At 37.9% G+C, this 144179-nt stretch overlaps 1 protein-coding gene and 3 pseudogenes across 1 annotated transcript; 1 reads left to right on the forward strand and 3 right to left on the reverse strand.

Annotated features, from left to right (window-relative positions):
- Positions 1–14930: 14930 nt before the first annotated feature.
- LOC131401036 (calcium-binding mitochondrial carrier protein SCaMC-2-B-like) lies at positions 14931–54876 on the reverse strand (annotated as a pseudogene).
- On the forward strand, positions 33829–39439 carry LOC131405018 (iron-sulfur cluster assembly 1 homolog, mitochondrial-like; annotated as a pseudogene).
- Positions 45948–47333, reverse strand: LOC131405019 (transcriptional repressor CTCF-like; annotated as a pseudogene).
- Positions 54877–62565: 7689 nt separating the features above from the next.
- On the reverse strand, positions 62566–111120 carry LOC131401039 (mitochondrial adenyl nucleotide antiporter SLC25A24-like). Its single transcript, XM_058535984.1, has 11 exons — positions 110941–111120; positions 106570–106696; positions 105124–105211; positions 98798–98909; positions 94636–94793; positions 87734–87878; positions 85316–85423; positions 80931–81098; positions 73356–73501; positions 65855–65862; positions 62566–62732 (listed from the first exon to the last, which is right to left on the reverse strand). The coding sequence occupies exons 1-11, from the start codon at positions 111118–111120 to the stop codon at positions 62566–62568; spliced, it is 1407 nt and encodes a 468-aa protein (XP_058391967.1).
- Positions 111121–144179: the final 33059 nt, after the last annotated feature.

A 144179-nucleotide genomic window follows, 5' to 3' on the forward strand; every position in this document is an offset into this window, starting at 1 on the left:
ACGAAAAGGAGCAACTCAAGGGCCTTTTGCAGAAAAGATCAATGTTCATCCGGGCGGGCAGTGGTAACAAGAGGGAGTACCGTACTTTGCTCCACAGCTTAGTACGATCTGCGCCTGATAAATCACAGGGAGCACCCGCCAACAGCACTTAGAAAAACCTCAGGCCCCGCCCTCTCAAGATGGGTGCAGCTACAGAGCTTGGGGTTTATTGCCCAGGTAAGCCGGCACTTCTTACTGCATAACATGGGATAGGGGAAGGAACACAGGACTTAGAAAATACCAGAGTCCTAATCCTTCAGCTGGGTAAACTGGGAGATGTGGCACAGCCTCTCTGAGTAAAATGAGAGTATGAATATCTGCCTCATAACAACAAGGTTGTATATTGTATGCGAGAGGTCTTAATACTCTCAAGTGCCAATCAAATGAGATATTTAATGTAATAATCCTCTGTTCATCCACAGCTGTTTAATAGAAAGTATCATTGTATTCCTATTATCTGCAGGAGACACAACTCTGTGCTTGTAAGTAAGGCTCTCCTCACATCTTCTGAATCGCTAAACAATGACCAGTTCCAACAAAATCCAGGAACTCAGACCCTGAATTTACCTCCTCTCTCTCATACCATATATTTAAGACATATGTGAATCTAGAGTTTGTAAATTGAGGACTGCCTGTTTAGTATAATCATTTTGAACCAACTTATTTGCTTATATTACTTCCAATTTCCAGTCTTGTTAAGAATTACCCTCTTCCTTTGGAAAGACCCTCAAACTTCATCAAATTTTCTCTCTGTCTTCAAAAACCTTTTTTAACCCCTACTGTGGATACTCTGTACTTAAAGAGAAGCTGCTTGAGATAATCATCCCAGACTTGTGTTTTTATTTTCCTCTTTTTTTTTCTTCTATAGTAATTAGAGGAATTACCTGTCCAAATTTTTACTGAGTAAACTTATGTTCACACAAAAACTTGTACAAGAATGTTTATAGCAAGAATGTATATAGCATATAAACATGTTTATAGTTTATATACAAGAATATTATAGAATGTTTTATTTATAATTGCCAAAACCCAGAAACAAGCAAAATGTTCTTAAATGAGTGAATGGATTAGCAGCCTGTGTTGCATTCACACAATGGAATAATAGTCAGCAATAAAAAAGAATGAACTACTGATACATGCAACAATACATTATATAACCTTCTGGAAAAGGCAAAATTATAGGGACAGAAAACAGATCAGTGGTTGCCAGGGGCTGGGGGGTGGGGTGGGGGTGTTGGCTACATAAGAGCATAAGGGAACTTCTGAGGGTGATGGAACTGCTCTATCTTTTGATTGTGGTGGTGGTTACACAACTGTATGAGTATGTTAAAATGCACACCACTGTACACTAAAAAGGCTTTATTTTACTCTGTGGAAATTATACCTCAATAAATCTGACTTAATATCTGACTTGAACATGAATAAAATGGAATAAGAATGCTTAGCTCAAAAGATCACTGTGAAAATAAAAATAGTTTATGAAGTACATAAACTTTAAGACTTGTTACACAAAAGTGTGGCTGCAGACCAGCAGCATCAGGATCACCTGGGAGCTTGTTAGGAATGCAGAACCTCAGGCCCACCCCAGACCTGCTGAATAAGTGTCGCACTTAACACAAGAGCCCCAGGTGATCCTTTCATACATTAAAGTTTGAGAGGCCCTGCTAGTATAAAGTAATACCACTCAAAGTGTGGTTTGCACACTAGTGCAAGAGTGCAAGCTGTTACCTGTTCACAACAAGGTAAGTCAGAGATTAAGGGGAAGCATTTGAAACTTTATAGCAGTTTGATAGAGTAATTTTACATTGACTGAATCTAATACAAACTCAAGGCTTGTCTTTTTTATTTGTTTTCTAATAATTCATTTTTACTGTATTTTACAAGAGTATCTTCTGCAGTGGATTAAGAAAATAGCATTATAATACCAAATAAAGGTATAATTAACAATAGCAACTTCCCACATGAGAGAAGAAAACATTACATAGACATTTAAACATCTGCATGAGGGCATCCCTGCCCATTTCTATGTTGGTAATTTCCAAAGACCAGTGGTTCTGACAGAGGCCAACAGTAGACACCATGAGCTCACTCAAATTTCCTGAACCCAATTCATTTCTGTGGTCAGGACACAAGTTCAGCCCAATTTAGCTTGCCTCTATTTTCCCAACTTCTAGCCTTCTCAAGTACTACCATCTTACATTGGAACAACCTTCAAACTTTATCAATTTCACCTATTTTGGTCTTTGAAGACCTATGTCAGCACCTACATTAAATACCTTGCAGTTAGAGAGAATCTGCTTAAATAATATACAATTATTTATTATCTAGATTTTCATAGTTTTAGCTAGTAAACAAGTTCACCCTTTTTAACTGCTGGACCATTTAGTTATTGTGTGGTGCTAATAAGACCAAAGTCTCAGCCTCTCCACAAGGCCAAACTCTATTTTAAAATCCTGGTCACTGCCGTCTCAGATTTAAGGGACCACAAAGTGGACTATGTAAGAGAATTTGATTGGCTCAGTGTGAAGCCATCATCATTACTGGAAAGATAGTTTTATCATACAATGAATTTTGAACTTGAATATCCTAGTAGTCTTTAGGGAGACAATAATCATTTTAAGTTTTGACTCATTTATCAAATTAAGCTAAGTGGATATTCTCCCCAGATTTTCCAAGTCCTTTAGGAGACAGAATTCCATAGAAGAAGGTGAATTCTGTCTTTTGCTCCACCTGTTCACTACCTCCAAACCCCCCAAAAGTAAATATAGACAACTCTCAATCATAAAAACATGGCACTTAATTACAGAAGAATTGCCATCATTACTAAATCATGTAAATACTTCCCATTTCAAAAAGTTGTGTCAAATACAAACTCGCTTCAAAATTACATGCCTCATCATTTTGAAATGGCTTTGAAAAGACTGTGTTAAGACTGTCTTCAGTTTGTGAAAATTTATGTAAATTCTGTTCTGAAGATAGATTTAAAATGCAAAAAAAATTTGCACATCTATTGAAGAATCAATAATCATGGAAATTTGTTCAATATTTTATACTTATATTTTCGTATGTAAAGCCTCCATTTTCTTCCCTCCCTCCCTCCCTTCTTTCCTTCCTTCATCACCAGTTAAAAGCCATTAGGCAGGCTTCAGGAAAGCTGCTCAGCATAGGTCAAAGTTCAAAGAAAGAAGGTGGCTGAGCAGGGCAGCAGCCTAATGGGTTGGGAGATGGGTTACATACAAGGAGATTGAGCAAATAAGTAAATACATTGAGGATAATGAGAGCTAGGCTTCTTACTGTCAGAGAAATGAGTTACAAACATGCAAAGAGGAAAGCTAGAATGAACCCTGTAGTTGGATTTGAATTAGTGGTATTGCTGTGAATTCATGGTTTTAAATATTTTTGGGGCCAGCTCCGTGGCTTAGCAGTTAAGTGCGTGCACTTCACTACTGGCGGCCCGGGTTCGGATCCTGGGCGCGCACCGACGCACCGCTTCTCCGGCCAATGCTGAGGCCGCGTCCCACATACAGCAACTAGAAGGATGTGCAACTATGACAGACAACTATCTACTGGTGCTTTGGGGGAAAAAAAAATGGAGGAGGATTGACAATAGATGGTAGCTCAGAGCCGGTCTTCCTCAGAAAAAAAAAAAAAAACAGGAGGATTAGCACGGGTGTTAGGTCAGGGCTGATCTTCCTCACAAAAAAAAAAAAAAATTTGGATATAGAAATGTAAAGGGGTCTCTATCCCCATGGAGTATACAATTTAGCCAGAGGAGACAGAAAATAATCATACCTCCAAGGTTCTGTAGCTAGAAGACATTTGGGTTGTATAAATAACGGTAAAACTAAGAATCTACAAAACAATAAAAGATTACTCCTCCAACATTCATTTTAAAAGTTATGCTGTGGTGAGAGAAATTTCAAATGCATATTTCTCACTTTAAAGTGTTCATCACCCATTTTTAAAACAGGAATTTTTGCTGTTTTTTATATCTTTCATGTCTTTTTGCTACATATATTCAAAAACTGAATGTCTTTTACGTTGAAGTTTGCTTGTATCTTCATAATATCTTCAATCTCATGATCACTTGTTTCTTTGTAGTAATGGGACTGTACTTGTATCTTTGTAATAAGTTTCAAATAGTTTGAGAGCAATTCAGTCTGCAGAACGTTCATCTCTTTAGTACATTTTCCAAGTGTTGTTTTCCTTCTGAAGGAAAAGCAGCCACTATTGGAAAAAATGGCCACAATGTAATGTTGCTAACAACTCAGTAGAGGGTGCTGTAACTTAAAGATGAAGGGTGGCTTTGGGATAAATAGTAAAAGCTGAGAGGGGAATGCAGGCAGGAGGGGATCAAAGGAATGAAGCAAGATAAGTGACTCTTTATTTTTTTAGTCATCAATATAGTTAGGGATCCCTAAAATACACTAACAAAAGGTACAGTACTAAAATATTATTTAAAACCTGGCTATAACACAACACAATTTTTTTGTTTTAAAAAATATTCTCTGTCCGTATTCATTCACTGTGCACTCCAAGAAAACTCAAGTAAACCAATAGAAGAAATGTAATATATGTATCTTTAAAAATTATTTTATATATTGCAAAAATAATCTGTATCACATCAGCATCCTTCTATCAATAACAAAATCAAAAGTTCATCTGGAGTCAGGAACTTTATAATCCCTGTGAATGATTTCTCAGTGACTCAGTCATCTATTTAAGCCCTGAAGTATATAATGCAACTTTGTGCTGCAAAAAAGGGCATGAGATAAATTTCATTTTGTAACCCTTGAAACCTTCTGTTGTCAAAATGTACCACTCTTTAAAGTTATGGTATTGATTCTTCTTTGTTGTCGTTCTTGATTTTAATTAACCCTCCCTTTTAATGTCTATACAGCTTTAAATGTCTTCTAGATGTTGACTCTTTATAAGGGATTATACTACATGTGTGTGTACTGTACATATTACTGTATATAGTAAATTTATAGTCATATTAAATCCTTCTTTTTATATTTTCTATTTAAAAAAAAAATTAAGAAAGCTTAGTAGGCTATAAAGAGAGAGTGTTTGGAGTGTCCAAATGCCAGAAATCTAATTTGAGTTAACTGATGAAAAAAGAGAAGGAATACAGCTGGAACTCAGGTAAAACAAGAACCATGAACTGGAACAGCCTCAAGATTCTCTGTCTCGTGTCTCTGCTCTGATCTGTACTCCTGCTTCCATCTTCTCCCACAATGCGGATCAGTTTACTTCACATGGTAGATAAGATGGTTATAATAGCTCTCAGTTTTATATCTTACTACGTCAGGCACCACAGAGAGCCTTTCTTAATGCCCTTTCTGGTGTGTACTAAGTTCTCCAAATCCTCATGAGGGACTCCTTGACTCATCTTAGGTTAGGTGCTCACCACTGGAAAGATTAACAATGTCCATGGACCCAGGATTACGTCAATGCATTGCAGTTGCCAGGGAACCTAAATAAAAGGAAAGGGGGAGAACAGCATTTTCTGGGAGAGGATATAGAGGTACAGATAGATTTTCCTTATTAAATTTGACTTGGATTTCAATATGTCAAATTATATGTAATTCATCAAATGTTCAAAAGTCAGTTCCACTTGAAGATAAATCAGAAAAAAACAATAAAGCATCTCTAATTATTCTTTAAGTCAATGGCAAAATGGGATGCAATTAACAAAAACCAAATTTATAAGCAACTTCATAAGAACACAGATTTTATATAAAGTAATGTAGAATTAACAGGCCATTAAATAGAAGTTTAGATTAAGATACTAAGACAACATATACCCTATTCCAAACGCAAGACCATAATGCAGAATTTTCAAAAGAAGTAGTGGTGGAAAGTCAGTTTTGTGACCCCTGAAGCCCTCACTCACATTGAGGGTAAAAAGGGTTGGGTTAGAAAAGGATTTTTAGGGACAGCTGCTGCTGTATTGAGTTCCCTCCTTCTACCCATCCCACCTCTCACCCAGGGAAAGGGGTACCTGCCCCTCACCTCCAACCTAGGGCAAGGAGCTTCTGTGAGACTACCTGAAAAGTTTGATGTAAGTCTCACGGGTTTTAAGAACACAGTGGACTGGTGTCGAATTCATGCTTAAGAAATGCTTGCTAGGCATTCTCACAATAAAGTAAAAGAGAAGCTGCTGCCTCAGGCAAGTTATACTCCCAGAGTTTGTTGAAACAAAAAATATGTGAATATTTCTTCTGTACCAGATGCGGGCTGTGCAAGAGAGGGCCAGGGTGGGGTTATCTTAGATCCTGTCTAAAAGAGTTAAAGGGCTATCTGAAGAGATCAACTTCAACAGCACAAAAAAGGTGGAGGCACCATCAGATGTCTGGAGATTGAAGAAGGAGACATAAGTGACCAGCCAGGGAGAAGGCATGACACCCAACAAGAAACCACAGAAGAGGGTTTCCTAGGAACTGGCTGGGGTAGGGAGTCTTCAAAGAACTCAGAAAAGAGCCCTATAAGAGAAAGAGAGAGCTTCAAAAGATGTCAGGGCAGAGAACTCAGTGCTGCTCACAGTATTGGTCAAGTAGAAACTGGCCTACCAGCCCTTCCCTCTCCTTTCTATTCTCTTGTGACTCTGATGGGGTTAGCAAACCAGAGAAAGAAGAATCCAAAAATGGGGGGGGGGGGGAGAGAGAAGCCAAACTTACCCATCTCTCTCATTGCAGGCTTTTCATCTGCAGCTAGCCTGAACAGAGGGAGAGGAAGAAACTTGAGCTTTAAATCAAGACTGAAGTTTTGATGACTACACTGAGCCAAACATATTAATTACTTTTTTGAAGAATCTTTTATTAACTGAAAGTGATAAGGAAAGTCATGGGACTTGCCCAAAATTTCATCTAGAGCAAGGGAAGAACCAGCCCCACGAAAATAAATTCAAAGTGACTCTGGGAAACACAGTTAAAACTGCCTGGCAATTATAAACAAGTTATGCTTGTTTCCACACGTGAAATATTCAGCAACAACCGTCTCAGAGAATATAGATATTTAAGAGAAATGGAGACAGCTGTTAGAGAAACATCCTAAGTTCTAGATACTTTACATATATTATTCTCACTGAAGTCTCATAACAAAATCCTCCAAAGTAGGAATTAATACCACTTTTGTACATATGTGAAAACTGTCAACAAGACTGAGTGACTTTCCCAAATGACAGTCATGATTCATATTCATTATGTGGTTCCAACAACCATGTCCTTTCTAAACAACACCTTCATTCCCATTTCCTTTTCTTAAACATCTTTAACTTCCAGCAAATTTCCCTAAAATCTCTGAGCTCCAGTTTCTTTGTGGACAAGATTGGATTAATAGTGCCTGCTCTGCCTTCCTCCAAGGATATTGAAAGAATCATGACATAATACACTATAAAGCACTATGTTAAAATATTATTATTGGAGGAGGAGGGCAATACCTTATTGACCCTTCTTCTGCAGACAGAAGAATTATATTGGAGATAATCATATTTTTTGGGGATCATAAATCATAATCATAAATTGTTTGGGATATACTATAGCACTAAAAGCCATTATATCTTCTCCGAAGAAAATTCAAACTGGAAATGCTTGCTTAAAAAATAAGTTTATTCATTGGTCTAAAAACATAACACTGCTATCAATAAAAAGCAAAAGTAGAGAATGGAGACCATTCTTTTCCATTTGTATCATTGCATCAAAAAAAATGTATTTGGATTATACGAATCATCACCAACCTAATTATGATTTGGCTGCAGTAATCCAGATTGCACGTGAATGAATTGAAGTGAGGCTGGCCGCTATATGCACCTGTTTGAATTGTCTTGAGCCAAGCTTATTTGTTAAACCTCAGAAGGAACTTCCTACTGCCCACACAACATCCTGCACAGACTTCCTAGTAGCCTTTCGTGACTGGACAGGGTGAGTAAATAAGCAACATTATAAACACTTCAGCTTGCCTTGAGGCATTACCAATCTTTCCCTAGGAGAACAAAGGTTATTTATAAGAGAGGTGATAACTACCTCAGGCAGTTATCACCTCTCAAGAAAGAAAATCAACTACTATAAAATTACTAAATTTTAAAAAATGGATGGAAATATGCCTATTTTATTTTTACATTTTTATTGTTTAAATGCTGTTTAAGGCATTTAATCTTAAAAATAAGGAAACTTCATTAGCCACCTGTGTTATATTAGAATGTTTCAGCCACCTTAAAATTCTCTCCTTTATACCAATTTTTTTTGCTATTTTTAAATGACTTTTGTAATTTCATTTCTGAATACAAAACTGATACATATTTATTTTATGGAGAATATAGAATATCACAGAGGAAAAAACGCTCATGATCTCATAGTTCAGAGAGTTAATTTAGATGTGCAACCTCTCAGTCTTTCTTTCTCCTCTCCTTTTCTCTTTTGTATAACTGCTTTATTTCATATTTCTTTTTTGATTAAAATAATCTCAGATTATATACACTATATTTTCTTATTGAGGAAACATTGGTTTATAACATTATATAAATTTCAGGTGTATATCATTATATTTTGATTTCTGCGAAGACTACATCGTGTTCACCACCCAAAGTCTAATTGCCATCCATCACCCTACACATGTGCCCTTTTACCCCTTTCGTCCTTTCCCCTCCCCCCTGTTCCCTCTGGTAACCACTAATCTATTCTCTGTGTCTATGTGTTTGTTTGTTGTTGCTGTTTTATCTACCACTTATGAATGAAATCATGTGGTATTTGGCTTACTCCCTCTGACGTATTTCACTTAGCATAATGCCCTCAAAGTCCATCCATGTTGTCACAAATGGCAAGTATTTTGAATACTGCTTTTCCCAGTTCATATAGTATAAACAGTTTTCCATGTCATTAATATTCTCCTATAGCATCATTTCGAAGAACTGTTTAATATTGCACTGTTAGATTTAAACTAATATTTTGATAAACATATTTATTACAATTCTTTGCTATTACAAACAATGGAAAATATAAACACTGCAGTAGACAAATCTTTTTGAATATTCCTCATGATTTCCTTAGGATAAATTTCTAGAACTGAAATTGCTCAGTTATGGCTTTTTCTTCTTTTGCTAAGTATTGCCCTCCAATAAGTTTGGACTAATTTACACTTCAATAGACAGTATATAAGAGTGTTTTATTTAATTAAAAAATGCAAGTACTGGGTATTGGAATATTATAAACTTTCTCAATTAAAAAGGTGAAAATGGTGTCTCACTTTAATCTGGAATACTTTGAATACTATTGTTTTAGCTTTTACATTAAGGTCTGATCTATTTCAGCCAACTATTTGTGCATCATGTAAGGTAAGGAGACTGAGGTTCATATTATTCCATATGGATATCCAATTGTTCCAAAACCATTTGTTGAAAAGACCATCTGTTCCCCCATTTAATTACCTTGGGACTTTTATCAAAATTCAATTGACTATATATGTGTGGGTCTATTCCTGGGCTCTCTATAATTTGTTTCGTTAATCTGAATGTCTATCCTTATGCCAGTTCTACCCTGACTTGTTACTATAGCTTTCAAGTGGTCTTAAAATCAGGTAGTATGAGTCCTCAAACTTTCTTCTTCTTCAAAATTTTTAGGATAGTCTAAGATATTCACAATGTAGTGAAATTTCTAATTTCACTCCATTGAGATCAGAGAAGATACTTAGCATGATTTTAAAACTTTTAAATTTATTGAGACTATTTTATGACCTAGCATATGGTCTATCCTGGAGAATGTTCCATGTGCACTTAAGAAGAATGTGTATTCTGCTGTTGTTGGCTAGAGTATTTCATATATGTTAGGTCTATTTTGTGTAGTGTTATTCAAGTCTTCTATATCCTTGTTGATCTTCTGGCTACTTGTTATATCTGTTACTGAAAGTGGAGTATTAAAGTGTCCAAATATTATTGTTGAATTGTCTGTCTCCCTTCAATTCTGTCAGTTTTTGCTTCATATCTTTTGGGGCTCTGTTGTTAGGTGCATATATGTTTTTGATTGTTATATCTTTGTGATGGATTGACCTATTTATTATTATAAATGTCCCTCTTTATCTCTAGTAACATTTTTTTAAAGTCTATGTTGTCTGATATTAGTATAGCCACTTCAGCTTTCTTATGATTGCTATTTATGTCATATATCTTTTTCCATCCTTTTACTTTCAAGGTATTTGTTATCTTTAGATCTAAAGCATGTCTCCTTGTAGACAGTGGATAGTTGGATCTTGTTTTTTTATTCAGTCTGATAATCTCTGCCTTTGATTAGACTGTTTAATGAATTCACATTTAATGTTATTATTGATATAGGTAGATTTATGTCTACCATTTTATTTTTGTTTTCTAGATGTCTCATGTCCTTTCTGTTCCTCTAGTCATTTTTTTTTTTTTTTTGTGAGGAGATCAGCCCGGTGCTAACATCTGCCAATTCTCCTCTTTTTTTGCTGAGGAAGACTGGCCCTGGGCTAACATCTGTGCCCATCTTCCTCCACTTTATATGGGACACCGCCAAAGCATAGCTTGCCAAGCAGTGTGTCGGTGTGCGCCCGGCATCCAAACCGGCGAACCCCAGCCCGCTGCAGCTGAGCACATGCACTTAACCACTTGCGCCACTGGGCCGGCCCCCATCTATTCCTTTTTTACTGCTTTATTTTGCATTAAGTGAATATTTCCCACATAAAATGCCCACACCTTAATAGAGTATTAGTCTTATAAAGTATTTTTCTTTCATTCATTCACTAAATACTCAACAAGAGACTCATATTAGGATAGGTTATGTTGCTCTAACAAATTGACCCAAAAATGTAACTGCCCAAATTCAAAAGTAGTTATTTCTCACTAACATAATAGTACTATACATATCTTCCAGGTCACAGGTAGCTCTTCTCCATGCAGAGTTTCAGAAAATTTAATTTCAGGCCCAGAAATTGGACAGAACTTAGCCACATGTCCACCCTAACTGCCAGGGAAGCTGAGAAATGTTTAGCTGCATTCCCAGGAAGAAGGGGAGATTGAATATTTTGCAGACAGCTAGACATCTCTAACTCAGTACTATGCAGAAACTTGAGGACAATTTTTCCACTGGATAGTTCAATATTCTGGCATTAACTCTAAAATTTACAAGCAAAAATCCACAGGAAGTTTTATTAAAAGAAAAGGCATTAAGCAACATATATTTTTTCAAAAGCAAAATTATAGTAGGCTAAAGTACCACAACGGCCTAAAATTTTTTAGAATCTCACAAAAATTAGGGTAAGCTTTTCTTTCCAGGATCACCAACATGAGCTGTTTCCATACAGTCTTCTATATTACCTTCTGCTTCATAGTGTGTCTGTTGCACTACTACATCATGGTATGCTTACACTGTCCTTTCCTTGTGTGGCTACTGTACTATGAGAGTGTTACACTCATATGGTCTTTCCCCTGACATAATCTTCTACTTTCTTATTGGTATAGTGTTCTCTTGGTTTGACTTTTCCATGGATAAGGTGAAATTTTATATTTTCAGACAGTCTTGTGTCTTCTTCAACCAGAGTCTTCTTTTAATCATTCACAGAACCCATAGCTTTCATAGAAGAAAGGGACTTTTTATATCCTTCCCTTTCAGATATGTTCAGTGATTACAGTTATTTTAAAGGTGAGATAGCAAGAAAATGTCAGGTCAGAAATTCATTCCCTTCTCCTGCGGCCTTTCCTCTCTGATTATCAACCAACTGCCTTTGCTAAGAAAAAGCCTTGGCTGGGGCTGGCATCAGTGTGCATTCTAACAGAATAATACTAGCTTTCTCAAAGCTCAATTTCTACTCTGGACAGAAAAGCAAGTAAGCTACACTAATTGCTTGCAGGAAAATCACACCAATGACAGTTTTCTCTTGTCTTTCCAGGAAAAGGTTTGACAATCCCATCTCAAGTGTATTACTTTCAACAATTCAGAAGTTAAGAAGAAATCCAACTTGTTCCCCACCTCCCTCTGGAGTTTATTATTAATATTACCATAATCAATATTATTAATATAATTAATATCATCATCATTATTACAATTATGAACTGGGAAGCAAATCAAACTACCTAGTGAAAATATTTCACACAAACCCTGGCAAGTATGGCAACCTGGCAACAATGTCCTTAGCTATTCCTAAAAAAAAAAAAAAAATGTGTGCTTTCTACCTTACTTTCAATTTTTCTAAGTGATCAAGGGAAGGGAAGACATCGGAGCTTAAAGTATGGGACTAGGCACTTAATCCCAAGCATCTCCAGATCATCACTTCTGTTATTGCCCTTCTTTAATTCATCTTACTAAGTCTTTTCTGTAACCCACTCCTTAACCTATCCAATAATCTTAGTTATATTCTACAAAATGCTACTAACCTCCAAAGACATAAGGTAGAATTTCACTAATTTGTATCACAGTTCTGCAAGGTAACCTACAAGGGGGCTGATCTTTAAGTTCTAATAGTATGTGAAAAACTATGCCAAAGAGTGCCTCACTATTAAATTCAACTTCTGACATCACAGATCTTATAATATTGTCCAGTTATTTTCTTCTGTGGCATTCAGACAGGATCTCTGGTGTTTCTTCAAGATTCATTCCAACTCCCAAGTTTCAATGGTCAAGTTAGGTTGTGATAACCATTTTTACATAAAGGTTACCCCTCAGGCATCCTCAGTATCTAAGAGCCAGCTTACACTCAATCTAAGAGAATTGAGAGACTGTACCCTAAGGAAAGTGGACTAAATCATCACTTTAAGAGATTTTATAACATATCCAAGCCATAGCCAAGGTTCTGGCTGAGAGTACTCCTTCATGTAAAACAGATGCTCTGAAGATGAGGGATGAACACAATCAATCCTTAACAAGGGAAGAAGTGGTAGGAGATCTGTTCAAGGCACTTATCTCTATAAACTTAGTTTCCTGATCTGAAAATTGGGATAATAATGTCAACCTTCTAGTATGGTTGTTAGAATTAAGCAAAAGAAGCTTTAAAAGTGCCTTGAAATAATACCTGGCACATAGCAGGCACTTAATAAAATAAATTTTAACTTTTTTATTTTAAAAAAGACAGCATTGGACTTTGATTTCTGATGTGATAATTGGGTCTACCTACTCTAAAGAGAAGCCATTACTTAGAAACCAGCATCTTACAACTAGGGCTATGGTAATAACATCCTAATTGGTCTCACGGGCTCTACTATCTCCTCTTTCAATGGCTTTCTTCTGCTGTCACAGTTATCCCCTTACACCAGAGCATATCATTATCACATATAATTCAAAGCTTTCCATGACCTGTCACCAACCTACAGCAGTAGCCTCATACCTCACTCTACCTTCCTGTACACCATATGTTTCAAAATGACCAGGCTACTTGTGATTTCCCAATGCTCCATGCACCTCCTCATTTCCATGCTACTGCTCAAGATGTTTCGTCAATTTGGAATGCTTTTAAAAAGTCTATCTGCACAACCACCACCATTACTCAAGTTTCTTACACACCTACTCCCAGACTTCACGTAAGATTTGCCTTCCTCCCTTCTGGTGGTCTGTGGCTTAGTTTAGCTTGAATCCCACAATTCTCTCCTCGCTGCTACTTCAAGTCTCAGTTCCTCTCCTTAAATATAAGGTTCCCAGCTCTTCCCACCTTAATTGGGATGGGTCTGAGTAAAACATTCCCCAAAAATATCTTCCTCTCCTTGTTCTAATTCCACATCAATCTTCTCATTACTTATTTGGTTTCCCAGGTACTTTGATACCAGGAAACAGTGTGCCCTGGAGAAAGGATGAACGTATTCTGGTTAATGGAAAGTATTAAGCTCCGCTATAAATTAATAACTTTGCATTGTGAAATATATGTCAGTCTTGTAATTTTACTTAATCTATCACCAAGAAACTGATATCTTGAGGAAATTAATAAAGTCAAATTTTTGGATAAGCAAGGCTAAGGCTCAAAGCCTGGACTTTAGTCAGTTTAGCTAGGAATTTCTTCACTGGAGGCCTGTTGTGGCCAACCAGCCCATTACCACTCTCTCATCACACTCTTATTTAATTCCAACAGAGAATAGGATTCATTTTTTCATAAAAGCGAGAGATATTTAGGATTTCAAAGGCTTTACTGAATCAGCTCCTAAGTTGAAATAAGAATTGCTTCAACAAGGATGAAATAATGGGTTTAATTTTAAAAATTCTTCCTCTCAAATGTTTTTCAACCAGAAGATAAAAGAAAATTTGTTCAATGCTGATTTGTTATCAAGGCTGACTTACTCATAACAGCTGAAAATATCAAGACTAAAAATGAACCAACGGTGTTTATATTTACAAATAAAAGTACACAGAGAAGTAAGAAATATGTTACCATGTTGTCATTATTCCATCCACAATCTGATAGAAGGAATTATGAAGGAGTTATGAAAACAACTTTCCATTTCTCTTAAAGAAGAGAAATAGACTCTGATCATTTGCTATAACATTAATCTTAAATGCACTGATTCTTCTTTTAGTGTAGAAAACATTTTCAAGCTCAGCTCCTTAAAAAATTGTTTAAATACAAAAAGGTTAACGCAAACTGCTACAATTGACCAAATGTTTTACAATGTTACTATGGTATGTTCAAACCCAATAAAAACAAGTTTCAAGTTAAGATTCAAGGGAGAGTAGTGGGAAATGTAAATAGAATTCTGTGAATATTAAGGATTTTATATTATTAAAGAACTTTACCAAAATGATTAATTTATAGATTTTGTAATAGATAAAATAGAGAGAACATGTTTTAAAAAATATTTGATATTTCTTTCCTTTTAGGAAAAGATAAATTTCTCTTTACACCCCAGGTATTATCTTACAATTAAGTGATTATAGTAATGACAACAATTTGATGTTTCACTTCTAAATTAACCCCAAATGTCCTTTCACTTTTTCATAAGCCACATAGCTGATGCCTACTGCAGGAAGCACCTTCAGGATGTTTGTGGTGAGACCCCTGAAAAATCCTCTTTTTCCTTCTTTGTTATATACATCTTAAATGAGATGAATCATAGAAGTTGTTGTTCATTTTTCTTCCAGTGCTATAAATTGAAAATAATCAGTGTAATTCAATATTTAATCTTTATACATTAAGATATTCCAATATTTAATGAAAATTACAGAGTTTAAAATTACTTCAGGGGATACTTTTCTTCTTCCTTATAGAATAGACATGTGCTGTCCAATATGCTAGCCACTAGACACATGTGGCTATTTAAATTTAAATTAATTAAAATTAAATAAAACTAAAAATTCAGTTTCTCAGTTGCACTAGCAATATTTCAAGGGCCTGATAGCCATGCGTGACTAGTGGCGACTGTACTAAACAGCACAGATATAAAATATTTCCATTGTTGCAGAAAGTTCTATTAGCACTTGAAAGCCTTTCATAAGGGACTTCCAAGGAGAATTTGGAATTGGGTATGCCATAAATAGTTTGATAGGGGGATGGATGTGTGATGGGATCGATAGAGAGACTCCCCACCTGGACTGCAGTATAAATTAAATCCAAAAATCTTACTAAAAAGAGAAGGAGAGAACGAATGTAAAAGAATATCGTTTACCACATGACCCCTTAAATAGCTTACTCAGGAAGATCATAATAGGATTATGCAGGGTTTTTTTTTTCTTCTTGAAAAGTGACAAAAGTATTTTCTTAAAATCTAAATTCCTAACATTTCACTTGAGAGGAACAAAACAGATAATCCACCTTCTGCTTAATATCTCCTTGCTAAGTGGATTAGAATACAATTGCACTCACTTCCACAAATGTATTAAGTTTCTGAAGCAGAATATGACCATGACAGTAGAACTAGGGGAAAATTACATGTTCATATTGAGTAACTGTTGATCCAATTTAAAGAAAGCAAAATCTTGTCTATCGTTCTGCATGGTACTTCCTAATGGTAAACTCCTTAAAGAGATCATCAGTAACTGATGGAAATGTGGAGAGTTCCAAACAGAACTTTGGAGAAGAAATAAAACCTAAAATTCACAAAAGGCTCTACAATAAAATAATAAATTCAAGATTCATGCTTTAAAAATTAGAGAGTTAGCTTTTGATTTATTTATCAATTCTACAGTTTTTCTGTTTTTAAAATCATTAATTTCTACTCATTTAAAACAACTTAGTTATTTTTAACTGTTTTTTAACCTAGTTTTGTTTTTTTGTGTGTGTGTGAGGAAGATTAGCCCTGAGCTAACATCTGATGCCAATCCTCCACTTTCTGCTGAGGAAGACTGGCCCTGGGCTAACATTCTCGCCCATCTTCCTCCACTTTATACGGGACGCTGCCACAGCACGGCCTGACAAGCGGTGCGTGGGTGCGCAGCCCGATGCGAAGCCCGGCCACTACAGCAGAGCCCACACACTTAACCGCTATGCCACCGGGCTGGCCCCTTTGTAACTAGTTTTTATTATGACTTCATTAGAGGTAGTTTTAATAACTTTTTAACTTAGTTATTGTTACTTCATTAAAATAAAAACTCACCTTAAGACTGCATGCGAGTTTTAACAAGGTTCAGAAGGAAGCTGGCTATCTGACCACAAATGTGACACAACGTACTGCATCCCAGCAAAATCACTATCCCAGCATCTACAGAGTCTCCTGCATAATGTTCTAGCCAATAATTCTTCAAAAGCTGGCAGAGAAGAGAGTAGTAAATATCCCCTAACTGCTAAGCAAGTCTAAGTAGAATAAAGTTCGTCACTCAATTTCAATAAACATTATTGAGTGGCTTCTTGATTCAAGAATTATACTGAGCACTTTTGTAGATCTTACTCATTTAATTCTGACAGAAACTTGACAAGTCAACATTGTTGTCTCTATTTTATAAATGAAGAAACTAATTCACAGAGACTGTTACCAGGTCACCAAGCTGATAAATAGAAGTCAAACTTAGTCATTTGATTTTAATAACTGTTCTTTCCAAAACCTTTGCAAAAGATTGTTCCTACTCCTTGTATGGGGGGGCTATCCCTGCTGTCCTATCAGGAACAGGGCACACAGATGTTTTCAGATAAACATATTCATACAACGTTAGTTTGAATTCTCCTAGTTTGTGTCTCTGAAGGTGTTTTGTTTACTTTGTTTTTTGTTTGTTTTGTTTTGCTTGGTTGTTTTGGTTTGTAGTGATGCTCAAAGACTCAACCAAAATTCTGGAGACGATCAGAGGGATTAACATAATATTGTAGAGAAGACGGCATAATACACTCTAAATTAACAAAACTACATTTTCTCAACTTTTAAGAAAGATTACTCTCCCCAAATTTGCTTTTGTTTGAATAAAAGTGGTTAGAAGAAATTATTTGAAAATATTGGGTTTAAAACATCAGTAGGTGCTTTTATTTTTTTTTTATTTTTATTTTTTGTGAGGAAGATCGGCCCTGAGCTAACATCTGCCAATCATCCTCTTTTTTTCGTTGAGGAAGACTGGCCCTGGGCTAACATCTGTGCCCATATTCCTCTACTTTATATGGGACGCCACCACAGCATGGCTTGACAAGCGGTGTGTCGGTCTGCGCCTGGATCCCAACCGGCAACCTCCGGGCCACCGCAGCAGAGCGGGCGCACCTAACCACTTGCACCACCGGGCCAGCCCCACTAGGTGCTTTTAGAAGTGTTCATTTATTAAAGGATACAACTTTACCATCATATACTGGGGCAATTACTATGAAATGTATAATTTAATGCTTTTGAAAAAACAAATTTCAAGATGTCATTACTCAGTGTACATTTATTACAGTCATGCAACAATAAAGAGAAATGTGTCATGTCACTCTAGCGTGAAAGCAGAAGATATTCAACTGTAGAAATAAAAGAAGGAGGGAGCCCAACATAAACAAGAACAATGAATTTATTTTAATAAGATTACAGAAGCAAGAAAACAAAAAGGAAAAGAAATACATGCTATAATATTCAATACTTTAAACTTCTACAAAAAATAAAAGCATATTTATTTTAAGTGCTAAATGAAATGGGCTATCTTTCACATGATAGTGGTACCATTTGCCAAAAATACCGCTAGGCTTGTGCCTAGAGAACTATTATTCCTGTATGGAGAGCGAATTTAAGTGATTCTAGTCATATACTCTCACCTTGGTCTCATGACCAGACGGTATATGTCGTCAAGATGGTCTACCTGAAACGGATGTATGGTCATAAAAATGAAATGATTGGCTGAAAGGGGAGTAACCTGAAATCCTGCCTGACCAACACTACACTATTAGGATATCTGCCCTATCTCCATGCTGCCCCTCCCCCTGTATCCCCCAATTACTCCTCTCCTCAATTCTCATTTTCACAACTGTGCAAGAATATCTCAGTTTTCTCAATCTTAACTGTATATCAGATTCTTCTAGGAAGCTAAAAAATCTGAATCCTAGGCCTCTCCCCAGAATAATTAAATCAGAATATCTTGGGAGGTAGCCCAAGAATCTTATTTTTTAAAGATCCAGATGTAGGTGATTCTGATATGCATCCAGAGTTGAAAACCATTATTTTATCAGCATTTAGGTCTATAATTATTATTACCAAAAACTAATTCACAAAAAAACATCAAACAAAAAATTATTATAAGAATACCATACAACTAACATATAAAATGAAAGGCCAAATAAAACCATTCAATTCACTTCTTGGTCAGGAACTATTTCATGAAAAGTCATTTATAATCATATTTTTGGAATAAAAGCTATTATTATACCAAATTCTCAAATCTAACAGATAATGTCACATTATGAGAATAAACTAACCTCATAAACAGCAAGATCTATGCCTGCATAAGGTATGATGCCTAGCAAGTTAGGAATATAAAGGAAACCTTTGAAAAAGGTTCTAACACCTTCTTGTTTCAGAAGCTTCTTGCCACAATTAATAACTCCTGAATACTGTCCAGTTTTACCTACAGCCAGTCTGGTCTTTAGAACCTAAATGTGAAAGAATATAATAAAAGTATATTGCTCAGATTCACTCAACTCATGTAGCAATCCAGTAAGTTGTATTATAACCCAATGTTTACTAATTATCAGAGAAATAAAAAAAGAAAGGAATCTTAAACATAATTTTAACTTCTCACTAATTGACATTTTTTTTTTTTATAAGGAAGATCAGCCCTGAGCTAACATCCATGCCAATCCTCCTCTTTTTTTTCATTTTTTATTTTTGCTGATGAAGACTGGCCCTGGGCTAACATCTGTGCCCATCTTCCTCCACTTTATATGGGACACTGCCACAGCATGGCCTGACAAGTGGTGCATCAGCGCACACCCAGGATCTGAACTTGGGCCACCAGCAGTGCAGCACACACACTCAACCGCTACGCCACGAGGCCGGCCCCTAATTGACTCTTAATTATGAACAACTGATACAGTATAGAGTTTTTTTAAATTATGTAAATAGGAAAACATAATTAATCATTGTGGTTTTGATTTGATACATCCACTCAAACTCCTTTAATGCACTGCAAGGCAACATATTCTTAGAGAAATTCACTTGAGATAACATTATTGCTTCAAAATAAAGCAACTATAGCCAAAACCCAAGTTTAAACAAAATATATGATCATGTTAAAGTGAAGAACCAATATTAAAAAAACATTCTATATATGCTTAACATACAAACTATGGGAACTATTGTAACAGTGAGGCCTACAAACTGTAATTTAATATGACGGGCTCATTTTGTACTCTTAAAGTACAGTCATGCACCACATGACGTTTCAGTCAATGATGGACCACATATACAATGGTGGTCCCACAAGATTAGTACCATATGGCCTAGGTGTGTAGTAGGCTATACTATCTAGGTTTGTATAAGTACACTCTATGACGTTTGCACAATAACGAAATCACCTAATGACACATTTCTCAGACTATATCCCCATCATTATGCAACACGACTGTAGTAACATAACAGAGGCTATGAGGGCAATAGTAGGTTTCAGTAGGCTATCTGTGAGCAATACTCCTATGTTCAATGTAATTCTGCTGATAAACCTCACTCCTTGTCCTCTTAATTTCCATTAATTTAATTTAAGGGAGCTCTATATATACTAGGAGAAATGGCTCTCCAAAACAGCCAAGACAAAAAAAGTATAAACTTTGTCTTGAGTGGGCACACTGTGTATCTTGATGGAGCTGCCTCCAAGTAGTCAGCTGGAAGCCCCTTGTTTTATGAACTTCTCTGTAGGACCCCATACTTGGGATAACCCCATTCGTAAAACTCTCTGTCCTCTCCAGGGCAGTGCACTTTCTTCTCATGCAAGTAAATCTTTTCTGTCTGCTTCACCAGCATGTTCTTTTCCTCTTACTCCCTAAATTAAGATCTTCTCAAAAGTTTTCTTCTCAGCATTAAAAAAAAAATACTGCTTTTTTCTAAGCAATCTCATGACTTTAATTAACACTTCTTTGCAGATGACACATCAAGGCTTGAAATCTCTCAAGTCTCAGTATCAGATTTGCAACTGCCTCCTGAAAATCATAATTTCGTTGTCCACCAACAACTCAAAGATATGCAAACTTGAACTTACCAGTTCTCAGAATCTGGCTCACTTCCTCCATTCTCTACCTCTGTTAGAGGTGTAACTCAGACATAACTCTCCTAAACACTTAGGTGCAGAACCCAGATACAGCTTCACCTTCTTCCGTTCCCTTTCTCCTGCTTTCCACTTCTCAAGCAGTCAGTTCTCAAGACAGTTCTAACATGAGTCAGTTTCTCCTAGTCAATATCATATTTCAAGCCCTTATTGTCACTTCCCTGAATGATGGCAATATCTTCTATCTAGTCATCTCATTCCTCTAGTCTCTCCCATTCTAAAAAGCTTTACCAAGATAATATTGCAGGCTCCAAAGTCTTTAATGGCTTCTCATTGTTTAAGAAATTAAAATTAAATTTCTTAAGCTGCATTCAAGAGCCTTTCTCATCTGGCCCCAACCCATTACCTATATAGTACTGTCCAGTCCAAATCTAAATACTACCTGCTCTTTTACCTCCATACGTTTGCTCAAGTCATTATTTCCACCTAAAATGCCCTTCCCCATCAACAAAAAAAATCTACACTTTTTGGCCTTTTCAAAGGGTAACTGACACTTGATATGAGATTTAAATCCTGTAGCTATAAAGCCGTTCATTGTATAAAATGCTGGTCTGGGATTCATTTATTTTTTAAAAAGTTATAATTTGCAGTAAAAGCATTACTTTAGTTAAAATTTTATAATAATACTTAGCTCTACGGGGTAAATACCAGTCTAGGCAGTTACACCAGCCAATGAACCAGATATAAATCTCTCAATAATTCCTATCTTAGCACCATCAAAACTAAGCCATTTCTTATTTATTTATACAATAAATAAAATTATTAAAATGTATAATATTACTAAAATGGAATGTATGTTGTTTCTAAGTTTATAACACTAATTAGTAGTATAAAATTATTTGAAAGTGTATTCCAGACACCTGACATTAGCATCTAGTAGAATACTTGATTTTAATTTTTATGCAATTAATTGTCTAAGATGATAAGTAAGACTCCTCTATTTGGCCTCCTTTTTCCTCTTTTTTTCGTGTAGAATAAGTTAGCAACATTAAAGAATTAAGAATATTCACGAATGTAGTATTTCATAAAGGGCGTGCAAATGACACGAAGGGGGCAGGGATTGTATCTTTTATCTCTTTTAGCTTCATGCCTTACACATGGAAGGTACTTAATATTATTTGGTTACTGGACAATCAGAAACAGTAACTTAATGTGAGAGGCTCTTTTTGTTACAAGGAACAACAGTTTACTCTGGTTAGCTCAAGTAATAGGGAGGTTATTGCAATAACACATGTGGAAATAAGGAAAACAGAAATATCAGCCTAAAGGTCAGGCTTCACAGAAACTAAAGTCAAGTTTCATTGAGATTGAAACTGGAAACTCATTTAGGATCCAAGATGCCTTAGCAAACAGAATGTCTTGTTACCTCCTAGGCAAGATGTTTTTCTGTTTGTGTTTTCCAGTGGTCTATCATCAATGTGATTCAGCTACTCTCTATGAACTAACTCTCTGGTTCTCATATCAGTAACTCCCCATCAGAAAGTGTGATTGGTTCAGTTAATATGGCAGAGACTGCTATCTTTTCCCAGTACCCACTATCTTCTTCTTCCTTTTAGTAACAGAGCTGACTCAGCTACGAACTACATTTCCCTCTTCTCCCTTGTAGCTAGGCTGTGTGGCTAAGTGACTAATTTTGGCCAGTGAGATATGAGGGGAAGGTGGGTCTGCAAATTCTGACATCTCCTTAAAGATGCTTGTCCTGGGCTCCTCTTTCCTCCACCTGGTAAATTGCAAAGATGGGTGCAACCTTTGAAACCACGTAGTGAAGATGGCAGAGCTGTACTGTTAGCCCTGGACCACTTGTCTCTATCTGATTTAAGCTACTGTATTTTGGAATCTCTTTGTTACAATAGCTTAGAATGAACCCTAACAAGTACGGAAAGTGGTTACTAGATGTAGGGTACTGCCATAATAAAACCTGAAATATGTGGCACTGGATTTCTTGATAGGACACAGATATCACAATTTAAGAAGGTGATAATCTTTGTAATGCTTTGTGGAAATGCCTGATAAAACTGCCTCCCTGTGATAACCTAGAAGGTAGACCGTGTGCTTCTTGAGCCTGAAGTTCTGAGAAAACTGATTGTAAAATCTCAGAATGTTGGTCAGTGTTGCCCTCTCCTTGCTGCTTTTAGCAAGATCTATGATACACGAGCTAAAGCATCTCTCTGCTTTTCTGCCTCAAGGCCTTCTTCAAAGCCAGTTTGCAGGCAGAGATGGAAAGGAATAGAGCACTGCTAAGGAGGTTTTCTTTGCCTAGCTTGATAGTCAAGAAATGTGAGGCTTCTGAGTTGGAAGAGCCACTTGTTTCTGTACCCCAATAGAAGGAAATAAGATTGTCCTAAAGAGCTTGCCTCTCTGCAAAACTCAGATGAAGGGTGTTGTCATCTGATTTCAGCCTATTGTTTCAGTCGATATGAACATAGCCTGCTATAAAAATGAGAGAGAGGGGGAATGACTAACCACAGGAGCTGGAAAATAAAATACCAGAAGAGAGATTTTTAGATGTGGTTACTTCACACGGTACTGACTGGAAGCAAACAGACAAGAAATATAAGAAGTTTTTGAAAGAATTGTACTGCTAGAAAACCCATAAGCCTAGCCTACAAAATCCTGTGCTTCGTTGATCTCTAAAGCCACTCTCAGGCCCCCAAATCTAAGCACATCATGGCAGACACTTCCAGAGCCCTGCATCACATCTGGACAGTTACACGCAGACTCATACTGACAGAGCCCCACCTAAAGCAAAAGCCTCTCATCTCTCTACTTTTCTACCTCAGGGCCTTCTCTGAAGCTACAGGAGGCTTTCCACACCAGAAGTCTGGGGAAGTTAAAGTTCCAAGAACGATCCTCATATAATACGGGATAGGAACTGGTAGATAAAGGCCTCAACTCCCTTCCTTCAGACAGATGATTCTGGGAGCTATTCTGTACATTTCCTAGACATTCCAGCAGAATCAAGCCCCTACTGCCTACAGCTGAATCCTCATTTATGCACCCTTTATTGGCTTTTCTTCCTTCCGTGTCTCACTATCCCTGCTTCCTCACTTCTGCTTCTTCCCAAATAAACTACCTACACCCAGACTCTGCTTTGGGGGAATCTAAACTAAAACAGCTAGTACCACTTCAGAAGTGGTCTATGCACCAATTAAAAGACAGAGATTGTCAGAGTGGATCAAAAAACAAGATCAAGGGGCGGCCGGGTGGCGCAAGCAGTTAAGTGCGCGCGCTCTGCTGCGGTGGCCCGGGGTTCGCCAGTTCAGATCCCTGGCACGCACCGACGCACCACTTGGCAAGCCACGCTGTGGCGGTGTCCCATATAAAGTGGAGGAAGATGGGCACAGATGTTAGCCCAGGGCCAGTCTTCCTCAGCAAAAAAAGAGGAGGGTTGGCAGATGTTAGCTCAGGGCCGATCTTCCTCACAAAAAAAAAAGAAAAAAAAAACAAGATCCAACTACATGTTGTCTACAAGAAAACTACTTGTTTTTTTATTGAGTTATAAATGACATACAACATTATATTAGTTTCAGGTGTACAACATAATGATTCGATATTTGTATATATCATGAAATGATCACCGCAATAAGTCTGGTTAATACCCATTACCATACACACATTTGTAAAAAGTTACAAAATTTTTTTCTTGTGATGAGAACTTTTAAGATTTACTCTCTTAACTTTCAAATATGCAATACATAATAACTACAGTCACCATGCTGTAAATTACATCCCATGACTTATTATTTTATAACTGGAAATTTGTACCTTTTTACCACCTTCACTCATTTCACCTATCCCCCACCCCCACCTCTGGCAACCACCAATCTGTTCTCTGTATCCATGAACATCTATTAGTTTGGTTTTTTTTTTTTTCAGATTCCACATCTAAGTGAGATCATATGGTATTTGTCTTTCTCTGTCTCACTTACTTCACTTAGCATAATGCCCTCAAGGTCCAGCCATGTTGTTGCAAATGGCAAGATTTCATTTTTTTTAATGACTGAATAATATTCCATTGTATTTATATACCACATTTTCTTTATTTATTCATCCATTGGTAGACACTTAGGCTGTTTCCATGTCTTGGCTATTATAAATAATGCTGCAGTGAACATGGGGGTGCATATATCTTTTCGAATTAGTGTTTTCATTTTCTTTGGATAAATACCCAGAAGTGGAATTGCTGGATCATATGGTAGTTTTATTTTTAATTTTTTGAGGAACTTCCATACTGTTTTCCACGGTCGCTGCACCAATTTACATTCCCGCCAACAGTGCACAAGAGTTCCCTTTCCTCCACATCCTCGCCATAATTTGTTATTTCTTGTCTTTTTGATAACAGCCATTCTAATAGGTGTGAGGTGATATCTCATTGTGGTTTTGATTTGCATTTCTCTGATGATTAATGACGTTGAGTATCTTTTCATGTACCTATTGGCCAACTGCATGTCTTCTTTGGAAAAATGTCTATTCAGATCCTCTGCCCATTTTTACACTGGATTGTTTGGGGTTTTGCCATTGAGTTGTATGAGTTCTTTATACATTTTGGATATTAGCCCCTTATCAGATATATGATTTGCAAATATTTTTCCCCATTCAGTAGGTTGCCTTTTCATTTTGTTGATGATTTCTATTGCTGTGTAGAAGCTTTTTAATGTGATGTCATCCCACTTGTTTATTTTTACTTTTGTTGCCTTTGCTTTGGTGTCAAATCCAAATAATCATTACCAAGACTGATGTCAAGGAGATTACTACCTACGTTTCCTTTAAGAGTTTTAAGGTTCCAGGTCTTACACTCAAGTCTTTAATCCATTTTGAGTAAATTTTTGTGTATGGTGTAAGATAGTTGTCCAGTTTCATTCTTTTGCATGTGGCTGTCCAGTTTTCCCAACACCATTTATTGAAGGGACTGATCTTTCCCCATTGTATATTCTTGGCTCCTATGACATAAATTAATTGGCTATATACGCATGGGTTTATTTCTGGGCTCTCTATTCTTCTCCATTGATCTAAGTGTCTGTTTTTACGTCAACACCATACCGTTTTTTTGGGGGGGAGGAGCGGATTTCTGGACATCTTTTTTTTCTTTCATTGCAGTAACATTGGTTTATAACATATATAAATTTCAGGCGTACACCATTATACTTCTGTTTTTGCATAGATTACATCATGTTCACCACCCAAACACTAATAACAACCCATTACCACACACATGTGCCCAGTCACCCCTTTTGCCTCCTCCCTCCCCCTTTCCCCTCTGGTGACCACCAATCCAATCTCTGTCTCTATGTGTTTGTTTGTGGTTTTCATCTTCTACTTATGAGTGAGATCATACAGTATTTGACCTTCTCCCTCTGACTTATTTTGCTTAGCATAATACCCTCAATATCCATCCATGTTGTCACAAATGTCTAGATTTCATCGTTTCTTATGGCTCAGTAGTATTTCATTGTGTATATACCACATCTTTATCCATTCATCTCTTGATGGCCACTTAAGTTGCTTCCAAATCTTGGCTATTGTGAATAATGCTGCAATGAATACAGGGGTGCATGTATCTTTACACATTGGTGTTTTCATGTTCTTCGGATAAACACCCAGCAGTGGAATAGATGGATCGTATGGTAGTTCTGTTCTTAATTTTTTGAGGAATCTCCATACTGTTTTCCATAGTGGCTGCACCAGTTTGCACTCCCACTAGCACTCCTTTCTCTCCACTTCCTCTCCAACACTTGTTGTTTCCTGTCTTGTTAATTATAGGCATTCTGAAGGGCGTGAGGTGATATCTCATTGTAGTTTTGATTTGCATTTCCTTGACAGTTAATGATGTTGAAGATCTTTTCATGTGCCTGTTGGCCATCTGTGTATCGTCTTTGGAAAAATGCGTATTCAGGTGTTTTGCCCATTTTTTAATTGGGTTGTTTGTTTTCTTCTTGTTGAGATGTATGAGTTCTTTATATATTTTGGATATTAACTTCTTATCAGATATAGGGTTTGCAAATATCTTCTCTCAACTGTTAAGTTGTCTTTTCATTTTGTTGATGGTTTTCTTTGCTGTGCAGAAGTTTTTTAGTTTGATGCAGTCTCATTCATTTATTTTTTCTATTGTTTCCCTTGCCCGGTCAGACACAGTACTTGAAAATATGTTGCTAAGACCGATGTCAAAGATCATACTGCCTATATTTTCTTCTAGAAGTTTCATGGTTTCAGGTCTTACATTCAAGTCTTTAATCCATTTTGAGTTAATGTTTTGTATGGTGTAAGATAATGGTCTACCTTCATTTTTTGCAAGTGGCCGTCCAGTTTTCCCAACACCATTTATTGAAGAGACTTTCCTTCCTCCATTGTATGTTCTTAGATCCCTTGTTGAAAATTAGCCGTCCATAGACGTGTGGGTTTATTTCTGGGCTCTTGATTCTGTTCCATTGATCTGTGTCTCTTTTTGTGCCAGTACCATGCTGTTTTGATTACTATAGCTTTGTAGTAATTTTTGAAATCAGGGAGTGTGATGCCTCAAGCTTTGTTCTTTTTTCTCAGGATTCCTTTGGCTATTCAGGGTCTTGTGTTGTTCCATATAAATTTTAGGATTTTTTGTTCTATTTCTGTGAAAAATGCTGTTGGAACTTTGATAGGGATTGCATTGAATCTGTAGATTGCTCTAGGAAGGAGGGACATTTTAACTATGTTAATTCTTCCAATCCAAGAGCTACATTTACAGCAATTATTTTCTAACATAAAGATAAAAACTATTAAAAGTAAAGGTAAGGGCTGAACTTTATAGAATCCTTTTTGTCTGAGATTCAGAAATATTTCTACCCAGTGATTTTAAAGCAGCAATTACTTCTGAAGTTTCTATCACTCCTTTAAAAAGTGAAAAAATGTCAAGTTAAAGTATCTGAAAAGATAACAAGGCAAAATATACTTAAAATTCAAGTCTTTAAAAGCCCATATGTTTATATGGGTCTGTATAATCCCATATCTGGGTCTATAATCCCATATTTACAACCTAAGCTTAAAAAGCTGTAAAAACTAAAAGACATTTTGTAAATTTGGCACCAAAATTCATTTGGTGGCAAAACCTGCCTTAAACTGATATGAGGTTAATGTCAGTCATTTATTTATCTAATTTAGTGTGATTATTCATTTGTTGCATTGAAGAAATGTTCATGTATATAATTGCACAGTGGTACCCCAGACTCCACTTGGAGTATTACATAATATATCATATAAGCACTGTATTGCTTTTCTAAAATCCAAATTCTAAATTTTTAAACACATCTAGCCCCAAGGGTTTCCAAGGGTTTCCAATAAAAGACTGCAAATCTATAATAGATCTTGATTATTGTACCTACTTGGAAAGAATTAAAAAGCTAATTCTGAAGATCTGATTCAAGCACATGAAAATAAGGCCACTCAACATTTTGAAAGGTAAGCTTTAAAAGAAACAACATACTTAAAATAAAATACAACACCAAACTTCTTAACACAACCATGTCCTATTTAAATAACTCAAATGAACTAATATATTTAATACAAGCCTACTACACATTTCAATCACACATTGCTGGATGTTGTAAAGGAAAAATTAAGTATTCCATATTCTCCTCAAACTTTAAAACACATATCTAACCATGTCACTCCCCAAGTCCAAAAAATCTTTGATTCCTCTATCATGTAAAACAAATAGTTGAGGATACCCAATCTTTAAAATACGAGAACAACGTTCTTATGTTAAAAAAAATCAACTATAGTGTCACCTAGTTGAAAAATACGTAACGTCAAAAAGCTACTATAAATTCAGTCACATCTTCAATTTGTCTTTTACGAACCATAGCTGCATCTGCATACATTTATAAATAGTACACATATGTATGAGACATATTATTTGTTTAGGCCATAGACAAAGCCAGTATTCATATTTAGAATCTCAGATTCTTTGCAATGACTCCAAGGTCCCTAGTGTTCCAAGCTCCACAGGGTGGAATTCACTGGTTTATTCCTAAGCCTAGAAATGAAAGTTTTCTTCAATTGGGGAAGCTGAATCCTCTGCCTTATATCCCATTATAATCTATAAACACTATACTCATGAATTCAATAACTTAAAAAAAATTTTTGAAAGTCTACTATTCAAATCACTATGCTAAATATGAGAGAAGCCAAAGATTAATAAAACACCCTCCAAGTGGTTTACTAGTTTGTATGGATGCAGTACAGTAATTACTTTAAAAATATATCACACTGTGCTAAATGTATAGAAGAGTTATGAATAAAGTGCAATGGAAGGATAAACAAAAGAGTAAAAAACAAAAGTTACAAATGAAGTACTATAAAGGATAAACAAGAGACCACCACAGAAACAACAGCATTTCAACAAAAGGTACAGTATGAGCAAAGTACACTTATTTGTTTAACAAAAATTGAGAACTGACATATAATATTAGAAAGCAGGATAATAGCTACTTTGGAGAGTGGGAGTGATTTGGAGGGGATACAAAAGGGATGCTTCTGAGATGCTAGTAATATTCTGCTTCTTAATCTGGATGCTGTTTTCATGTTGTATGTTCACCTTGGGAAAATTCGCGGAGCTTTTACTTATAATTTATGCATGTTGCTATATATGCTATATATCAGTGGAATCTTCCACCAAAAATAGTAAGTTAGCACCAAACTTGAAATGCCATATTAACCAGCTCTGACCTTGTCTGGCAATTTCCCAATTCTGCCTTTGTTCAAGCTATTCTGTGCTCACAAAACCCTTTCTTTTCAATTCTGTTTATATATCCACCCAGCACAAATATAAATTGCCCCTGGGCACAATTAAGCTCCCCGTGTCACTTTTATAGCAATTATCATAGTCTACCTTCTATACGGCTATGTATGTTTATTCTTACTTCACCCAAAACTGTGTGTCTCTAAAGACCTTTGTTAACATAGTTCCTAGTGCACTAGCTCACATACAGTGCTCAAAAACTGTTTACTTCATTGAACTAAAATATATTAAGTAACCCTTACCCTACAAAAGTTAAAAATTAAAGCTAAGATGTAGGAAAAAATTAGGTAACGTCATCCAGAATATAATCAAGTCCTATGGATTGAAAGAGAGATTCAATGTTGTCTTTAATTATATGCAACAAGCTTTCATTGAGAAGATGGACTTGAAATGGATCTGATGGAATAACAGTAAATGGATGAAGAGAAGAACTGCAGCCCTTCCGGCGTTGTAATTCCAGGGAGAAATACAAAATATTCCATTCCTGTACCACTGATTTATTGGTAAGTAACAAATCATCCCAAAATTTAGTGGTTTATAAAGAACGTCTTTGATCATGAGTATGCAATCTGAGCTTGGTTCAACTCTTCGGTTCTTCTGTTGGTCTTGCCTGGGTCACTCACGTGAATTCAATCATCTGGAGGTTTTGACTGTAGCTGGAAATCTAAATGGCTTCACTCACATATCTGTTACCTCAGATGGGAATGTGGAACAGTTGAAGAGTAAATGGGCATCTCTCACCATGTGGTGTATCCAGCTGAGTAGCTAGATCTCTTTTCTGTTGGCTCAGGGTATTCAGGAGGGAGTATTCCAAGAGGACAAGCCCCAGTGTGCAAGTACTTATCAAGCCTTGCTAATGTCCTAAGGGCTGAAGCAGGTCAAATGGCCAAGCCCAGGTCAATGTGTTTCAGGGCTACACAAAGGCATAAGTCCTGGGAGATGTGGTTCACTGGGATAGCCAATATAAAGCAAAATTACTTAACCTTCTTCAGCCTTAGTGTTCTCATCTGTAAAATGTAGCTGCTGTGAGGATTGTGTAAGACAAAATAAGATATAGAAGATAAAGTAGCTAAAACAGACATGGCAGACAGTAGAGTCCAATAAAATGTTAGTTCTTGTCTCAGTTTCCTCAATCTCCAAAAAATTCCATCCAAAAAAGAATCTTAATGATGAAATTATGTTTAAAAATTACTTCATTCACATATTTATAACAGCATTCCATGAACATTTTGGCTTAACAGAAGCAGGGGCTCAGATACTTCTTAGTGAGAGAAGTTAAACAGATCAGTTCACACTGGGGCTTGAATGCTTCCAGCTAGTGAGTGTGATAGTAAACCAGCCCATATGTATCCTCTTGCCTCCACAGATCAGCATGAGGCCTGGAAAGCCTCCTGAGGGACAGAGAGGGGCTGGTAAAAATTGAATCCTGTCTATTATTAATGCTTAACACATATAAATGCATGACGAACTGGGAGAGTCCCAAGAGGAACAGTGATGTTGGAAGGACAAGAGGGGAAAAGGTCTGATGCAGTGGACCAGTTACAGTGATAGGATTTGGGGGGAAATGGCTCCAAGGTCAATGACACACACCTGATACCAGAAATTACTCTATCCTAGCCAATCTAGAAGCACTTGTACACTCTGGGAGAAAGTGGCTGCATGTTCATACGAATTGAAAAAGCTGTACTTTGAGGCCCAAAATATTCTGGTATCAAACACCTTCTGATTAAGCATAACAAAATGGAGGAGTATATTAGTTTCCTAGGGCTGCTGTAACAAAGTACCAGAATCTGGGTAGCCTAGAACAAGAGGAATTTATTGTCTCACAGTGCTGGAGGCTAGAAATCTGAAATGTAGGTGTTGGCAGGGCCATGCTCCCTCTGAAGATGCCAGGGAAGGATCTGTTCTACGCCTCTCGCCTACCTTCTGGCAGCCTTACCTACGCCTCTCTCCTACCTTCTGGCAGCCTTACATGTTCCTTGGCTTGTAGATGCATCACTCCAATCCGGACTCCATCATCAAATGGCCTCTTCACATCATCTTCTTCTGTGCATGTCTGTCTCTGTGTCCAAATTTCCCCTTAATACGACACTAGTCATATTAGATATTGGGCATACCCCAATGACCTCATTTTAACTTGATTACTTTTGTAAAGACCTATTTCCAAATAAGGTCACAGTCTGAGGAACTAGGGGCTAGGATTTCAACATATCTTTCTTAGGGGGACACAATTCAACCCATAACAGAGGAGGTATTTCCTTTCCCACCCACAAAAAGCATCCTGACCGAGGTAAATTGACTAAGCTCTACACAAAGGTGGTCACTGAGGCAGCAGCAATGACGACACAGGGAGCAGGCAGCTCAATCAGAGCAGTGCCTCTGCAGGGCTGCAGAGCCTGAGCTTTGCAGTCCACGTGGGCGGCAGCCCTGATGGCAACAGTAGAGCTTCATATCTATGGTCACAGCTCAGGTGCTCAAAACAAATGAAGCCAGTGGGAATTCGGACAGTAGGTCTACCAGAATAGTACCTCTGCAGGACGTTGGGGGCTGAGCTGTGATGTTCCAGTTTGACTAGTCAAGGCAGAAATTAAAGGGTCTATATTGCTAATCACTACATTACTTAGGGATTTCCCTCTTGCCTCAGAAAGAATATTCTCTATTATTACCTAGAGCTACAAGCGGTGATTTGCAGTTTTACCAGGGACAATAGTAGCATTATATTTTTACTAATGGCACTCTGATTTTACTGATTATCTGACAAAGTGGATTTTCAGCTGAAAAATGATGATCATGGTGGTAACCATCAATAACAGAGCGAAATTCCAGAACAGCACAAGAGGAGAATTATCAGTCCTAGATCAGCAGCAAATGATGACCAGGTCTAATTTACAGACATTAGTAAGTAATATTTCAAAGTTTCTGGGTACTATTTCAGTAGGAGGGCCCAGAAAGGCCTAAACTTCCTTTTGGAAAATAAATGGAAGCCAGGAACCCTGCGATAAGGGAAATGTAACCACTTTTGTGCTCAGGTCCCTAAGGCCTGTGACATTCAGGTTATACTTTGTTTTACCCAAGAATCCATCAGCAGAATCCTTTAAATAGCTGTTCTGGTACACTTATAATTTTTCAATTAACAAAAATTAGATTTCACAGAACTTAAAAATTAACATATATGTTTCTTAAATAGGGTATAATTAGGTTCTAATTACCCATGGTGGATTAGCCTCATATGGATATAGAAGTGGCATTCTATTTTCACATTCAGTCTCTTTGATTTAAGGGTTTGTAATAAAAATAGAGTATACTTGTCCTCTGCAAATCAGCATGGATATTGATCACAGCACTATGTATAAGAGTAAAAGATTGGAAACCTCCTAAATGTCTAACAATATGGGAATGACTAGATAAGTCTCCTCACAAATGGATTATGTCAGTCATTAAAAATTATGTCTGTGAATACTATTAAATGAAGTGAAAATGCTTACATTATAATATTAAAAGAAAAAAATAGGACACCAAACTATATATATCATGTGACTGCAATTTCATTTAAAGAAAGAGAGAGAAACCAAGAAAGAAACAGACAAAAAGTCTAGAAGGAAATATAAAAACATATTAAAATGCTAAACTTTATCTCTAGACAGCAGGGTTGCAAGTAACTTTTACTTTCTTTCAGGAGCTTTTCTGTGTTATCTAACTTTCCTGCAACTGAAATATTTTCAAAATCAGCAAAAAAACTGTCATTGTTTAAACTACCGTGGTACTTTCAGCTCATATATTGCAAAAGAGTAGACAGGGCTACTCCCTAAGCCAAGTAGTTTTAAATTCAGAGGACAAAAATTATTTTATTAAAAAGATGATACCCACACAGAAATTATAATACTAATAAATACAATGTATATATTTATTCTTAGAAATTAAAAAATTACTGCTAGATAGGTAATAGAAATAATTGAATCTTTGATAGTATGAGTAAGTTAAGGGCTGGTAAAAGCATCCTTTAGCACAGACAGTTATTATTCACATTAAGCTACTTGTGGATAAAACACACACACACACCATCATTATTTTTGTCCAGACTATTAAATGCCAGCCTCATTTTTTTCTTGTAGTCTTGAAGGTACTGCATAAATTCTTCAAAGTCCAATCGTGAATCACTGTTGGCATCTCCAGCTTTAAAAATGTCCTACAAGAAAGAAGAAACTCATAGCAGAGACTTGCAAGTTAAGTCACAATACCATGCTAACATTGGCACGTTTCACTCATACTCATTGAGATTTCCATCAGCATCCATTGTCCTAGTTTTTCAGTCACAGCTACAGGGTTAAGTACATTAAATGATTTTTAATTTGTGCAATACTAGCGTAAATAGCCACCATGTCATTCTAAATAACTATGAATCTTATAAGTAAGTATTTACCTGAGGTAACAATGAATGCCAAGTACCTTGAGAGACTAAAGATACTAAGAAACAGTCTTGGCCATCAGAGACCTCACACTCTATTAACAAATGAGATAAAATATGTGAAATTCTACTATGATCCACAGCTTAATGGTTTAAGCCCTAGCCACATGAAACAAGAGTATATGTTCAAATCTCACTGGGGTGTTATGCTTTTTTAAATAAAAAATTAATAATCATAATTTTTTTTTGCTGAGGAAGATTAGCCCTGAGCTAACATCCGTTGCCAATCTTCCTCAGTGTTTTTGGGTTTTTTTGCATGAGGAACATTAGCCCTGAGCTAACATCTGTGCCAATCCTCTTCTACTTTATAAATGGGTCACCAACACAGCATGGCTGACGAGTGTTGTATGTCCGCACCTGGGATCCAAACCCACGAACCCAGGCCGCCAAAGCAGAACATGCCGAACTTAACCACTACCCCACGGGGCCAGCCCCAATAATCATAATTTTTAAATGCACATCATATATATTTCCAGCAGACTCCTACCTCAAAGCCATAGGCCACGTCTTGTTCATCTTTGTACCATCAATGCCTAGCATAAAGTATGGCATACAAAGGCCCTTAATCAATATTTGTTGAATTGAAAAATACTGTGAGCTGGGCACTGGACTAGCTGCTAGGGATTAAAAGACAAGAAGATGCAGTCCCTGCCTGAAGGAAGTTACAGACTAGTGGAGACCACTCACATAACCAAAGCAAATGTGTCAGGTGACATAAAGGAAACATATTCAAGGCAGAGCGGAGTTTGCGGGGCTTCAGGAGAGCCTTCACAGAGGAAGAGCGCTTGAGTTGAGACACGCAGAGAAAAATAGGCATTAGCTGGGCAGAGAAATGGAAGACAACATGTCAAGACTGTGTGACAGTATTTGCAAGCAGGCAGAACATATGTTAATTAGAAAGAAACACAATAATAATGATAGCGATAATAATAACTAATATTTATTGAGCACTTACTTCTAAGCACCTTATATGTATAAACTCATTTAATCTTCATAACAACCCTAAAGAGTTCCAATTTGCTAAGGAAAAAATGCAAGGGAGAAAAGTATGAGATAAGGTAGGCAGGAGAGCTATCATGAGAGGACTTATATGCCACAAAAAGGACTTCAAATTAATTCTGTAGTAAGTGTTTCCCAATGAGTGGAATATATATGGTGTTTACATGGAAACAGTATTAAATAACACTAAATCAGAGTGTGAGAAAATTATTCCTGTTTCAATTACCTTTCAATCCTTCTGATTACATCTCAGTTTTTTGCTAATGTGCCTCAATATTTGCCAACTTTAAAAAAAAATCAGAGTATAAGCCTCAGGATCAACTGTGTCAGACAATATAGTATTTAGCCGGAAATTAATAACACTAATTTGTTTTTATTTTGTTTATTTTATGCTTACTTTTAATCTACTAGTTTTTGTATGGTTACAAGATTTTATTTTAAAATAAATTTCTCGTCATACAAATAATCCATTTACTTAAAATAATAGGTAAATAACAGTACAGTCAGTTCTTGTTTATAGCAAACCTCATCAAGTTGGGAACTATTGCTGTAAATGATGGTGCTCTATTGATGAATTTTGAGCAGAGGAGTGCCATGATCAGTGTTAGAAAGGTTACTCCAGTGTATACTTTGGTGGGAGAGAGAGAGAAAATAAAAAATAAAAAGATCAATAAGGGGGCTACTGCAAAAATCCAGGGGAGGAATGAACCTCTGAACTAGGGATAAGGTGGTAGGAACGGCAATGGGGAGCAAGACACAAAAGATTTTTAGAAGGTGGGAGGTAACTTGATCACTGACACAATATAGAGGGTAAGGGAAAGAGAGGAATTAGAACTCTAAAGATGCTATTTGGGTTGCCAGGTGCATAGTGAGATCCTTCTCTGAGAGTAGTCAGGTTAGCGAGAAAAAGAGTTTGGGGCATTCTGAGTTAAGGAAAAGACGAAGAGGCAGAGAGATATGCAGGACTAAGTTCTTGAGTTTAAGCTTCAGGGGCTATAAAATGGTGAGAACCCCAAAACAGAGAAGTCGGGAGAAACACTGGGGAGAGGTGGGAGGCAGGGAAACATGTTGACTTTGAAGTTCTGGTGAGGTATCTTCATGATGTCTAGCAGACAGTAGATAATATATGTGTAACTTTCAAATACAGGTCATAGAGGTGTGAACTTAGATAACATCAGTGGAGGGACAGATCAAAAGCTATGAGAGTAGATGAAATCACTGAGAGAGCTGTAGAGAAAGAGAAAAGGGCTGGCATCAACTCTGGGTAACACCTACCCTTGATGAAGTATTTGCTTTTAGATATTTATGTCATTCTCTTATCATCTTCACAATTTTTGCCATAACAAAGTGATAAAGAGTAACCTATAATTTACTTAATATATTTCACTTAATTGATCCACTTTTTACAACAAATTTATTTTTAAAGCAAACTTGATATTACTACTACAACTAGAAAACCAGTTTGAGTTGCCATAAATCAAAGGTAACTATAAACATACATTCACCCAACTAAAAAATGGACAAAAGATTTATACAGACAATTCACCAAAGAAGATAAAAGAAAGGTTATAAGCACATGAAAAGATGCTCAACAACAACAGTCATTAAGGAAATGCAAATTAAAAACAATGAGATATCACTACTTATCCACTAGAAGGGCTGTAATCAAAAAAGCCAACTGCTGGAGAGGATGTGGAGAACACAGAACCCTCATTGATGGTGGGAATATAAAATGGTGCGGCCACTTTGCAAAGCAGTTTGGTAGTTTCTTAAAAAGTTAAACACACACTTACCAAATGACCCAGCAATCCCACTCCTAGATATCTAACCAAGAGAAACAGAAGCATATGGCCATACAAAAACTTATATACAAATGTTCATGGCAGTATTCTTCACAACAGCCAAAAGCTGGAAACAATCCAAATGCTCATGAACTACTGAATGGATAAACAATTGTAGTATATCCATGCAATGGAATAAACAAAAAGGAAAAAAACTGCTGATATATGCTATAACATGGATAAGCCTCAAAAATACGCTGTTAAATTAGCCAGACACAAAGGACTACATTGTTTGTTTCCATTTATATGAAACTTCTAAAAAAGGAAAATCTATAGAGACAAAAAACAGATCAGTTGTTGCCTAGGGGTGGGAAAGGGAGTGGAAACTGCAAATGGAACTTTCTTTTTGAAGTTATAGAAATGTTCTAAAATCACATGATGGTAACAGTTACATAACTGTATCATTTTTACTAAAAATCACTGAACTGTACACTTAACAATAAGTGAATTTCACAGTATGTAAATCATACCTCAATAGAGATGTTCAAAAAAATTAACACATAGATCTTAAATGTTCTCACCACACACACAAAAACGGCAATTATGTGAGGTGATGGATGTGTTAACTAACCTTATTGTGATAATCATTTCACAACATACACATGGACAAATTATCATATCCTACACCTTAAACTTGCACAATGTTATATGTCAATATATCTCAATAAAGCTGGAAATAATACAATAAAAGCAAAACAAGGGATTAGATTCTAGTTAAATATCATTGCCTTATTGAAGGCTCTGAAATTGAGGCTTGCCCTTTTTCTTCTTTTAGAGGAGGATTATGAAGTATTAGAGATGTTAAAGCCACACTGCAACAAACTGAGACTTTCTGCTCAAGATCATCATGAAGACTGAAAAAATTATTTAAAAGAGAGTCACTTTCTTACCTTTGGATTCAATGTTAGCTTCTATAGCATCCGAGTATAATCTAAAGCCATCTCTTATACCATTAGTAGTTTGTGTCCCTTTTGGGGGGAAAATTCAGCTAAAACTATACTCTGGCTACCAACATTGTTCAGTCCAGAGCTCATCAACAAAATTAGACAACCAAGAATCACCAATAGCATGAAGGAAGCACCACCCTCAGTTAGTGGAAGAACTACTCCTGAGGAAACACTTAGCAAAAGAGATATGTATAAGACTTGAGCGAAGGTTACATCCATTAGAAAAAACAAAAAGAAATAGTTCTTATAAATAAAAATTTGATAGCAATAAACAATTCAACAATGGTTTTATTAACAAAATGCACAGGTGAACGGCCATTTAGTAAGCTGAAGACTAAGCCAAGAAGGCCTCCTAGAATGCAATGCAAAAGGAGAGAGCTGAAAAGGATGAAAGAAAAATAAAGAGACTTGGAAGAAAGATCCAAGACATCTAAAATTCATTTATTAGAAGTTCTAGGAAGAGCATGAAAGGAAAGACATGGTTAGAAGAAAGACAAAAGTCTTCAAATAGAAATAGTATTCATGATCTAGACATATCTTGGGAATATTTCAAAACTCTAAGAGTAAACAGAGGGGCCGGCCCCGTGGCTTAGTGGTTGAGTGCCCATGCTCCGCTGCTGGCGGCCTGGGTTCGGATCCCGGGCACGCACCGACGCACTGCTTCTCCGGCCATGCTGAGGCCACGTCCCACATACAGCAACTAGAAGGATGTGCAACTATGACATACAACTATCTACTGGGGCTTTGGTGAAAAAATAAAAAATTGTTAAAAAAAAAAAAAAAAAGAGTGAACAGAAAAATCGTAAAGCCTGAGAGAGAATGAGAGGAGAAAAGAAGGAATGATAATCAGATTAGCATCAAACTTAATTATCTGCAACTCTGGATATTAAAAAACAACTGAGCAATATCTTCAAAGTTGTCATGGAAAATTATTTAGAAACTAAATGCTGATACCCAGCCAAACTAACATTCAACTATGATCAAAGTAAATCCAGTTTGGAATATGCTAAGATTGTTACCCTCAAACTCTGGAGAGACTTCTTGAGGATGGACTTCCAATAAAATGAAAAATAAATCCAAGAAAGAGGAAAACATGGGATAAAAGGAACATTATGAGAAAAGAAAGAGTGCAATGTATAATTAAATGTAAGCAACTGTTTATAACATGGCTGAAAACTTAATGCTAATGTTAAGAATTCAATTCAGCAGTAAATCCTCATCAAGGCGCCCACTGTTTCCATGGAGAAAGGCACCAGAGCACCAGGACGGTGAGGATTTTGGCTTCATTAGTTCAGGCCACTGTCTGGGCTGTGAACAAGAGGAAGTTGCAGCCCATTTGGGCTGCCCTCACCCTGACACCTTCAGCCAGTAAACAAGATAAACAACCTCTTTAAGTTAAGCCTGTACACATAGGTGTGAAAGTTGATGTCCAAACCTGGGGCTCTAATAGCCTTTCTTATACTCTAGAATATACAAAGACAAAAGGAGATTCTGATGAAGAAGTTTTTCAAGACAGACTCAGAGTGTTCACGGTAAAGAAAGCACAGCTAACACTTTTAGGAACAGAAATGGACGATGTTGAAGACAAATTATCCAGTAAGTTTGTGTTCAATAACCCAAACGTCAAAGGAACGTGTGGCTGTGGAGAAAGCTTTAATACCAGACTCCTTGGGACTACTCCAGCTGTCATCTCCAGGAAAGCTCGTGGAAACCCTGGGTTTACTGAAGAAATCACACGACTATCACGTGCTTAAGGTTTATAATGTAGAGCTGCCTTTGAGGAAAATAAAGTGATGCATTTTGAAAATGAAGCCAGTGTGTTAGATTCCAGAAGAAGTGATAATTGTTTTCTTTCTAGGGGACAGAAAATGAGAAGCCATCTCTCTCTTTGGGTCATTTTTCTGTTCTGTAAAGAAAAAAATCCTACCCTGCACTTAACTCTCTTGCATCCTTTCTGTTAGAATCAGTTTCATTCAAGTCGCCTTCCTGGGAGGATTTCAGGAAACATATTCTTAATAGATGTGCACTCACTATATCTTGTTGAATAGCTTGAACGTGCATCTCCCGACCAGACTGATGGTTCTTAAAATTCAGAGGCAGGAAGTCCCAACTGCTGGTGTGACGTGGTGGCACATTATTTTTCTATCCAAACTTGGCATGGCCTTTCTACATATTTATCAAAAATTTCATTGTCAGATGCCTCATTTGCTTATCCTTTAGCAGTACCAGCCATTAGATGAAACTCTCTGGCAAAGATTTCTGAACTGTAGTACAGAATACCACACTGATAGGATCAAAAGGTAAGAAATACTTCACCCACCATTTTTAACTCATTTCTTTGCCACCCTAAATGTCTGCTCAAAGATGGGATCTCAAGCTGACTTAGGTCCTTTTAGTTGAAAGGTCTCTTAAAACCCATCTAGCCCAACCCCCTCAATTCTGAGGATGCAAAACCCCAAGGAAGCTGAAGGGCTTTTGTCCCCCTCACACTGCAGGCTAGATAGGAGCAGAGCTGGGACTCTACTCACATCTCCCCTTCCTTGTGGATGACATGCCAACTCTGCACTCTGAGGCAGTCAGTGAAGGTAACTGGGTCGTCTGACGTCTTTATCTGGTCAACATTTTGATAAGATTTCTTTGTAATTTGATGGAGATCATATTTAGTTTTATTTTAATTTGAGTGAGAAGAATATTATTTTAAAACCCATTTATGTGAATTACCATCTTGTTTCTTTAGAACTATGAAACAGTGGTTTATACTAGCAGGGAAGACATTGTAGCAACCCAGAATTATTCTCTTGGAATGTAGTAGTAATCACAAAGCAGAACTTGGGGGTCTTTTCTTAAAATTCCCAATTTGCATATACTTTCTGGATCCTAAGTCCAATGGCTAAATTTTTTAAACCTAATATTTTATCCTAACATTTTTATCACCAACTTTTCTTTAACAGTGTTCCTTTTGTCATTTAGTTATTGATTCTTCTGTGTTTGACATATTAAGTGTTCTATGAGATGACACACAGCTTTTTTTGAAAGCCGAGTCTCATGAATTGAAGTAGCTGAGTTCCTTTAGGTTTGTCATATTTGCTAAAGTACCTGGAACAAATGCACCAAAACCTAGAGCAGTAGCTTTATGTAAATGCTTATGAGTTTGTAATACAATTATCAATCCACTTATAATTTGTGCACTACCGTACGTATGTAGAGATTAAAGTGGCCATTTAAAAAAACTGGCCTCAAAAAAAAAAAAAGTAAATCCTATCAGCCACATCTATAAAATATATCCTGAATCTATTCTCCATCCTTGCTGCTACCACCTGTGTCCAAGTCATCATCTCATTTGTACTTTCACAATAGCTTCCTAACAGTTCTCCCTTTGCCCTCTTCCCCTGACCCCTTTCCCTCTTACAGTCTATCCTCTATTCAGCAGCCAGAATATTTCAAAGATGCCAATCAGAGTGTCTGTCTCCTTACTCCCAAGAGCTCTCATTTTAGAATAAAATCCAACCATTTTACAGGGCCCCAAAAGCTCAGCTGCTTCTCTGACCTCATTTCCTACCACTCTGCTCCTTACTACACCCTCCTAGCTCATTCCACCTCAGGAATTTGCACTGTTTCTTCTGCCTGGAAACTCTTTGCCTAAATCTTCACACTACTAGTTCCTTCTCATCCCTCAGGCTTCGGCTCAAAGGTTACCTTCTGGGTGAGACTTTTCATAATCATCCCATCTAAACAGCCTCCCTTCCAGTCTCTTTCAACTGTATTACACTATATTATTAGCTTGATTTCTTTCACTCACTTTAAAAATATTTATTCAGCATCTACTATGTGCAAGGGCCTGCTCTAGATGCTAGAGATGCAGTAAGGAATAAAATAAAGACAAAAAGTCCTTCCCTAATAAAGGTTACATCCTAATGCGGAAGCTAGTCAATAAGCAAGGTAAATAAATAAAATATATAGTATGTTAGACAACAAAGAGTGCTAAGCAGAAAAATAATGCAAGAAAGAAATAGAGAGAGAGAGGGGGAAGAGAACTAGCAATTTAAATGGTGGGTCATAGAAGGACTCCACAGGAAGGTGACATTCAAATAAACATCTGAAAGAAGAAAGGAGCTGTGCAGGTATCTGGAGAAAGGCAATTCCAGGCAGATGATACAGCAAGTGCAAAGGCCTCTAGGCAAGAGCCTGCCTAGTATGTGTTTGGAAACACCAAGAATGCCAACATTGATGGAGCAGTATAATACAGTGAGCAAAGGAGAGAGTGAGTGAGAGGAAGAATAACAGGAGATGAGGTCGGAGAGGTCTATGTAGTTAGAGACCATTATAAAATGATCTTGTTTATCTGCTTACTGCTTGCCTCTCCCACTAAAACATAAGTCCCAAGAAATAAGGACTTTGTCTGTCTAGTTCATTGCTCCATCCCAAACACAGAGAACAGCTTCTGACACACAACAGATACTCAATAAACACTTGTTGAATAAAGCTTAAAAATGTGGAGACATAATATAAAAAAAAATATATTTTCTGGATTTTTTAAATCATTCTATGGCTTAAGAATGGTTTGCCACTTAAGTTGTTCCCAAATTTTTACTATTACAAAACATGCTACAATGAATATTCTTGTGAAATTATAATCTTTGAATTTCAATTGTTTGTAACATAGATTCCTAGAAAGAGAATTGCTGAATCAAAGGATATGTACATTTGTAAATTTGATACTGCCGAATTACCATCCAAAAAGGGAATGCCAATTTATGTTCCCATCAAAAATATTAGAGTGTGCCTGCTTCCTCACATTATGACAAATACCGAAAATTATCAAACTTTTCAAATGTTTGCCAATCTTATCGACAAGGAAGGAAGAAAGGAAGGAAGGAGAGAGAAATTAAAGTATTTCCTTGTTTCAATTTGCATTATTAATGAAATTAAATATCTTTTTATGTTTGTTGGCTTAAATATTATTTCCCATACCTGAACCTAATAATCTATACAGGTAGAAATTGAATACAAAGTGCTAAAGGACAAAAAATACACAGGAAAGATAAAAACTACTGTTGACATTTAAAGTTAACTATTTAGAATCAAACTTGGACAGACGAAACCAAAAACAAAAACACTGATAAATTTCAGTATATATAAAAGAAAAGAAAAAAGAAGTACATTATAAGCAAAAAAAAAAAAAAAAAGAAAAAATTATAAGCAAAAAGTAATCTCTGCTGTTAAGACCAGAGGGCATGATAAAATAATTGTATCATTTGAAATTATGGCCATAAAGTATATTAACATGCTGGCTGTCATATCGAATTGGAAATAATTTTTAAAAATTACCCATTGTTGGTGAGGGCATAGGAAAACAAGCATTCTCATATATGTCAATAAATGGGTACAATCTAACTAGATAATAATTTTGCAGTATGTATTAAGACCCTTAAAAATAGTCATACCTTTTGACCTTAGAATTACTCATCTAGAAATTTATTCTAAGGAAAACAAAGATGTGGGGGAAAATATTATACACATCATTTATATGGTAGCAAAGTTTGTCAAAATAATGTTTTGTTCTCATACCATAAGAAGATAACTAAGTCATTACACCTTTAAGAGGTGAAGAAGGGGCCCGGCCTGGTGGCGCAATTCGCCGGTTCGGAACCCTGGGCGCGCATGACGCACCACTTGGCAAGCCATGCTGTGGCTGCGTCCCATACAAAGTGGAGGAAGATGGGCACGAATGTTAGCCCAGGGCCAGTCTTCCTCAGCAGAAAAAAAAAAAAGAGGATTGGCAGATGTTAGCACAGGGCCGATCTTCCTCACAAAAAAAAAAGAGAGGTGAAGGGGGAGGGGATTTATTTAGAATGTCTTTCAGTGATTCCTCATCCTGTATAATACTAAAATTAATTGTAAGGAGGTGAAGAACCTTCTTACTTATCAAGATATGGCATACCATCTACTCACTGCTAAGCGAAACAAAACATATTTCAACTAGATTTTTCCTTTGCTTTAAATATTGGCAAACTTCTTAGAAATCCAAAACATCTAGAAGCACATAAATATAAATTGGCAGAATTACCATTATTCATCATTATAAAGGTCTCACTTTTTTAATTTCACATTAAATCTTAGGATATCACAGTCAAAATTTAAAGTTTGTCCCCAAATTTTGCCATAATTTATAAAGGTATGCTTGATGTATTTACAATGCTTAAAAAAAGAAAATAGTATTATACAAGATTGAAAAATTTTTTCCATTTATTTGTTTATTTTCCTGAAATTTTTAGCCCTTCTCTACCAATTTCACCTATTCCTCTTCCATTCCTTTTGCTGGACAAGCTTCCAAAGCAATTTACAATTTTCTTTTGTAGTGTTTGTTTAACGAAGCTCTTAAGATGTACATTTTTTTTCCCTTTAGAAAGCTGGTCAATTTGCAGTATTCCTAAGATGCTATGTTGTGTGTACCATGGAATTTAAGTACACATAGATGTTGTTGGAGTAAGATAGATCAGAAAATATTTCCTTCTCCTTGGAACCTTTTAAATGCTTTTATATCAGAATTGTTAAGTAGCATCTTCTACCTACTGGCTTCAAACATCTAATTTTTCCTCCTTTGCCAATAAATGCATTTTTATTCTACTACAGTTAAATTTCTAGAAATTATTCTAATTACTGAGTAACTTTCTGCCATACTTCATTTGCATTCCATCATTAATCACATCTGCTCACTCAATACATTTTTATTGTAGAATAAAGTTGACAAAGTCATACATCAGTGCTAAGAATACACATATATGAACCACATGCTTTCCTACCCATTACATTTGCTAGCTTTCCTAGGCATTACATTTGCTAGCACGTCACAAAACTAGAGGCTAAAATGAAGAAAGCTTTTTGAAGTAGTACAATGAAATCTTATAGTGAAGGACAACAGTTTTATTTTTTCAAGGCATATAAAAATGCAGAAGTATCAGTTGTTTTTAAAAAATAAGAGTTTGCTAATTTCTCCAAGGGTGAATGAGGTTCATTTCTCCAGGTGATCTACATTATCCTAAGAATTCAAATTAGAATCAGAATTTTGATTAAAGGGAAACTTAGAACCCCCCCGTTTTTTACAAGAGGCACAGAAAACACAAATATAAAATGAAACAGAAAATGTAAAGTACATAAGGCAGTACCTAACACATGGTAAATGATCAATAAATACTAGTTCTGTCACTCTTCTGCTTGCTGTGTCAACGGTCATGTGACCAGCCAGTAGCTTATCTGTATGGTTTGTAACATTATTAGACAAGAGGCTGGCTGAATTCAAAATTTTATAGCATGTATGCCATTTCATGAAGTTGTGGGTGAACTTTTTAAACTCACTTCATTTTAATTAAAGTTCTGTATGTTGTGTGTATGTATGTGATTAAGTGCTTTCAGCCCCTGAAATTTCCTTAAAAGATAAAAAAGACAATAAAAAAGGACTATACAAAAGTTATAAAATCAAAAAAATACCTTTTTTTTAAATTCTGGAATTTAGCATCAAATAATTAATACTGTAAGTGAATCCACAGTTTTAAAATGAATCCACTATTTTACCATGGTACCCATAAGAATCATTGTGTGGTTACTTTGAGTCACGAAGAAACAGGGTAAACAATGAACATCAATAACAAAAAAAAAAAATTACAGCTTAGAATTTTAAGCATCTGTACACAAAAGTTAAAAAAAAAATAAAAGTTTAAGTATTCTCAAGTCTGTATTTTCCAATAGGAACTCTCCTGGGAAGAAGAAGTAAGTATTTGGGAACCTGTGTGGCAGCTATGGTGCAGTTTACCTGTATTGAACGGCTAGTTTAAATGGCTCCATATCCGTCTAGCAAAGCATTGTCCTTGGACCATCAATGTATTGCTTACTCTAAGCAACTCATAGTAAATGATTAAGGAAAAAGGTTATCCTAATAGGCTATCTACTAACATCAGAGAGTAAATTTTAGAAAATTCACATTTTTCTAACAGACCTCAGCATGTTTGGTAAAACAAACTAAAGAATACATTTCCCAAAGCTAAAGAAAGAAAAATAATTCATGTTTGAGCTCTTTAAAGACAACCCTGGGTGTATCAATCAGCAAGCACAGCCCCCTCTCCAAGCAGCCTTGGAAAGAAGGTTAAAAATCTCTGCCACAAGGCTACTCCTCTTCACCACGCCTGCCTCTGCAGCGGGTTCTTTCTTTTATTCAACTCTCCTTGCCTCAGGGTCCCGGTTTTTTCTGCTTGAAAAAAACATCTACGGGCTAGGGCTAAGTGGGAAAGCAGCAGTCCTTTTCGCTTAGTCTCCAGCGGCACCTGTGGTTCCCATTCACTCAACCATAACCGATTCTTTTTCACTGTCAGCCAGGCGGGTCTCAGGACTTGCACTCTTTGAGGAGCCCTCCTTCTGAGGGGATATTTTTCTCTTTGCTACGCATTTACTCTTCTCGTTTTCTCCTCCATTTTCCCCTTCTATGTCATTGGGGCCGATACAATCATGGTTTGCCAAGTTGCTCCGGGATGCAAATATTTTTCCACACTTCCAACAGAGGGAGATGCTAGGGGTAAATTTGGGGTCGTGGTGCCATCTGATGTGTACTCTGAGGAGCTTGGCATTACGGAAGGCCTTGTCAAAATGACTACAGTTAAAAGGCTTCTCCCCAGTATGGGTTCTTTCGTGTACGACCATGTACTCTTTTGGTTTGCATGCATAATCGCACTGGTCACACTTGAAGCGCTTCTCATTTTTACGAGATTTCTGGTGCTGGCCGAAGGCATACCACCCGTGAAACACAGAATCACAGTACGGGCACTTCTTGCCCTGCCCCATCTGGGGATGCTGCTTTCGCAAATGGTCGCCGAAATCGTTTTTTCGGGCTAAGACCGTGTCCCAGTGGGGACAGTGAAATTTGGCCACATTCTTGGTGTGTTTCTGGGCAATGTGCACCTTCATAGAACCGCTCTGGGTAAACCGAGCGTGGCAAACGCAACACTCGTAGGATTTCTCGCCCGTGTGAGCGACCACGCTCCTCTCCAGCTTGCAGTTGTCCCTGCCGGCACGGCCTCACAGGGCAGCGGAAGGGCCTCTCGCCCAGCGGGCGGCAGTGGCCCTCCAGCTTGCGGGGCGCGGCCGCGGCGCAGTCGCACTCGCAGCACTTGAAAGCCGTCCCGCCGCACGTGGGCTGCCGCGCTGCCCAGCCGACCGCCCGCCGGTCACCAAGGCCATATCGCAGTCGGAGCCTGTGGGAGAACTACCTTTCGACCCCTGCAAAGTTACTCTGTGGAAACGAAAGACCATGGCGATACGGTTCTTGATGCCCGGCTCACTTAGACATCTTGCGGCCTCGGGCGAAGCGACCCCCCGCTCCTCGCGTCGCCCCTCCCCCCGGAGCGCACGCCTCCACGCCTACCCCGGCTGCTGCGGCCGCCGCGAGCCCAGCCACCCTGCGAACCGTTCGGCCGCCCAGAGGCTGCGGACCAAGATGGCAGCGACGCAGTGCGTCTGCGCGGGGACTGGCGGCGGCCTGGCTCCTAGCGCCCACCCGGCGACGCTGCAGGGACCGCTGCAGGGAAGGAGCGGCTCACACCGCCGGGCCTCCTCAGAGCCTCCCCGCCACATTCCCCTGCTAGTGTCGCAGTCTCCCATACGCGCGGTAAAACCTGTAGAAACAGAAATCTTTTTGCCCTATTTCCACCACCCTCCAACCCTGTGGATATAAATTAGTGCAATAATAACTGCTGACATTTACTAAGTGACGATTATTATGTGTCCTCACTGGACTAAAATAAAGTCTTACCTCGTTAATCTCCACAACTACCCTATTAGGTGGGCTCTAGTCTTATTAGGGAAATTTACTCAGTGGGGCCATGAGAGAGAGATGCTGAAGTGGTGTGGAGGTGAAGGTCCCTAGACATATAAGGTCAAGGAGCTAGGAAGCCTGGAAATTGTCTGGATCATCTGTGGAAGTGGATGAGGAAGTCGCCCAGGATGATGTAAGGATCTGGAGTTGAGATGAAGGCTGTGAGCAGGTGCCAAGCCGTCAGTGAGCGAGAGGTATATATAGTGGATCAGCAAGTCGATGGTTAGGTCAGATGGCAGCGGGCGTGGGCCTCAAGGAAGCAGTTGGTTTTATAAGAAGGAAGAGGAGGAGGGACTCCAACGCTGAGAGGGCTGCAAGAGGGCTCCTCAGAAAGAGCTGCTTCAGTAATAACAGGAGGGGAAGCAAGGCCCTGTGAAGAGGGTTAAGTGCTTAGAGAGGTTGTTAACCATAAAACGAAAGTTCCAGAGGTCATAGTAGAAAGGTTTGGGTGGCAGGGAGGGAAGGAAAGCTTTCTTCCCCCTACTTTACTACCTGTTCTTCCTAAAGGAGTAAGAGCACTGATGTAGACCAAGACAGGAGAGTTTCACTGGGAGGAGTAAAAGGATTATAAATAGAACTCTGACAAATGCACATTTCTTTCTGCTTGGTAAACTCTACATACAGCTGGTTTTCTAGGCCCTGCCTAGAGGCACCCCCCACCCCTTGCCTTGGAGGGGCCTGTAGGAAACAAAGTGGAGCCCAGAGGAAAAGAGAGAAGGCACTGGCAGCTTAAGTTTGCCTGTAATCAATATCAGGGTTTCTCTGCCCCAAATCCTCAAACTCCCAGGAGTCTGAGTGTTTTCTATGAGAATTTTCTAATTTTGTGTTTTCGTTTTGAAGATAATCTGAAGACAAATAGCATAAGCAACCAGATATCCACCTTATGATTAATGACAAATATAGATTTCATTGCCCCTGGGTATTTGTGTTTACACACTAGCATCAAGTAATACCAGTTTGTTGAGGCCTAAGGAAAAAAGAACAGAGGCTCACCTCATAGGCAATAATGCATTTTTTTGCCAAGTGAAATCCAGTGACATCAGAGCCCACCATATGAATGACAGGTTTCATAGTATTCAAAGAAAGAAAGTGGGGGAGAACTGAGCAAACACATGATAATTTAAGCATGCTTAACTCAAACAAATTTACCAATTAGAATATTCATAAGAAAGTGGAAATTTAGTTTTAGCCAAACACTATTAGTTGTCCCGTTAAATCAATGTTAGTAATTAGAATTTCAGTGGTTTTTATAGTCTTGTGTTTAATTTATATATTTGTTAGGATTTATAGTTATGTAAGAGCTATAAGCATAATGATTTTATACTTTCTTTTATATTTATAGAAATATAAGTAACATGATAACTATGGGAGTACAAGAATAGTTTTTCTTTAAAGGTATTATATAGGCATATATATTCAAGTTTTGAGACACACTGGCCTAGATTTTGTTCAGAAGGCAAGAAGACTGAGGCTCACCTATAGTCCAGCACAGCTTCTCTCATCACAGAAGGGGATAAAATAGGGATCTAGAACCAAAGCCCCAGCTCAGAGTGTCCTCTGCCTTGTATATCCCTCATGACTTTAATGTGTATTACTAGCATAGGAAGTGGTCAAGCACTCAGCAAGTCAGGATCCTGGCCCTCTCACTTTCCTCGGAGACACAATCAACAACAAGGTACACACATACACGAAATTATTCAAGGTTAGAAACTTCTCCATCTCGACAAATCCCATAGTTAAATTGTCTTCATCTTATAAGACCTCTCAACAGACCTCTCAGTTCTATGTAATAACTCCCTCTTTGAAATACTTTACTCACACTGGCTTCCAAGAGACGATACTCTCCTGATTTCCCTTCTACTTCGTTAATTGCTTCTTTTCAGTCTCCTGTATTGGTTCTTCCTCTTCCTAACCTCAAAACATTGCAATGATCCAGAATTCAGTCCTCAGACCACTTCTCGATACACACTCTCTCCCTAGGGAAACTCATCCAATATCAAAGCTTTACATATACAATGCTGATGATGCACATCTCTAACTCTGACTTCTCCTCTGAGATTTAGACCCAAATACAAAACTACTACTTGCTATACCCACTTGGATGCTTAAAGGAAACGTCAAATGTCCAAACCAAGAACTGTTGATTAACCACTCACTCCACTGCACTACTTCTCCAATTCTCCCTGATCTCAGCAAATGGCACCAACATCCACCCAGCTGTTCAAACCAAAACTCCTGAAGTCATTCTTGAATTCTTCCTTTACCTCACACTCCAAATCCAATTAACCAACTAGCTCTATCAGCACTACTTTCAAAATATGTCACTATTATCACTATTAGTAGATTCTGTGATGCACAGCCCACATGCCCCTCAGGACTGAGAGTAGCTGGGAGTACTGGTGACTGACAGCTCTCAGCTGAGCCCCTCCCTTCATGTTGCCCTGGGCTGAAAAGGCTTACCTTGCCTAAAGTCACTCCCTGGAGGCAGCTTATATTCAATAATTGGGGGAAGGGGTGAAGGAGGCAGGGAGCAGGTAAGAAAGGCCTGGCCCTCTTGCCTCAAGGCAGGACAACTCTGAAGGGTTATCCCAGATCCAGAGCTCCTCTTGAATTGTGTGAAGCCTTGGTTGTGACTCCATCACAGTTCAACTTCTCCCTCTGTCCAGTCCTGTTTCCTTCAGCCCTCACACATATTATCCTTAGGAGTACTCCCCAATAAATTTCTTGCATAGGAATCCAAGTATTAAAGGCTGTTCTCATTGAACACAATCTATGACAGCTGGTACCAGAAATGGTCTTAGGAAGCAGTCTCCACAATGATACACCATCATTTGTGGTACATGGTGAACTGGGATGGGAAGAGAATGCACTGGCTGATACAATATCTCAGCTTTTGAGAAATTCAGAAGAAATAATAATTATAAGAACCATGGAATTGGATGGATGTTGCTGGAGGCCACCTATGCACTGGAGAAAAACAATGATAGGCTGGGAATGATACAGCCCCAAAAATGTGGTATACACATACAATGGAATATTATTCAGCCTTAAAAAGGAAAGATTCTGGGGGCCGGCCCAGTGGCATAGCGGTTGAGTGCACACGCTCCGCTTCGGTGGCCCGGGGTTCGCAGGTTTGGATCCCGGGTGCGCACCAATGCACCGCTTGTCAAGCCATGCTGTGGCAGCGTCCCATATAAAGTAGAGGAAGATGGGCACAGATGTTAGCCCGGAGCCAATCATCCTCAGCCAAAAAAGAGGAGGATTGGCATCACATGTTAGCTCAGGGCTAATCTTCCTCATAAAAAAAATAGGAAAGATTCTGACATATGCTACAACATGGATGAACGTTGAGGACATAATGCGAAGTGAGATAAGCCAGTCACAAAAACACAAATACCATATGATTCCACTTATATGAGGTACTTAGAGTAGTCAAAATCATGGAGACAGAAAGCAGAATGGTGGCTGCCAGGGCTTGGAGGGAGGGAAGAATGGGGACTTATAGTTTAATGGGTACAGAGTTTGAGTTTTACAAGATGAAAAGAGTTATGAAGACAGATGATGGTGATGGTTGTACAACACCATGAATGTATTTAATACCACTGAACTGTATACTTAAAAATGGTTAAGATGGTAAATTTTATGTTATGTGTATTTTGCCACAATAAAAAATATTGGGGGAAAAAAACAATATCACATCCTAGATAAATAGCAGCAATTAGTGCCACTTTTAAAGACCTACTAAACAATTGAGGGGTGGTGATCTCTGCTTTATAAGTCACCAGTCTAAGCCTTACAAAAGCTAGATGGATCACAGCGGAGTATGACAGTGTACTCCTTCAACTAAGCAGTAGAAGAGCCAATTGCTGCTATTGATCCAGATGTGGTATCTTTACCAGAGCAGACTAACATAGCCTCAGGGACACAGCATACGGCCATTGATCTGGTGAATGCATTATTTTCCATTTACCAAGAAGGAGGACCAGAAGCAGATGGCATTCACATGGGTTAGGCAATAATATAAATTTAAATCTCCCACCCTCTGTCATAAAGGGATCTGGTCCATCTACACATTCACAGAACATCCTACTGGTCCACTATATTGATGACATCATGTTAAATGGACTAGAGGAACAAGAAGTAGCAATACGTTGGAGGCCTTGGTAAGATACATGCACTCCAGAGGGTGGGAGATAACAGAATCAATGAAGATTCAGGGGTCTACTACATCAATTAAGTATTTCCAGGACTAGTGGTCTGGGACATGTCAGAATATGGCCCCCACCACCACCAAAATAAAGGGCAAATTATTGCATCTCATACTTCCCTAAGAAAGAAACACAACACTTGGGGTAGCTTTAAGTTTTGGAGGTAATATTATTTCAAAACTGAGAAAACAGCTTTGAACCATTTCTGAGAAACAAGAAAGGCTGACAGCTTTCAGTGGGGACCATAGTGGGAAAGAGCTCTTCAGCGGGTCCAAGTGGTACAAGCAGCCCTGCCTCTTGGGCCACCTGAGCCAGCAGACTCTTAGATATTAAAAGTATCAGAGGTAGAAAAAGATGTCACATGGAGTTTATCGCAAGCCCCAAAAGGAGAATCTACAGCAGACAACTGGAACAGTTTCTGGCATGCTATGGGGCCCTGGTAGAAACAAAGCGCTTAAACATGGGACATCAAATGACCATACAGCCAGAGTTCCCTACCATGAGTTGGGTTCTGTCAGACGCCCCCAGTCATAAGTTTTGGTGAGCCCACCAGCAATTTATACGATGGAACAGTACATCTGAGATCAAGTACAAGCAGAACCAGAGAGCACAAGGAAGCAACACAAAGAGTGGTCCAGATCTCCATGCCCCACCACTGTTATACCATCACCTCTCCCTAAACTCACACCTATGTGGGGGTTCATTATGACCAGCCAATACAGGAGGAAAAAGGACGAGCTTGGTTCATGGAGGGGTTACTTAGTATGTGAGTGCAAACTGAAAATGGCCCGTTATGCACTACAGCACCCCTCAGCAGTAATCCTGAAAGACAGCAATGAGGGGAAATCTGCCCAGGAAGAAGAATTTCAAGTGGTATATCTGATCATTCACTTTATGTGGAAAGAGAAGTGGCCAGACATAACAATATATATAGACTCATGGACAGTGGTGAATAATTTAGTTGGATGATCAGTGGCCTGGAAGGAAAAAGATTGTAAGATCACAGACAAAGAGGTCTGGGGAACATGCATGAAGGTAGATCAATAAGAGTGGACACAAAGTAAAGTATTTTCATATTGTATGGTCACTATATGGAGGAGTTACATAATAACCAAGTAGACAGAATGACCTAGCCAGATGAGGTCAGCCAGACTCTTTCATCAGCTGACACAGTGAACACTAGGGCTGACACAATGGGCTTATGAATGGAGCAGCCATGGTGGCAGAGATAGAGGCTATCCATGGACCAAACAGCATATGGGCTCCCACTCACCAAGCCTAATATAGCTACTGCAGCTGCCAAATGCCCAACCTGCTAGCATCAGAGACTAATACCGAGCCACTGACACAACACCATCCTTTCAGGAAACCTACCAGCCACTGAGCAGCAAGTTGATTACTCTGAAACTATTCCACCCTGAAAGGCGCAGTGTTTTATCTTGACTGGAATTGACACATATTCTAAGTATATGTTTGCCTTACTTGCCTGCAGAGTCTTAGCCAGCAGAGCCTCATCCAACAGTTAAAGAGTGTTTGACCTTTTGACATGGGATCATGCATTATATTGCACTGGACCAAAGGTCCTATTATACAGCAAAAGGGTTGTAGAATGACCGTAGGATCCACCAGTCCTATTACACATACAGCACAACCCAGAAGCTGCTGGCCTGATATAGTGACAACAAATAAGTGGTTTTCTTCCAACTGACAGCTTAGAGATGGTATCCCATTCCCAAAGACATAGTATACACCCTAAATCAGTGTTCATACTAATGTTCCTATGTCCCTACCATTCCTCTCGGATTGGTACCTCTCTCTCAGGTTTCTTCTCTGATGTCCCTTCTCAGGTAAGCAGGAGCCTGAGATACTTGACCAACTGAGGTGCAGTGTCCTGGAATTCTGGGCTAAGAGAAGGAAGCAGAACCAGAAACTGTTCTAAGAGACAGGGCCCAGGGATAAAATAAAAATAAAGCCACACAGATGATTTGATTAAGTCATCACTCTGAAGGGACTAAGCAGAGTAGGAGGATATAGGTTTGAGATAATAAGATAAAAATTAAATTAGAGCAATGTTTTGGAGCACAGAACTCTGAAGGAATTTCGTGAGCCATGGGAACAGTTTGGACTTCTAACACACACACACACACACACACACACACACCCCTCACTGGTAGAGAGCTGAAACAAGTGGGATAATATCTGAAGACCGTTTAGCGTTGATGGAGGGGAAATAGCATAATTGTTTTCTCTTGATATCCTGAAACTTCCATTTAAATAGTTTTTAAATAATCATGGCAAGACCAGTCTAGAGAAGGAAGGCATCCCTAATTTAGGTCAGGCACTAAAACAATCAGCTGAAGTGTAAACCCATGGATCAAGGCCTGTCTCCCCCTACACCTTTGGTGTGGATGTCTGAAAGAGAGAGCAGCTCTGGGGCACCCATCTGTGCCTGTCTTTTGGAGAAGACCCTGAAGCCTGAACCCTGGGTTGTGAACATCCTGAGAAAAGAGGTCTTTTACTCCTCCGTTCACAAAGGCTAACATGGCCTCTAAAATTCTGTGCGGGCTCAGTAAATGTTGAAGTCACCAGAAACCCACTCAAAATCTCCCAAAAAGCCCAGGAGAAGGCTTTGTTCATTGTGGAAAGTGTTTCACGAAGACTGAGAACGTGTTTCTCTGGGCTGCGTTATTCTGCGTGAGGAGGCTCACGGAGAAGAATCCTACACCATGGGCCTTTGAAAGATGCTCTGGGAGGGCAAGTCAGGCTTCACCCTCTGCCCAACGTCTCTCCAGGCTCCCAGTGCCACGTTCTCTCGTCACTCACCTTCTCCGAGTGCTGGTCAAGCGAGGAGCTCCAGTTTCTCAGGCCCTCCTGAAGCTCGACGATGTCGACCACCCCGTCTCCGTCGCGGTCTAGGTCTTGGAAGAGGATCTCGTAGCAGAAGTAGTCGTCGTCCTCATGGCAGGCCGCCATGGGCAGCACGAAGCCCCGCAGCCGGCGCAGCATGGCAGGTCCAATGCTGGCCCGCGGCGGCGGGGACCACACGGCCTCCACTCGTCCGAGCCCAAGCGAGGGGGGCCCCGGCCGCGCCACCTGCGGTCGCCTCGACGACACCCAGGCTGCGCAAAGCCGCGGGTCTGCGCCGTCAGCGCGGCTGTGGCAACGGCCCGACGGCGAGGGGGCCTGTGGGCTCTCGGGAGCGCCGCCTCGTGGAAACCCTGGCCGGAGAGCCGCGCGAGGGTCGTCCCGCCCCGGAAGCTGGAAGTGGAGGCGCCATACGCGGCAGCAACCTGCACCCAGGTCCTTCCGGCCTTCGGTCGACCGGGAGCCGAGGGGAGTTTGGGGAAGGGGCGCACATTCCCAGGAAGCGTCGAAAGAGCACTTCAGAATCTCCCGCGGCGCGAACTGCGCGCCTGCGGCAGGTGAGTGGGTCTGTCCCGCACCCCTGACGTGAGCGTCGACTGCCCTGGCGCCACCCCTTCTCGGGGAACGTCGTCGCCTTGCAGTCCGGCCCCCGCTGACTCTGCCTGGAGATCTCAAGAGGCCAGTCCTCCCAGAGGAGCCTCCGCCCTCAGTTCATCTCTCTCCCTTCCCCTCCTTCGCAGAACCTAGAAAACCAAGAACCCGCCCCTTCCTCACCTCCCCTTTCTCCTAGATTCACTGCAGTCTCATCTCAGCCACCACCACCCACCTTACTGAACAAGGTTCCTTGTCCCAAAGTCCAAAGGACACTTTAAAATTCTTGCCTTATTTAATCCCAGTCCTGTTTAGACACCGCTGAACCCGCTCTCCATCCTGAAACATCTTTTCCTTTGTGTTCTGGGACACCACACGTTTCTGCCATTCCGCAACCTCTCTTACAGGCTCCCACAAAGGAACCTGAGATCTTCTAAAGTTGAGGCACTGGAGAATTGCAGTAAACAGAATTGAGAGATTATGTAAAAACTTAGTTCTGTATGCAATTTGTTGCACTGGAGCTTTGTGTCCTCAATCTCTGGTCACATCCTTTGACAGTCAGTGGCACAGTCTAAAGACATGCCTAGATCTGTGTTTTAGAAAGTATTTTTTCTTGTAAAATCCCAAATCTTGGACCACAGAGTAAAGTTCACTTATTTCTTAAAATAACACTGTTAGTTATACTTTAAGATGTTCTTTATTTTATGTAGCTTTTTATACCAGATATTTTGGTAAATGCTAGAGATATAAAAATAAAGAACATTGAACCTGCTCTCATAGAAGCTCACCATCTAGTATGCTCTAGGTTTGGGAACAAATAAAATTTGTTAGGAGGGTTGATTCATCAAGATGGTGTAACAATCACAATGTGTATGCACCTAATAACAAAGCTTCAAAATACATGATGCAAAAATGGATAGACTGCAAAGAGAAATAAATCAATCCACAGAGTCAGAGATGTCAATATCCTTCTCACAACAATTGATACAATAAGGAAACAAAATCAGTAAGGATATAAAAGACTTCAATAACATGATCAACTAACTGATATTAACATAACAGTACACCCCAAAACAGCAGAATACCCATTATTTTCAACCACACATGTAAAGTTCACTAAGAAAGAACATATGCTGGTCCCTAAAACAAGTCAATAAATTGTAAATATCTGAAATCATCCAGACTATGTTCTCTGACCTCAGTGGAATTAAATTAGAAATCAATCATAAAGAGGTAGTGGGAAATACCCAAATGCTTGGAAATTAAATAATATACTTTTAAATAACACATGGATCAAAGAAGAAATCATAGGAGAAACTGGAAAATATTTTGAACTGGATGATAATGAAAGCATATCAAAATACATAGACTGCAGCTAAAATAGTGTCTAGAATTAACCTTATAGCTTTGGATGTTTGCAATAGAAAACAAGAAAGCTTAAAATTCATGATCTAAGGTTCCTCTTTAAGAAACTAGAAAAAGAAGAGCAAATTAATCCCAAATAAGTAGAAAGAAGGATTTCTTGACTTGAAATCAATGAAAGAAAATGAATAAAACCAAAAGCTGTTTCCTTTGAAAAAATTAATAAAATTGATAAACTTGTAACTAGACCAATCAAGAAAAAAAGAAAAAACACAAATTACCAATATCAAGGAGACATCACTACAAATTCTACACATGCTAAAATAATAATAAGAGAACATTATGAACACCTTTATGTCAATAAATTTGACAACTTTGATGAAATGGAAACATTCCTTGAAAGACATATTATCAAAGCTGACAAAAGAAGAAATAGTAAATGTGAATAGCCATCTAGTAAAACTAAAGCTAACAGTCATACTTAATAGTGAAAGACTAATTTTTTCTCCCACTAAGATTGGAAACAAGGCAAGAATGTCTGTTCTCACCTCTTCTGTTCAATGTCATACGGGATGTCCTAGCCAGTGCAATAAGGCAAGAAAAAGGAAAAGGCATACATATTGGAAAGAGGCAACTCAAACTCTCTTTATTCTCAGATGACATGATCATTTACATAGAAAATCCTAAGGTATTTACAAAACAGCTACTTAAATTGACAAGTGAATTGAGCAAGGTTGCCAGATGCAAGGTCAATATAAAAAAGTCAGTTATAATATACTAACAATCATTGGAAAATAAAATTTAATACCATTTACAATAGCATCAAAAATGAAAAATTTAGTAATAAATTTAATTTAATATATGCAATTCTGCCACTAAAAAGAGAAAATATTTTTGAAGGAAATTAAAAAAGACCTAAATAAATGGGGGGATATATCATCTTCATAGATTGGAAGACTCCATATTGCTAAGAGTCAATTCTCTCTAATTTGATCTAGAGATTCAATGTAATCCCAATCTAAATCCTAGCAGGCCTTTTTGTACAAACAGAAAAGCCGACTCTAAAATTTATATGGAAATGCAAGGGACATTGAATAGCTAAAACCATTTTGAAAAAGAATAAGTTTTAGAGTCCAAAAATATACGTACACATATATGATCAATTGATTTTCAACAATGATGTCAATGTAATTCAATGAAGAAAGGATAGTCTTTTCAGCAAATGGTGCTGGAACAATAGGATATCCATAAAGAAAAAAAATTGAAACTTTGTGTCTTGAAAAGACACTGTTAAGAAAATAGGCAAGACAGAATCTGGGAAAAAATGTCTCAATATATGTATCTGACAAAGGACTTGTATCCACAATACTAAAGAACACTTCAAATAAAATATTACAAAGACAAACAACCCAATTTTTTAAATGGGCAAAAGATCTGAACAGACATTTCACAAAAGAAGATATACCAATGGCTAATAAGCACATGAAAAGATACTCAAAATCTTTAGTCATTCAAGAAATACAAATTAAAACCACAATGAGATACCACTACATAACCTATAGAATGGGTAAAATTAAAAACACTAACACTATCACGTGGTATTGAGCCTATAGACCAACTGAAACTCTAATATGTCACTGGTGAGGATGTAAAATAATATAATCAGAAAAGCAGTTTAGTAGTGTCTCATAAATTGAACATACACTTAGTATATAATCCAGCAATTTCCATCTTTAAGATTTTACTTTAGAGAAATGAAAATGTGTCCAAAAAAATACTTGTACGCCAATGTTCACAGCAGCTTTATTTATAATAGCCAAAAACTAGAAGCAAAGGTTCTTCAACAGGTAAGTGGATAAACAAATTGTGGTATATCCATGCAATAGACCACTACTCAGCAACTAAAAAGAATGAACTGCTGATACACACAACATGGATAAATCTCAAAAACATTATGGGAAACAACAGAAATCAGAATGTGATACTAGTTACACAAATGTATACTTTCATCAAAACTCATCACTGGGGCCGGCCCTGTGGCTTAGCAGTTAAGTGCACGCGCTCCGCTACTGGCGGCCTGGGTTTGGATCCTGGATGCGCACCGATGCACCGCTTCTCCGGCCACGCTGAGGCCGCGTCCCACATACAGCAACTAGAAGGATGTGCAACTATGACATACAACTATCTACTGGGGCTTTGGGGGACTAAAAGGAGGAGGATTGGCAATAGATGTTAGCTCAGAGCAGGTCTTCCTCAGGAAAAAGAGGAGGATTAGCACGGATGTTAGCTCAGGGCTGATCTTCCTCACAAAAAAAAAAAAAAAATACTCATCACTGAACACTTAAAAGGAGTGCATTTTATTAAATGTAAATTATGCCTCAACAAAGTTGAATTTAAAAAGTTAAGCAACTAGCTATTAGTAATGAAATATTGTTGAATATTTTCCCATCCATACAGTATTCTGTACATTTTAGGTTGATTATAGATATAAAGGGAAAAAAAGACTTCAGTAAATGTTTTAAAGTGTGGAATTATTAAATCTATGAACAAGGTTTGACTCTCCAGAGGGATTTTAATCCCATTGACCTGAGAACCTAATTTTTTCTAGGATTTAGAGTGTGTTTGGTGAGGGGAGAGGACTTAAAATCTCTCCATAGGCTTTTTTTCTTTCATCTCTCTATTCCATTCTTAACTTCCCCCAACCATAAGATTACACAGGATTAAAAGCAAAAGCACTAGAGGGTGTTGACTCAGACACACTTGATCTTGAATCCCAGCTCTACCACTGACCACCTATGCAACCTTAGGCAAACTACTTAATTCTATTCAGACTCAGTTTTCTCGTTTGTAAAATGGGGGTAATAATTATACCTACCTCATAGGATCGTTATCAAAGTAAAAAAAAAAATATGATGTAAAGTGCTTACAACTGGCCCATGGGAAACATTTAAAAGTTTGCTATTACTGCTTTATTAGAAGTCATATCCTTACAACAAGCAGTATGGAACTTTTCTTAGTGGGCTATTTTGTTGTGATAATATCAATTGTTTCAAAAATTACTTGGGGGCTGTGGCAGATACTATGGACTGGCTCTTTCAACCTTCATTATACGTGTGTATTTGGAGACCATGGAATGCTCAAAACTGCATTTCTAAACTCCTTTGAAGCTAAGATTCTGCATGAAAATTAGATTCCCCCAATTAAATACCTTACATAGATTTTGGAAAGAGGAAGTAAGACAGCTTCATCCTGCTGTTTCAGCTGGCATGCAAGATCATGAATATTAGGGTTTAGACCATGAATATTAGGGTTTAGAGCAGTTTTGGTGCCTGGACTCAGCATTCCAATGTTTATTCACCAATTTTATGGATATCTTGAAGCAGATTTGACAGTGGTGGTGGCACCTTGTTGTGCATAGAGGGGAATTTACATTTTTTTCCCTTACTCCCTTAGCCCATTAGAAGCCAATTTAACAATTTGTTGAATCCTAAGAAGGGTAAATCCACACATCTAATTCACTGTCGTCTGTAGACAACCTGGTGGAATCAGACTTATTTTGGCCACCCTGAGATTAGACTTTCCATGTCCTTCTATAGTCGTTTTCCAGTTAATTGAGTTGTATATAAAAATACTTCTAGTTCTATTAATAAACAAAATAAAGAGAAAATACGTAAACTCACAGGTTAAAATCAGACAGAACATTTCTCCAAGTCCAGGAATATGGGATGCACATAACAATATTTCCAACTTATATGCCATGTTGCTATTCATAATCTTATCGTAAAATATAAAGAAAACAATAAATGGCAAAATACTTTAAATGCTTCAGTGGATCTGCTGAAGCATTTAAAGTATTTTGCCAGAATGTAGTTATTTTAAATCAATACCTGATCTTTATAATCTGCAGGGATATCAAGGGATCCAGCTTGCCATTTATTTTTTTCCCTATATTTTAGAATAAAAGTTCACATAAAAAATTTAATTTCCAATAGTTTTTAATTATAAAGCATGATAACATATGCTAATTTCACATAAGGCACTTGCTTTTATTTTAATCTTGTTTATGTGAACTTTAGAAGCTGAATTATAAATTAATTAGAATCTTTCTATTAATAAATCCTATTAAGAAAAAAATGAGAGTCCAACTTAAAAAATTGGCTTATTTTGTCACTCAAATTTATGTTAGGTGTGCTTTTATATTACTTTTAATTTTTAGGAAATTTAATTTAATTCCATCATGAATAGTTTATTAAGTACCCTATTCCAAGGATCCTATCTTTATCCTGCCCTAACAAAATTAAATTCCTCTAATTTCACAGCAAATTAAATCATGCCATTTAACAAGAGGGAAGAAGACTATATCAATTATTCTTTTGAGTTTTAACACTCTTCACAGTGAAAGCAGATTTTAACTAAATTTTAATAACCTTGAGAAGTAAGACACAACTCAAAATATTAGAGTAACTGAAAATCTGTAATCTATCAAATGGCAGAAATATCTGTGTCCAGAAAGACACTTAAAAAGAGAGTTGGGGGCCGGCCCTGTGGCTTAGCAGTTAAGTGCGCACGCTCCACTACTGGCGGCCTGGGTTCAGAACTCCGGGCGGGCACCAACGCACCACTTCTCTGGCCATACTGAGGCCGCGTCCCACATACAGCAACTAGAAGGATGTGCAACTATGACATATAACTATCTACTGGGGCTTTGGGGGGGAAAAAAAAGGAGGAGGATTGGCAATAGATGTTAGCTCAGAGCCAGTCTTCCTCAGCAAAAAAAAAAAAAGAGGAGGATTAGCGTGGATGTTAGCTCAGGGCTGATCTTCCTCACCAAAAAAAAAAGAGAGATAGTTGGTCTAGTGTAGTTACTAGTTATTGGCTGTAATATAAATTATATAATTTATAATTATATCTCATTAAATCACAATTTTAGAGCCAATCCAATCTTTAAAATGTAGTTATATATACAAATCTTAAAATATCTTTGACCTATTCTCTTTCAATACAAATTGAAAAGATAGAGGCAAAATAGAAAACAAAACAAAAAACTTCTAAAGGTAAAATTAAAATACTATTCATCCTCCATATAAGTTTAAAATTTCAGAGGGGAGGTTCCAGTCAGCCTTTTTTTATTCTTAAAGAACTGAGTTTAAAAGCACAGTATAAAGGATAGAAAAAATATATATGAACTCATTCAGGAGTCCTGTTGCCTTTTTTTAAAACACAGATTTAAGTACAAGAGCTCTCAAATTTTTCTGATTTACTTTGTTCACATTGTTGACTTTCTTGCAATATTTGGCAATGTTAAGAACCAAGATTAAGCTAAAAATATCTGTATCCACAAATACCTGTGCTCAGTAAGGGAGCAATAGGTCACCAGTATTCCATTCACAACGTGGGTAGGAGACTGAAGTGTTCTGATGCCGGGTAATTCTGTTTAGGACTTTCTATTTTGTTTTGTTTAGTTTAGAGAAAGAAAAGGAGCTCAAACACCCCTGTTACTCTATTAATTATAATTTTAAATGCATTGGTTTTCTTTTAATGCTTTCAAACAGATATAAAATCTGTATGTAAAGCAATGTTAGCTTTTTAAAATATAAAGTAGAAAATGCTGAAAAACTTCAGAATATTCCAATTTTGTTCTATAACATAAAATTATATTAGGTTAATAATGCAATTAAGTTATATTAGGTAATATAAATTCCATTTTAATCCATTTAAATGCAAATTTCCAATGCATGTTCATTAAAATTTAAAAATGCTTAACTAGATTTTATGAATATTAAAGATTTTAATCCATAAAGAACTTAATGAACTGTAATTCTGGCTTACATAAAATTAAAATTCAATATTTAAATCTAATTTGCATGTTTATCTTTTTGGAGAATGGATATAGCATCTTTTCATACAGACCTCTTGCAATTTAAGGAGAAAGATGAGACATTTTCATGCTTATAAATAAATGTACATAAGATGACAGTTCAAGATTTCATTTCTATGCTATTCCCAAGAGTGGTTTTATTGATTCGTAAACTATACAGTTTATGCATACTGAAGGAAGCAACTTCAAGAAATTTGGAGTCATGCCTCTGAAAAATCCTGTCACTCCACCTCTTTTATAAATTTGAGAAAAGACACTGATCATATTTAGCTGTGGGACTCCTATTATGCCTAGAAAATGAAAGAGACGGAAAAAGTAAAATTAATTTGATATTTTAGCTTTCTTTCAAACACTGACTAAGGTAAAACATATGCTAAAACAGATAATAAAATATAATTAATTAAATTCTTTCACAAGCGGCCCCAAGGGAACATCCCTGGTTCATCAGAGTGTATAATCAGGAACTCTAATAGAACTATTTGATGCTCATCTCTATTTAATTTTCTTTCCTTTTGGGAACAAATTCTGTCCACTGGTGGTGAATTATTGTAGACTTATAATTTTAAAAACTATCTAGACATATGGAGGTACCTTTATTCAACATCTCATGCCTTAAGAACATCTCAAACTCAAAAACAAACTCAAATATGTTTCTCATTTGATATTCCTTTTCTCAGGGAATGGCTCTACCATTCATGTAGCTGTTGAAACTGGAAACCTGAAAAGCATCCATGACATTTCCCTCATCTTACATATCCAGACCATTACCCATCAATTCTACTCTCTAAATATCTCTCAAATCCATCCGTGTACCTACATGTCCACTACCATGCCTCCCATCTCCAAACTACCATCATTTCTTGCCTACATTGCTGTAACAGCCTTTTACCATAATCACCTCTTTCATTTTTTCTCCATACTTTAACCAGAGAGAACTTTTGCTTTGCTGAGGAAGATTAGCCCTGAGCTAACATCTGTGCCAATCTTCCTCTATTTTGTATGTGGGTCACTGCCACAGCATGGCTTGACGAATGGCGTAGGTCTGCGCCCGGGATCTGAACCTGAGAACCTGGGCCACTGAAGCGGAGCACGTGGAACTTTAACCACTATGCCATGGGGCGAGCCCTAGAGAGAACTTTTTTTTTTGCTTTTGGTGAGGGAGATTGTTCCTGAGCTAACATCTATGCCCATCTTCCTCTATTTTGTATACAGGACGCCACCACAACATGGCTTGATGAGCGGTGAGTAGGTCCACCCCGGATCCAAACCTGCAAACCCCAGGCGCCAAAGCGGAGCACATGAACTTAACCACTACACCACCAGGCCAGACCTGGCCCAGAGAGAACTTTTAATAATGCAAATCTGATTGTGTTACTCTCCTGCTTCAGTAATTTCCCATAATGCTTAAATACAATCTGGCCTCTGTTTCCTCCTCCCACTTCACTTGTACTGCTCCCTCACTTTCTATGCTCCAGCCATATAGGCCACTTTTCAGTTTCTCAAATATCCCATGCTTCTTCCCTCTGCAGGCTAGTTGCACATGCTTTTCCCTTTGCCTGATAGTCACCCCCCACAGCTTTGCCTGTTTAACCCCACCTCTGCCTTCAGTTCTCAGTTCAAGCAACACTTCCCTAAGAAAGTCTTCCAGAACTGCCTCAGATCCCTCCATTACAGTCTTTAGAGAATTCCACTTTTCCTTTGTAGCTCTTATCACAGTTTATATATTTGTGTAAGTGTTTAATTAATATCTATCTTCCCTACTAGACTATCAGTTCCATGAAAGCAGGGACCAGTGTCTCTTTTTGCTTATTCAAACCCCGTATGCCTGGCACATTGCACAGTACCTGGCAACATTCTCAAACTCTTTAGCTAGCATTTTTCTCCATAATCATTACATCATGTTCCCAAAATTGACATAGCTAAATTGAGTAAAAAGCAGTAGAGAACTGAAAAATATGTCTTTCACTATTTGTTTTAGTCTAAATATTTCCTCCCTCTATCCTCTCCCCCACAAAATAAAATAATTCCTTTGAAATCTAGAGAAAGTCCCTTGAAATTTTAGAAAATATTTACTGCCAAGGAATTTCGTGGAGAATGTTCTATTACTACATGCGTTTTTTTGTGTTTTATTTTTTTCATAGAAGCTAATAACATTCCTCCCAATTTCTATAATTTTGTAAAGGAATATGGAACATGCTTACTTTTATTCTAATGTTGAACCTACTTTCCCCATTGATTTTCCCCCAACTCATTATTGTGAAAATTGTAAACTACAGAAAGAATAGTACAATGAACATTTGTATACTCACCACTTATTTTTTGTCTCTTTCTCTCTTCTCTATACATACATATTAATATGTGTGCATGTATATGAGTGAGTGTATGCCATTTGAAAGTAAGTTACAGACACCATGACACTTCATCCTTAAGTACTTCAACATTTCCTAAAAACAAGGACATAGGGCCCACCCAGTGGCGTAGTGGTTAAGTTCATGCACTCCACTTTGGTGGCCCAGGGTTCACAGGTTTGGATCCTGGGCACAGACCTACACACCACTCATCAACCCATGCTGTGGAGGTGTCCCATATACAAAAAATATAGAAGATTGGCACAGATGTTAGCTCAGGAACAATCTTCTTCAAGCAAAAAGAGAAAGATTGGCAACAGATGTTAGCTCAGGGCCAATCTTCCTCACCAAAAAAAACCAAGGACATTAGTCTACATAGCCACAATACCATGATTACACCTTGGAAAACTAAAAATAATTCTCTATATCATCAAATACCTCCTCATTCAGATTTTCCCAGTTGTCCCAAAAATGTCACTTATAGCTAGGTTTTTTTCTTCCAAACTAAAATCTAAACAAAATTCACTCCTTGCACTTGGTTGTTATGTTTCTTCAGTTTCTTAATTAAGACTAGTACCAGTACCCTACCACTACCATTTTTTCTATGACAATGACTTTTTGAAGAGCCCAGGCCGGTTGTAGAATATCCCACATTTTAGATTTGTCTGATTGATTCTTAATAGTATCATTTAACTTATTCCTCAATCCCCTGTATTTCCTTTAGGTCTAAAAGCATGCCCAGATGCCAGTAAAACATTTTTGGCAAGAATACTTAATAGGAGATGCTATGCACATCATATTACATTACATCATGAGGCACAGATGTCAGGGTTTTTTACTGTTACCAATGCTAACTTTGGTCACTTGGTTAGGGTAATGAATACCCATTCTCTCCACCATAAAGGTAGGTTTTCCTCTTTGCAATTAGCAAGAAATCTAATGGATGATACTTTGGCATCGTGTGAATATACTATTCCCCAACTTCCTTTAACTTAATAGCTTTAACATCCACTGATGGTCCTAGGACTCAGATATTGATTTTGAAATATCACTACCCTGTAAACTAAAAGGAAAAATAGTTGATTACAGGCTTGAGGGCAGGGAACGTACAAGTGACCATGAGATATCATTTTCAAAAAACCACAGAAGAGCTCAGAAACAAATGTGGACACATCAAAAGAACAAATGAGGATTTTCAGCCCAGTTATGACAGAGTAGTTTCTGTTAGACTAACCCCCCAAATAGAAACAACTATTAAAAGATGAACAAAGTACATAAAAGCATTGTTTGAAGCAATCAATGCAGGCAAGACTAGGATCCCTGAGAGAGAGCAGTACAGAGGTAAGCACTACATTCACTCTGGTTTTTTTTCCCTGAGGCCATTTGACAATTTGCAGCATTAGAGAATAGAGCCCAAACAGAAAACAGCAGTGTTGCTGAACTGAGGACAAAAGTTGGAGTTCAAGGATGTCAATGTGCCAGACACTTGAGAAGCAAAATCCTGAAATGGAGGTAATACTAGTGAAGTGAGTTCAAAAATCTCTATGCAATTTTCCCTTGACGCATTGCCAACTCTAAAGCTGCACAAAATGAGATTTCAATAACACCAGCAGAAAAGAGTAGCTGGAAGGCTAAAGATCTAGGAAAAGATTCTAGCAGTAACACAGTGCTGGGTAACAGAGGTTGGAGTTCAAGCCCAACACGGTGAGGGGCCTTGGTAACCACTCTGGGCTTTCAGATAATACCGCCAAATGGTCACTGTCTGGGAGGAAAAATGATACTCTAAGAGTAAGTACCTTGGAGAAAGGGCAAAGCTAAACTAGATCATCCCTAGCAAAGTCTAAAACCAACCCTCAACAGGTTTAAGATGATCTACCTATATTATGGCTACCTACCAGAAGAAAGCTTAATCTTGTTTAAAGAAAAATAACATCCAGAATCTACAGTTTTTCATACAAAATGCCCATCATTCAATCCAAAATAATAAGGCATGCTAAAAAAACAGGATCAAACAACTGAAAACCTAGAGAGAAAAACAGACAACAAAATAGATACTCATTTGTTAAATTTAAAATAATTGTGATTAATATGTTTAAGAAATTAGAGCAAAAGATGGCGACTTTCACAAGAGACCTGGAATCTGTTTATAGAAAGAATAAAAATGGAAAGTCTGAAATTGAAAAAAATACAAAAGTTAAGACTTCAATGTATGGGTTTAACAGCAGATTAAACACAGCAAAACATAGGATTAGTGAACTCTAGAAGTAGGTTCAGTAAGAAAAAAACATCCAGATTGAAGCACAGAGGGGGGAAAAGAAGAACAGAAAACACAGAAAATAACATGATAGATACATGGGACATGGGGAAAAGATTTACCATACATGTAATTGGGATGTCAGAAGAAGAGACAATGAGATAGAGCAATATTTGAAGAAATTTTAGCTGGGAATTTTCCCAAAACTGACAAAAGCCATAAACCACAGATTTTGAAACCAGAAGGAGGATAAACAGAAAGCAAACCACATTTTAGGCACATCATAGTCAAACTGCTGAAAATCAGAGACAGAGAAAAATCTTAAAAAGCATCCAGAGAAAAAAAGGAAAAAAAAAAAAATAAAAAAGACAGCACCTTAAGCAACAATAAAACTGATGGCTAACTTTTCAACAAAAATTATAGAACTCAGAAGACATGGAAATAATATCCTTTAATGTGCTGTAAAAACAGACAAACAAAAGCTGAGAGAATCTGTTGCTAGCAGACCTCCACTAAAAGAAATTCTAAAGAGAGTTCTTTAAGCAGAAGAATAATGATCCCAGGTGAAAGCAAGGAAATTCAAGAAGGAAAACAGACAAACAAAAAGAGAATAAAATATAAATAAATTAATATTGACTTTTAAAACAGCAATGTTTTGTGGGGTTTAAAACATATACTCAAGTAAAATACGTGACAACAGTAGCACAAAAAGAGGCAGTGTAAATGAAGTAAAACTGTTGTGTTAGAAATTGCTAAAAATACTAATTTAAGGTAGGCTGTAATTAACAAAGGATTCATATTATAATATCCAGGCTAACCATTAAAAGAAAAATAAAATAATATATAACTAACAAGCTAATAGAAGAGAAATAAAATAATGAACATACCTGACTAATTCAAAAAGAGGCCAAAAAAGAGAGAAAAATAAAGGAAAATGAACAAATGGAATCAATAGAAAATAAGTAGCAATGTAATTATGGTCTCCACTTAAACACAACTGTAACAGCTCCCTACTTTAAATACTAAACATTAATTAAAAGATAAAATAATCACATTGGATTTTTTTAAAAGGTCTAACTGTACGCTTTTCAGAATGGACACACTATATATAAGGATACAGAAAGGTTGAAAGTAAAAAGATGTTTAAAAAATTATACCAAGCAAACATTAACCAAAAGAAAGCTATTGTAACTACATTAATATCAGAGACAGTAGACTTTCTAAGGCAAAAAATATTATTAGCAATAAAGAAGGACATTTCATAATAAGAAAAGAATCAATTCTAAATTTTAATACACATAATAATATAGCTTCAAAATATATAAAGCAAAAGTTGACCAAACTACAGGAGGGATAGAGAAATCCACAATCATAGTTAGAGATTTAAACACACCTCTGTCAGTAAACAATAGGAAAAGCTGACAAAAAGAAATCAGTAGAATATAAAACATTTGAATAACATTTAACTAATCAGTCTTATAGAGCACATATATAGGACACTAAATACAACTTCAAAATCTGCTTTCTTTTCAAGTGTGCAGTGAACATTTACCAAAATAGACCATATCTGGGCCAATAAAGCAAATGTCAATAAATTTCAAAAAATAAAAGTCGTACAGAGTACATTCTCTCTTTGCAGTGCAATTAAACTAGAAGTTCAATGTCAGAAAGATCACCAGAAAATCCCAAAATGTTTGTAAATTAAGCAATATATTTCTAAATAACCAATGGGTCAAAAAAGAAATTCACAATGAAAATTTGGATGATAATTTGAAATTAATAATAATGAAAATATTATATATCTATTTATGGGATGTAAGTAAAGCAGTACTTCAAGGGATATTTAGAACTTAGAATTCATATATTAGAAAAGAAAAAAGATTTAAAATCAATTATCTTAGCCAGGGGTCAGCAAAGTTTTTCTGTAATGGGCCAGATAGTAAGTATTTTAGACTTTGTGGGTCATATGGTCTTTGCAGCTACTCAGCTCTGTCATTGTAGCATGAAAGTAGCCACAGACAAAACATAAATAAATGGAAGTGACTGTGTTCTAATTAAATTTTGTTTACACAGATGGGTGGTGGGTCAGATTTGGCTTGCATGTCTTAGTTTGCCAACCCCTGATTAAACTTCCAACCCAAGAAACTAGACAGAAAAGAAAGAGGAGGATGAAAATAATAAAGATAAGAACAGAAACCAATAAAATAGAAAACCAATGTACGATAAAAATCAACAAAATCAAAAAATTTATAAAATAGATAAACCCCAACAAAACTGATTTTAAAAAAGAGAAAACGGGGCCGGTCCGGTGGCCCAAGCCGTTAACTGCGTGTGCTCCGCTCTGGCGGCCCGGGGTTTGCCGATTCGGATCCTGAGCGCGCACCGACACACCGCTTGTCAAGCCATGCTGTGGAGGCATCCCATATAAAGCGGAGGAAGATGGGCACGGATACTAGCCCAGGGCCAATCTTCCTCAGCAAAAAAAGAGGAGGATTGGCAGATGTTAGCTCAGGGCCCATCTTCCTCACAAAAAAAAAAAAAAGAAAGAAAAGAAAAAATAATAACAAATTTCTAATATCAGGAATGAAAAAGGAGACATCACTTTAAAACCTACAGTCATTATTAAAAGTATAATAAAAGGACATTAATTTTGACCTCATGCTAATAAATTTAAACATTTAGATGAAATGGACGAATTCTTTGAAAAATACAATACCTCAAAACTGACAGAAAAAACAGAAAGCCTGAAGAGTCCATACCATTTAAAGTACTCAAATCTGTAATTACAATACAGAAAAAAAAAAAACAAAAAACCTTCCATCAAAAATATCCAGGCAAAATTGGCTTCACTGGTGAATTCTTCCAAATATTTAAGGAAAAAATAATTCTGATTGTATACAAATTCTTCCAAAGAATAGAAAAAGAGGGAACATTTCCTAACTGTCTTTATTGGGCCGATGTAACCTTAATACCAAAACCTGACAAAGACATCACAAGGAAGGAAAATTACAACCAAAAGTTCTCATGAATATAGACATAAAAATCCTAATCAAAATATTATCAATCAAATCCAACATTAACAAAATACTAATGCAACATGACCAGGTGAAGTTTATTCGATGCTTTCAAGGTTGTTTTAACATTTGAAAATCATTGTGTCATTCACAGAAGAAAGGGGGAAAATCATAGTATTATTTTGATATATGCAGAAAAAGCATTTGATAAAATTCAATACCTATTCATGATTTAAAAAATACTTTCAGCAAACTAGGAATAGAAGGGAACTTTCTTAATCTCACAAAGGGTATATTCCAGAAACCTATAGCAAACATCACATTCGATGGTAAGATATTGAACAATTTTCCTCTGAGTAGGAATGAGATAAAGATGTTCCCTCTTACCATTACCATTATAGCACTGTAATGGAAGTCCTAACCAGTGCTATGAGGCAAGAAAAAGAGGTAAAAAGTATAAAAGCTAGAAAGGAAGAAACCAAACTACAGTCATGCATCACTTAATGATGGAGATACATTCTGAGAAATGCATTGTTAGGCAATTTCATGGTTGTACGTACATCACAGAGTGTACTTACACAAACCTAGATGGTATAGCCTACTATACACCTAGGCTATATGGTACTAATCTTATGGGACCACTGTGTTATATGTGGTCCATCGTTGACTGAAACATTGTTATGCGGCATATGACTGCATTGCTATTCACAGAAGGCATGACTGTGTACATATAAAAATCCAAAAAGAAAAAAACTTGACAGATATACTATTACAATGAATACATATATTTAGCAAGATCGCTGGATACAAGATCAATGTTCTAGAACCAATTGCATTTCTAAAAGCTCACAAAAACACTTAAAAATGAATTTTGTATAAAATTTTATTTATAATAGCACCAAAAAAACATTGAATACCTAGGAATACACTTAACAAAAGATATACTTTACCTCTACACTGAAAAATACAAAATATTACTACAAGAAATTAAATAAGACCTAAATAAATGAAAGGATACACCATGTTCATGGATTTCTAAAATGTAAGTTATTCAAATGGATCTATAGATTCAGAATAATCTCAATTAAAATCTCAGCAGGATTTTTTTTTGTGCGGGAAGTAACAAGATAGTTTTAAAATTCGTGTAAAAATGCAAAGAACCAAGAATTTCCAAGATAATCTTGAAAAGCAACAACACTAAAGGACTTATAATACCTGATATGAAGACTTCTCATAAAGCTACAATAATTAGGACAATATACTTATTAGTATAAGGATTAACACATAGTCCAATGGAACAGAATATTCAGAAACAGTCCCACACGTAGACAGATGTACCACAGTTCAGTGGAGAAAGAATGATCTTTTCAATGAATTGTGCTGAATTGATATCTACATGAGAAAAAAATAAATAAATTTTTTTGTGTGTGTGAGGATGATTAGCCCTGAGCTAACATCCGATGCCAATCCTCCTCTCTTTTTTGCTGAGGAAGATTGGCCCTGGGCTAACATCCATGCCCATCTTCCTCTACTTTATATGGGACGCTGCCACAGCATGGCTTGACAAGCAGTGCATCGGTGTGCACCCAGTATCCGAACCCATGAACCCCGGGCCCTCGAAGTGGAGCCTGTGAACTTAACTGATATGCCACCAGGCCAGCCACAAAAATAAATAAATTTTGACACCTACTTCAAACTATAAATACACACAAAATATCCTAACTGGGTTGTAGACCTAAATATGAAAAGATAAGACAATAAATTTTCTAGAAGAAAACAGAAAAATTTTATGATCTTCAGGTAGGCAAAGTTTTTTAAACAGAACACCAAAAGAAAAGATTGGTAATTTGGACTTCATTAAAATTAAGAACTTCTGTTAATCAAAAGATACCATAAAAAGAGTGAAAATATAAGACACAAACTTGGAGAAGATGTTTGCAATATACAAATTTGATAAAGGACTTGTATCCAGAATATATTAAGGACTCCTACAAATCAAAAAAAACAAAAAAGCAATCTAATTTTTTTTTAATAGGCAAAACACTTGATCAGGCACTTTCTAGAAAAGGATAAATGGTAAATACGTTTTGGATAAATGGTAAATAAGCATATAAAAGGTTTTCAACATTATTAGTTAGTCATCAAGAAATACAAATTAAAGCCAACATTGAGATTTTGTTACACAACCATCAGAATGTCTAAATTAAAAGATTGACAATAACAAGTGTTGACAAAGATGTAGAGAAATGAGAACTCATACATTGCTGTTATAGTGTAAATTGAAATAAGCATTTTTGAAAACCAATTTGGCAATATCTACTAAAGCTTAATATGCATTTATCCTATATATAACCCTATATATTCTCCTCATATATATATATATATATATACCTGAGAGAAATAAGTGCTTATGTTTTCCAAAAGACAAGTACATGAATATTTATAGAAGATTCATTCATAATAACTCCAAACTGGAAACAACTCAAATATCCATCAATAGTACAATGGATAAAGTCTGGAATTCAAATAATGAAATATTATACAGCAAAGAAAAAGACTTCATGCAACAACATGGATGACTCTCCAAGATAGTATGCAGTTTTCAAGAACAGGCAAACTAATAAATGGTTATAAAAGTCAGAATAATAATTACCTTGGGGTGGGGGTGTTTATTGACTGAGAAGGGCATAAAGGAGGAGCCTTCTGGAGTGCTGGAAACGTACTATGTCTTGATCTAGTTGGTAGTCTCATGGGTGTAAATATTTGCAAAAATTCCTACAATCAACCACCATGAATTGAAAGATAGAATCTTCCTTTTCTGAATTCAATAGATAATTTTTTCCTAATAATCAACAGGTATTTCATTGAGTTCTTTTTAAGTAAAACAGAATCACTGCATATCATCTTGCAAAAAACTTTTAAAAGTCATTTAGATGGATATCTAAATTTTGAATCCTTCATTATCACAATCTTGTGAACTCTAGTTCAAGAATAGACTGGACACCTCCAGTGTGGAGACATTTATTCTACCAACCAAGGCAGAGTATTCACCTTCATGTGATTATAAAGTTCAGATTTGATCTTTAAAACTCAATTTGAAATAAATAGCACCATTACCACTCATATGAGGAGGATTTCCTAATTTTGTTTTTTGAAAAGAGCCAGCACTGAATGATGGAAATGAGGAGGATTCTAAGACATTCTTCAGAGCAGAAAGTAAAAATTAAAAAAAATAAAATTCCCTAACTCACACAGGGCTTTTTACACTGTCCTTCTTTTCACAAAAACTCGCCTTGAACCTGCATGCGAGTTCTCACTAGGTTCAGAGGGTAGCTGACAAACTGACCACAAAAGTTAGAGAAGGCACTACATCCCATCAAAGTCAGCAACCCAGGGTCTTCTGCATAAGTGTTTAGCCAATGAGTCTTCAAAAGCTGACAGAGAACAAAGTAATGATACACTTTAAGAACTATTAAAGAAAACCAATAATAAAATGTTAGTACTTTTCTCACCATACACATACACTCCTTTCTATCTTCTGTATTACACGATAGCAAAGAATACAAAATACAGTAATCCAGTACAAAGTAGCAAGAGCCATAGGGTATACATTTTGAACTGCCAATTTTTAGTGTAATTTAATGCAATTAAAGTTAACCAAGCCCCCAATATTTCCAGGACTCAAATTACCTAAATATTACCTCTTTTCCTAAGCACCATCCTGGCAATTAGAATTATCCAGAAGTCTTCTCTATGTACAAACAACCAGAGATCAGAGAACTTTAGTGATGGAAACTCACTACCCACTCTGGACTGTCAGAGCCCTGATTGCCTTATCTTTAAAGAAGCTTATTGTGTCAAATTGCATTACCTCTAAAAGCAATATTTTTGTTTCAGGACTCATTTACACTCTTAAAAATTACTGAAGACACCAAAAAGTTTCTGTTTACACGGGCTATATCCATCAATATTATCTATCATATTAGATATTAAAACAGAAAAACTTTAAACCCAAAATACATTGTTATTAGCCATCAATGATGTCATCACAAATTATATAGCCTCTGGAAAACTCGCTACTCGCAAGAGAATGAAAATGACAAAGATAACATCTTCAGATTATGAAAATAGTTTAGACTTCAAGGACCCTCAGAAAGAGTCTCAGGAACCCATCCCCAGAATCTCCAGACCATACTTGAGATGACTACTTAAATGGTTTTGAAATATCAAAATAATCATTTTAATCTAAAGATGCTCTAAAGATGCTACACAATGGCACTGACTGCTTGTAATGGGCTGAATTGTGTCCACCCCTGAAATTCATATGTTGAAGCCCTGACCTCCGGGATCTCAGAATGCAACCATATTTGGGTAAGGTCTTTAAAGGGGTAATTAAGTTAAAATGAGGTCTTTAGAGGCCTATTCCAGTATGACTGGTGTCCTTACAAGAAGAAATTTGGATACAGAGTGAGGACACAGGGAGAAGGTGGCCATCTGCAAGCCAAGGAGAGAGATCTCGAAAGAAATCAAACTGCCAACACCTTGATCTTGGACTTCTAGCCTCCAGAACTGTGAGAAAATAAACGTCTGTTGTTTCAGCCACCCAGTCTGGTATTTCGTTATGGCAGCCCTAACAAACTAACGCACTGCTTTTAAAGCCTTTCCTCATTTAATGTTTCCCAAACTTGACTAATTGTCAGGTTCACTTAGGATTTTTACTTGACTTTTCAACTGTAGATCAAAAGTTAGAAAGCAAATTACCATAGGTTAAGGAAAGAATAAACAATGAGGAAATAAAGTATAGACAAAACTTCACATCCTTTGGGAGTAAAGGAATGAGAAATTGATAGCAATTGCTAGTAATGGAGGAGGAGTTAGAGAGAAAATTTGTATTTTGTTTTGTTTGGACTTTTGTTCTACTTTGAAAAAGAGACTTGAAGGTGATTACTAAATGTCCAAGGGGAATACTGACAGAGCAAGAACCTGGATCAAGAGCCAAGGTAGAATAGTCAACTTCAGTAAGAAAGAGAGACATGATCTCCGAGACATAACTGATGATAATGATGATATCTCACACTTACACAGCACTTTTCATGTGCAGGACAGATCTAACCATTTCACATACATTAATCTAACACTCATAAAAACCCCATGAGGTAAGTCCTCTTATTATCCTACAATTCCCTTGTTTATTTTTTCTCCCTTCATCATGCTGATATGACTGAACTACCCTGCCTAAAACCAACTCTGCCAACTCCATGTCTGCTCCCATGCAGCTAAACGTGGCTGAAAAACACACCGACACTGACCGTTCTCATTTTAAGTTCATGTTCATAAAATCGTTAAGTGGACCTTTAATTTTTCCCTGGAATAATACCATATATCCCATGACCGTTTACTCTCCCAACATACCAAGACCATTATTTCATACTTTCTCCACTGTCCTGAAACTTCTAACACTAGCTGATCCTAAAATTCATATGAAAATGCAAGGGGCCCAAAATAGCCAAAACAATGCTGAGAAAAGAAGAACAAAGTTAGAAGACTCACACTTTCCTTTCCTTTTTTTTCAATTATTTTACTGAGGTCATATTGCTTTATAACATTGTGTAATTTCAGGTGTACATTATTATATATCAGTTTCTATACAGACTGCATCATGCTCACCACCAATAGTCTAATTTTTGCCCATCACCATACATATGTGCCCCTTTACCCTTTTCACCTAGCCCCCTCCACCCCCTTCCCCTCTGGTAACCACTAAACTGTTCTCTTTATCCATGCATTTGTTTAGTTTCCACATATGAGTGAAATCATACGGTGTTTGTCTTTCTCTGTCTGGCTTATTTTGCTTAACATAATACCCTCAAGGTCCATCCATGTTGTTGCAGATGGGATGATTTTGTCTTTTTTTGAAGCTGCATAGTATTCCATTTTATATATATACCACATCTTCTTTATCCATTCATCAGTTGATGGGCACTTGGGTTGCTGCCATGTCTTGGCTATTGTGAATAACGCTGCAATGAACATAGGGGTGCATAAATATCTTTGAATTGTTGATTTCATGTTCTTTGGATAAATACTCAGTAGTGGGGTAGCTGGATCGTAAGGTATTTCTATTTTTATTTTTTTGAGAAGTCTCCATACTGTTTTCCATCATGGCTACCAGTTTACATTCCCACCAGCAGTGTATGAGGATTCCCTTTTCTCCAAATCCTCTCTAACATTTGTTATTTTTTGTCTTGGTAATTATAGCCATTCTGATAGGTGTAAGGTGATCTCTCATTGTAGTTCTGATTTGCACTTCCCTAATAATTAGTGATGTTGAACATCTTTTCATGTGCCTGTTGGCCATCTCTATATCTTCTTTGGAAAAATGTCTGTTCATATCCTCTGCCCGTTTTTTGATCAGGTTGTTTTTTTGTTGTTGAGTTGTATGAGTTCTTTATGTATTTTGGAAATTAATCTCTTGTCAGATATATGATTTGCAAATATTTTCTCCTAGTTGATGGGTTGTCTTTTTGTTTTGTTCATGGTTTCCCTTGCCTTGCAGCAGCTTTTTAGTCTGATGTAGTTCCATTTGTTTATTTTTTCTTTTGTTTCCCTTGCCTGAGTAGACATGGTATTCGAAAAGATGCTGCTGAGACCAATGTCAAAGAGTGTACTACCTAGATTTTCTTCTAGGAGTTTTATGGTTTCAGGTCTTACATTCAAGTCTTTAATCCATTTTGAGTTAATTTTTATGTATGGTGTAAGATAATGGTCTACTTTTATTCTTTTGCACGTGGCTGTCCAGTTTTCCCAACACCATTTATTGAAGAGACTTTCCTTTCTCCATTGTATGCTCTTGCCTCCTTTATTAAAGATTAGCTGCCCATATATGTGTGGTTTTATTTCCGGGCTTTCAATTCTGATCATTGATCTGTGTGTCTGTTTTTGTGCCAGTACCATTCCATTTTGATTAGCATAGTTTTATAGTATATTTTGAAGTCAGGGATTGTGATGCCTCCAGCTTTGTTCTTTTTTCTAAGGATTGCTTTGGCTATTTGGGGTCTTTTGTTGTTCCATGTAAGTTTTAGGATTCTTTGCTCTATTTCTGTGAAGAATGTCTTTGGGATTCTGACTGGGATTGCACTGAATCTGTAGATTGCTTTAAGTAATATGGACATTTTACCTATGTTTGTTCTTTCAATCCATGAGCATGGGATATCTTTCCATTTCTTTATGCCTTCTTCGATTTCCTTCAATGTCTTATAGTTTTCAGTATACAAGTCTTTCACCTCCATGGTTAAATTTATTCCTAGATATTTTATTCTTTTTGTTGCGATTGTAAACAGGATTGTATTCTTGAGTTCTTTTTCTGCTAGTTCATTATTGGTGTATAGAAATGCAACTGATTTTTCTAAGTTGATTTTGTACCCTGAAACTTTGCTGTAGTTGCTGATTATTTCTAATAGCTTTCTGGTGGATTCTTTAGGGTTTTCTATATATAGAATCATGTAGTTCGCAAACAGCAAGAGTTTCACTTCTACCTTTCCAATTTGGATACCTTTTTCTTGCTTAATTGCTCTGGCCAAAACCTCCAGTACTGTGTTGAATAGGAATGGCGCAAGTGGGTGACTCATGCTTTCTGATTTCAAAACTTACTACAACACCATGATCAAGTGGGATTTATTCCAGGGATGCAGGGATGGTTCAACATCCACAAATCACTTAATGTGATACACTACATTAACAAAATTAACAATAAAAATCACGTGATCATCTCAATAGATGCAGAGAAAGCATTTGACAAGATACAGCATCTATTTATGATAAAAAAAACTTACTACAGAGCTACAGCAATCAAGACAGTGTGATACTGGCATAAGGACAGATATACAGATCGATGGAGTGGAATTTGAGAGTCAGAAATAAACCCTTACACTTATGGTCAATTGATTTTCAACAAGGGTGCCAAGACAGTCCAGTAGGGAAGAACAGTCTTTTCAACAAATGGTGTTGAGACAACTGGATATTCACATTCAAAAGAATGAAGTTGGACCCCTGCCTGACACCATATACAGAAATTAATTCAAAATGGATCATAGATCTAAATATAAGAGCTAAAACTATAAAACTCCTAGAAGAAAACATAGAAGTAAATCTTCTGTGATCTTATACTAGGCAATGGTTTCTTAGATATGACAAGATATGCACAAGTGACAAAAGGAAAAATAAGTAAATTGGCTTCATCAAAATTTAAAACTTTTGTGTTTCAAAGGGTACCATAAAGAAAGTAAAAAACAACCACGGAATGGGAGAAAATATTTGCAAATCAAAAATATCTGATAAGAGACTTGTATCCAATATATACAAAGAACTCCTACAAGTCAACAATAAATAGGCAAATAAACTAATTAAAAATGGGCAACAGGGGGCCAGCCCAGTGGCATAGGGGTTAAATTCGCATGCTCCACTTCGGTGGCCTGGGGTTTGCAGGTTCAGATCCCGGGCGCGGACCTGCACACCGCTTGTTGAGCCATGCTGTGGCAGGAGTCCCACATAAAACAGAGGAGGATTGGCAACAGATGTTAGCTCAGGGCTAATCTTCCTCACCAAAAAACAAACAAACAAAAAAAAAGATGGGCTGGCCTGGTGGCACAAGCAGTTAACTGCGCGCGCTCTGCTGCAGTGGCCCGGGGTTCGCTGGTTCGGATCCCAGGCATGCACCAACGCACCGCTTGTCAAGCCACGCTGTGGCGGCGTCCCGTGTAAAGAGGAAGATGGGCATGGATGTTAGCCCAGGGCCAGTCTTCCTCAGCAAAAAGAGGAGGATTGGCAGATATTAGCTCAAGGCCGATCTTCCTCAAAAAAAAAAAAAGAAGAAAGAAAGAAAAAGAATGAAATACTGATACATGCTACAACACAGATGAACCATGAAAATATTATGCCAAGTGAAAGAAGCCAGTCACAAAAGACCACATATTGTATGATTCCATTTATATGACATATCCTGATAAGACAAATCTATAGAGACAGAAAGTAGATTAGTGATTGCCAGGGAGTTGGGGAGATGGGAATGGGGAGTGACTGCTAATGGGTACAGGGTTTCTCTCTGGAGTGATGAAATGATCTGAAATTAGGTAGTAGTGATGGTTGCACAACCCTGTAATATACTAAAACCTACTCAACGGTGTACTTTAAAATGGTGAATTGTATGTTACATGAATTATATCTCAATAAAGCTGTTATTAAAAAAAACTTGTCAGACATGGCATTCCTCTCCTCAAAAACCTCCAGTGGTTTCCCGTTTCATCTAGAGTAAAAGTTAAAGTCCTTTCTAGGGTCTGCAAGGCCCTGCTAAATCTGGTCCCCCACTCACTATCTGACCTCATCTCCTACTACTCTCTTCTGGCTCACTCCACTCCAGCTGCACAGGCATGCTCCCACCCTAAAATTTGTCCCTATAGATACACGTATGGCTCACCCCCTCACTTCCTTCAGGTCTTTACTCAAAGGTCACCTTCTCCAAAAGGCCTTCCCAGACCATGATCTCTAAAATTTCAGTCCCTAACACGACCTACTCTCCTTCCCTCCTTTGTTTTTCTCCACAACCCTTATCACCAATGCATTATATGTTTCCGTTGTTTATTGTCTGTCTCCCAGTGAAAGAATGTTGAACTCGCCAAGAACGGGACTTTCTGTCTCTTGTTTGGTGCACCCAGAACAGAGCCTGGGACATGCAACTCAATAATTATTTGATTGGGAATAAATATCTATTTTTAAGGTGAGAGAATCCAGGCACAGAGAGGTTAAGTAAATTATGGAGCCTGAATTTAAACACAAGTGGTCTGAGTCCATGATCCTAATCCAGAGTCCATGATCCTAATCACTATCCTAACCACTGATAAGAATTAAGAAGTCTGGTGGGGCAGAAGGTCCTCAGGATTACTGAAAAGGGAGGGAGGTGGATAAGGAAGGTCATGGTCGATGGTCTGTCAGAATCAGCTTCAGAGAATGACCAAAGTGAAACTGGACACTTCTAACACAGAAAATAGGTCATTATTATTTTTCATTCCCTGGCCCCCCACCACCAAAAACACTCAATTTACATTCTTCCCTTAACTTTTTTTTTTAATTTTTTTTTTTTTTTTGAGGAAGACCAGCCATGAGCTAACATCCGATGCCAATCCTCCTTTTTTTTTGCTGAGGAAGACTGGCCCTGGGCTAACATCCGTGCCCATCTTCCTCTACTTTATATGAGACGCCACCATAGCATGGCTTAACAAGCCGTGCGTCTGTGTGTGCCCAGGATCCGAACCGGCGGCGAGAACCTTGGGCCGCCACAGCAGAGCGCGCGCACTTAACTGCTTGCGCCACTGGGCCGACCCCTCCCTTAAGTTTTTTTTGAGACTCAAGTGACTATAACTGATTTGAAGTAGATAATTATTATTAATAATTATCCACAAGGCAACTCAGAATAAAAATAACAAGAGCCAAATCAGACTTCTGACACTAGAAAAAAATGGAAAGCAAAACAATGTCATTCAATCTCCCTGGTGGTCTGGAGATCAGGAGAGAGGTTTAAAAACAGATCTGCAAGTGACTGCTATACCAGCTATCTTGAAACCCAGCAACAGATGGAGTCACCAAGGGACACTGGGTTGAGTACAAGGAGAGAGAGGGGAGGCTGAGGTCAATACTTACAGGAAACTAGCATGTAATCCTGAGGAAGAGGAGCCAGCAAAACAGAATGTAAAAAATGTGTTTTCTATTAACTCTGCCCTTAAATGCGTATGATTTGATAAAAATTTTTCAGTTGTATTATTTTTTCAGATCTAATTAATCTGTTGTAAATCCATCATGAAACAAACTCACCTCATAAGTAGTAATATCTATGCCTGCATATGGTACGACAGCCAGAAGACTAGGAATATAACCTTTGTAAAAGCCTGTAACCCTTTCAATCTTCCAAATCTTCCTGGCACAATCCAATATCCCAGAGTGCTGTCCAGTTCTACTTATAGCCAAATTAGTTTTTAAAACCTGAATGTGAAAGAAATTAATGTTATAAGGTCATTGATCTGTTATCTAACCCAGAGCATTCCCATAAATTGTGGGTTACCGTGCTCATCCATTATTATGGAATTAAAAAGAGAAAACAATCTTACGTCAAACTGTGTTTTCAATGACAGTATACCTATACATTTTCCTACTATTCCCCAGAATATTTTAGTTTTCCATAGGAGTATTTTACAAATAGAGTGCTTAAATGCTTTTACCAAATTTCTGAATGTAACTTGGTAGGAAGATAGAGTGTCTGAATCCAGCTCTGTCTTCTTTTTGTCCAAATTACATAAGAGTGGAGCCATGGCTATTGTACTGTGACTCAGATAAGGAACCCAAAAGAAAAGTGAAGTTCTTACAACCTCCATTCCCAATCTTAGTATCCTAATAAACTGACATTAGGATTTCACGAACATCTACACACATATATATACACACACACCTTGTGAATGGCTACAGATATGCAAGATTTTTTTAACACTTGCCATATAAGTCACTAAACATTTTGTTTGATCAAGATTTCCAAAACTGAACTCTTGATCTTCCTTCTCAATCTGCTCTGCATGCAGCCTTGCCCATCTTAGTTGAGTATATCTCCATCCTTTCAGTTGCTCAAGATGAAAAACTTGAAGTCACCCTTGACTCCTTTTTCTCTTATTCCCTACATCTAATCCATCAGGAAATCCTATTGGGTCTACCTTCAAAATACATCCAGAATCTCACCAACTTCTTTGTTATCACCACGGTTTAAATCACTACGATCTTTCTCCTGCATCAATTCCATTGCTTCCTAACTTCCCCTCTTGCCACCTGCAGTCTATTCTCAATATAGCAGCCAGAATGATCCTTTTATAAAGAAAGTCAGGTCATCTACTCCAAACCCTACAATGGCTCCTCATATCACCAGAGTAACTGTGAAAGCTTTCTCTGATCTATCTGATCTGCCTCCCCCATTAGCCCTCTGACCTCATCTTCTACAACTCCCCCCCTCATTCACTTTGCTCCACACACCAGCCTTTACTGTTCCTTGGGCCAGCCAGACATACACCCACCTTAGGGCCTCTTGCATGTTCCCTCTGCCTGGAATTCCCTCACCTCCTTCCAAGTCTTTGCTCAAAAAGTCACCCTATCAATGAGCCTACCCATCTTCTTTAACACTGCTACCCCACCCCCTGATATTCTGCTTCCCCTTACACTGTTCTAATATTTTCTTTTTCCCATACCACTTATCACCTTAGAAGGTATTGATCACCTTCTAAAATACTATATAATTTATTTCTTATGTTTATTGTCTGTCTTCGCTGCTAGAACATAAGTTTCTCAAGTGCTTAGAACAGTGCCTGACAAGTAATAGGTGCTCAATAAATATTTGTTGAATAAATTAATCAAGGTAAAGATTTCTTGGCTTCAAAAGCTTAAAAACTCCAGTCTACTGTCCTTATAATTGAAATGATTTTCTATTCTCAAGACAAAATAATCATCCTTTTTGTTGTTGTTGTTTATTTAGAGATTTTTTTTTTTGAGGAAGATTGGCCCTGAGCTAATGTCTGTTGCCAATATTCCTTTTTTTCCCTTTTTTCTCCCTAAAGCCCCAGTAGATAGTTGCATGTCATAGTTGTACATCCTTCTAGTTGCTCTGTGTGGGACGCCGCCTCAGCATGGCTTGATGAGCGGTGCATAGATCCGCACCCAGGATCTGAACCGGCAGACCCTGGGCTGTGAAGTGGAGCACACAAACTTAACCGCTACACCACTGGGCGGTCCCATGTTGTTGTTGTTTTTAAATGTAAACATATATATATAATTAAAAGTGAAAGCACCACTCCCACATACACATAAATACCAAAGTAAAGAAAGACCAAAAACAAAAAAAACAAAAAAAGACAGAGGAACTGATCCAGAAAAAGGGTATTACAGAGACCTGACACATGATCCTATATTGGATACCCCTCAAATTTTTTTAATGTAAAAAATTACTATTACAACAAATGGCAATTAATGACATCTAAATAAGGACTGTGGATTAGATAATAGTATTGTATTATTGCTACATTTCCTGATTTTGATAATATATAAATAAAGTTCTTGTTCTTAGGAAATTCCTACTGAAATATTTAGAGGTAAAAGGGCACAATGTTTCTAACTTTCTATCTACACACACACACACACACACACACACACACACACACACATGCACATATGTATGGAGACAGAGACAGGGAGCAAATGTTGCAAAATATATACTGGCATTTGTATAAAGAGTATCCAGGATTTCCCGGGGCTATTCTATAAATTTAGTTTGAAATCATATCAGAATAAAAATTCATCTCCGCCCACCACACACAAAAAAAGCAAAAACCACCACCCCACAGTGATTGGTTTTCTTTTACATTTTTGTTCTTAGATTTGCCTTTGTTAAACCATAACTTCTCCACTAATCCTGGCAAGTACAAAAGCTGATACACCATTTGTAACAGGAGTCTGGAACCCTTGGGGAAATGATGGAATAAAATGGAAAGGCTAAGAGGAATAGATACAAGGCAGAAAGGAAAGCATACAGAAAACCCTGATGATGCTGAAGTTCAGTATGAGAAAAAGAGCTATAGCTCTGTGTCAAGTAAGTGGTCCTCAATTTTATCCTCTTTCCTTTGTCACTGAGAGACGCTATGACAGAAATGTATACGCAGGACTCTCCTTATCTCCTACTAAATCAGTTACTTCTTTACTGTGCAAATGTGAAGCCACATAATCTGAAGGAAGTACTGCTTACCCTAGGTTATATATAAATACTGTCACACAAATACACAGGCCAGTTTAGACCCTGAAAGGAAAATCATCTTAAAATTTAAAAACTAGGTGCAAAATTTATATTGTTTTTTACAATTGGATGTTTCATCCTTGTGATATGAAGGAGTAAAAAAGAATCGACATTACAAAAAAAATACTCAAAATATATTTAAATTACTTACAGCAGCTCTGACTCATAGCTCTAAAATTAATCACTTTCATGTTTAATCCAGGTGCTGGTGTGTTTCTTGTATCCATTAATTTGGAATTTAGAAAAAATAAAGTTAACAGAACAAACTGAAGACTTTAAAATAAGTATAGTTAAAATCCTCAGAGGAATTCAAGAGTATATTGAATCTAGGTTTAGAAAAAAACTAGACATATTGGAAATTAACATTTTCATCACTGAAAAACAATTCAACAGACTGGCTGTAGAGCAACATGGAAACAGCTAAGGAGTAAATCCAGGATGGGCACATCAAGTCAATGAATTCTCCCAGAATATAACTCAGAAGGGTAAAGAAAGAGAAAGAATAAGAAAAAGGACTCATGGGCTTTGGGATGATATCACCAGGAATTCCAATACCCATCAAATAAGAGTTTCAGAAGGAGAGTACAGAAGGATCAAAAAGAAAAACACAATCCAAAATTTAATAGTAGAAAATTTCCCAGGGTTGTAAAAATGCAGACATTTTCATTGAAAAGACCCAAAATTAACTAAGTAAGATGAAACGAAAGGGTCCAAACCTACACATGTCATGGTGAAATTTCAGAAAAACAAGGATTAATGGAAAATCTTAAGAGCTTCTAGATTATTCAAATTAATAAGAGTAATGTAGAGTGGTTGGATACAAGTTAAACATAAAAATCCAAGAGTTTTCATATATACCAGCAATAAACATTAGCAAAATGTAATGGAATACATTAATAGCAACAAATATCACAAAATATCTAGTAATACAAAAGCCTCAAAATGTGTAAGACATATATAAGAAAATTATAAACATTATCAAAGAATATAACAGAAGATCTAAATAGAGAGAGACATACCTCATTTCTGGATGAAAACAAGATTCAGTATTGTAATTGTCATTTCTTCCCCAAATTCACTCAGTACAGTTAGAGTCAAATCTCAACTGGGTTGGTTTTTGTTTTTGTTTTTGTTTTTTAAGGAAACTTGGCAAGCCAGTTCTAAAGTTCATATGGAAAGGAAAATGCAAAAATAGAACAGCAACAGAAACACCAGCTTAGATGTCACAGCTCTGGTGACATTGCCCTAATGATAGATTTTTCCTGCTCAATATAATTGCTACTAATGATAAGAGGATTGTGGCGCATTTGAAAAAAAAAATTAGCCATAATTTTTACTAAAGAAAGCAATTAAATCAGCTTTTTTCAACAGCACTTACCTCTAAGGGGTAAACAAAAGACTGTGCAGTAGCACCAGCCAAAGAAGCAGAAGCAAACTTCTCAATAGTTTCTAATTTGACTCCTTCAGAAGAAAGAAACTTCATATACTGTATTAACAAGAGTTCAAAGGTATGTTAGTACTCGGAAGTCGCAAAGGGCATACAACTTATTCAATATCAATGAATACCTAGGCGTGTAATTTATAATGCACATTACCAAGCACCTAAATATACTCATGTACATTGGATAGAAGGCCCCAACCTTAACAGTAGAGACTTCTTGTATGTCTTTTTGCCTAGAATAAGATCTGGTATATAGCAGACATCTAACAAGTGTTGATTATAGTAAGGAATTAATATAATGAGAATGGAAACAATTGAGACGGAAACAACTGAGAACCTTATGCAATAAGTTCTGATAGCAACTGTGTCAAATTTTAATGCAGCAACATGACATGACAAACAAACCCAGGATTTGATCTTGGCTAGGTCGCTTATTGAGTAATCTAGGGCAAGTTATTTAACTTCTCTATAACTCAGTTTCTTTATCTGGAAAATGAAGGTAAGTGCCTTGTCCATGCCAATCACCATTATACCTGCAGTTCGTACTTTGCAGAAGTGTTGTGAAGATTAAACGCAATAATGCAGACATGTAAAGTGCTTGCCACATAGAAACTGAGGAAGTGATCATTATTACTGCATATATCACTGATGATAAAGTTTTCCTTAAGGATTTTCAATAGAATATCTCCTTGGCCACTGTGGTCTTTATTTTAGCTTCTTTCAAGCCAATCAGTACATCCTATCACTCTGCAATATTGATTAGCTCAAGAATGCCTATATGACACAACCTGGACCAGTGAGATCCAAGGAAATGTTATAGTGAGACTTCTCGAAAGAAGCTCCCTTTCTCTTCTGAGAGAACAGCAAGGAGAGTCAGCTGTCTTCCTGCTACACAGGAACAAAGAAACGTGAAACCCTGGAAGCCTCTGGCAGTCATCTTTCACCCACAAAGGGAGTGAATCTTAGGAAAAAGCACTCAGTGTGAGTCAGAGAGAAGAGAGGGGAGGAAATGGAGTCTTTAGGGACGCTTAAGCTGATAAATGAAACCTCATCAGAAGTCCACCCTATTTCTGAATGTGAGAAAATAAATTCCCTGTATTATTATGCAAGCCAATTTGAGTCCCACTTTCTGTTATTTATGACCTAAAGATTCCTAACTGATAAGAGCACCTCAAGCTCCACATGCCTGAAGCTAAATGCACACTCTTCCCTCCCCCAAATCTTGTGATCTTCCTAAAGGACAGATGTCATTTCCAAAAATAGTATACTATGAATGGTGCCCCTGGGAACGTGTGACATAGTCTTGCCCAGATGTTCCCCATCACAATAAATGGCCCCAGTTGAACAAACTAGAAACTTCAGTATCATTCTTAACACCTCCCTCTCTCTTACACTTCACAAGCAATTATAACAAAATCTTAGCTACTTCCTACATAACTTTATGATCTATCCACTTTCTCTCCACTGATATCACTCTCACCTCTCACCTGGATTACAGCATACTGGCCCAACTGTTCTCCCTCCACAAGCTTTTGCCCTTCCTCACTTGCCTGCCTGCCTCTTCAGCCTCATCTTTAACCACAATCTCCACTCTAGCCATACTGAGCTTCTTTTAGTACGTTAAACACACCTTGCTCTTTTCCCTCCAGGGCTTTACACATGTTATTCCCTCCGCCTGGAACATTCTTTGCTTTGTCTTTCAACTGGAAATTTTCCACTTACTCTTTTGGTTTCAACTCAAACGTTACCTCCTCCAGGAGGACTTTCCTAGCCCTCAACCTAGTTTGAGTCCCTCTGTATCATTTTCCCATGGTACCCTGTATTATGCTTTATGTAATACTTGGGACCATTGTTTATCGAGTGCTTACGATGTGCCAAGCTTCTTGCAGGGTAGATATGACTTCCCACATTTTCTGGATGAGACAACTGATGTTCAGAGACATTATGGGAACTTGTCCAAGTTCACACAGCTAGAATGTGCCAAATACATGTCTGTGGTCTCTAAAGCCCTGCTCTGTCCACTGCCTCATTTTGTCTTCCTTGATTCAATGATATAAAGTTGAATTCAGTGAACTTACTATACTATTGTGAAGTTTCAAGGTAGAAACCCAAATGCATCATCTAAAATAGCTTTTATTGAGGAAATATTAAGACCATAAAGAAGGAATTTCTTTTAAAAACAGCATTAAGATAAAATAAAAGCATTATTATTATATAATAATATTATAATACTGTTCCAATATAGATATTAACAACTGTTTCCCTGTGTTTTGTAATAGTCTGAGGCAATTTTTTAAAAAATAAAATTTAATAACTTTTCCTTGTTAATAAATGTCATAGGCAGTACAGCTTTACCTGTTCATACGACCAGACCTTAACAGCTGTTTCAGGAGCAATCTTGAGAACATTCACACCATTTCCTCTCCACAAAGAAATGACTCCACCCTCTTTCACCATCTCTATTAAACGGCTTATTATCTTCACATTCTGTGTTTCTAAACTCTGAGCCTTGAAAAGGAAAGGAAGAATTTTGAAAATCACAACATGACTTGAAGAGCTTTGAAAATCACATATTGTAATTTTCATATGGTAGGCAGGAAAGAGTTAAAGTTCCCAAAATATTGAAAGTCTCTCCTAATGGGGAAGCAGCAGCTGTTTGGGTGATTAGAAAGCTTTGGAAGCATGTTTATTTTGATCCTTGCTCTATAGCTTAGGAAGGAGGACACCTTAGGCGTGAGACATGGATAAACATGCCATAAACATGGTTGCTTTGTTTCCTGCTCCTCAGGGGGATGAACAAATGGCTCTCCCATGATGAAAAGAATGAATCAGGTGTAAATTTCAAAATCAGAACCAAAGAAGCCACATTCCTGAAAAGCTAAGGACACTGAAACTCAGAGAACTTATTGCTAACAAGTGGCTGTGAAGCCTCTAACAAATATGATCATTATGGTCAGTGTAAGCAGAGAACAGAGGTGAAATCCAACTAATTCTGTGGCCAACAGACCTGAGACTTTCTCCATGGCACATATCGGAAAAGAGATATTCAGTTTAGCCTTGAGACAGCATCAGAGAATGTGCCTGGTACATTGAATATACTGAGTATAACATAAGAAAAATTAAGCCCAGAACAATGTGATCCAGCATGTGATTGAAGACAACGGGAGGAAAAAAAGACAAATTCAACGAATATAGTCCAGTAAGAGAAGATGCAAAAGTGGTTTAAAAATAAGAAGCACTAAAGAGCTATTTGTTTTTAGGGGACCTGGGAAGGCACCCCTTGCAGTAAGACAGTTGGATGCTTACTAAATGTGGAGGGGACCAGAAGGCTCCATGCAATACATATATGAAGAGGAAAGGTGGAAAAAATGACCAAAAAATGAAAAAACAAAAATCCAAGAACCAGAATGAGGATAATCACTAAGTTAGCTGCAGCCAGAAGACAATTACCAACTCACTATTGAAGAAAGACATGTAAACTCAGAATGATACCTGTATAGTACAGCCACAATAATAAATGTTTGCTTTAATTGTGCAATAAATCTGTATAGGAGGGCTGATATTCAACCAATATATAAAATAAGGAAATACTTCTAGACTGGCTGGTACATAGTCACTGAGCTGAGCCCTTGCATACCCACCCCCTACTGCACCAGTCACTTTGGCTCCAGGGAGTCCCAGGTGGACTCCACTTTGAAGGGATGCCTGCCCAGGTGACCACTAACCAGTCTACATACCTGCCTTCCTACCAGCCAACCACCCTCTCATGTCAGTTCAGAGCAAGTTCAGACAAAGACAGGGGAGAAAACGCCCCTGAAGGTGACATTTGCACCCTGAAAGGCAAATGCTAGGTATCCATTTGACCCCAGAGCTGTGACAGACCACCACCAGCCAGTGCACTCCAAAAGTTACCTTACATGGCCATTTATTGGTACTGTAGCCTTTGTGGCATTCTTTAGTCTACACAGATTGTTAAATATTTTTTAAACCATTCCTCCTATAGAGTCAAGTCATAATGTAATAATGTAATCAAAATATTCTCCTTCGAGTGACATAAAAAGGTATATCAGTTAACTATTGCTGTGTAACAAACCACCCTACAAAACTCAGTAGCTCAAACAACAACCATTTCATTTGCTTGTGATTCTATGGATTAGCAATTTGGACTGGGATCAACTAGGTGGTTCTTCTGCTATTCTTTCCTCTGGTCACTTATGTGGCTGTAGTCATCTGACAATTTCACTAGAGCTGGATGGTCCAAGATGGCTTCAAACATATGGCTGGTGATTGGTGCTTACTGTTAGCTGAGCCTCTCTCTCTCCATGTGGTTTCTTATTTTCAAATAGGTTAGTCCAGGCTTCTTTGCATGATGGTCTCAAGGCATTAAGAAAGCAAGAGCAAAAGCTGCAAGATCTCTTGAAGCCTAGGCTTAGAAGTCCCTGAACAAGGCCAACGCAGATTCAAGGGATGGAAAAATAAACTCCACCTCTTGATAGGAGGAGTAGCAAAGTCACATTGCAAAGAGTGTGCTAACAAGGATGGGAAGAATTATGGAGTCTATCTTTGCAAACAATCTACCACCAGGAGGTATGGCATTAGATCCATAGAGAAAGAAATATTTTTCTGGCACAGCACTTGGCTTTACAATGAATAATATTTATATCATCATAAGAACATAAATGCTATTTATTGATTTTAAACAGTTAAAATAATCCTATTGATAAAACATAGAGGATATAAATATGATTATAGAATGGAATATAATATTAACAACACTGATAATTTTGAAAAGGATATACTTCAACTCTCTCCTAGGTAGTCATAAATGCCATTAGTAAGATAAAAATATAAGTGACAAGGGGCCAGCCTGGTGGCATAGCGGTTAAGAGCATGCGCTCCACTGCGGCGGCCCAGGTTCAGATCCCGGGCTCGCACCGAGGCACCGCTTGTCAGGCCATGCTGTGGCGGCGTCCCACATAAAGTGGAGGAAGATCGACACAGATGTCAGCCCAGGGCCAGTCTTCCTCAGCAAAAAGAGGAGGATTGGCATGGATGTTAGCTCAGGGCTATCTTCCTCACAAAAAAAAAACATATATGTATATATAAGTGACAGGATTCACTCCAGTTTTTAGATCCTCCTGAAAGTTTTGGTGCACCACTTATTATCTCTCTTGCCAGCAAGATCTTTTATAAACTATTACCTGGTGTTGGTGAGGATACAGGCAAACAGGTAATACATAAGTTACTAGGAAAAGTATAAATTAGTATTACCTTTCTGGAGGAAAATATGACAAAATATCAAAAGCCTTAAGATATACATAGAATTCCACTTGTGGTAATGGCAAGCTAGGTAATTAGGACTGAACTTCCCACTAAGGACAACTGAAAAAGCTGATGAAATGTATTTTTCTTAAAGGTACCCATGAGCTAACAAGACAGAGACATATTACAGGGCCAATATCTAGGAGAGAAGGAGAAAACCCAGAAAGGTAAGACAAGTACTCAAGTGTATTTTGGATACAGAAGAAACAATTGTGAAATTAAGTTGTTGTTTTGGTGGCTTCACAGGGTTAACAGAGAACAAAAGAGAAAGCTCACGCCCACCAAAGGTATAGGCCTCTGACAAACCACCTCCACTTTAAATTGGGGCTTTGCAGGGCTATACCCTCATGGTAAGGGTAAATGGGAAGAAAGCAGCCTCTGCAAGGACTCGCTGCATGGCTTTGTATCACCTGGGCCATCCAGGGAACTTCAAGACTTGAACTTGAATTAAAGTGATCCCAGATGGACAGCACTCCCAGGTACCTGACAGAAACAAACAAAAATCTAGTCTGAAGTTGGATATCATCATCCTAGTCCCCAAATTATCACTACAAGTGATATTTTAAAAACAAACAAAAAAACTAATGGAGGGGAAAAAACCAGAAGGATTTTTTAAAATACAATAGAAGGCAAGAAAGGAGAAAGAGAATCTTAGAATAGGCAAGGCAAATAAAAAGCATAAAATAAGATGGTAGCTTTAAATAAAAATATTAATAAGTATATTAACTATAAATGGAATAAATCTTTCAGTTAAAGATATGACAAAATTCAACCGTATGCTGTAAGTGACTTATCTAAAACATATAAATACAGAAAGTTTGAAAATAAAAGGGTGACAAAGGATACATCACACAAATCCCAACAAGGAGAGGGGAGTGTGGCTATATTAATGTCAGATAGAATAGAACTAAAAGTGTTTATGAAGATAAAGAGGGTCACTTCACAATGATAAAAGGTTCAATTCACCAAGAGTATACAAATTTGGGGCCTCAAGACATATAAAGGAAAAAGTGAGAGAGCTGCAAGGGAAGGGCAAAACCTGGGAGGGGTCCCTGCACCCTGGCCCTGGTATCTCACCCTCAGTGAGAGAGGTCTGAGGGAGTGTGGCAGAATGCAGAAGCAGGAGCCTCCCATGCATAGAGGGAAAGAGAAGATGGCAAAAGAAACAATGAGGCTACAAAAAACTTGTGGAGTTTTCAAGTAACTAATTCACAGGAAATTTAGTTCTTGTGGTCATTCCTTGGTTCCCTTGGTGACAGGAGAGAATACAAATAAACAGGATGTGTAAATTCCTTTTATAACACAAATTATGAGTTGCTAAGAGAGTAGAGTGCTTATCTTAAAAGTGCTTATCACAAGAAAAAAAGTTGTAACTATGTGTGGTGATGGATGTTAACTAGACTTATTGTGGTGATCATTTTGTAATACATACATGTATCAAATTATATGTTATACACCTGAAAGTAATATAAGGTTATATGTCAATTATCTCTCAATTTTAAAAATTCTGTGGGAGAAACATAGCTAGAAAACACAACTAATGGCAGAGGAAATCTATACCAGTGACCTAAAATATCCAGTCCTTCATTTTGAATATGAAAGAACAATAAAGAATCACCATATATACAGGGAGAGGAATGCAGCATAAAAATCTAAAACTAAGATAAACAGAATAACTAATTCCAGAGAAAATAGTGGCAATTCAGGAAACTACAGTTAACTAAGACAAAATAATATAAGGAAACCTCGAATATCCTCAGAAAGAATCAAGATGATATTTAACCAATAAAAAAATACCAAACAAGAAAAAGATACTCTGAAAAGGGACAATCAAAGGGATAAAAAGAGCTCTTGGAAATTAAAAATGTGATTGCTGAAATAAGAAGTTCAATAAAAAGGTTTAAAACTATGATCAAAGAAATTTCCCAGAATATTGAGTAAAACAACATAGTGCTAGAAAAATATTTATGGGGCCAGCCCCCGTGGCCTAGTGGTTAAGTTTGACATGCTCTGCTTCAGCAGCCCAGGTTTGGTTTCCAGGCATGGACCTACACCACTCATCAGTGGCCATGCTGTGGCGGCGGCTCACATACAAAATAGAGGAAGATTGTCAACAGGTGTTAGCTCAGGGTGAATCTTCTTCAGCAAAAAAAAAAAAGAAAACAAAATATTTATGAACAGATCAGGTGTATGGGGGTCAATCCAGGAGGTACAACATCCAACTAATAAGAATTCCAGGAGGGAGAAAATGGAGGGAAGAAAATTAAGAGAGAAATAATAGAATATACTAATGCTGAGGAAAGATATAAGTTTACAGTTGGCAAGAGCCCACCAAGTATCAAGCACAATGGACAAAAAAAGAACCTACCTAAACTTACATTGTACAATTTCAGAACGCCCAGTGTAGAGCCATGACTAAAAACTTTCCAGAGGAAAACCAGGGCAACTATAAATCAGAGTGGCATCAGACTTCTCAGAAGTAACACTGGATGCTAGAAAATAGTAGAGTAACGCCTTAAAAGTTCTGAGGGAAAGCATTTTTAACCTTGGTGTCCATACTCAGACAAACTGCCAATCAAGGGGAAAGGCAAAATAAAATAATTTTTAAACATGCAAGAAATTGACTTTCAGTAAAAATGGTAGATTGACCACACATGTTTATTTCCTCTTCCTCCCCAAACCACAAAAAACGATAGTCAAGTAATAAAGAAGGCAATAACTAGGGTGGCTGTAAGTTTACCCCAAAGTCGTCCCTCCATGATTATTAAGCACCCCCCTTTCACTTTTAAAAATGTCTTGGTTCAAATGAAAATTATGTGGTCATTATTAATATACAAGAAAAAAGTGTACTAGTGATTTCAACAGATTTGGGGGAGATGGAAAGCAAATGGAAAAGTGATAACTGATATAGCAGAGTAAAAGTTACAACTTAAGTGTCTGTAGAGGGGAATGCACACAGAGGTCAATTTGCCCTTAAAAACCCCTGAGGCTTTATTCTCTGGAGAAAGCGAAGAGGCTCTTGATTCAGGAATATGGAATTCAAGAATTCAGTGAGGCATGGGACTGAAAACAAATGAATTAAGTGAAAAAATATGCACAATGGACAGTAGGCCTTCTGCTCCTTTCCCCTGCTTTGAACCCAAAATACCAGCAGCCAGACAGGCTTCCTTGCTTTGTATAGTGCTATAAAAATTGAAAGAAGTTTGTTCTTTAATGACCCAAAAAAGGTAAAAGGAGATAGTGACTGAATGTTGTCATAGGCCCATAATTTCTGCCTTGAGTAGAAAAACGAAAAGAGCGGAATCCCTTCTCCCCTTGTTTCAGTCGGACAGTCATAACCACAGAGACTTGGCTGCCAGGCTCGGGCAATCCCCCATTGCCCGTACCATCTTCAAAGGGACTACAACAGCTCTAGGACCCAAAACTCTTCAGACAATTGAAGAACTCCACCTGCAGAGCCCCGTATTTGATACGGAATAAAGGAGTGTAATTCTTTGACCAGTATCTGTCTCTTGGTATCACAATTTCCAACCCATGGAGAAAATCAAAGTATTGTCTAGCCTTCACACACACACACACACACACACACACACACACACACACACAAGGAGACTTCCCTAATTTTTGCCCTCCCCAGAACACTAGTGCCAGATTATTAGATTGTGTTTAATTATTTGTTTACATATCTGTCTCCATCACTAAACTCCAAAATTCATATGGATGAGAATGGTGCATTATTTGCTTTTTGGTACCCTAAAAATGAGTTGAGTGCCTGGCAGCTTATTGAATAAATGAGTCCAGGAGATAACTGGCAATGAAGTAATTTGCACATGAGAATATCAAGGAATAGTGTTAAGACCTCTGAAATCCTTCTTTTGAAAAGCATCAAATATTATTCACATCGCTCAAAAACATGCACATGAACTATGCAACACACCTGCATTAGGGTTTTTAGACGCTCTAATGGTGCTGTGCACGTTCGAGAACAAGTACCCGCTATGCCTCCAGCCAACAGATACTTCCCTAACAGGCCAGATTTTCTTTCTTCATCAATTAAACTATGAAAAGTCCATCTATCTCCCATATCAATTCCCTATTAAAACAAAATAAATAAACAAATAACATTATAATTAGATAATCTCCAATGAATATGTTATCTCCTTATAAGATCTAAGTAACGTTTTTTGTTTGTTTGTTTGTTTTGGTGAGGAAGATTTGGCCTGAGCTAACATCTGTTGCCAATCTTCCTCTTTTTTTTTTTCCACTTGAGGAAGATTAGCCCTGAGCTAATATCCATGCCAATCTTCCTCTATTTTGTATGTGGGTCGCCACCTCAGCGTGGCTGACAAGTGGGTGTAGGTCCACGCCTGCAATCCAAACCCGCAAACCTGGGCCATCGAAGTGGAGCACACTGAACTTAACCACTACCATGGGGCCAGCCCCTTAAATAACGTTTTATATATCTCAGCTCCACAGCAAATTAATATCAGCCTTTCCTAGAATTTTGTACTTCACCAAGCAGTATAATTTTAAATAACTCATAAATTAGCTTGAAATTCTGTCAATTGTAAAATAATAATAACTATTTTTATCATGTTTAGGATAATCTTTACATTTACCATTTTAAAATATATACCATTTTCAATTTAAAATTATTTGTCTAAGATTGAATATAAAAAGAACAATCTGTCGGCCGGCTCCGTGGCTTAGCGGTTAAGTGCGCGCGCTCTGATGCTGGCGGCCCGGGTTCGGATCCCGGGCGCGCCCCAAGGCACCACTTCTCCGTCCAGCCTGGGGCCGAGTCCCACGTACAGCAACTAGAAGGATGTGAACCTATGACATGCAACTATCTACTGGGGCTTTGGGGGGAAAAAAATGAATAAATAAAATCTTTAAAAAAAAGAAAAAAGAACAATCTGTCAAGTTCTAATAAATATTTTTAGCTATAGTGAAATACAGGCTACACAAACTACTAGTGAGATTATAGCTATTTAATTGGCAATAACGTAAAAGCATCCTTAGTGTTCAAGATCTAGTAGATCCTTACATTATCTTCAGTCAGACCCTCTACCTCTAACAAAACAAATATAAAATATACACCATACATTTAGAAGCAGTTTGCTTTTACGTCCTTACCTATAGTGGAATTGACAAAAACCTAAGCCTTCCCATGTAGTGCCCAAAGCAGATAATAAGCTCTACTGTACATATATCATAAGTAGTGTTTTTTGAGGGTCTAAAAGGTTGATCACATACATCATGATTAAGGACCTGGGCTCAGCAGTCAAATGGGATTCAAATCCTGACTTCCCTTACTCCTAATTGAATGAACTCTCTGGAATGTAGTGTCCTCAAATGCAAAGTGGAGACAATACTAATACCTAACTTTGTAGGATTAAGAATAAATAACTTAAAGCATATAAAGCATTTAGCACAATGCTTGCCACTAAAAAACACTCAGTGAATGTTAGTTACTGATATTATTAATTGTAAAATATAGATTGTTTGATAGCAATTTAGGCCTCCAAGAGCTTGGCTGTGCATAGTCGTTAGCAATAATGTGACTAGGAAATAGCTCAATATCTGTTTAATAAACAAAAACTAACATTTACAGAGCAAAGCCAGCACTATATTAAACAGTTATATGTGCCATCTTTATTTTTCATAATAACTCTAAGGGAAGTAAGTATTATAATCCCAATTTTACAGTTAAGAAAACTGAGGCTCAGAGAGATTAAATAATTTACCTCAATTCACCCAGGTAGTAAGTGGTAGAGCTGGGATCTGAACCAAAGCAGCCTGACTCCAGAGCCTGCACTCTGTATTCCACCCTGAAAAACTGGCTGCTGTCCATCTTGTGCTGTACAATTACAGCGCCAAGCATATTTGTTTCTTGTGAAATTACTATAAGGCAAATAGTGGACCTGCCTCTGGAACAAATGGAGCACCCTTTGTTAGTGCTATACCCAAAAAGGCAGTTTATTGAGTTCAATTTACATTACTTTATTAAGTTATCATAGACACTATGTCATTTAGTTTTCAAAGCAGCAATTTTCCATGCTTGTTTGCCTTTTATCTTCATTAGGAAACAGAAAATTTATTCTATAGTAGGCATACAATACATGTATTTTTCATTGACTTGAATTTCCTTTAATCATCCTTAAAAGGAAGGGTACAGAGTGAATGCTACCAAAAGGATAAAATCTTCTCTTAATGATTACCTATTTATTAAGAGAATGTTGGTAACTAAAGAGTCTCACAAGCATCATGGAAAGAGTAAAGAAGATACACTACTAAAGCTAAGGTGATAATGGAATGTCTTAGGTTTTTCTACCCGTCAATAGTAATGTGACCCTACTGATCATCTCCCTTTCCCACAGGAATCTTACAGATACAGGAAAAGCTGCAGAGCCTCATACAAAACTCCTTTTTCACTTAGTTCAACTTCCTTAGAAGGTAGGTAAAAGCAGTTAGGTTAGACTTAGCTTTTGTATATTTAATTTTGGCATCTTGGGATTAAGGGGGTTGTGAGAGAGAGAATGGGGTAGTGACACATAGACTATTAAAAGAAAGTCCACGTGTTAAAGAAAAATGAAAGAAAGAGGGGCCGGCCCGGTGGAGCAAGCAGTTAAGTGCACCCGCTCTGCTGCGGCAGCCCGGGGTTCTCCGGTTTGGATCCCTGGCGCACACCAACCCACTGCTTGGCAAGCCATGATGTGGCGGCGTCCCATATAAAGTGGAGGAAGATGGGCACGGATGTTAGCCCAGGGCCAGTCTTCCTCAGCAAAAAAAGAGGAGGATTGGCAGATGTTAGCACAGGGCTGATCTCCTCAGAAAAAAAAAAAAAAAAAAAAAAAAAAATGAAAGAAAGATATATAGAGATTTCATAAAGAAACAATAGAACTCACAAGCTTTGAAATACACGTTTCAAATTCCTTTATTTTCTACCAATAATAATGATAAGAGCTAATGCATATAGTGCTTAACGTGTGTCAGACGCTGTTCTAAGTGCTTTACATATATTAACTAGTTTAACCCTCACAGCAATCTAAGGAGTGTGTACTATTCTTAGCCTCATTTTACAAACATTAGGAAACTAAGCTAGCGGGAGATCACCTTGCTTTTAGGAGTGGAGCCAAAACGTGCACCCAAGCAGACTAGCTCGAGTCCTTGTTCTTGACCATCTACCAGCATTCACTGAGGAATTCCTGTTTGCCAGGCATTGCGCTCAGTATTTTACATGGATTGTCTCATTAATCCTCACACCAACTCTACGTGGTAGGGAATATTATGATCATCCTTACTTTATAGCTGAAAAAATGAGGCTTAGAAAGGTTAAATGATGTTCTCAAAGTCACAGGGTTAAGTAGGGGCACTAAGAAGCACACCCAGGTAATATGATTCTAGAGTTCATGATCTTTAAATGTTCCACTAGCCTACTTACCTCTAAGAAAGCCAATTACTTAAACTCTCTCATCCATAATGTAGGAAAAATAATCCCTAACTCAAAGAGTTGTAGAACAGTGTAGATTATAATTTGGAGTTACTAAACAAAAATTTCAAGAAATTTTGAAAATTTTAAGAAACTATGAAGCATAAATCTCTAAATGCACTAGGAGATGAGAGCTATGCAGACTACGAGATAGATATGAATATGAAAAAAACTAGAACCTTGGCATTCTTTCAAAAGAATTCCAGTTATGGTTTATTCATTCATCCAACAAATATTTATTGGGAAAGTACTGTATGACACAGCAATCAGCAATTCACAGTCCCTACTCTCAGGCAAGAAAATAAGCAACTATAATACAGAATGATGGTGCTGAGTAGGAGCTTAAGCATATAGTTATTCTCAACACATGGGTGCCTTTTACAAGTTGAAACTTGGTTGAAGTAGTTATTATACGCCATTTCCAATATTTGGCATCATACAAATTTCTGAGGAAACAACATTCTACAATATCACTTATTTAATCAACAAAACCTCACTAGCTAACTTTTTGGAGCCATAATTTTCTAGCAGTTTATAACGCATTACATTTTATGCCCATGACTCACAGCATAAACTATACAAATATTTAAAAAAAGGCCACTTACAGTAAAACGGTTCCAGTAACGGGCAATTTCCTCAACATTTCTTGCAGGTTTAAATAAAAAATACTTCTTCCATTCATCCCAGTCCACTGTCATTGACCCATCAATGTCCATGCTATATATTTTTTTTAAAAAAGAATATGCTCAAATATAAATTATGATTCATAAATTTCAAAAAGCTTTATCAAAATGACAGCTTATACTCTTAAAGTCAGAAAATTTGGGTTATAGTTGAGCTCTACCCATTGTTACATTTGTGATGGAGAGAATGCATCTTGTATACCTAAACTTCAGTTTATATGGGAATAATTCTTACAATACAGAGCTATTAGAGTATTAAATGAGATTATACATATAATGGCCTTGTAAATTACAAAGAACTGTAAGTCAGTATTCTTGCATCCCAGCCTTCTTCCCATCGCGTAACCTCATCTTGTAACTTTTCTAGCAACAGAATGATGGCTGACAATTACCCTTTTTAGTTACAGATCTTAAAGGACAATTTCCATTTTTATGGATATGAAGTATCCAATAACAAAAATAGCATAAGAAACCCAAATATCCATGTAAATATAATTTCCATTAATATTAAATAATAGTAATCAAGACAATTTTAGTAATTTTAAAGAATTTTAAGAATTCTTATCAGGGAATTTCTCAAATCCCTGAATGAAATTAAGAATCTGAAGCAACATAGTGAAATATATCGCTTGCTAAGTGTGAGCTTCCCAAAATTTCAAGTTCTTGTGTTAGCTCCCTTTCTCATTTTCCTCAATGACTATTGCTAACCTTCATATATCTCCTCAAGCCACCAAATCAATTCCTGACATTCACTCTCAGGCCACATTGTCCCCTATTTCTCCCCAAAACATAAGTGTTCAAGCATTCTCATCTTTAAATAACATATCTCTTGACCCCATTTTCCCCATTATCACCCTTTATCTCTCTGCCTTTGCAGTAAAACTCCTTAAAGAGTTGTCTCTCTTCTGACTCCAATTTCTCCTTCTCATTCTCTCTTGAACCCACTCCCATCAGGCTCTCACCACCATTACTCCATCAGTGGCCTTGACAGTGCTAAATAAGTGGCCTATTCTCCATCTTGATGGGTTAGCCCAACACCAGCATTTGGCAAAGATAATTGTCTCCTCCCTGAAACATTTTCTTCATTTGGCTTCCAGGACAGAGATTTATCCCGATTCCTCCTTTCTCTCTGGCTGCTCCTTCTTCATCTCCTTCACTGGTTTCCCCCCTTCTCCCTTGCCTCTTAACATTAGAGAACACCAGGACTTGGTGGTCATTGGTCATCTCTTCCAGTCTTGTGGCTTTAAATACCATCTATAAGCCCAGGACTCAAATCTCTAGCCTAAGTGTTCCTCTGAACCCCAGACTCCTATTTCAAGTTGCCTACTTGACATCTCTACTTGGATGTCTGATTAGCATCTGAAACTAACAAGAACAAACCTGGACTCTGATATCCACCCCATCCCAAACCTGCTTTTCTCATATTCTTACCCATCTCAATACATGGCAACTCCATTCTTCTAAAGGCTCAGGCCAAAAATGTTGGCATTATCTTTGACTCCTCTCTTTCTTTTATACCCCACACATGATCCAGAAGTAAGTCCTGTCAGAATTTCAAAATGCATCCAGAATCTAATCACTACTTACCTCCTCCATCCTGGTACAAGCCACCCTCAAATGTTGTCTGTATTATTGTGAAACTGTCCTGGTTGGTCTCCCTGCTTCCACTCTTGTCCCTCACAAACTATGCTCAACACATCAGCCAGAATGAGACCGCTAAAACCTTAGATCATGTTACACCTCTGTTTAAAACCATCCAGTGACTTATCAGAGTTAAAACCAAAGTCCTTATAATTTCCCACAAGATCCTATGTGATCTGACTCTTGGTACCTCTTACGGCTCATCTTCTATTACCCTCTTCCTCATTCACTCTATTCCGAACACACCGGCCCCCTTTCAATGCCCTGACCCTGTCAGATACACTGCCCACCTTGGGCCTTTGCTCTTGCTATTTCCTTTGCCTGGAAGGCTCTTCTCCCAAAGATCGTCATGGCTCCTTCTTACACCCCCTTCAGATCGCTACTCACATGTCACCTTTAAGGCCTTCCCTGATCACCCATCTAAAATTGCAGCCCCCTACCACTCACACACACATACTGTTTCCCTCCCCAGCTTTATTTTTCCCTTATCACTTATCGCCATCTAACATAGTTTGTTTATCTAGTTTATTGTTTTCTCCTCTTGTTTATTGTGAGCTCCACAGAGCAGGGACTTTTTGCCTGTTTCCTTCACTACTACATCCCCCGCAGCTAGATGAATGTCAGGCATTCAATAAATATTTGTTGAGTGAATGAATAAATTTCTCTCTACCCACTTTCATCCTTACCTCCTGTGCTCTAGACTCAGAGAATGAAATGTTGACTCCTATTCAAGGACTCTCTCTCTCTCTAACTCTCTCTTAGCTGTTGGTCCTATCCCCTCCCAATCAGTTATCTCCTCTCTCTACAACACATCCAACAGCTCCCTCTCTGATGGCCACTTCTCCACAAATCTCTCCTATCCTTAAAAAAATAATAAAAAGAAAATTTAAAAAGACTTGCTTAGTTGTCTTCTCCTTCTTATCTAAATTTCTCTAATCAGCAAACCACATTCACAGTCCCCGAATCCTCACCTCTCATTCATTCAATAGCCCTATGCTATCTGACTTAACCCTTTACCATCCTACTGAAACTGCTTTCACTGAGATCTCCAGAAATCTTCCAAATGCCAGATCCAATGGATATTTTTCAATATTTATGTTGCTGTTTTTTTTCTGTTAAATTTGACACTCTCCACCCTTGGCTTTTGTGACAACATTAAATCAATCAGAAAACATGTACATATTGAACTGTTAGTATGTGCCAGACACTGTGCTAGGCACTGAGTATAAAACAGTGGGTAATGTACCTTGGTCTCTGTCTTCATGAAGCTTACAGTCTAGTGGGAACAGAGAGTATAACAAACAAGCCTCTGTAAAGTTTCTGTAAAAGCAAATGCCAGCAAGATCAAAGAAGTTCCAGAGGTTGAAGTCACATATAAACTGAGACCTAAGAAATAGGTAGAAGATAATCAAGTGAAGAAGCTGGGAAGGGTATTTCAGGCAGAGAGAGAACAGTTTGTACAAGGCCTGAAGGAAAGAGACACCATGGTTTTTTTAAAGACTGAAAGAAGCTCAGGTGGCCTGGAGCACAGAGTAGAAAGAGAGTTGAAGAGATGATGAGGCTAGAGAGGTAGGCAGGGACCAGACCACGCAGAGCCCTGTAGACCACGGAAAGGTTTCAGCGTTCCATCTTAACCCTTGGTTTAGCATGACTTATTAATGTGAATACAAAAGCTCTAGGGGCCGGCCCGTGGCTTAGTGGTTAAGTGCACGTGCTCTGCTACTGGCAGCCGGGTTCAGATCCCCGGCGCGCACCACTTGTCCCACCATGCTGAGGTGGCGTCCCACATACAGCAACTAGAAGGATGTGCAACTATGACATACAACTATCTACTGGGGCTTTGGGGAGAAAAAGGGAAAAAAAAAAAAAAAGGAGGAGGATTGGCAATAGATGTTAGCTCAGGGCCAGTCTTCCTCAGCAAAAAGAAGAGGATTGGCATGGATGTTAGCTCAGGGCTGATCTTCCTCACCAAAAAAAAAAAAAAATCATATGTTTAAAAAAAAACAAAAAAAACAAAAGCTCTAAATGAAATTATAGCAAATCAAATTCATCAATATACTTATAATAGCCACAAAACATGTTTCTATGAATAAATCCAACAAAAGTTATACAAGACCTTTACAGAGAATATATAAAACTTTATTAAAAGACATAAAAGAGCATCTAAATAAATGAAGACATATATACTGTTCATGGAACAAAAGATTTAACATCATAAATATATCAATTCTCCCCCAAATTAATCTATAAATTCAATGCAATTACAATCAAAATTCCAAAAGGGTTATGTGAGGGCATGAGTGTGGGTATGTGTGTGCACGTGCACATGTGTGTACGTTAACTAAATAAGATGACTCTAAAATTCATATAGAAGAGCAAACAGCCAAGAATAGCACTGACACTGTTGAAGATGAAGAAAGTAAGACCAGATATCGAAGATGTATTCTAAAGTGATAGTAATTAAGACATGTGGACATGATACATAATAGACAACAACCAAAGTAATAGAATAAAAAGACCAGAAACACACCTATACACAAATGGAAACTTAATATATGACAGAGGTAAGCATTTCAAATCTGTGGGAAAAGGAGAGACCAGTCAGTAAATGGTGATAGAACAACTGACTATATGGAAAAAAATGAAATTGGACCCCTATTTCACATCCTACACAAACATCAACTACAGATGAATTAAAGAAGTAAATGCAAAATATAAAAATTTTTAAATGAGATATAGATTAATATCTTTATGCCCCAAGGAAAAACTTCTCAAGATGTTAAAAGGACATCAGTAAAACAAAAAGATGGACAGACACGACTACATTAAAATTTAAAACTTCTGCACGATGACAAAAAAACACCTAAAAATGAATTTAAAAATAAGCAACAAGTTGGTAAAACACATTTGCAATGCATATAACCAACATGAGATTAATATCCAGAATTTAGAAAGAATGCCTACAAGCCATTAAGAAAAAGAACTAATCCAGCTGAGAAACAGGTGAAAGACATGACTAGGTAACTCTCAGAAAATGAATATCCAAATGGCCAACAAATACATGAAGATACTCAGACTCACTAGTAATGATGAATATAATTAAATTAAATTAAAACAACAGGGCAATATTTCTGACCCATGAGTTTGGAAAATATTAAAATATTAGAAGACTACGTATCCAGTATTGGAAAGGAAATACATTTCTAGAACGACACTAAATTGGTGCAATCACTTTGGAGAACAATTTGGAATACCTAATTAAAATTAGCTATTTGCATACCCTATACCCTATAAGCAACTCCACTGCAAGTAATATACAAGGAGATGTACACAAGAATATTCATTGCAGCATTGTTTTGTATTAGTAACAAAACAAAAATTTTTTAAAAACCTAAATGACCATCATCAGGAGAATTCATAAGTAAATTGAATTATATTTATTAAATAGAACTCATACAGTTGCTAAAACGATTGAACTAGAACTACATGCATCAATATCAACAAACCTCAAAAAATAGAAGGTATAGAAAAATGTAATTTAAAAAAAAGATGCAGTGTGCCATTACTTAAATAAGGTCTTAAAACATGAGAAACTATATCATATATTTTAAGAGTATGTAAATAGTAAAACATACAAAGATAAAAATCTGTATAGGAATGATAAATTCAGGATAGTAGTTACTTTTGGCAGGAAGAAGGAAATGAGTTTAAAGAATACACTGAAAACGTCAGCTGTCTATAATATTTTATTTATTTGAAAAAATCTGAACCAAATATGGCAAAATGTTAAATATGACAAATCTAGAGATGGTATTGTTGTTTGTTATATTATTCTCTTTATTGTTCTGTATGTTTCCCTGTATGAAGTAGTTCATAACAAGTTAGCCTTATCCCAGGAATGTTTGATGTCAGAAAATCTATTACTATAATTCATTATATGAATAGATCAGATGAAAAAAGCAGTACAGTTTGATAAAATTCTGCATTCTTGATAATATTTCCTGATAAAAGATACCTTTCTTTGTTGCTTTCTTATATATTCCTATCATAACCTTTGCCATAATGCAACTGCCTACTTACTGTTTGCACTCCTCCCACCCCAAACAATGGACTGTTAGCTCTGTAAAGGCAGGCACTAGACCATCCTGTTTACTACTGAATCCTCATTGGCTTCCACATGCCTGGCAAAAAGGATCAATCAATATTTGATTGATAGATAACTTGATTGGTTGGTTAACTGACTGACTAATAATATAAAAGTATATGATCTTACAAAAAGCAACAGATACATGCACTAAAATTAGTGGGTTAACATATGAGTGGTGGATTATGGGGACCTTGGGTAAGTTACTTAACCTCACTATTCAACAATTTCCTCATCTGTGAAATGGGGAAAATAACAGACTTTGCCTCTAAAATCTTGTGAAGATTAAAGGAGGTAATATATGTGAAGTACTTAGAAGAGTGCTAGCAAACTGGTGCTCGATAATTATAAGCTACTATTCACGTTTTCCTAAAGTTTCCACAGTTGTCACTTTTATAATGAAAAAGGTTTTAAAGTAAATAAAAAATAACTTTAAAATGTATATACATATATAAGGGCTGACCTTTCAAGAATCTTCACTGCCTCTTTTTCAGAAATATATATACCTATTAAGTTGAGAGCACTGATAATTTCTGAAGTATCAATCACTCCTTTAAAGGAATAAAGAAAATAAGGATTAACTGGAAGGTGTGAAAAGATGCAGAGGCAAATAGTCAGGCAACATTTAGTGCATTATTGCAACATTCCATAAAACATCAATATCTCAATTTTTTCTTTACTTGCCAAGATAAAAAGAAGAGATTGGAGAGCCCATATGATATTTCCTGTATCAAAAAACAATACTATCACCCTCCAACACTGCTCAAACCAGTTATTCTTGCCTCTTTCCTTTCCCTCACCCTGAACATTCAATCAAATGTTATCTGTGCTATTCCTAAATATCTCCCAAATCTTTTATTCCTATCACCACAGTCCCCTCTTAGCTCAGATGCCAATCCATGCTCCACAAAAATATCATAGTGTTATTCCCCCTGCTGAAAACTCTTCAGTGGCTTCCCACCTCATTCCCCTTTAGGATCCAGTCCAAAAACCTTCACAGGCCTCAAGGCCCTCCATGATGTTGCCTGTGCCATCTTCCTATCCTCATCTCTGACACTTCCCCTCGCTCTCAGTTTAAGACTCACTGGTCTTCCTCCATTTCCTCAGACACAACCTGCTCCCTGGGGTGACCACAGCCTCCCAATAAGCTATTGGCTCTGCTTGGAACACTCTTCCCCAATCTTCGCTTAGCTAACTTTTACTCATCTTTCAGATGAGTAAAAGATCTTTTCAGCTTAACCACTACTGCCACTTGGAGCTTCAGGTAAAAAGCTTATCAAAATGTTATAAATATCCCTCAGACCCTTAGCTAAAAAGCATATTGTTAAGAGAGTACAGCTTTTTTTGTTGGTGGTTTTATTTTTGAAAGACAGTATGTAACTAAAAACTACATCATTTAAAAACATACCTTAGAAGTAATAACAGTAAAATCTAGTGACAGAATTAAATAAATGAGTTTTTTGGGGCCGGCCCCCTGGCTTAGCGGTTAAGTACGCGCACTCCGCTACTGGCGGCCCGGGCTCAGATCCAGGAGCGCACTGACGCACCACTTATCCGGCCATGCTGAGGCGGCGTCCCACACACAGCAACTAGAAGGATGTGCAACTATGACATACAACTATCTACTGGGGCTTTGGGGAGAAAAAGGAAAAAAAAAAAAAAAGGAGGAGGATTGGCAATAGATGTTAGCTCAGGGCCGGTCTTCCTCAGCAAAAAGAAGAGGATTGGCATGGATGTTAGCTCAGGGCTGATCTTCCTCACAAAAAAAATAAAATAAATAAAAATAAAGAAATAAAAAATAAATGAGTTTTTAATAACCTTTCCGGGAAGCCAAATATCTAATAATAAAATTTTACTAGGCATAGTTAATTCTGGGATATCTATATTTGAAAACTGTATAAAAACAAACCATCATTATCTGTGTCCAAACTCTTAAAAGTCAACTTCATTTTTTTCTCATTATCTTTAAGGTACTGCATAAATGTGCCAAGGTTCAGCAGATTATGTGTGTTGATATCAATAGATTTTAAAATTATCTATAAGAGAGAAAAAAATGATATTAGAGACACAGATTCAGACAAGCTAGATTACAAATTATAGTGTTTAAACATTTAAACTGTCAGGGAGAAGGAAAATCCCCTTTCTTCCCTTCTCGTGTTCTTATGGCTGGACTAATAGTAAAATTGACACAAGACCAGATTAACCGAGGAAAAATTCGGTCCAATACATACATGTTAGAGATCATAAAGAAATGATGCTCAGAGAGTGAACAAAGTAGGCAGTATTATATCTATGACACAAAGAAACAATAAATTTGTACAGAATTGACAGAACAAAGAAACTTAGGTTTGGGGTACATAATGAGTGAGGAATTTAAGCAGAGTGTAGGCTTGAGGTAGTACATTAGCAAGGTTTGTTTACACAGGCTTCTCAGCCCTGAATCCCCTAGCTCTGGTGATAAGGATACAGGGGGAGCACCTTTCACAGGGGAGATTTATTTCCTGCTTTCAGAGGAAACGGAGACAGGAGGGTCAGAACGCCCTTTTTGCTTCTAACTTTAATACAAAATAATCAATATGCTATTGTGAGATATTTTGGGGTGGCCTTCCCTGGGCCCCAACAGTACATTTATCTCATGTACATTAGATATTCTGCCATAGATTATCGGTACCTTAGTTTTAGAGTAAAATTTCTAACACTAAAAACATAGAATCTTTGAGTATTAGAACTTTAAAGAACTTGAGCAATTGGCTAGTCTGCTCTTCTACTCAATAGTGATGCATTTACTCATTCACTCAGTAAATGTGTAAGGAACTGCTCTAAATGCTTGAGAAACTAATGAATCAGCATAGTCCCTGCCCTAGAGAAGCTTAGACTAATAGGGAAGACACCAAAGGCACTCTGATAGAAGATGTTCAAGGCTCAGTGGGGAACAAAGATGTGAATGCTCCGAAGGAGGGAAGGGGATGAGGGAAATCTGCCTAGAAGTGACTCAAGTTGAGTATTTTAAAAATGAATAGCAAAAGGTGAGCAAAGAAACAAGGGTATGAGGGATGTAGGAGAGACCACTAGCTGACCACCAAAATTCCTTCTTGTCTTCTTTGGGCACACAGCTAGATTACATTTCCCAGTTTCCCTTTGCAGTTAAGCACGGTCATGTGACAAAGATCTCTCCAACAAAATATGAGTGAAAGTAATGTGTACTACTTCGAGGCCTAGCTAATAAATTCCTGTTACATATATTCCTTCATGCTCATTCCACTTTCACCAGCTGAATGCAAATGATGATGAGAGCCTTGAGAATGGTAGAGCCACAAGAGGAAGGGAACTTGGATCCCCAAATAACTGCAAGGTGGAGACCTGCCCCACCAACCTCAACACCTACCAAGAAATCATGGAGAGCCATTTATACCATGCTAAGAGCCTTGGACTTTTCCCACCGACATTGTCAAGCCCCTGAAAAATTTTAAGCAGGGTCATGATACAATCAGATGTACCTTTTAGAAGGGTCATATGATGGCAGTGTGGAGGAAGAAATAGTGAGAGGAAGGGCAGGAAGACTGGTTCTAAGACTGTTACAGTAACTTAAGTGAGAGATGGTGGGGGCCTGGGCTTATCAGGAGCAGTGGGTATGGAGAGGAAGGGAACTGGTTATGACATATATTAAGGAATTACACAGACCCTGTGATTAACTGGATGTTGGAGTAAAGAAAAAGGAGGAATCTAGAGTGACTTGGTGGTGGAACACTTAACAAAGACTGTGATCACAAAGGAAGTGGAGAGACTCAGAAGCTGGGGATAGCTGTTGATTTGTGAGTCACCCACACTAAGATGATAGTTGGAGCCTTGAAAAGTAATCTTGGTGCTCATTCACATTTGAGGAGTGAGCCAAAAAAAAGTCCATAAAGGGATCTGTAAAGCAACAGTCAGAGAGCTGGTAGAGTGCCAAGGGAGGGGATATGGGAGTCATCATCAGTGTTCCATGCTGCAAAAAGGCCAAAGGAATAACTGGAAAGAGCCCACAGGTGCAGCAATGCAGAAGTCTTTAGTGACCTTTCACAGAGAAGAAGGGAGGCGGAAGCTTCATCACAGACAATGGAAGAGTGAGAGAAGTCAACGCAGAATGTGTAGACTTAGCTCTGTCAAAGGCCTTGACTGCACAGAGAGGAGATGACAGGACAATATCTAGATGGGGGACCAGGGCCGCAGAAGGATCACTATTATTAGAGAGGAAGAGTTTGAAAACACAAGACAAAGAAAGGGAATAATAGAAGTTGTACTTTTCCTATTTTAAAGGAGATGAGAGGACATGAGGTCAACAATGTAACTGGAAGAACCAACTTTGAAAACGAGAAGAAACACGTCATTCCTTCAGACTGGAGGAAAGAAAGTGAGGATGGGTGTAAACAAAAGTAAGATTATAGTCAGTGTATTAAATTTATTGAGGCTTACTAACTGCTTTAAGCTCGGTAAACAATTTTAAGTATTTTTCATTTATTTGCTCACTAATCATCATAACAATCCTATGAGATAGGCACAATTATTATCCCCATTTTACAGCTGAGGAAACTTTATGAGAGGGCCAGAAATCTGAAGGAGTTCAATGCAGTTCACCTCTATTTACTCATTGAAGTGAAAGCTATGTTCAGCCACTGGAAGGGAGGAGCAAGGAATGATAGGGGCTTGGGGTTGGGATAAGTCAGGGTTTCTCAACCTCAACACTATTTACATTTGGGACCAGATAATTCTTTGTCATCCTGTGTATTGTATTAGCAGCATCCCCGGCCTTCACTCACGAGACGCTGGTATCACACACACATCCCCCACTGTCACAACCATCAAAAATGTCAGAAATGTCAAATGTCCCTGAGGGGCAAAATTACATCTGGCTGAGAACCACTGGAATAAATGGAATGAAAACAGAGCTGACTCTGGACAGTGATGAAGCAGAGGACCCAGCTCTTTATTGAGAAGAGAAATGGAATAATAAGATTCTGGGACTACATTCAGAAGGAAAGCATAATATCATCAGTTTGTTTTCTGTATAACGCAAAGTGAATGCAGCAAAAAGCCTTGGACACACAATCCAGTGAAATCAATACATGTTGTATATAATTAAGACTGCCATCGGTGGTTGAGTAAGCCTCAGGGAACAAGTCATCAATTTCCATAAGAAAAATGTGACATAGCATTATCCAAGGTAGGTAGTTATCCCCCCATTTCTTTGGCATGCACTTTATAAATCCTAAGAATTATGGACTTAACACCAAATGTTACTGTGCTGATTGTATGTTTTTCTGGACTCAGTGTTCTGAGGCTCACATCCATTATTCAATTCAAGCCTACCAGATGGAAACTTATTAAATATTATTTTCTCTTACTGAATTTAATTCAATCTCCTCACAAGAAAAAGATTTCTACAAAACCTAGTGTCCCTTTCCCCTTTTCAAACACGTGTGTCCGCATGCTCCCATGCTGCAGCTGGGCCTGATAGTCTCCTAGAGAAGCTTAAAGTAAAACAAAGACTTATTTTTTTACTCTGGTGGGTCAGCTGGTTAAATATACAGCTGTGGAAGTGAGGACCCTCTGAAAATACAACAGTGAGTATTGATATGGTCATTTGTTAAGGTTAATGATTATTCCTCACTATAGCATATGGTATAATGTTATAGTATAGTATAGATATTTTGGTAGTGTTAGGTTAAACTGAAAATATGGAGTTGTAATTAGTGTGTTAGTATCAGATCATGGCCCTCTCTCCGCATCAGGAGTAGCAAGTGCACACACAGGAAAGCCCCAAATTGCCCTGGGGCGGGACGACTCGCCCTGAGGGGGAGCATTCTGGAGTAAGCTGCCGTGCAGACTGCATTTCCCAAGCTCTGGGACGCCCTTGGGGGAGAGCTCAGGATGAGCTATCACTGGCCGTGACGGCAGACCCTCGGAGCTCCCAAGATCTAACCGAATTTGGGCGCAGGCCATAGACTCACTGGGAGCCTTTCGTGACCCTTGCAATAATACAGGCAGACCTTTTACCGTGTTGATGGCTTGGGCCCCACTTAGGCAAGATGGTCAAGTTTTCAGAATGTTTCACCGTGTGAACAGGACACAGACGTGTGGAAAGTGTTCCAACAGTGCGTAATTTTGAGTGAAGCAGCTCACAAGGAAAGAATCTCTGAGCGCTGAGGGCAGCTCGGGAAGGGCTTCACCCCCACCCCGGCACCGCTCCGGCGGGGCCTCCAGCCTCGCACTCTCCCCACGGCCTGAACGCACCGTGGCCCACCTCCTCGTCCTGGCCTAGAAGGATGCCCATAGCTTCCAGTCCTCTCTGCAGTTCCATGATGTCCACCATCCTGTCCCCGTGGTGGTCCAGCTTCTGGAAAAGCTCTTCGAAAAGGCGGTCGGATTCGTACTCCTGGCCAGCCCGGGTGGGCTGTAGGAAGCCCCATATCCGGCGCAGCATGCTCACGAAGCGCCAAGGGACCCTGAAAAGCGGGGAAGCCCCGCCTGCCGGCGAGCTGCAGCCGCCGGTACCGGCCGCCAGGTAGCCTCGGAGGGAGCGGCGCTGCCCCGGCGGAGCAACCGCCCCTGGAACGCGCGGGCTCCCAAGCCGCTGAGTTCCCGGCCAGCCGGCGAGGAGGGTCCCCGCCTGTTGGGCCACAGCCAGCCCTGGTTCCGGATTTGCTTCTGCCGGTCTTGGCTGCGGCCTTAGCTGCTTGAGAGCGCCTTTTTTTTTTTTTTTCAGGTTAATGTTTGGCTGGGGATTCCCAGACAGCACAGTCTTAATTCAAACTCCAAACTGGCTGAGGATAGTCTCGTGGTTATGAATTTTTAGGGGAGATTTATTTTAGTTTTGTGCCCAGAGCCAAGGTTGGTGGAGATTAGCCTCCATGGGGCTGTCCTGGGCCGGTTCTCTCTTCCCCTTAGTAGGCCAAGGCTTTATCTCCCATTCCCGTGGGGATGTTGAAATCCAAACCCTTTAGTAACCAAAGGAGAAAATATAAGGATTTCTTTTTATAGTTATAAAAATAAGGGGAAAAAACGAGCTTTCTAATATTTAACATGAATTGACAATTGCTCGTATATATAATATTTAAATGTGTACGCAAACTGAGAGTGCATAAACAAAGAAATTTGGAGCCCATTGCACCTTGCATAGTGGGAGTGATCAGCTGGTCAGTGGGCTAGAGGAAAAATTTGGTGAGAAATTCAGGAGTCTGTAATCAGCAGCATCCAGGGAAAGCCACCAGAAGCACTGCTCAAGCCAAAAGAACAGACCAGCCACAGCAGGGGAGCAATGGAGACCATCCCTGAACACATAGAGAAAGAACCAGCTGATGCCAACCAGCCTGCTCTAAGGGTCTGTGCAGGCAGTTTATCTCTTAGCCCCAATGCTGCAGCTGATAAGTGAGCCACATCCGGATGCTCTGCTAGGGAAAGATTTAGTGAGGACAACTTTTTATCCAAAAGGAAGTAAATATGATCTAAAGGGGCTAATTCGGTTTCCAGACAGACAGACTAAGCTTTAAAGCAAAGTAGATATTTGGTTAACTTTTTTTCTTTTTTTTTTTTTTTTTTTGCCATTATCCAACAGATGGGGCTCAGGAGAAAGACTAGTTTAACCAAATAAAGTACATTTTCTGCACATACCTGAATTTTAGTTTGAGCTGAGATTTAGGAGCCTTTGTCCCATTAGTATTATTCTGGACCCATATTTTTAAACCCTCTCTCTGTGAACTGATCCTGCTGGTGGTTTCTTTATGACCTCTACCAGTGTTGGGGCAACAAGACTGAGGGTGAAAGCCAGCACCTAAGGATGGCAGGGCAGAAGGATGGAAATTCTTGGTTGCATCACTGAGCCAGTAAACCAATCCTGGAACCAGCTTGTACTGGACCTCTTTGGACAGGAAATAAACTAAACCTCTGTTATTCAGGGCACTTTTTGTTGGGTATTCTTTCACAGCTGAAAATATCATAACTTATAGAAAAATCATAACTCATAGGATAACTACAAACTGAGGTAAGTGCAATTCTCCTTCATTACACTCATCTCAGTTTGTAATTATTCTATGAGAACATAACAGGGACCCTAATATATATTGGGAAATGAGGGAAGGCCTCCTGAGGTTTAGGTAATATTTAATCTAAGAACTGAAAGATAAGTAGGAGTTGGCCAGTGAAGAATGAGGAAAATAGCATTCCTTGCACTTTTAACATTCCTGAGAAGATAAAGTACTTGAAAAGTTCAAAGAACTAAAGGAAAGCCACTGTTACTGGAGCATAATGAACAACAGAAAGAGTGGCACAAGCTGAGATTAAAAACACAGGCCATGTTAAAAATCCTGCTTTTATCCCAAGAGCAACATAGAGCTATATCAGTCAGGATGAACTGGTTATGCTGTGAAAACAAACAACTCCAGAATCTTGGTGACGTACAAGGGTGACTATCTCATTTGTACATATACCCATCGTAGGTCAGCAGTGGGCTCTGCTCCTGGGATGTCATTGCCCTTACTCTGGGACTGAGGCAGCCACTATCTGGAGCATCATTGGTAGCCATGGCAAAGGTAAAAGAGAAAATGGAGAAGCACGCAGTGGCTCTTCAAGTTTCCGCTTCTGGGTGACATATTCAATTTCTGTGTATGTTTCATTGGCCAAAGCAAGTGACGTGCTCTCCTGACTTCACGTTCTCTTGCAGGGAAGGATGCTGAATATTGGTGGACAGTATTACAGTCCAACCCAGGAACTATTTAAGAGTTTTTGGCAGCAGAATAACATGACTTAATTCACAGTGTAAAATATCCCTCTAGCTGTTATCAGTGCAGTGAGATCAATTATGAGATTCTTGGAGCTGTCAGCTTGAACTAGGGTGGCAGCAGTGGAGAAGGAGAGAAGCAGACAGATCATGATATATTTTAGAGGTAGAATTGAAAGAACTTCATGAAGGATTGGATTGAGTATATGAGAGAATGATATCAGCCACAGACTGAATGTGTCCTCCCAAAATTCATATGTTGAAATCCTACCCCACAAGGTGATGGTGTTAGGAGGTGGGGCTTTGAGGAGGTGCTTAGGTCATGAAGGGAAGCCTCATGAGTGGGATTAATGCTGTTATAAAAAGAGACCCCAAAGAGCTCCCTCACACCTTCCACCATGTGTGGACACGGCAAGAAGACAGCATCTATGAACCAGGAAGCGGGCCCTCACCAGACATGGAATCTGCCAGTGCCTTAGATCTTAGACTTCCCAGCCTCCAGACTGTGAGCAATGAATTTCTGTGGTTTATAAGGCACCCAGTCTATGGTATTCTGTTATAGCAGCATGAACAGACCAAGGCAGTACCAAAAATAACTTTTAGGTTTCTGGCATAAGACACCATGTAGATGGAGTTGCCAATCTCTGAGGTGGAGGAGATTGATTGGGGATAAGATCAAGGGTTCATTTTTAGACATAAGTTAAAGATGCCTGTGAGTCAAGCAAGTGGCAAAATTGCATGCACAGCTCAGAGAAGAGATCTGGGCTAGAAATATAAATTTTCAAGTCATTGGCATACAGATAGCTTTAAAGCTATAGGAGAGAACAACATCACTTAAAAAGTATGAGTAAGAAGAAGGCCCTAGACCAAGCTCTGGAAAATCTAAAATGTAGATGTCAAATGCAGGCAACAGAGCCAGCATGGTGTAGTGTTAAAGAGCTCAGGCTCAAATTCAAGCTTCCTGCATTGAGTAATCTTGAGCAAATTACATAATTTCTCTGAGCCTCAGTTTCCTCATCAGTACTGGTTATCTCAATAGTCTGTTGTGAAGATTAAGTAGAAAAAATACTCAACATAGGGGCTGACACATAGAAAGCGCTTCATAAATGATGGTTATTGTTATTTTTATTTTTATTAAAGGAGACTGAGAAAGAGCCTTAAGAGAAGTAGGAGAAAACAGGAAAGTTTATTATTAAAGAAACCATGAGAAGAGCCTGTTTTTAGAAAAAGAGAACTGACAAAAGTGACAAATGCTACTGAAAGATTAAGTAAAATTAAAAGCTAGGACTAAAAAGTGTCTTTTGGATTTGGCAAGAAATGCCTCAGCATTTTTGGTCAATTGGTGGGGCAGAAACCAGATTGGGGAGAGTTAAATACTGAATAGGTCCCTACCTCCTACTATGCATAAAAGGTAAAGTAGAGACGTAAATGTAAAATGTTAAACCTTACAATGTTATGAAGAAAATCTAAGAGAATACTTTTGTGATCTCAGTATAGAAAAGGAGTTCCAAAACAAGACATAAAAAGCATAAGCCAAAAAGTACAAAGTTTGATAAAACTGAAAACATCTGTGCATCAAAATACATCATTAAAAGATGAAAAAGAAGAATCACACATACAAAGAAAATATAATCTTACAACCAACAAAAAATAGTATTCAGAACACGTAAGGAATGCCGTAAATCAATAAGAAAAAGACAAATGATCAAATAAGCAAATAATATTAACAGGAATTTGACCAGGGCCTACAATCTATTAATATTTCCACATTATCACTGTCCTCACCTCATCATCATGTCCTCATTTCTCTTTTTACTTCCACTTAGACTGCATATCCATCATCTTAACCAGTACCTTCCATATCCCTTTAGACCTTTGCTCCCTCTTTCTTTGCCTTATCCATTTGGCAAAACCATAACCTTGAGTAAATCCAACTCATCATGTTCTTTGCAACTTCACTCTATTGGCTACGGCAGCCATAGATGCTCTTCCTCCAATGCAACCAAAAAATGGGTGCAAATTCCGTTGAGAGAATTTGTAGATACAATAGTGAAAGATGAAGTGGGCGCATTCAATGGCTTCCAATATACCAACCTCTACTCTACTATGACGTGCAATTTATTCTAGTCTACCCTCTCAGTCTGCACCTATTTATTCCACTTAGTATACACAGCTTATGCATGATACAGCAGTAAGGCAGAGGGAGCCAGGATTCTGGAACTTTCATGTCAGCCCTGGACTATCTATATTTATGTGAAACAGAAATAAAATCAGACCTTCAGCCACCATTATTTTAGGTCTTCTGCCCTCCACAGCTGATCCTAATTCTAACCAATAAAAATCCTCAACTAATAATGCACAACTCATCAGAATAACAGGTAACCAGAAAAATGCCCAGACTAAACCACACTCAAAATGACTATGAACATAGGTTTGAAACTGTTAAAATATATGGAAGTTAAAATAACTTTAGCATTTTAAATGAAATCAATGTTAGAAATATCTGTTTTAGTAATTTTATATATAAATCCATATAGTAATGATATTTACGAAACAAAGAACTTTGTAAAATAATAATAAATGAACACTGCTATAATTGCACAAATTGCCCCAAAATTTCATTTTTCCACCATTTACTGAGTATATATACTGTGCTAAGGAGTATGCTGGCTACTAGGGATACAAAGATAAGTGAAAGAGTCTCTAACTTCCATTGAGGAACTCACAGACTAATGTCAGAGAGAGAGGTAAACAGATGATTTGATATACTTATTTTCAGTAGAATTTTTTTTATTATTCATGAACAGATTTTGTAGATTTAGCAAATGGACAAAAAAGAATTTTAAGTCTTTAGAAAAGAAATCCACTTTGACCTTGAGGGTATTATGCTAAGCAAAATAAGTCAGATAGAGAAAGACAAATACTGTATGATTTCACCCATATGTGGAAGATAAACAAAACAAACAAACATAGATAAGGGGAACAGATTGGTGGTTACCAGAGGGGAAGATGGTGGGCAGAGGGCAAAAGGGATAAAGGGGCACATATGTATGGTGATGGGTGGAAACTAGACTTTTGGTGGTGAACATGATGCAGTCTATACAGAAGCTGAAATATAATAATGTACACCTGAAATTTACACAATGTTATAAACCAATTTCACCTCAATACAATAATTTTTGTTTGTTTTTTGAAGAAGACCAGCCCTGAGCTAACATCCGATGCCAATCCTCCTCTTTTTTTTTTTTTTTTTTTGCTGAGGAAGACTGGCCCTGGGCTAACATCTGTGCCCATCTTCCTCTACTTTATATGGGACGCCGCCACAGCATGGCTTAACAAGCAGTGCGGCGGTGCATGCCTGGGATCCGAACAGGCGAACCCCGGGCCACCGCAGCAGAGCACGAGCACTTAACCACTTGCGCCACCGGGCCAGCCCCTACAATAATTTTTTTAAAAACTGCTATAAAGCAGTTTGGCTAATTTGCTTAAAAAAATACTTCACAATGGAAAAAAAAAGAAGAAATCCACTTTGGAGAGGCGGAAAAGGCTAAATGTAATTTGGCTCCCTGATCAGCAGAGGGTGATAGAACATCAGAATGACAGCTTAGAAACACCTTTGTGGACCATGTCGTAGGCATTTTTCTATAAATACAATTCATTCAATTAATACTTTTCCCCAGACTCATTGACATATTTAGCTATGAATATACAGAGTATATAAATCCATTCTAAGTAAAATGCATCCATGATTTGGAAAAAAAAAATACAGTGAATAAAATAATTTTCACTTACTCCTGTTTTATTTATTATTCTTTTTCACATTTTTTCTCTATGTCCTACAATATCATAAAAGCTCATCAACCCAATAAATACATTGCATCAGCTTTTTTCTCATAAGTTGCAAACATAGCTTATCTGTCTTATCGGTATCTTTCCAAGAGTGGTCAAGATAATGAAACCCAATGTAATGGGCCCACCGAGCCAGCTGTGGCTGTTGACAGAAGATAAATGATAAAACCGTTACATTATCTGTGAGTAGCATCGTTTTGAAGCATGAAATTTGATCCTTGTCATTTATGTCATTTCTTTGGCTGTAATTCAGATATGTAATATTAATGAGAACAAAACTTTTCAAAATACAAGTATAGTAAAGCATTTTATATTAAACCGCAGTGTTTTCTACCAAAAAAAAGGGAAAAAGGAAAAGAAAAAAAGGCTTTTCTTCATCAGAATGTGTTTTGTTTAAAATTATTGTGGAAGTGCCTCTCTTGTTTAGATTATTGTAGACAATTCATTCTCCCTTATGAAAGGTACCAATTGGCAGTTATTTATGGAGCACCCACCAGATGCTCAATTTATGTGCTGTAACAAATTAACAAATTACCAAAAACTGGGTGGCTTAAAACAACAGAAATTTACTCTCTCAAAACTCAGGAGGCCAGAAGCCTGAAATCAAGGTGTAAACAAGGCTGGCTTCTTCTGGATGTTCTGAGGGAGAATCTTTTCCTTGCCCGTCTCTTAGTTTCTGACGGTTGCCAGCAATCCTCGGCTTATAGCTGCATCACTCTAATCTCTGCCTCCGTCCTCACCTGGCCTTCTCCTCTGTGTGTTTCTCTGTGTCTTCACATGGCCTTCTTATAAGGATACCCGTCATTGGATATACGGCCCACCCTAATCCAGTACGACCTCATTTTATCAAATTACATCTGCAAAGACCCTATTTCTAATAAGATCACATTCTGAGGTTCTGGGTGGACGTGAATTTTGAGGAGACACTATTCAACCCAGTGCAAGTAGTAATGCTATTTTGTATGTCTTCAAAGAAATCTTAAAAGAGAAAAAAATAATATGGTTTTCCTTTATGGAAATAATATGGAATGTGAATATATTATATTCAGAATAGACATATCTGAAAGTACATATCCCAAACTGAGCCTTTTTATTTTACTTTATTTTCATATTCATGTGGTTATACCTCGTCTTGATTTATAATGGTTTTGAGGTGTCTTACAATAAAAACATTTAGTATAGTAATGTGCACAACATTAAATGTATGTGGCTCACCGTCAATAAACAGTATATACTTTTTATTGAAACCCAGTAGATTAGAGATTTAGTAATAAAGGAAGATACAGCAAAACCCTCTCTATAAGTGGAATCTGAAAAGTTTCATTGCGTAAAATTCATGGTCACATTATTATTAAAGAAAACATCCCTTTTCAATTAGTCTGTCAGTGACTATGTGTTTTAATTTATTTGTTTTCATTTATGTAAGAAATAGACCAATTATTACAAAACGAGCACCATACTCTGAACTGAGAAAGCCCCAAATAATCACAAAGTAGTCATTTTCTGACCCTTTACCCTGCAGAAGATACTACATTTAACTCGTCCCTAGTTGAGAATTGCAGCCAGGTGGAGGATGGAGCCAACTGCCAGCTGAGTTCTATCTGAATTCACCTTATCTCAGAAACATTATCACACTTTTAAGATAGAGTGGAAAGTCAAGACCAGAGACTGCAAAAATACAGATCATAAAGGGAAGTATGGCCAGTTGCACAATTCCCATTATCAGAAAGGAGGAAACACATCAGCTCCTCAGGAGAACCTAAATTTGAGCAATGAGTTTTTTAAAAAATGTCTTGCGGAGTGATGAAAGGAGAAGAGAATGTCCTTTAAAAGTTCCTAAAGCAATTGCAATAACAGGAAAGGCTGCTTCTTGTCAATTGTTTTGTTAAAGTGGAGGCCATAACGCCAAAACACAAATCAACCAAGGCAGTTATGGAGGAGCTAAGATAACCCCCCTGATTGTTCTAGCTTATTCCAAGGATGGAAGTTAAAATAACCGGAAGAGCCACTGAAACAAAAATCCTTCAAACACACCTCCCCAGATATCACCTTCCCACCTGGCCTTTGGGTAGGTACAGGATGGTGGACTCTCCTAGTTTGCGCTCGCTGACGAGAATCCAGAAAGCTAATATTCTAAGCTGCTATATCTATATTTGCTTTAAAATCAAGTGAGGAGAGAGTAAAATTACATTAAAAAAATTTTTTTTAATAATTTTTTTATTTATTTACTTTTCCCCCAAAGCCCCAGTACATAGTTGTATGTCATAGTTGCACATCCTTCCAGCTGCTGTATGTGGGACGTGGCCTCAGCATGGCCGGAGAAGCGGTGCGCCAGTGCGCGCCCGGGATCCGAACCCGGGCCGCCAGCAGCGGAGCGCGCGCGCTTAAGCGCTAAGCCATGGGGCCGGCCCACATTTTTTTTTAATTAAAGAATCTAAATAGAACTCTGGACAAATAAATACTTGAATGGTTCCTGCGAGGAAACTCAGAATTTTTCTCAAGAAACAGTTCTGGGGGCTTCAAATTCATTACGGTAAACCCAGCAAAAGACTTTGTCTTCCCTACCTCCTTACCCTCTGAGACCAAATGATGACACAGGAAAAAACCCAGAACAGTAAGGAGAACAGAAGGAGAGTTGGCAGTGGATGAGGAATTAAAACAAACGTGGAAAATGGAGAGAGACTAGAAACCCATAGTTAAATAAGAGAGAATGGGCAACCCAGAATATACAGGAAGAGATTTCAGTGTAGGAGAGGGTCAATATCCATGGCAGAAACCCACAGAAGCTTCAGACAGAATCAGCAGGTGCCTCAGAGGGCAGGAGACAGAGGGGAGACTAAAACGGATGGATTAATTGAAAGCGTGTCCAGTGCAAGACTGCACCAGACACCCGCCTCCACTCCCTACCCTCTTCTCCCATTCCTAACTACGTGGACTACCAACTAGCATTTGACTCCTGGCTAAAAAAAAGAAAGGTTTCTTGTCTTGAGAAATTGAATAAACTGACTGAGGAGAATTAGGAATGCTAAGGTTGGATGCCAGTGCCCCAAGTAAAGCTTTCTTCATTCTTGCATTTTGGAGTGCCAAATCTCCCCAACAAAAATGAAAAGCTTCCAGCATTCTTACCTTAAAATGAAGACAACCAGTGGATAAGACTACGTATTGAAATGGCGGCTGATTGTCCACCAAGAATTTATTCTCCTTGTTCCTTAGTGTGATGCTTCTTCTGGGAGGTGGCTGCCCAGCCCGGGCCTTCATTTTCCAGCCTCTCTTGCACCCAGGTGTAGTCATCTAACTAGTGGAGTGTGAATAGAAGCGATGTGTCACTGCCAGGCCAGGACTTTAAAGAAAGTACGTGTGCCTTTTCACTTTCTGGTTTACCCTTCTGACAGCCAGAAGCACAAGGCACCAAGGCCAGAGGAGCTGCTAGCAGCACTGTGGAAGGAGCCTGGGCCTCTGAATCATCACATGCAAGAAAGCCACTTGCCAATCAGGAACGTTCGCATTGGACTATGATGCAGATGAGAAACAAACATTTGTTGTGTAAAGCCATTGCAATTTGAAGGTTTATTTGGGTAACTAGTATTCCCACAGTTGATTATCCTTTCCTTATACACAGAGCTATCCCACGGGAAGACAGACCTATATATACAACAGTAAGAAACTCCTAAACGCTATCTAGAACAGTCCCATTCTTAAAAATGGTGGGCAACTAAAGATCACAAGAAAGAAAATAAGTAACATAAAAGAGAAAGACCAAGATAAATAGTACTAATCTTAGGGAAAGAGCAGAGATTATCTATAGAATAGAAAAAGAAATTTAAAAAATTTTTCATTAGCGTTATCAGAGAGATTTGAAAAGGTAGTGCTTCCACAAAGTTAGAACTGATGTTTCTACCTCTCACCCTGACCTTCCCACACACACCAAAATAAAAATCCACAAGAAGAAATAGTTCTTGGAAATTAAGTATATGATTGCTGAAATTTTAAAAAATCAGTTGAAGAGTTGAAAGACAAAGACTAGGGCCTCGCAGAACACAAAGCAAAAGATAAAATGAGAGAAAACTTTGAAGAAAAGATGAAACAAAATCCAGAAGGTCCAATATCCCACAAATAGAAGTTAGAAAAAGAAAAAACAGGGAAGAATGAAACAGCTTTTTAAAATTCTATATATATAATATTTCTTTAATTTTTTATTATTTGATTTATTTATTTTTGCCTAGAAGCAATGGGTGATTAATTCTCACACAGTAAATGCAGGGAAGGCTTTCTGTCACTAAATGAATTCATCATAATATTTACTGAGAATATAAAAATGATACACACTAATATTCTCAGAACAATTGCAGTTAAGCTGAGTAGCTTGGATTTGGACTAAAAATGGCAGGAAAAGGTATACAAGTGGAAAATATATATAAATTCAGTTCACTCTAATAGATGGCTTATTGGAAACCCTTATAGCATTTTTCAAAGGGACTTGACATATTTTATCTTAATAAAACATAATGAAGAGGAAATGGTTCAAAAGAAGTCATCAATCTTTTATTTAGCTAAGCACTGTCCTTAATTTTGAAGGAACTGATACAATTTCAAATTGGAACTTCCTTCTCAAGAAGTAGTATGAGGATATGACATTGATTTAATACACAGTCTTCAACAAAAATTAACTTTACACAATTCACTGGCAAATAAAATGCATGTGGAATTTATTATGTTAGTCAATGTAATTCTCCATGGGTCACAAGTATTATAGCTAAGATATATTCATTATAACATAATGAAAAGAGGAATAAACCACTCAAGTTTATAGTTACCCTTTACCTTGACTTTTAAAAAAAAATCACAAATGAAATGTAACTTTCCAAATAAATCCATTCAATAACCATGATTACACTAGATTTTATTCTAATTTATAAAAAATGGTTAGACAATCACATAATATCAAGTATTCAACACAGTGAATTCCATTTTGTTAAGGAAAAAAAACAGAGAACAAGTAATCTTTAAAATTTATTTGCTCTCCATAGCATATGTCATACAAAATTAAAGTTTTGCTTGCGTATATATATGGACGGAGGATCTACAGACCGTCCCCGACTTACGATGGCTCAATTTATGATTTTTCAGCTTTTTGATGGTGCAAAAGCAATACACATTCAGTAGAAACTGTACTTTAAATTTTGAATTTTGATCTTGTCCTGGGCTAGTGACATGCAGTACGATACTCTCTTATGATGCTGGGCAGCGGCAGCAAGCTGCAGCTCCCAGTCAGCCACGTGATCACAAGGGTAAACAACTGATACATTTACAAACCTTCTGTACCCATCCAACAATTCTGTTTTTCACTTTCAGTACAGTATTCAATAAATTACATGAGATATTCAACATTTTATTATAAAATGGGCTGTGTATTAGATGATTTTTCCCAACTGTAGGCTAATGTAAGTGTTTTGAGCATGTTTAAGGTAGGCTAGGCTAGGCTGGGGTCTGGCTCGGTGGCAAAAGTGGTTAAGAGCGCGTGCTCCGCTGCAGCGGCCCAGGGTTTGCCGGTTCAGATCCCGGGCACGCACTGACGCACTGCTTGGCAAGCCATGCTGTGGCAGCGTGTCCCATATAAAGTGGAGGAAGATGGGCACAGATGTTAGCCCAGGGCCAGTCTTCCTCAGCAAAAAAAGAGGAGGGTTGGCAGATGTTAGCACAGGGCTGATCTCCTCACAAAAGATAAATAAATAAATAAAAGGTAGGCTAGGCTAAGCTATGATGTTCGGTAGGTCAGGTGTATTAAATGCATTTTTGACTTATGATATTTTCAACTTATGATGGATTTACTGGGACAAAACCCTACCGTAAGTTAAGGAAGATCTGTATATATATCCTCCAGAGTTAAAGAAAGACATAAGTATTCCTAGTAAAGAAGATAAATGAATACCAAGCAAAATGAATGAAAAAAGATCATCTAGACACAACGTCATGAAATTTTACAACACCAAATATTGAGATTTTTAAATTAATTATTTTTTTATTGTGGTAAGAACATGTAACGTAAGATCTACCTTCTTAGTAAAGTTTTAAATGCACAGTACAGTATTGTTAACTACAGGCATAATATTGTATAGCAGATCTCTAGAACGTATTCATCTTGAATAACTGAAACTTTATACTTATTGATCATCAATTCCCCATTTTCCCCCTCCCTTAGCCCCTGGTAACCACCATCTACTCTCTGCTTCTATGAGTTTAACTATTTTAGGTACCTAATATAAGTGGAATCAGGCAGTATTTGTCCTTCTGTGACTGGCTTATTTCCTCAAGTTTCATTGATGTTGTCATATATGGCAAGATTTCCTTCTTTATTATTGCTGAATAATATTCCATTGCATGTATATATCACATTTTTTAAATCCATTCATCCACCAGTAGACATTTAGGTTGTTTCCACATCTTGGCTATTGTAAATAATGCTGCAGTGAACATGGAAGGAGAAGATTTTTTAAAGCCTTTAGAGAAGAAGAGAAAAAAAGGTCACTTACCAAGGAACAATAATAAGCTAACATCAAACTTCTTATCAGTAATTCTCTGTGCTAGAAGATAGTGGAACAATACCTTCACAGCTCTGAGGGGGAAAAATGTTTGAATATAGAATTCTGTGTTCTGCCAAACTACAAATCAATGTGAAGGCACACTAAAGACATTTTCAGATTTGCAAGTACTCAGAAATTTCATCTCCCATCTGCTTTTTCTAATGAAGATTATTTTGGATACATTCCAAAGAAATGAGGTGCAAACCAACAAAGAGCAAGATAGGGAATATAAAAAAGAGTGGAACTAACCCAGGAGTCTAATGAGAAAAAATTCCAGGGTCATGCTTGCAGAGGGTTTACAAAACAATCTAAATCAGAGTAGGAAGTCAGTGTGCCCCAAATGCAACGTTTTCAAGAAGAAAATGAAATGTAGTCATTGCAAAAAATAGAATGACTATGGAAATGGATGATATCAGTGATATGGTAAAGAAAATGTATTTTTTTCTCAACAAGAGGAAAGACAGAAAATTGGAAATTCCAGGAAAGATAAACAACAAGAATTGCATTGAAGAAAACTCATGATACAAATATGAAGCCAGCTAAAATGTGGCATAATTTTAAGCAATTTCTGAAATTATAAAAAAGAATTTATTTAATTTGGACACTAGAACATTCTTCAAGGAGCCCAGAGGTCATGACCTTGGACCTATAAAAAAAGAAATGTAATTTTTGCACATTATTTAGCTATGCAATGAAGAATAATTAAATAGTCATCACAATATAAATTGGGGAAAGGGTTGATTTTTAACTTTCAAAATCAACCTATAAACAACACATGAAAGATGGGTTACAATAAAGAATAAACTTGGCATTAACCTTGAAACTGTAAAAACAAAAGTATGGTTGACAGAATATGGTAGGTAGAAGGGTGGAAGGTAAACGAAAGGAGAAAAGAGCTGATAGTCTCATGAAAGTTTATCCAGAATGTGACTACTTCTCACTAATTCCATGAGAACTCTCTGCTCAGAACTACCATCATCTCTGTCTGGGTCACTGCAATAGCCTCCCAACTAGTCCCCCTGCTTCCACCAATGCCTTCCTACATTTAATCTCAACATGGAAGCTATACAAATCCTTCTAAATACAAGTCAGACCATGTCACTTCCCTGCTCAAAATCTTGCAATGGTTTCCGATTGCACCCAGAGTAAATGCAAAAAATCCTCCTATTGGTCCATATGGCCCTGCATCATCTCACACTCCGTGATCTCATCGTCCACAATCATCGTCTGTGACTCTCTCTCTGACCTCATGGTCCACCACACGGCCCTTGGCTCACTCCATTCCAGCCATACTAGCCTCCTTGCCAATCCTTGGACGTGCCAGGCACACTCCTGCTGTGGGACCTTCATTGTTCCCTCTGCCTGGAACTCTCTTCCCTAAGATACTCATTTGGATAACTCTCTCCTTCCCTGCCTTTAAGTCTTTGCTCAAACATCACCTCTCAACGAAGCCAAATATGACCATCCAGTTTAAAATTGTTACTCCCACTTCCCTGACTCATGACCCCTCTTACCTCGTTCTACTTTTTTTTCCATTGAACTTATCAACTTCTACTATATAATTTACGTCTCAACATCCCTCCCCCCGCTAAAACGTAAGTGCCAGTGAGGCTGGGATCTTTGTTTTGTTCACTGAGCACTTAGAATAGTGCCTATCACCATAGTAGGTGCTCACTAAATAATCATTAAATGAATAAATATAGCTTAGGAATTGAGAGATTATATACGGCTGATGGGACAAGACCTAGAAGTTTAAGTATATTATTTAGAAATATAAATACAACTGAGAAAAAACTATAATAATCACCATCAAAATCCAGGAAAGGACATCTAAATCCTTGTTTTTATTAAAGGCAATGAATAGATAGTCTTTTAAATTGAGAAATTAAGAAATGGCAGCAACAGCATATAATTGAAAGTTTGGAGGTAATTACTAGAATACTAAAAAGAAGTTATTAAAAAGTGGCTACCTCCATGTGTGTATATATATATATGTTTGTTATAAGCATAGAAACAAAGACTTGAAGGATACAAATCAGATTACTTTCAGTTGTAACTCCTCAGGAAACAGTTTGAAGGAATTAAGGGTAAAAATTAGTAATTATTAAAAATAATTTTAATCTTTTTACCGAATAAAAGAGGGTTGTTTGCTTCGGGAAAGTGGGACCGAGAAGTGGGGCAGAGAACTGTTGATTTTCAGTATAAATTCTTCAGTACTATTTTATTTTTACCATGTACATGTATTACTTTGATAAAAATTGAAAGAGAAAAATAAATTTAAAAAGAATAAACAGTTCTAGGTTCACTTTAGCACATAAGCAAATATCCAATAGATTCCCCAAAGCACCATACCATCACGGCCAAGATGATGCTGGCCTTGGAAATTTTCAAAGCGGGTGTTACCAGTTGATCACCATGGCTATAAAAAGTGAGATGAAATAACATTAAGCATTTGGTCTTAAGCACTTTAACTTCCTGATACATATCTGTATGGATTTCAAAATGTTCCTCTATTTTCTAAAATAGTCTCTATTCGAAAGCAAAGGCCTCCTCTGCTATCCACCTGTCAGCTGCTAGGGAATTAGTCCAGTATTCTAGCATTCGACCTTATTTTCTCCTTTCTGGATCACGTGGGTTGGCTTTGCCTGATTATGAGTTTGCCAAAAGCAAAAGTAACATGCCAAACCAAACATCTGTCACTAAACAGCAAGAGATTTATTATTCTTACCTAAAAGAATGTTTGTTACAACAGGAATACTGTAACAATTAAACCAAGATGAGGCCCCAGCCCTGAAGGATGGTGTAACCTTAGACACCAAGGTCTCAGGGAACAACCTGCTTCTTCCCATTCTCACAGAGCCCTGAAAGATACAGCCTCTCCTTCTGGAGTGCTGTCAAGAAGGAGAATGGGGAGGGAAGTTCTGATGATGAGGGGATATGCATGTCTACACAGGGTTCTTTGAGTCACTTTTATAGTTTCTACAAAACTCAAGGGCTAAGACCAAACACTTATCATTGGTCAGCCCCAGCATCGGATACCAATGCTCTTCCACTCCCTAGCAAGCCCGGAACGGGTGATAAAGACAGCTTTTGGCAAGAACCCAGGCAAAAGAGAGATTCTGTTTCTCAACACTGATTGTGTCACCAGAGAGCAGGGAAGAAAACAGGGAGTTAATACCAAAGAACAAAGGGTTCTTTATCTCCACAGTATATCTTTAGAATTGGAGTCCTGCTGTTACCCTGGTTACAAAGATCAACTTACTACAGCAAAGGTAAGGTGACAAGCCATTCGAGGCATTTAAACCAATAAGCACTCAACTTTTATCCATGCATTTGTGTGTGTACTTTTGAAAAAAAGATCTGAAAACTATATTGCAGCCCCCACTGGGTAAATTTACATAAATTTATTATGTAGTTTATTAAACATATGACAATTAAATTTTGAAGGGCACCTATCAAAGATGATAATGTTAGTTTTAGAATTGTCAATATTATGCCATTTTTTCTGACAACATTTATTATACAAGGATTGATTGCCTGTTGAGGTCATTCTTGGTTCTTGAAAGAAAAACCATATTATCACATAATTACCTACCCCGCCATCCCCATTTTCTAAAATAGTGTGGCAAAGGGTCAGAGGTGGCTTTATTTTAGAGCACTTTAAATTTCAGAAAAACCATTCCTATGAAACCCAAATCTTTCAATGCTATTAAAATGAATACTTTTTAAAGCATCAGTAACCAGGAATCTCTATTAAGCCTATATACAATTCCTATCTTCCTCAATCTCAATGATCTCAAGTCCATCCAGATGTCCAAGCTAGACATCTGGGAGCAATTCTTGCCCTCTCCCTCCACCTCACTCTCCATATCCAATCATCCCCCATCAAGTCCTGTTGACTAATAGTTCTAAAATACATCGTGGGGCCAGCCGGTGGCGTAGTGGTTAAGTGGGGATGCTCTGCTTTGGCAGCCCAAGGGTTTGCCGGTTCAGATCCCAGGCGTGCACCAAAGCACGGCTTGTCAAGCCATGCTGTGGTGGCGTCCCATATAAAGTAGAGGAAGATGGGCATGGATGTTAGCCCAAGACCAATCTTCCTCATCAAAAAGAGGAGGATTGGCATCGGATGTTAGCTCAGGGCTGATCTTCCTCACAAAAAATAAAAAAATAAAATAAAATACATTGTGAACCTTTTCATGTACTCTACTTAAAGATAGTCCAAGTCACTACTATATCTCATTTGGGCTGCTACAATAATAATTTTTAAAGTAAAAATAGTAACAAATACTTCATCATACTTCCTATTGGTCAGGCACTCCTCTAAGTACTTGACATATATTAGCTCATTTATTCCTCTCAATGACCCTATAAGGCATTCCAATACATTACTACTTTAAGATAAGGAAACTGATGCACAGAGAAGTGACTTGCCCAAAGTCACACAACTAGGAAGTGGAGAAGCCAGCAATCGCATCCTAACTCGCCCTCTGCATTCATACCTTTCATCCTCTGATCCAATTTCCAGTCAGCAACAGGTTGTTTAAAACGAGTAACTTTTACTCACAACCAGAAACTCTCTTAAGGTGAGAACAGAAAACCACTTTATTCTTTTCTTCCCAAAAGCCTGATCAAACCAGCTCTGCAGGACAGGTTCTTTCCTAGTGCCTCGGGTAAGTCCCTTGACTTTCTTGGTACTCTCATTTAATAAAAATTCTTTTTAGTCACCAACTAGTCTCATTGCAGTAAAAAAAAAAGTCCTCTCCAGTGTTTTGTTCAAAACTCTGAACTTTGTTACAGTTAATGCTTTCTCCCACCACCCACCTGACCTGCTTAGGCTGGAGGCGTTTGTGGTGGGGTTCAGCTCCTCTCTTCTGGCCCTCCTCCTCTTCCTTCTCTTGGCTGGCCTTTACCAGCCAGAGGCAGAGGGGCCAGAGAAATAAGAGAGATGAGGGGCAGGATCATTCTTGTTTGACAGGCACAGATGTAATCTAGCATTGGTATACTCTGGCCACGGCAGGTGTTTAAAATTGACTCTTGGCCTCAGGATTGTTTTTATGAGCACCTTGGATATTCCCTTGTGGGTTCCTCTGACTATAGCTTCCTTAACTTACACACCCACCTGCCCCCAGCCTCATCTTCAGCTTCTGAACCTAATGGCACATCTCTAGCCTCTTTGTGCTAAGGCTGTGCAGTTTAGGCAGAAGGCCTCTTGGGCATGATTCCTTTTCAAATGACCCCAGGAATATATTCCTACCAAGGGTTTCATCCCTTTGAGATGCCAATGAAGGGATTACAGTTACTTTCTAAATGCAGTTTCTTATTCTGATACCAGTAAACTATTTTCCAAGCATGTCTGTGTCCCATGGAATCCAGAGGATACAAGTCAAACTCTCTGTCTGGTCTCCTTAAAGCCTCCTTCTCTAAGCCTGAGGTGAGGTAAAAACACCTGTCCCGTGGGTCTCCCATGGGTAGTAGAGAAGACTCACAATGCACTGATTTTCATGGGAATCTTCCAAATCTCGACTAGCTCCTCAGCCCCTGTGATTTTAGCACGTATACAGCCTTAAGATAGGCAGGGGAGTAAGATCCACAGAACTGGTTTTTAGCACCCCCTCTGTACTTCTCCATTGCTGATCTGACTCCAACACTTCACTTTGGAATGTCTTGGTAATTGGGCCCTCAGGTGAAAGTGAGTCAGAGTCCCATTTTAACATCCTGTTAGAAACACTAAATCATATTATGTCTTTCCATTGCTATTAGGATCGAATGCTAACTCCTTAATATGTTGTATGGAGACCTGCATGATGTGGCCCTTGCTACCTCTCCAGCCTTGTCTCATATCACTCCTTCCTGGGCTCAGCCACACTGGTCTTGCGGGTCCTTAAGATTCTCTAACTGCTTTCCTACCTCAGAGCCTTCACACATGCCTAGAATGTTCTTTCTCCTACCACTCTTTGTCTTCTCAGTTTTCAGGTCTCAGTTTAAATATTACCTTATCACGAAGGACTTTCCTGAAATAGCTCCCCCCCGCCAACTCCATTATTCTCACTCATATATATTATTTTACTTTACGGCATTTATCACAAGTTATATAATTGTGTGTTAACTAGTTTGTGGCCATAGAGACTGGTTAACTATTTACCAAAGCATTTCCATTTTCCTCCTGGGCACACAATTGGACTACATTTCTCAGCCTCCCTTGCAGTGAGGTGCCACCATGTAACTAAGTTCTAGCCAATGGAATATAGGCAGAAAAGACCACTTCCAGGCATAAAGCCTTCAAGTTTGACTCAATTACAGTTATGAACCCTATTTAGGAAACCATGATGTACAAGAGTTCTGCCACTTACTGATTGTGTAACCATGAAAGAGTTGCTTAATCTCCCTGTGCCTCAGTTTCTTCAAATGTAAAAAGGGAGAATAATATCTACCTTATTGAATAGTGAGGTTTAAATAAATGAATACATGAAAGTGCTTAGACTAGAATAATGCCTAGTACATAGTAAGTGCTCAATAAATGCTGATATTATTACCGTTATTATGGGATAACAGAAATACAGATTTGTAATATGTGGAATAACAGAAATACAGATTTGCAAGGTTTAAATTGGTTAGGTAGAGGAAACAGACATTTTTAACATTATAAAGAAATTTTAAAAATCATAACCAATAAACATGTATTAGGATTAACAAAGCGGGGCTCAACTACCTGAGAGGTAAGAAATAGCAGAGAAATGTAGAATTAAAGTCTTAGAAAACTCTGTCAATTAAAGATCAAGCATAAATGAAAGTAAAAGAATTCTGGAAATATAACATGGCCAATCAGATTTGATTAACAACAACAAAACAATTATCAGCTTGTATACAATTTTTCAGGAACATGTCTACAGTATAAATCAAAGCATATCTGTATTCTTCAATACATAATGCCCTTCTAATCAGCAAAGACAGATGGGAGCCCCTCCTTCTGCCCTTGCCCTGCCTTCTGTATTACATAACCACTACATCCCTCTTTTACTAACAGCTTCTATCTGGGAGGCAGCAACATCACTCCTGCTCTAGCCCAGGCTTATCACATGAGTGCAAGGCCAATATATTTGGCCCCAAAAAAGGGTTCCACAAATGAAGGTGCTTGATGAGCCAAAATATGTGTTAAGAAATCAAGTCTGCACTAAAAATAAAGCCAAAAATTAAAGCAAAGCACTCGATAATTTTGATAAAACTTGCTTTTAAATTAGTTGTTTGTGCATTTACTTCAATTCCCTTTCCTACATGTCATTGGAAAAAATTTTTTCTTTTGTCTTTTACCATCCACATTATTATTATGGTTTTTGCTTTATGTTAAAACCATCAGGGTAAGATTTTGCTACAATCTCCTTTGGACGATCTCCTTTGGCCAAACTGACTTGCCAAGCACGTAGCACTCTTCCTGTTCCCACACAGCAACCTCCCATCTTTTCTTAGCTAGTATTTTGAAGCATGCCAAAGAAAGGAAATGATATTGGTATCTCAGCATACCTTAAGTCTCGGCCCTCCTCTCCCCTAAACAACAAAAAAATAGGTTTTTATAAAAATAGCTCTTAAGGTTTAAAGGAGAATTTAAAATGAGTAAAGTTAAATATGGCAGTAAAAGTATCAGACTAAATAGACCTACTGCATATTCCTTCTGTAATTCTTTTCAGATTGAAAATGAAAAACCACAGATGTGGAGTAAGGTTCTGCTTAAAACATTTTGTGTTATAAATGGACTCACTTTTAGTAGCAGATCTTCCCTATCCATCTATTTAGAATGTACTCTAGTAAAACAATTGTTAAACCCTTAAAAAAATTTTATCTTAACCAATTCTACTGAAACATGAATCTCCTTCTTAGAGCACAAATTAAAATTACACTTTCCAACTGAAATTATATTTGATTACATTAGTCATGACAATGACAGTAATTGTCTATGGGATATGTATTTGAAATATATTAACCACATCAGATTTAATCTAGAAAGCTCCTGAGTTTAAGTGCTGAAAGTATACATAAGCTAAAAGCTTAAATCAAGTCCATCCATGGATGGGCACTTTTTTTGTTGTTAAAGATAAAGATCTTTTGTGCTATTTTAAGAATCTCCTTGGCTAAAGATTTTGAATGCAGTAAAAATCTATATACCTCAGACACTTGGCTAACCAAGAAGGTCAGATTAAGGTTACAAGAAGCTTTTCTCCTACTCATCAGTCTGAGGACATAAATATACTTAAGTAATACAGGAAACAACACTGAATATAAGCAACCTGGACAATCATTATCATCACGGTGCAAAAGTTCAAGGTGTCCCCCAGAGCACTTCACATTTTCATCACTGGCATAAGTTAAACTGAATTGAACATATATATTTCCAGAATATAGTGTAAGTATATTTCTTCCTTACATCAATGTATTTTCTATATCAATCCTAATCTGTTTCTCCTCCTGCAGTCCTTAAATTGGCTTGAAGTACCACCATCCTCTCTGTCATGGAGGTTTATAATATTGGAGTCATTTTTTTACCTCTTCCCCTTATTCCATCACCATATGCTATAGGTTGCCAGGGCCTATTGATTCTAGTTTTACAATAACCTCTGATGAGTCCTCTCCTCTCCTCTCTAATGACCCTGCTAGTATCCTAGTTCAGAGCCTCATAAGCTATTGTCTGCACTGCTGTAATAACTAGTCTTTTAACTCTCCCCTGAATTAGCCTCTCCCTAGCCCAGTATATCTTAAATACTTCTGCCAGATTAACGTTCCTAATGAACGACTCTGATCGTTCATTCCTTTGTTCAAATGCCTCACAATCTACAAAATACAGTCTAGACTTGTAGCCTACCATTTCAAACCACGTTCTGGCCACAATCTATGTTTACAACCTCGTTTTTCTCTACTCCTTTTCATAGCTATTTTTTCCTTTGTTTCAACTCAGACTCTTTTCCTCCCTAACTTCATGCTTTCCTGCCTGTCTGCCTTGGCTCAAGTCGGAAATGGCCTTTCCTTCCTTCTCTGCATTTGCAGATCCTACGCTTCCTTCAAGACTCAAGATCTAACTCAATGCCACATCCTCCACAAAGTCAATGTCTCATCTGGAAGGAATCGCTTCCTGCCCTCAAGTGTCTGGTAGTTATGTAAATGCCTCTTTCTCAACACTCTTCTATGTTTTAATTTCTCCACCCTCAACTCCTTGGGAAGATCCAACTCTTATTTGCTTTTGTATCCTCTAATTGAATAATTTCTTACTGATCAACTAAATAAATAACAGTTGAAGGAATAAATATGTATATATTCAATAAATAAGAGACATTTAAGGCAAATTAGAGTTTTACGTAAAAGAAGAAATGATCCAATGCATAGAAAAATACTGGACTTGATACTGTAGCTAAACACCTATAAAAAAGGAAAAAGAACATTGAAAAGGAATAAATATTTATATCTAGGTAACAATATAAAAGAATATTTTCCAAGAAATATCTCCTCAAAGTACTTATTCTGTCACATTCTGTCACAAAGCTTATTAGTAGTTTTTAATGGACAAACATGCCTAATCCTTTCATTTCCACTTTCTTTACTATTAACACTAGTCAATGCTTCTGGTTTGGTTCTAGGTAGTTGAAATAACATTTGAAACACTAGCAATTCTAAATATGACCAAATTCATATTTAGACCAACAAATATAAAACTGAGTTGAATTGAAACACTAACAATTCTAAATATGACCAAACCCATCACCTGGTAATTTATTTCCTGAAAAAGGGAGTAAAGTCTGTTTTTGTTTCGCTATAAACTTTTGAGATCATCTTTAAAACGTCATCAATTTCATTTTTTCATACATGCCTAGTGAAATGCTTGGTACATAGAGAAACACTCACTAAATATTGAATGAATGAACCTACAAAATAAGAGTACTGATAGCCTTTGTCAGTCACTATCTCTGAGCGATAATGCTGCACTCAGAAATCATGCCAATAATTACGTGGACAGAAAATAGGTGCTCAGTAAATATATGTTGAGTTTAATTCATGTAATTTTAGAGAGGATCTCAGAGATGATTCGCCTTCTGTAATGCTCTCTTTCTCTATGTGCACACGGTGCTTTTTGCATATGTTTCTTGAAGCACACGTATTAGCAAATATGCATTTAGCTTTTCTTCATGTTAACTCCTTGAAAGCAAAGACATTATGAGAACCCATCTTCCCCACATAGCCTGATGCTTGGCAGATTGTAGGCACTGAGATGCTCACTCAGTGAGTGAAAAGGAGTCCAGACCTCTGTTGTCCAACATGAGAGCCATTAGCCACATGTGACTATTTAAATTAATTAGAATTAAATAAAATTTAAAATTCAGTTCCTCAGCCACATCAACCACATCTCAATCATTCAATAACCACATGTGGCTAGTGACTACCATATTGAATAGAGTAGACAATATTTCCATCATTGCTGAAAGTTCTATTGGACAGTGCTTGTCTAGACTATTTCTCTCATTTTGTAGAACAGAATGAGCTCAGGGAAGTTGTCACTTGCTCAAAATCAAACCATCAGAAGCAGAACTGGGATTAAAAACTGGAACTCCTAAATCAAATTCCGTTGTTATTAAGTCATAGCTCTGATTCATTTCAGAATTCCAATTGTATGTAGCCCTAACTTAGAGCTAGTGATATTATGGGAGGCATGGTCTTTGTCTTGTGATTGCCATAGAAGCTATTTTATTTTTGTATTGTAATTGATCAATTTGCATGTTTCATAAACAAAAAACATAACAGGTGAAAAATGTACCTGGAAGCTCTGAACCTCTGGTGTAAAAAGAGAAAATAACATGAATTATAAAATGCTTTTCAGGTGCCTAGCTATACAAAATATTATAGTATTCTGGTCTTGTGCCACTTTAATTAGAAAATGCCTAGACCAGGTTCTGGTTTAATGATTGCTTTTTGGTTAGTTTCTTTAAAGCATTCCTCTTTGGTTTGCTCATTTGTCAAAATCATTTGTATCTAAATCAACAAATTAATAAGGTTTGTTCAGATTTGGGATTCAAGGTTGATTTGGTTTGAATTCTTAAAAGATTTTCCCAGCTTTCTTTGAGAGCATCAGTAATTTCCAAAATGTTCTTAGAGAAAGAGCCTTATTTTCTACAACTTCTATAATGTATTTGTTTATGAAATTAGCATTTGGTATTCTCTGGAAAGAGAAATCTAGTGCTGCCTGATAGGAATAATTATAAAGAGACAAGGAAGTGATCATTCCCATAGCTACCCTAATATTGGACTCTGAAGGAGGCAAGGAAAGGAAGGACCAAATCGGAGTTCAAGGACCCCCACAAAATGCCATCAGTCTAGGGCACTTAGGCTGTCACACTTGCTCAGCTAAAGCACCCTTCTTAATCCACTCTAGTTGTGTCCTGACTGGAAAGAAGTTGTTGAACAAACATTGTGGTTTGTGATAGAAAAGTGTACAATCTAGTGTTTGTTTTTAAGAACCACAAAGGCAATCTGCCATCTTTAGATAGAAATTTGAAGAAAGACAAAAAGAGTTAGTGATGAGATCAAGTTTTAGAATTAAAGGCGGCACCTCAGAAAATAATCTGATTCTTTCCTCAAAGCCTTTACTCTTCCATCAGGCAGACTAGTCAGTATTTAAGACAATTAAACGTCACTACTTAGGTATCCATAACTGCCCTATTTAAGCACAGGACCAAAGAAAGAGGGTGTGTTTTCACTGCCATTTTCCTTTGATGTGAAGTTAAAAAGCTGTTGCTTGGCTGGAAGTGATATTATTCAAACTCCTATGTCATTCTTCTATAATCATTCCTCAGTAACTTTAGTCTAGCTTGGTTTTAGGCAACGGAAAATTAAGGCAAGTATTTTATTTAACATTCTTAGAATTTATGCTTTTTCAAACAACCCAGTATAGCACTGTTTCCCCAAAATGAATGATATATAGAAAGAAAAATGTCATGGACTCCCAATGTTAATTTAAATTATTGTAATTATAACATTTCCTAAATGTACGTTAAACATAAAATTAGATATCTTATAACTTTTATATAGGTATAAAACAATATAAATTTACAAATTCAGTGCAACACACTGTCCTAAATAAATGTTTCAAATTAACGACAATAGTTGAATGTTCATTCATTCAGCAAACATTTATTGGAGGATCTACTCTGTTCTAGGCATAGAGTATGTAATTCTAGCTGGTACAACAAACACACCCCAAATTACAGTGGCTTTAAAAATTAAATGCTTAAGTGAAATAAGCCGCTCACAAAAGGAGAAATACTGTATGATTCCATTCATATGAGGTACCTAGAGTAGTCAAATTCATTGAGACAGAAAGGAAAATGGTGGTTGCCAGGGGCTGGGGAAGGGGGAAATGGGGAGATATTATTTAATGGGTACAGAGTTTCAGTCTGGGATGACAGGAAATTTTTGTAGATGGATGGTAGTCATGGTTGTACAACAATGTGAATGTACTTCATACCACTGAACTGTGCACTTAAAAATGGTTAAGATGCTAAATTTTATGTTATACGTATTTTACCACAATTTTTAAAAATAATTTTTAAATATCACACACAAAAAACTGAATGCTAATTTCTCACTCACCTCACAGACCAATATCCTGGTCAGTGGGTTTGGGAGAGTGAGTGAGGGGTTCTGCTGTAAGCTGCCAATAGCAAGACCCAGGCTGACAGAGTCTTTCTCATCTTCAACATCTGGCTTCCAAGGCCATCTTGACATCCAGCCAGCAGGTGGGGGAAGAGTAAAAGGATCACATGCAGGAGGTTCTTATGGACCAGGCCTGGAAGTTGTATACATTCCATTGGCTGGAACTCAGTCTTGCTGCAACATCTAATTGCAAAGGAGACTGGAAAATATAATCTGTGTAATCAGGAAGAAGAGAAAACAAGTTTGATGATGGCTTAGCACTCTATGCCATAGTCCATCCATTTGATCATCAAATATCCATTTCACCCTTTTTCCCAAACATATAATACATTTACTCCCTCTACAAGTGAGATAACCTAAATTCTCACCCAGTCACTTCATCAAGTTCAAAGTACAGGATCTCTGGGTAACTGCACAGGCTTCTCTATCAGGTCTGGATATAATTCCACATCATCCTGTGACCCAATGGTTCTCAGCCAGGGGTGATTTTGTCCCCCAGGAAACATTAGACAGTGTCTGGAAATATTTTGGATTGTCACAAATGGGAAGGAAGAGCACACTATTGGCATCTAGTGGGTAGAGGCTAGGGATGCTGCTAAACATCTTACAATGCACAGGACAACCCCCCACAACAAAGAATCGTCCAGGTCAACATGTCAATAGTGCCAAGGGTGAGAAACTCACTGTGACCTATGAATTAATAAGATATCTTCCCCAGTCACACCCCATATATAATGACAGAGCAAACGTATTACAGTAAATATTTCCAGGTGAGAAAGGGAGACACAGGCCCACTGCAAAGATGAAATTCTGCCTGTTAGTATTTTGATAGCTCTGAACTGGCTGTGGGGGAAGTTCCCAGGCTAGACTTCGTTTCCACTCTCTGCAAGGAACCCCCTTGTCCATGGTCCTGTGTGGTCAGTAGCACTGCCCTCTGAAAGTTTTTCCTCTAAGCCCACATACGAAGTGGGTGTTGGGAAGCATGACTTCCTTGTGGAGAGTACAGTTTTTAATACAGGCTCACGATTTCTTTGGCAATACAGTCCCTCAAAAACTGAAAGATTTCTGATCTATTTGTTTCCAGTCAGTTCTATATGCCAGTAACACTAAAGTTCTTTCCTGGGGGTAATTCTTGATCCTGAATAATTTCTTTGCTTTTTCATCCCTACGCTTCTCTTCCTCTCAACTTAAGGGGCCATCAGACTTTAATGTGAAGGCCACACCCTAAATCTAATCTTTGCTGCATGGCTGAGTTTTAATGGGCCCTTGTTGTTCAAAAGCTTTTTCAATCTCATTTCCTATTCTTTGAAGTATAGAGCAGTCAGTGTTTCCAACCCCTTGAGACTCCAAGTTTCTGTACTCTCTCTATTCCTTTTTATTATGCTTGCAAACATGCTTATTATTGCATGAGCTCTTCTCATTTTTCCAATATCTTGCTAAATGCTGCCAGTAAACATAACCTACTAACATTCCATCTTCCAACCTCTTCTAAAGCCATAGATTTTGTAGGCACCTTATTTGCCTTCCAAATTATTGCAAGCAATTCTTTTACCAAATGTCTTGCCATAGGTTTCCATTTTCCAGCCCCTAATAATAGTTTACTTGTTGTCTGCTGCCTGCCTGACTAGTTTTAGATTTTTATGAAAGCACCCTACCTCTGTAACAATTTCTGCACTAGTTAAGGCAATGCTAGCTGTTGTGGTAAACATTCCTTAAAAGGTCACAGTAAAAGTTTGTTTACTGCTTACATAACAGTTCAATGTAAATGTTCCTGGTTGGGGTGGAGGGGTGAGGGAGTAACCTTTTGCCACACAGTCACCTAGGGACCCAGGCTTATCTCAGAGGCTCTGTCATTTTCTAACACATATCTTCCAAAGTTTCCCTTGACATAAAAATCCAACCAGCAGATGCTGGAAGAGAGGGCGGATCATGTGTGGGAGGTTTCTATGGACCAGGCCTGGAATTGGTGCCATCACTTTTGTTCACATTCCATTGGCCAATGGGATTTAAGTAAAAGTGGCGTGTGCATCTTCCAAAAAGTGTCCTTAAAGGGAGGGGGCATATCTTTCTTCCTTCTGAGCACACTTTTTTCCTTCCATCTTATTGCTGGCTGGAATTGAGAAATGGTGGCTGGAGCTCTAACAGCCATCTTAGAGCACAGGGTGAAAACCACATGTTCAAGATGATAGAGCAGCAGAGCTTGGGTCTCTGATGATCATGGAGCTGTCATACCAGCTCTGGACTATTTACCTCCTGACTTTAATTAAGAGAGAAATGAGCTTCTGTCATATTTAAGCCACTGTTGTTTTGAGTTTTCTTTTATTTGCAGCTGAATATAACTTTAACTTACATAATTCTTCTCTAATTGTTTGGTATGGTTACTTTTTCTTCTGCCCACTCTTTTTAGTCGGAGACCTCTCATACTTCCTTCTCACAGTAGAGGGTACTATAAGAACCGTCACATCTCTGACAAGCAGTCTTAGCACATGTGTAGCATCGTTATCATTTTACTTGAGAGATAAAACACTTAGGATTGGTCCATAAATTCATATTATTTCAAGAAACATTTATTGAATACCCACTAATGACAGGTACTGGGCTAGATACGAGACATACAAAGATGATTAGCAAACCATCCTTGCCTTTGAGGAACTTTATTATAGGTATTGAGATAGATACTTAAATCTGCTGCCTCGACTTCCATTCCGTCATTCTATTTGAAGAAGTTGGAAAGCCAAAAATTACATTTCTCAGACTCCCTTGCCACTTGAATTCTAGGTGCAAATAAGGTCTGCCAAATAGATGCACTCATGAAAAAAACAGGTGCAAATGAAATGGAGGCTATCTTCCTGTTGCTGTGGCCACTTGCAAGCAAGGGGTGATAACATGTTTGTGGCATCCAGACTCTTCATATGGGCTTCATGATGGTGGTAGTGGCAGTAACAGTGTCCTATTGTCAGTTTCCCATCCCGGCTATATTGTGTATTAGTCAGAATAGACCAGCCTTATGCTGTAGTAACAAGCAATCTCTAAAATCTCAGTGGCTTAATACAACAAAAGTGTCTTTCTCACCAACAAAAAGTTTTTTTGCTGCATGCACAGCAAAGGAAACCATCAACAAAATGAAAACTCAACCTATGGAATGGCAGAAAACGTTTACAAATCATATATCTGATAAGGGGTTAACATTCAAAATATATAAAAGATCTCATACAACTCAGCAAATAAAAACCAAACAATCCAATTGAAAAATGGGCAGAGGAATTGAATAGACCTTTTTTCAAAGAAGACATACAAATGGCCAACAGGCACATGAAAAGATGCTTAACATACTAATCATCAAGGAAATGCAAATCAAAACCACAATGAGATATCACCTCACACCTGTTAGAGTGGCTATTATCAAAAAGGTAAGAAATAACAAGTGTTGATGAGGATGTGGAGAAAAGGGAACCTTTGTGCACTGTTGGTGGGAATGTAAATTGGTGCAGCCACTATGGAAAACACTATGGAGATTCCACAAAAAATTAAAAATAGAACTACCATATGATCCAGCAATACCACTTCTGGGTATATATCTGCAAGAAATGAAATCACCATCCCAAAGAGATATCTGCATCCCCATGTTAATTGCAGCCTTATTTACAATAGCCAATTCATGGAAACAAACTAAGTGTCCATTGATGGATGAATGGATAAAGAAAATGTAGTGAAATATTATTCAGCCATAAAAAAGAAGGCCATCCTGTTATTTGCAACAATATAGAAGGACCTTGAGGGCATTATGCTAAGTGAAAGAAGTCAGACAGAGAAAGACAAATAATGGATGACCTCATTTATATGTGGAATCTAAAAAAAACCAAATTCATAGATACAGAGAACAGATGGTGGTTGCTGGAGGCAGGCGGTGGGGGGTGGGCAAAATGGGTGACGGTGGCCAAAAGGTACAAAGTTCCAGTTATAAGATAAATAAATTCTGGCCATGTATTGTACAGCACGGTGACTATAGTTAGCACTGTATATTTGAAACTTGCTAAGAAAGTAGATTTTAAAAGTTCCTATCACAAGAAAAAAAATTTGTAACTATGTGAGGTGATTGATGTTAACTAAACTTATAGCAATCATTTCACAATATATATCTATATCAAATCATTATGTTGTACATCTTGGGCTAATGCAATGTTAAATGTCAATTATATCTCAATACAACTGGGATAAAAAGGTTTATTGCAGGTGTGGGCAGTTGTTCTCCACGTACTGACCCAGTGATCCGGGCTGCTTCAATCTTGTACCTACTGCATCTTAACCCAAGGTCTCCTCCGTGACTGCTGTGGCAGGGAAGAGAAAGTCTAGAGAGCTGCTCAGAAGCTTTTCACTGTCTCATCCTGGAAGTGACACATTACTTCTCACTTTTTTTTTTTTGTGAGGAAGATCGGCCCTGAGCTAACATCTGCCAATCCTCCTCTTTTTTAGCTGAGGAAGACTGGCCCTGGGCTAACATCCATGCCCATCTTCCTCTACTTTATATGGGATGCCGCCACAGCATGGCCTGACAAGCAGTGCCTTGGTGCGTGCCCGGGATCCGAACCGGTGAACCCCGGGCCACCACAGCAGAGCGCGCACACCCAACCGCTTGCGCCACCGGGCCAGCCCCAACTTCTCACATTTTATTGGCTAGAGCTAGTCACATGGCCCCATCCAACTGCCAGGGAATTGGGAAATGTTAATTCTCACATGCCCAGGAAGTAAAGGAGGACCAAATATTAATGAACACTAGCAATGTTTACCACAAATGATGTGACCTTAAATTCAATAGTCTGTTGCCTTCCACTCCTCCAGCCCTTCCAAGAGTTTCAGAAGCACTGAATTGCTTTTGTTTGATATCCTTTTGTTTTTTGAAATATCTAGATTGGTTTCGGATTCCTACGGTGAACCCTGACTGACTCAGGTATGTGCTGGTGGCTTTTTGTCCCCTTACCTCCATCCACTCCCCACTACTCTGTGCCCCAGGAGGTCGTCCTCTATGAACCGCATCTTCCAGCTTCCTTTGCCCTCTGACTTTGGTTGGTTTTGGATCATGGGAGTTACTAGCAGGAGATCAGAAAGCAAGAGGCAAGAGAGGTCAGGATATTTATCTCCCTCTTTTCAACTCCCCACGAGACTGTGGGTCCCGTACCCTGCACTCAGTTCTGTAAAGAGTCCTTTCATTAAACTTTCCTCATTTAAAGACTTTGCATATGATGTCTGTTTCTTGCCTGGACCTTGACTCATACAAGATGTTTAATAATCAAACTGTGAGTCTAAAAAAAGAGTACTAGACTCTCTCCCTTCCTCCAGTTTTACTGCAGCTGCAGATCTTTATAAAATCCAAATCCGAATATATCATTCCTCTGTTTTAAAACTTCAATGGCTCCCTATTAAATCCCTGTCCCCACACCCCACTCTAAGTTGCAGCCAGACTGAACTACTTTCAGTTCCTCCTGCAACATGGTCTCTCTTCCTCTGAGCCTTTGGCACATGCAGTAACTTCTTCCTGGAAACCGCTCCCCACCCCCACTCTCATCATTCAGACATCAGCTCAAATGACACCCCAGAAAGCCTTCCATAAACCTACTTATCCTAGTTACATGTTATTATATGCTCCCACAGCAGCCTCTATTCACCATCACATATAGATAGAACTCAACGTTACATTGTACTGCAACTGCCTGCTTACTTATCTGTGTCCTCCAATAAACTGTAAGGCATAAAACAGGGATTGCATCTCAGATCTTTAGGACCTATTAAGCTGTTTGGCATACAATAGGCTCTCAATAAATCTTGGATAGTTCCTGAATGTTATTGAAAAAGCTTGAACCCTCCTCCTCCAGCTTCTATCCTCTCTCTTTTCATTCACTGACAAAAATCAGAAAAAATAATTTTTAGTCATCCACTCCTCATTACTACCTTCCATTCACTTCCCAGACCATTTTAATCTTACTTTGCCACCACCTTTTATGGAGACTTCTCTTGCCAAGATTACCAATGACCTCCTAGATCTTAAATTTAATAGCTTCTTTTCAGTCCAAATCCTCCAGGATTGCTTTGCAGCACTTTCTGGAAACTCCCTTCTCTGCTCTCTGTGGATCATGGAGATCTCTCTCTTTCTCTTTAATTAATCTGTTTGCATATCTGTGTTACCCTCCATTCATTTATAAGTCCCTATGAGTCTTGTTCATTTGTGTCTCAAGTCCCCAGCATAGTGCCTGGCACAGAGTAGGTCTTAATAACTGTGAATATTAAATGCTTAAAACTCTTTCTTGGCTTCCAGTCCATCTCTCTTTCTTGATCTCCTTTTTCTCTGACTGTTCTCAGGAGGCTTCACAAGCTCCTCCTGCTCCATCTACCCATTAAATTTCTCCAAAGTAACTCATCTTTATCCACTGTTGGGGCTTCAGCCATCAGGGAATACTCTAATTCTCAAATGCATATTTTCAATCCTAACCTTTCATCTGAGCTATGGCTGCCCTTCTCTCCCTGGATGTCTTGCAGGCAGTTCAAATAAAGACTCATTATCATTTCCATTCCCAGCCTGTCCTCCTCCAGCTTCCAAAGCTCAGTCAATGGAATTAACATCCATCCAGTTGTCCAAGATACAAACCTCAAAGTCCCCTTAACTCTTCCCATGGCCTTTCCTCCCTTGTCCTGCTGGGCAACTAGCTTTATCCACTACCAAATACCCAGTCCCAAACTCCTCAAATCTGCCTCTGAGTCTTCTATTTCTTCCACCTGGAACACCTCCCCTCCACTTTGCCCCAAATTCTATGCATTTTTTGAAATTCTGAACACTGCTTAACGTCAATCAATTGCTTCCTTTTCTGAGTTCTAGACAAATTGCATCTTCATTCTGAACAAACACACCTTGATGCTAGATTTTATCTTTTAACGACTGACTTACATAAGTCTCCCTCACTAGATGTGAAATTCTTGAGGGCAGGTTTTCCTTTTTGTTTTTGTTTTTTTATTATCATTGGGTCTAGCCAGTGACTGACATTTTATGCAATTAAAAATATTTTTATATGAATAAATAAGTGAAATTGGGAAACAGAATCTCTTCAATTACACCCTTTCGGAGATTACTGCGAGGGAACCTTTGAGTTAAAAGGACAATAAGTCATTTTGAAAACGCAAACATTATGTAACCAAGCAGGCAACATACATCATAACAACATATAATGCCTATAGAAGAGGGCAGATAATTCCTATGCATCTAGGGAGACTTTACTTTTAGGCTTTTCACTTCTCGGTTTGGACAGCCAAATTTTAAAAGGGACGGTATTATTTTAACCCCTTCTGTACTCTTTTATCTTGGTGACTGGAATTAAAGCATAAACAAGACAAAACGCCTGTGGCAGTACAGTGCCTGGGCACTTGGTAGGCCCTCAACACCTTTTAATCCTTTTCCTTTTTTCCACCTAGTCCTCGTTTTATATTGGAAGTCTCGTGAATTTAGAGTACCTAAAGGAAATTTTCGTTTTAGAATCTCAGTTTGACAAAACAACGTCGTGGAGATTCTGATTAACCCTATTAACCCATGACTCTCAAACCCAAGGGGAAATAAAAAATCACCGGAGGGGGAGGGGAGAAAGGAGGCGGAGCAAAAACTGACAG

This window comes from Diceros bicornis, chromosome 4 (genome assembly GCF_020826845.1).
Source record: "Diceros bicornis minor isolate mBicDic1 chromosome 4, mDicBic1.mat.cur, whole genome shotgun sequence".
In the NCBI taxonomy this organism is placed as follows: domain Eukaryota; kingdom Metazoa; phylum Chordata; class Mammalia; order Perissodactyla; family Rhinocerotidae; genus Diceros; species Diceros bicornis.

Bases quoted from the DNA above. Each gene is read 5' to 3' on its own strand.
- LOC131401039 (XM_058535984.1), bottom strand. From the start codon at position 111,120: ATGCTGCGCCGGATATGGGGCTTCCTACAGCCCACCCGGGCTGGCCAG. The intron at 105,212-106,569 runs GTTTGTTTTTAT...ATTCCTTTAAAG, and splicing joins TTTGGACACAGATAATGATG to GAGTGATTGATACTTCAGAA. The intron at 87,879-94,635 runs GTGTTGCATAGT...CAAGGCTCAGAG, and splicing joins CTAAAAACCCTAATGCAGGT to TTTAGAAACACAGAATGTGA.